Source organism: Podarcis bocagei, assembly GCF_964188305.1.
Source record: "Podarcis bocagei genome assembly, chromosome: 3".
Lineage (NCBI taxonomy): Eukaryota > Metazoa > Chordata > Lepidosauria > Squamata > Lacertidae > Podarcis > Podarcis bocagei.
The window spans coordinates 40,583,680-40,727,858 of record NC_138127.1 but is presented as its reverse complement, the minus strand read 5'-3'; the positions used below and the strand labels follow the sequence as shown (position 1 = coordinate 40,727,858).

The 144,179-nt window shown below is 40.4% G+C and overlaps 2 protein-coding genes and 3 long non-coding RNA genes across 11 annotated transcripts; 1 reads left to right on the top strand and 4 right to left on the bottom strand.

Moving 5' to 3' along the window:
• Positions 1–34,369: 34,369 nt before the first annotated feature.
• Positions 34,370–127,429, top strand: CEP85L (centrosomal protein 85L). 5 transcript variants are annotated; one of them, XM_081187660.1, is made up of 14 exons: positions 34,705–34,793; positions 42,557–42,696; positions 49,215–49,376; positions 73,747–74,531; positions 101,769–101,890; positions 107,724–107,841; positions 108,831–109,013; positions 110,864–111,016; positions 112,690–112,844; positions 114,915–115,032; positions 115,640–115,690; positions 123,584–123,691; positions 125,381–125,594; positions 127,211–127,429. In XM_081187660.1, exons 2-14 carry the CDS (start codon positions 42,579–42,581, stop codon positions 127,369–127,371), a joined length of 2,448 nt encoding a protein of 815 aa, XP_081043786.1. In that variant the 5' UTR covers positions 34,705–34,793; positions 42,557–42,578; the 3' UTR covers positions 127,372–127,429. The 5 variants fall into 5 exon arrangements, with proteins under 5 accessions (XP_081043783.1, XP_081043784.1, XP_081043786.1 ...); XM_081187659.1 differs by lacking the exon at positions 34,705–34,793 and adding an exon at positions 40,066–40,220; XM_081187657.1 differs by lacking the exon at positions 42,557–42,696 and having other exon boundaries at positions 34,370–34,793.
• On the bottom strand, positions 55,904–74,429 carry LOC308583654. Its single transcript, XR_014006316.1, has 2 exons — positions 74,293–74,429; positions 55,904–56,132 (listed from the first exon to the last, which is right to left on the bottom strand). It is a non-coding gene; the product is annotated as an uncharacterized lncRNA (long non-coding RNA).
• PLN (phospholamban) lies at positions 76,174–87,845 on the bottom strand. Of its 2 annotated transcripts, none has more exons than XR_014006295.1 (2): positions 87,502–87,845; positions 76,174–78,459 (listed from the first exon to the last, which is right to left on the bottom strand). XR_014006295.1 is itself a non-coding variant. In XM_081187835.1 (2 exons), the coding sequence occupies exon 2, from the start codon at positions 82,506–82,508 to the stop codon at positions 82,350–82,352; it is 159 nt and encodes a 52-aa protein (XP_081043961.1). In that variant the 5' UTR covers positions 82,509–82,631; positions 87,502–87,666; the 3' UTR covers positions 80,584–82,349. The 2 variants fall into 2 exon arrangements, 1 of the variants encoding a protein (XP_081043961.1); XM_081187835.1 differs by lacking the exon at positions 76,174–78,459 and adding an exon at positions 80,584–82,631 and having other exon boundaries at positions 87,502–87,666.
• Positions 111,363–112,681, bottom strand: LOC308583655. The gene is made up of 2 exons (XR_014006317.1): positions 112,452–112,681; positions 111,363–112,368 (listed from the first exon to the last, which is right to left on the bottom strand). It is a non-coding gene; the product is annotated as an uncharacterized lncRNA (long non-coding RNA).
• LOC308583648 lies at positions 115,804–142,169 on the bottom strand. Of its 2 annotated transcripts, XR_014006308.1 has the most exons (3): positions 142,047–142,169; positions 118,343–118,459; positions 115,804–118,230 (listed from the first exon to the last, which is right to left on the bottom strand). It is a non-coding gene; the product is annotated as an uncharacterized lncRNA (long non-coding RNA). The 2 variants fall into 2 exon arrangements; XR_014006309.1 differs by lacking the exon at positions 118,343–118,459.
• Between the last annotated feature and the right edge of the window lie 2,010 nt (positions 142,170–144,179).

Sequence of the window (144,179 nt, the reverse complement as noted above, 5' to 3'; positions counted from 1 at the left end):
CTCTGTTGGTAAGGACATCTTTTGATCTTACAAAGTTCCTCCCCCACCCCCAAGAAAAAATGTTTCTATAAAACTTCATTTATTTGTTCACTGAAATAACAGTACTTGAAAGTGGTTTACTATGAGTGGAAAGTATACCTGGTCAGATGTTGCTAGATGCAAATATTCTCTCAATTTGGGGCCGTGGTGGCGGCGATGATGGAAATGGCATACCTTTGCATTACCCATGCTTTTTCATCCCTTGAGAACTGCGACATCAAAAGGATGACTTTAATGTATGAAACTAGAATCAGCGCTCAAACGCTACAGAGAGGCCTTTCAGAGCACCTGGTGAGCATAATACTGCCTTGGGCAAGGGCTTTGCTCTCACTCGCCCCCCCCCCCCCCGCGTTTACAGTTGCTTATTTGGGGTGTGGTTGGGGTTTGGAAACAATATTGTTTTAAGAAGTTGTGTGTGTGTCGGCCACCAGAGGGCACTCTCCAATGTTTAAAGTCTTCCTCTGCATTTTTTCAGCTGGTTTCTGCAGCCTTTGAGAGTATCTCATGGAAAGGTCGTTTCTCTGTTAGTATTCAAGCTGTAATTTAAAAACAATAACGACAAAACCCTCTTTTATTTCTTTTTCTCTCGCGGATCTGTTCGCTTGCTCGGAATAATTGCTAGGCAGAATTTTAAAAACAACTGCTGATTTACTTTTGCTTATCGGCTTTGTGATCGGGGTACTGCTGTTTTTGTCACGACATATGCTCAACCCTTATACCTAACAGCATAAGAGGAGCCCTGCTGGACCATCCCAACAGGCATCCTAGTGCAGCATCCTGCTCTCTACAGTGGCTCATCAGGTAGTCCACAAGCCAGACAGGTGAGCCAGACACCGCCCGCCCCCCCCCTACTGTTTTCTGCTCTTGGTCCAAGCTGGATATCATTTTGAGCATGCTCACAAGTATCACTTGAACATTTTCAAGCATTTTCTAGCTGGAACATTTTGCTGTGCAAAAAAGAAAGAAAATAATTTGCACCTTTTTAAAGAAAGTTGTTTTAAAAGTTTGCTTTTAATATTGGGTTTCACCCTGGGACCTTTGGGTGAAAGGCAGTAAATAAATAAAAAACCATTTTTTAATTATTATTATATCATAAAAATTATACACTGCTTGGGTTTTTTGTGTTGTTTTTTTACAAACCTCAAAGAGAATATATATACAAAAGAATAGATATATGTACAATATGTACACAATATATATATATATATATATATACACTATATATATATATATATATATATATTCAAAAAGAATAGAACGATAAAATTATCAGTAAAAAAGAGTTAAAACAGCTATTTTAAAACATTCAAAAATAATTAAAGTCATTGATAAGATAAAAGCACCTGCCATATCTGGTTAGGTTTATCCAAACAAAAATGTTTTTAGCAGGGATTGTGTGGCAGCGGTGGGCAGGGCGAGAGGCAGAAAGTGGGTGAAACAACTGGGTGTGATTCTTACTTTTGTACAAATAGGCCACATTCCAGCCGCATGCAAGCCTGAAGTTTCTGAACACAGAGATCCTCTCCATTCCCATCCAGGAAAGGCAAGAGGCGCTGTCACAGTTCAAGGATGCATTGCAACCCAGCAACGGACCACTACCGGGCCTGAGGTTCGCCACCTTTGGAAGGAAGAAGGCTCTGTTGCCTTTGTTTTGCTGCCACTGTGTTGTAAAAAGGATCATGTGTTTCCTGGGTTGCCACTTGATTGGGCAGCTGCGGGGGGCGGGGGGAGGAGCCTTTAGGATGTAGTCATTATAACAAGTCAGAACACTAGTCTGTCTAGCTCAGTGTTGTCTACACTGACTGGCCTGACCCTTGGAGTCCCTTCCAACTCTATGGTTCTGTGGTTCTTCGGGGTTCCACACAGGCAGTATTCTCAGCCTGGGGAATTGAACCTGGGACATTCAGCATGCAAAGCGGGTGCTTCACCACTGAGCTGGGGCCCTGCCCAGCAGGGATGACTTCTTAAGAGTCATTTAATAAGCAGGAGCCAGTAGTTGAAGCCTTTTCACAGCATGGAGCATCGCTCCACCCGCTAAGGTCTGCAAATCAGTGGTGAAAGGCACACCAAATGGAGCCAGTTGAAAAGTTGGCAACCGCAGGGCGCTTATGCAGCATCCCACTTGGCTTTGAGGGGGAAATGACTTCCAGTACCCTTCACCAAGAATTCACAGATCAGCCTTTGCCAACCTCCCTGATTTTTACACCACAACTTCCATCTGTCCCAGCTGGCATGTCGACTCCAAAACATCTCGATGGCACCAGGTTGGCAAAGGATGTCTTCAGTCATCGTCTGGATATTTATTCTTGTCTCTCTAGCTTAATAGAGGCAGGCAACTGTGTTAATAATGCAGTTAATGCATGCATAGCTGCCTGCACATTTTATTTCGTCTCCTCTGGAGGCAAGGTTGCAAGCCAAAGAACATTCATATGCTTTCAATTCTGCCGTTGCAGCAGAAGAGAAGGCAGCCACCATTTCTTCTGTCATTTCCTTCCCCAGTCCTGCTGTCCCCACCACCACTCACCTCACACAGGCCTCTGGGTAAGACCCTCACCTTGAAAGCAGCTGCTAGCTGTCTGTAGACAATACTGGACTAGATAGAAGGGACGTGGCTCAGAGGTAGAGCATGTGCAAAAGGTCCCAGGTATAATCCCCGGCATTGGGATTGAATGAAAATGTCCCCCATCTAAAAACTTGGACTGATGCTGCCATTCATTGTAGGCAGTACTGAGTTGCATGGAACAATGCATATGGTAGCTTCCTATGGGCAAGTATACGACGACTCCTTGTGTAAGTTCTGGAAAGGGTCCTGGTCCTTGCCTTCTAATCAAGCATACTAATTAGCTGAACTTGGATTCCTTCAAGTAAAGCCGCTTAGGAAAGGAAAGAAAAAAAGGATTCCCTCACCCTGCCTCCCTTTGTCTGCTTTGTCCAAGGAGAAAGTGTCATTGAATGACATTTATTTTGCTTCTGCCTATGTAAGAAGATCCTTCGTGCTGGAGGAGCAGAAAGTGCTGAGGCAAGTAAATCTGAGGCACTTTCTCCAACATCGGATCACTTTCAGTTCTCCTTGTATTCACGTCACTGTGGACCTTGATGAATTCCCACTCCCCAAGACTGGAGGAGGAGGAGGATGAAAAAAAACGTTGAAATGCAGGAAGGGCACTGAAAAAGCTCTTCCCAGACAGCTATCTTATTGCAAACAGTACAAGTGATACAAAGACCTGTAGAAGCCCGAAAGAGAAACCACAGGCCATTCAAGCTAGATCTCTGAGCTTGTACGTGGTGCCCAGGATGTGGTATGAGTACTGTAGTAAGTGTTACTGAAACAATTGGGAACAGTGAGCACAGTGCTATTAAATTAAATATATATGTAAAATGCCAATTGCCAAGAACATGCAAGATGGTCATCACATTCAACTTCAAACTGGTGAAAGGTATTGCTAAAAATACAGTTTCCCTTCCCCAGAATAAAGGGATTGGTAAAAAGGAAGTCAAAAGGCAAAGTCAAGAGGGTCTAATCTTTCCAAAATGCTTTAAAAATACAATATTCCAAGCTCAACTGGAGTACATATGGAAGATCAGGGAATGTACCACTGGGGCCAGGGGGATGCCACTGTGGTTAACAAGAGGGTCAGAAAAGCTACTGCAGGTGACGCTCTGAGATTTAGTTCAGTTTCTGAACATCCTCAAAACTCCCAGGTTCACAGACACTTCTTTCAAAATAATGAGAACAAAAAGGAACACAAACTTTGCAAAGGAAAATGCACACAGACAAGAAAGTATGCTAAAAAGGAATTTGAGGTGCACATTGCTAAAAGCATAATGGCCACCATCAGCAACATATTTAAATGCCTTAGTAGCAAGAGACTGTCTAGGGAGGCAGTTGGACCTTAGTGACACGGGAATCAAAGATCTGCAAACAGAGGAAAAGAAGATTGCAGAGAAGCTGAATGAATTATTTCCCTTTATCTTCACAGCAGAAGATATAGGGCTGATTCCCGAGCCTGAATTAACTCTAGGAGAGAGTGAGGAATTGAAGGAAATAGTTGTGACAAAGTTCTAGGCCTTATTGACGAAATAAAAACTGACAAATCACCAGACCTCAATGGCATTCATCCAAGAGTTGTGGGTAGGAATTGTGAAATAGTTAATCTTCTAACAAAAATATGTAACTTGTCCATAACTTGCCCATAACTTGATCCAGCAGAGTTCTAGAATTTCAGGCTGGCTAGCTTAACCTATTTCCTGGAAAAACCGGTGAAAGGTATTGCTAAAGATACAGTAACCAAACATACAGAAGAACAAGCCTTGTTGAAAAGAGGGAATGTTTTTCTTCACCATCACCCTGCCCCCAGTATGGCTGGAGGTAATGTCACCTAGGTGTCTCTCTGTGTGAAAAATAAAAATAGACAAGTAAGTTGGGAAGTCTCATAGATTCAGAAAGCGAACCACAACTAATACTGGGCAGATCTACAACAAATATTTAATGCACATACAGTGCACATTATAGCACATGGCTTTCCCCAAAGAATCCTGGGAACTATAGTTTGATAAAGTTGCTGGAAATTGTGACTCAGAGAAGGAAACTGCAGCCAAAGCACCATTCAAGCAACAGTAATATATTTGAACTTTGCTTCTGGCATGATGTTAATCTCTACATTTCTGGAGAAAGGCCCTTTGTGTTAAATTGACCCTTTCTAGACCACTCACTTTTCTACCATTTTTGCTTTAGGTATTTTTAAACTAAAAGCCTTTAGCAAGCAGAATACCATTGTGCTGATGTTCACCCAAGCGAAAGCAAAATCACTTCTTTTCATAAGTAAGTATCTCCTTAGTGCCTCTGGCAGGAGGTTAGTAAATAGTCTTCTTCCAGATAGATCTCGGTTTTCCCCAATACAAACCGAAAAGCAGAATCAAACCTGAGCTGACATAATAAGTGCAGGTTGATTTATAGTGTGCATCGTCTATTGTGCATCTTAAGGAAGTACTAAGCTTTAATGCCTCTGGTGGAGCATGTCTGCAGCTGCCCAGCATTCTAGCCACCTCAAGGTTTTTCAACATGCAGTTATTAACCCATTAGGTTCCGATCAAGAGAAATCACTTGCATGCAGAAGGCTTGTCTTTGATTTTTGATGTTGGCTTCACAGGCTGCTCTATCCATTGCTCTATCCACTCAAAGCAACAACAAACTCAGTTCTCTGGGTGCTGATCCTTATGTAGCTAAAACAACACCATCTGCACCCAAGGAAGAAGTATCAGCAAGTTAAGGAAGAGAAGATATAAATTAATAAAACCGAAGCAGGGAAGGAAGAAGAAGAAGAAGAGTTTGGATTTGATATCCCGCCTTTCACTCCCCTTCAGGAGTCTCAAAGCGGCTAACATTCTCCTTTCCCTTCCTCCCCCACAACAAACACTCTGTGAGGTGAGTGGGGCTGAGAGACTTCAAAGAAGTGTGACTGGCCCAAGGTTCCCCAGCAGCTGCACGTGGAGCAGCGGAGACGCGAACCCGGTTCCCCAGATTACGAGTCTACTGCTCTTAACCACTGGGCGTGAACTCACACAGTGTAAATAAGATGATATAATATGATGATTATAAAAGATCAAGTTTTATTTATGTTTGTGAAAAAAACAATAAAATATTTGGGGGGGGAAGCAAGTTAAGGGAAGCTCCCTTGGGGGTCCCGTCAAACTCCATGAAAATCCATTCAGATCCAATACATATACCCACTGTATTGGCATGAACCAGCCCCAAGTATATGAATCATAGAATCATATAGTTGGACGGGACTCTGAGGATGATCTGTTTCAACCCCCTGCAATGTAGGAATATTCAGCTGTCCCTTACGGAGATCAAACCTGCAACCTTGGCCAATAATTTACAGCCTGACAAATAAAATCCAACTGCTCCTCTTTAAGATTTTCTTTCTCAATTTTGAAATAAATAATATTCCCCACTTGGTATCGCAATAGACTGGGAATCAAAATTGCTTCAATGTCATAGGAAATATTATTTATTCCACATCACAATAGAATGAGAAGCAAGAAGTTCAAGACCCTTTTGTCCTGTGGAATATTTGGGTATACGTTGTACATATACCTCAGCTGAGCATTGTCTATTTCAGTAGCCTGTTGTTCTTCAAATTATTAATAGAAAAGCCCTAATTTTGCCATTGGGAGCGGGTAGGGAATAACACCTCATTTTTGAACAAACAAACTGGGAGAGGGAATTGTTTAAAAGTCAAATTTGATGCAGGTTCCAGGGCCTCTGTGACATGTACGCATGGCATGCCTCTCAGAAAAACTGAGTTTTCTTTGTTTTCTGTTCCAACATGCAATTAATGGCAAGTATTAATCTGCAATTAAAGCTATCTTTGATTAATCTAATGATTAACTATATTAATGTATCCAGTACTAGCTGAAATCAAAGCTCTTAAGTCCATAGTTAAGGATGAAAGATTGCTTAATTTACTTCACAGTTGCTGCATCTTTAGGGTATTATTTGGAATTCAATGTAGCTTTTTCATATGTAAACTTACAGTGTGATCCTATACATATCTAGTTGGAAGTAAGCCACACTTAATTCAGTGTGACTCATTCCTAGGTAAGTATATTGCTGCCTTAAATTCCATAAATGTATATATCATATATCCTGCTATAATACAAGTCAACTACTTTCAATTGTAATATAACTTCAGATTTTGCCACAGAACTACTTCAAGGGCTATCCTATTTCATGGTTATTCCAGCAGTGCTTTCAACATTCCTGTTACGTGTTGAAATTCAGAATCAAGACCCCAGTTCATCAATTTGCAGTCACACACCCCTGATAAATATTTCTTTCCCTCGCCTTCTCCTGCCCCCCCCCCCGTGTGTGCATATGACTTCTTCATGCCAATATATTGCAGAAGGACTTTAGATAAAGCTTATACAGCTCCAAATCTCTCTCTTTCTTGGCATTTTTTTTCAAAATTGGCAATTTTATAATTTTGCAAATCCCCATTATTGTTCTTAGATTATTATTTTTTTAGTCTGAATGTTGAATTCAGTCTGCTTCTCTGCAGCAAATGACTCACCTGGAGCTGGAACTCTTTGCTAGCTAGTCATAAACTGTACAAAATATAAAGATAATCCCCCAGTTCCATTTCCCACCCACTCACCCTTATCAAATCAATTAAGTATACTTACCTATGACTCAATCAGTGACTCATCCTTCAAAGAGATGTGCTGCAGACATTGACAAAGGGATTGATTTGCATGCGGGTAGTAACCGCACAACCTTTTCCTGCCTTCCTGCCTTATGTCATCTTCCCAAGCCTTGATATTCTCCTATTACTCTTGGCGATTCAGTCATTCTCTTTCATTTTAGTTTTGCCCTTCACTGGTTTTAGCATGTACTATATGTACAGGAAACACACATTCGCCTCCTTGAATTGTTGATTCAGGATTGGGGGTTTTTAAGCAATATGAAGCAATGTTTAGTAAGAATGTAATATTGTGTGTGTGTATCAGATTTACACTAGATAAATATCAAAATGCTACACACACACACACAAATATCTGCGCGTGGTGAGCATGTGTTTATAGAAAGCACCAGAGATGTATCACTTTTAGTTACCTAGCAATGTCAGTATTTTTTTCTCCAGCTGCAACAGCCAAGAGCTTTCCCCTTAAGCTACGTCTGCTGGATATAGAAATATATCTTGCATCCTAGTGGAACTGGCCATCTTAATCCTCCTATAAATGTTTACTTCAAAGTAAATCCTGCTTTGTATCCAAATAGGTGCTGGCTTGCCTTACAGTGCAGTCCTATATATGTCTTCTCAGAAGCCCCACTGAGTTCCATGGGCTTACTCCCAGGTAATGCAACCATACTCAACTAAATGGGGTCATTCTGTAGAGCTGTAATCCTAATCAGATTGCTGTAATTAGGTAGGAAGCTGCTTTAGGCAAAGCCTTACTTCCGAGGAAGCATGCATTGGGTTCCTGTAATAGTCCTGCTTGATCAGTTGCAAAATATTGTATGTTCTTGTAGAAACCTGTCAAGGCCCATATGAAAAGCTATTTTCTGCTGTCATGCATCCTGAACAGCTATATGTACAAAAATCTATTTGTAATCAAGGTGTCTGTCATTATATAATTTAGTCACTAGGTGGCACTTGACTTAGTTGTATCTTGTCCAGTTGTCCCTGTTGTTTTTCTGAGAAAAACCTCCTGGTTGGGCTTCCTGACAGGTGTGTTTCCTAAGCCTGAGTTGAGGGACTTGTGACTATTCAGATGTTATCCCATCAGTCTCACAACAAGGTAGGTGGTCGGGGAATGTCCAACAGCAACTGGAAGACCAGACGTGCTGAATGTCTCCTCATATTAGTCTTTGGTTTCGCAATCCAGATGCATTTCTCTACTATTTGTGTGACAACTTCATTTTGGATAATGAATTCGTACTGAAATGGTTTCATTCTGGCTCCATCTTGGGAGATGAACATGTGCCACTCCTTTTACTGTCCTTTAAATTTTGAATCCCATTTCATTACCTTTTAAATTTGTATTCTTATAGAATTGGCTGACAAAAAAACAACAACTGAAGGCTGATACCAACTCAGGTTCTCTAGGAAATCAGTAGCCCTCTGCAGAGGCTAAGGCTAGATGGCTTGACTTTCCAATCTCATTACACAAAAGCTGCTTCTGAATGGCAATGATCTGCGAATTGCATCAGCTAAAGCTGCCATATCAGCCTGACTTTCTCAAACCAAAACAGAAAGCAGCACAGGAGGTAAATCTGACAGGTCGCATTTGGTGTCACTTGAGTGAAAAGATTAATATTAATGGTGGAGAAATATCAAATTAGCCAGTCAGGCCTCTTTCTTGTAGAGGCTGGTGTGTTGAGGGCCATTCCTTCTCCTGAGAATAATGAGGCTCAGGTGGCTGAGAAACCTGTCATGACTTCAGACAAAACCCAAACAAAATAACCCAGAAATTATTGACACTTGCATTTTTATACATTTTTGTTGCGCTCCTGGTATCTCCCCTTCAAAGAGAGAATCCTATCTCTGAGTAGCTGGCCGTTCATCCAGCCAATTCCATCTGGAGTGATCTTTCCTTTTTAATTGAACAGATTTCTCACCCAGATTGGGTCGCCGCTTGACAGACAGCTTTATGGGGCTGTCTATAAACTGACTTCAATACAGTTTTTTAAATAGATATTCAAATGAAACCTATTTCCCCACTCATTTTTTTTAAACTCCCTTTCAAAAGCTTCTAAGTCACCCCATGGGGAGCTGGGCTCAAGGACAGTCTTTGCAATGGAAGAAAAGTATTGTTCCTTTCTCTTTAGTATGCATCTTTGGGGATATGTATATTGTTTGTTGTGGCAGTGGCTTATGGAGGGATTGTCTCCCTCCTGCACCCACTTCACCCCACCCCTCCACTTACTCCATTTTGTTTGCTTTTGCCTTTTCTGCTCATTCTTAATATGTAGGTTGTTTGGTTACATGCATCCCGAAACCTCTGCATTTTAATTGTTTGACTCTCCAGTGGATCTATCACTAGTGGTCTCCTCAGTGATATTCAGAAGAGGTTTCTTTTATTATTCACACCCACACACCCACACCCCCCACACACACCCATGAATGCAGCATTTCACAGGATTTGCTAAACTGGATTAGCCTATAAACCCATTGATCCTACTGCCCAGCCTCCACAACTGTTTCTCTAGGGGAAATGGAATAGTTTCCACAATCCCCACAGCAGATGGTTTCTACTCAAGCAGCCCTGTAAAGGTGGTCAGATGCATTGGCCAATGTAAGCATATTTTAATACTGAATCCTACAAGGAGTAAGCCCCACTGGACGTAGGGGTTGGGGCCATAGCTCAGTAGCAGAGCACCTGCTTTACGTGCAGAAGTTCCCAGGTTCAAGAATGGAAAAACAAATTGTGGCGTTTTTAATAAAAAGCTGGGGTTGTTTATGCAGTCCCTATATATTTGTCTTAAATACCAAATGACAAATAAAGGGGCTGAAAATGTGCCAACTTATTTTTCTGATTCCAAAAGAAAGAAAACAAAATTCAACCATAAATTATAAGCCCTGTTAGTACTGCTTAACACCAATACTCTATTTCCACTCACATCTCTCCAACCTGCGTGCCTCATTGCTCAGCTATTGATTTTCATTTCCCATACGCAACTTAAATACTCACCATAAAAACTGGGCATAGCACTTTAAACAATTGGTTATCAACAGTGTATTGGCATTCCTTCCTTTTTGTTCAATAAGATGCAACTGGAACAAAATAAGGCAGCACGAAATATAATTGGCAGAGAAGTTAATGCCCAATTCCTTTCTGTTCTTGCCACATTTGCATTAGTTGCTATACAGATAATAAATAGGTGTGGTTGAATAGAAAATCCCATCACTGATGACAAGAATGTTGGTGCTATTCAGAGAGTGATGAAAATAGTGTTGAATAGTCTGAACATCATATGTTCCTAGATAGTGGAAACTACTAAGTTGCTTATGAAGTTCCCTTTGTGCTGTAACTTATGATGTGTTACTGGTTCCTAGGATGGTTCCTATTTATTTTCCTATATTTCTGAATTTTTAATATATATATATTTGCAGCAATGTATTCTACATTCTCAGAACCCCAGTTGAAATGGATCTAGAAAATTGGTTTCATCCAAGGGAGCCTGGACTGTATCTTCCACACATTGGCCAGAGTTTCAACAGAAGTGCCAGTCATATTAGCTGAAATATCTATTCATCTGGAAACCAGTTGAATCCATCAGCCTCTGAGAGTGGACCACCTTAATAGGTCCCCTGCTTCTGCAAAGGGGGGAAAACTGCTGAAAGCCTAAAATTCAACAGGAGGTGATTTGACCATGACAAGGGACTGATGTTAATATCCTCCACTTTCAGATCACATTTATTCCTGCCTAGTCAAGAAAACCAGGGTGCCACATCACACATCAGGCCAATGGCATCTTAGGATAGCTGTATGGTTGTCATGGTGGCCATGAAGTCCTGACGTGTCCCAGAGGTAATATTACCTCCTGGACAAAATTATATTTATTTTACTTTAACACTCATCATCCAGAGGAACTATCTATTCTCTGATAATTTATACAATGTTATACACAGGATTCCGCAAACAAATTGTCAGCAATGTGCTGGATAGAATTGCATTCTGTGTTCCATCTGTGCTGTGGGCCAGGTCCAACCCTGCCCTACCTAGTTTCCTTTCCTCACTATGGAAAATGTGAATGTGAGCAGAGTGTGATGTTGACACTTTTTTGCATGGGTTTAAATATTTCTTTTTTAAGCCTCTAGAGTGCTTTGGATTCCTAGGCCACAATCCTAAACTATTAGATTGTTGGTTACAGTGGGCTTAGGCGTGCCTTGTTCTGCACAGAATGGGAATCCAAGTGTTTTCCGTTATTCAAAGGGTCATGTTGCACAATTCCATTATTAACATAATGGAACTAGGGTGGCTTTCTAAGCATCTGAGGTGCTATCTGTACAATTAGGACCTATTAAATCAATCCACGGTGAGCATCTGTTTGTACAAATTATTATGTGGAGGCAGGAAACAGAATGTACAGCACAGTCTTTGGAAAGGGTGTGTAAATGTGGTGTGTCCCTCAGCTATAAGAGTGTCTCTTTGGTCCTTTACACTACCTGGAAAGTTCATTGGGGCTCCCCACTCTGTAATGGGTAAAGGTATGTGTCTCGTGGAAGTCAAGCAAGGTATAGTATCCTATTGAAATCAGTGTTTACTTTTCAGTGACCTCATCACCTTTTCTAAAATCCATTCTGTCTATCTGTTGCCTATTGCTTACTAACTTCCTGGAACGGGAATTTGGGTTTTCTAGCTTAGTATACTCTGGGTGTATTTGAATGCTTCTACATATCTTCCAAAACTTATGTGTGCATATTATTGTTACCATTATTACATAGGAAGCTGCCTTATATTGAGTCAGACCGTTGGTCCATCTAGGTCAGCACTGACTGGAACAGCCCTCCAGGGTTTCAGCTAGGCAGGGGTCTCTTTCCTGGTCCTGTCTGGGACTCTGCCCAGATCACTCCTCTTCCCCAGCTCTGCTCTGCACTCTGGTCAGGTGCTTTTACCTGGCTGGGATGTGTCTTTCAACTGCGATGCCTCTTGCTTGTCTGGACAGAAGGTGTGTGTGTAGAAACCTCTGCCTGTTGCATAACTGGAATGTGGCCTACTGTGCAATGGTTAAAAGGCACAGCTGTTGGTCAAATGCGCTCATTGAAAAGGTTCCCCATGCCTGCCTTAGGAGAAGAAAACTCCATCTGTTATGCCTGTTTAATGGCCAAGTGATGAGACCCTCTACATATCAGCTGGGTGGAATTCCACATGGAGTGGAACTGCAATTTACCGCCCTCTCTCCGCACTACTAGTGTACAAGGAGGTTGTGCACCCCCTCTCGTGTTGGTGCCTCTGAATGCCAGTTGTTGGGGGTTGCTGCTACACTCATATTCTGCTTATGGGCTTCCCATAGGTGTCTGGTGGGTCACTGAGAACAGGATGTCTGGACTAGGTGGGCCTTTGGTCAGATTCATCAGGGCTCTTCTTATATTCTTAGTCCTGCCATCTCCCAGTAGGACTAGGAAAGGCACCGGTCTGAAAACCTGGAGAGCTAAATTAATAGCCTCATTTAGCAGATTCCTGTGTTCCTATGAAAATTGCTTAAATAAACAGAAAGCACAGGTCTGCAAGAATGTTGTGAATCACAGAAGAAAGCTATGTGGCTTGGGCCACTTCCAAGGATACAGAATAGAGTTATGACCACTGTCTTTCCCAATCGGTGTCTGGAGGCACACAGCCAACCACAGGTCAGGCAACTGCAGACATGTCTCTTCCATTTAAATGTGTTCCTTCCTGGGACATACTATGTACAAATATCCAGCAGACACACGGGTCACAGCCTTCCCCCTTTCTGCGGGGATGCAGGGGGATGCATACCCCTAAACATTTTGTGAATCTAAGTTTGGCTTCATTGAGGGGTGGTATTTCAATATGAGTAGGATAATGAGTGTACCCCTAAACATTTTTTTCCAGAAAAAAGCAGTGGAAATACCTTTTAAAATACTGTACTATGTGAAGTCACACTTTAGTTTGAAGATTGTGGCTTGACCAAGTCTTCTAAAGGTCAGCGACTTATCTGGCTCTGCAAAACTGATGTAGGATAGATATCCTAACATTTTATTTAAAATGCAGTGTCTCTTCCAGCAAACATGGAAATTCTCAGATAAGACAGGTTATTTACACTCAGTACTTAACAGCACTCAGTAAGTATATGATGACTTTCATAAGTAGATCTCCTAGAGATTAGTGTAAGTGCTAATCCTCCCGAGTAGATGACCATTAACAGTGCAAATTTTCACCCACCTGACAGCAGGTTGTAATATCAGTGGTCTCTTTTTGTGTGTGCCCTTTTAGGTTTTGTGAAGTGCAAACAAAGTGGAGACACAGATGTTTTTCACAGCTCAGTGCTGACTTGCTCCTGCAAACGGCAGCATGTGGTTTTGCTCTTTTGATATGTGTTCTCACAATTTGTACCAGAAAAACACCACAGTTTCCTGCCAAAAGCATTACAACCAAACATGCTTCAGAGGAAGTTAGTAAGGCAAGTAAGGTGCAGCTTTAATTTCAAGGTATGTGATTCAGATTTTTCTTCTCTTTTCTCTGCTTGTTACAACTCTAGCTCTCATGAACGTTGACGAGCACCTTGACTACAGAGTTACAAAGGCTATGGATCAAAAGTTATATTGGTGACAAAGTGCAAAGCAGCCTCCTCCTGCCCTGCACAGGGTTCAGAATGTACAGTTGTATTTTTAGGTAGCCAGCTATCATATTTTACAGAAGGCACTCCTCTGTTCTGGAGGGCTGTCAGAGGACAGTCCTCTGTTTCAAGGGGTCCTCTGCTCAAAGGGCTGTCTGGTCCAAGTCCGGTTTATTGATAAAATACCAGAAGAGAAAGGTTGGGTTTTGGCGTTGCAGCAGACACACTGGTCACAGCTTTTCCCATTAAAGTGAGACGGATTGCATTTCTATTTTAATTATAATAATCATACCTAAATTGGCATCTGTACCCACAAATCACCACATGCCAGTTTTCTGCAAACCAGTATCCTCTTTCATCCCCTTTCATTTTATTTTTTGGGGCCACCCTGCTTGCATTTGGTTTGTACATTTTAAAACATTGGATAAGCAAACTGAGCCTTTTGTGCCTCAATGCTAAGGCCTGGTGGTCTGCATATGTATCTGAGTGAAGTGATGCAGTCCTGAGGTAGTAAACTGAACTCTGTTACTTCAGTCTGCAGGTGGGCATTACATTTTCAATGCTTCCCTACTATAAAAACTCCCTGAAAACTGGAATGATATATTAAAAAAATTACCTTCAACTGGAACAAAAGGGAGGGCTAGAAACCTGCCTCTCTAGTTTTATTCTTGTAGGGGCCAATTTACATTTGGGGACATTAAAAGCCTTTGTGGTGCCTTAAGGGAGTTCATTCCACCACCTCAGGATTCGACTACCTCATGCTGCTGCACACACATTAACCAGGCATTTCCCCCCTCAAAGTGGTGGTGATAATTATTTATGTCTCCTAATGAGGCCTTTATGTACTACTGGAGTACAACCTTCTCCTAACCTTAGTCATAAAACAGCTCATTTAGTATGAAGGAAATTATATTTGTAGCTTTTGCTTAATGGTAATGGTTTCCTGACTTTGTAACAGGAAATAGGGTGGAGGGCGAAAGCAAAGCAGATCCACCGCCTGACCAGTTCAGATAACCTGTTCCCCACACATTGGATTATGGTGCTCTGCAGAGAGACGCTCTCAATAGAAACCCATTTAGAGGCAGGTCTCTCAACCGTTGCAGCTCGATTTCATAAACGCACTTAGGTTGTGACCATATTTCAAAAAAGCCCCCAAAGGCTGAGCAACAATAAAACAAGGTTGTTGTTGTTTTCCTGAAGGAAGAGGAAATGCTATGAGAAAAGTTGAGTTGCTGGGCTGCTGTTTCACTGGCAACGTGGAAAGGTGGGGGAGGGGAAGAGTGAGGCGTGAAGTCTGTTTTCATTGGCTTTTGAAAAAACACAAGGCCCTGAAAGGTTTTACTCAGCTCCACTCTGAAACTTTGAATGCCTGCATGTCTTTGTACATTGCTGCTCCTTCCTTCATAAGCGAGTGCTGGATTTGATGCTATCTAGGTGTCATAAATCCAGGTGAAGAAGCCAAGGTTTGTAATTTACTACTAGGAACTTCCACAAGTCCCAGCAATACCCATTTCGAGCCTCATCTTGATCAGCTTCTCGGTTTTCTGTTTCATGTTGCAAGACTGCCTTTATGTGCATAAGAAGAAGTGCTTGGAGTGGCGTTGGTGCGTTGTAATGCATCAGTGAAGCAAATCTGGTCCCAAATTTTTGTGACATCAGGTTGGCTCTTTTTGCAACGGCTCTGCGAAAAGTTAAGATAAGATCTGAGTCTGAAACTCTAACATCAGTTGTAAGGGAGACATTAGAATCTGAATTTTCTGCTTCCAATACATATTGTTTTACGGTCTGTGAACCATTGCCTTCCTGATGTGCAATGAAGTAATGTGATTGCAGACTTCAGTTTCACCCAATATATTTTGTTGCTTTACTTTATGTCATTTGTGTATTCTAATTTGTTGATTTATAGTTTTGATCACTTTTGTTTTTGTTATTATTTATTAAATTTCCTCTCCTTAAATTAACTCTCCTTCATCCGTAGATCACAGGATGGTTTACATTAAAACCCCAAAATACATAACATAGTAACAATCAAAATAATACTACCCCTCATAGTTTAAAAGACCATTGATTGTTTAATTAGCCAAAGGCCTGGGAGAAGAAGAATGTTGTTGCCTGGTGTCTAGAGATATGTACTGATAGTTAATTTTATGTAATTTGTCTGTTCTAACTTGTGTACTGTACTCTACTCTGGCATCTAGTATGATGAAGGGCAGGCTATAAATGTGCTCCATAAATAATAGAATGATAGAAGTACAGATGCCACAGTTAGTTTGATTTTGAGAATATCATATGACAGCAATAATCCTCACAAAGGCAGTGAGTCCACATTGAAAACTGCCGTGGAATTCATGCAGACTGGCCCTGCAATGAATTTTATTCCTAAATCCAAAACAATAGTTTAAATCATTCATAGTTCTGGATCTGGTGCAATGCAGAGATCCAAAGAGATCCCTAATAGTTTGTGAGAGGACTCAGAAACACCCTATAATAATCTTGTGGCAGATGCCTCCCTAATTGGAACTAATTTCCATTTCTGAGATAACACTGAGAGGGAAAAATACAGCCCCTGGGTAATACGCCGATGCAGTTCAGAAAATTGTAAGCTCTTCAGTCACTGAACTGGAAATGCAAGCTTGATCAAAAGACCAAGAAAATGAACTGCGCTTCAAGAAGTAGCTTTGATAGGTCCAGAAAGAGCATTTTCAATCACCACACTTGGCTTTTGGAGACACACTGTTGAATCCAGAGAAGTCCAAATGCATAACGGTGCTTTTCCACCTCTTCTCTCAGAACCAGTGCAAGATATTTCACTGCCTGAGACAAGGTGCTCCGGCTGCTGCCTGTCTATGGGCTGACCTGCTCCTCTTCTTCCTCTTCATGCTGCTTGCTTCCGAGGCCAATTCACCCATATTTTGCTCTGAAGAACAGGGTTTAGAATTCCAAGGGCCAACCCAACACGTGGGTTCCCCTTCCACACACAGAAGCCAGCTGGCAGCTGGATGTTATTTTAGTTGCATTCACACATCAGTTTATTCCATTTCCTGGAGTTTCCCTAATTATTAATTTTCACATTATATTTGAGCTTTTGCACAACTTAAGAGCCACTTCTAGAAATACAGCAGAATATAGTGAAAGTTTAGCTTCATACATAACATGGGTCGATGACTCACAGCTCTATTTTAACATCTGAATCAGTTGTGACAATACAGGTTCCTGACCAGTGTCTGAACACAATAGTGGGCTGGATTAGGGCCAATAAGATGAATTTAAATCCAGGCAAGATGAAAGCTGTCATGAGCCCCAAGGAGAGGTCATGGAGGAGATGGATGGATCCTGAGGATTCAGAGGAGCTTGGAGAGCTCTGATGGGATGGGGGAGGTGCAATCAGGACCATAATAAGTGCAGGGGTCCAGCAGTTTGGGGCATAGAGATATGGATCCGGGGGGACGGACTGAGCAGGAGCATCCCATTCCATGATATCAAACACCCCTACCTCAACACCTCCTGCTATGGAGCTGCTTCCAGCACCTCTTCCCATTTAAGTGTGACTCCACTTCCATCTCCAGAGATGCTGAGGGAGCTGCAATGGCTAACAATAGGCACGGTTCAGGGTTTTGCTTTCATCATTTGAAACCCTAAATAAGTTGGGAGAAAGTTACCTAAGGGCTGCCTTGTGCTGCATGTATCTGCCTAGCAACTGCGCGCCTCAGATGGGACATGCTGCACAGGGGCACTTAGTATGTACTAGAAACTGAGCTTTTAATGTTGCAGTTCCAGCCCTCTGGAAGTAGATACTAACTGAAATTAGAGAAGTGCCTAGCATTTTAATATTTAGTAAATGACCATTGGCATGGTCTGTGATAAATGTCTATCGGAGACATTTTTGTTTACGAAACCTTTCCCTGAAATGCGAGTCAGTCATTTCATGGAATAATAATTGCACAAATATAAAAATGGTTTCATTGCCTTTAGTTTACAAAATTTGAAACTTTTTGTCATCTTTTGCCTGCTCCCTACATGCTCCCCACCACATACCTTTTTGTGCAAAGCTCCTGATCACAAGGTGAAGCTCTGTCGATCATCCAATGTAAAAGGCCCTAAAGCTTCTAGCTCTGCTGCCTTTAGTTCTTTTAGCAGCAGCGGAAATAACAGTTCCAGGTCAGGTCAGGTCAGACTTTTATTGCTTATACCAAAAACCTCTGCAGAAATTCAAACAGGCTCAAAGGGACAAAAAAAACCACATTTGAAAATATAAATACTGAAAATACTGTGTACAAAAAACGCAGTCAGGATCAAGGACAAACAACTGCAAACAACAAAACAAGGGGTAAAAAAAGTATTAAAATGAATAAACAAATTATCATCAAATCAGGCATCACCATAACTATTTATAGCTGTCTGTGAAACTATATTTGCATGGATCCTTGCAAAAGCTGGTGAAAAAGAGATACTCTATACAAAACAAAACATCAGTATCTGACAATAGAATCTGAATGGCCCAGGAGTAATATTTTTTGAACTGATGGAGAAGTCCTATTCTCCAAAAACGTCTCTACTTCTGTTTCAGAAATAATTTTCAGAGTACTGTACCCACTGCAGTAGCAATTAAAAAAAGGACTATTGTTTTCAATACACACACGTCAAGAAAACATATTTGGCAAAACACATGGCATTTGCTCTCTACGTTAGCTCTATATATGCTAATTGAGAAGGCTATATACATTTCCCTTCATGTAAACTCTGGACAGAATAGGCAGTCTTCATTTTTAAGTCCTCTTCTATATGAAATTGAATAGCAACAAAAAATTAATGACAAAACGAAGAGTAGGGGGCGGACCTTTGGCTCCCCAGATGTTGTTGAACTACAACTCCCATCAGCTCCAGCAAACATGGCCAATGGCCATGGATGATGGTACTATTTTAGCAACCAGGGGCAGACTTTGGTCTTTCATATCTCAGCAGTGCCCTGTGTGAGCCCAAAATTTTGAGCTCCCTGCCTCTGCTCTTCCTATCTGCTAAATTCATTACGTCATTGTTGCAACACCCTACAGTGCCTCGGTGGCCAGTGTGGCGGAATTGGCTCCACTGCCCTAAATCTGCCTCTGCAGCAATGTCTGGAGGGCCAAAGCTTCCCCATACCTGCAGTAGGGTCGTAACTAACTAGGCATGCTTACTTAAAGGAAAAATAAAAAAGTCAGTGGCAAAAGGAATATGGGAAAGTGAATGCATTCCATAATTTTGAAGGCACTGTAGGATTGGACCAAGCAAGGATGCCCTTCTCTAATTTCCTATTTTTTAAAAAAAAAACCAAGTAGGAAGGATATTGTCCATGGGATCTGTAGGTTTACCTGCAGAGGGCACTATTTTGCAGAAACTGCACATGTGTAGAAGCACAGTATTGACCAATCATACTTAATTTAGCCATCAATGCTATCTAGTGATGCAGGGCTTCGAAGCTCAAGTTTACTCAATGGCATGAAGACTCTTATAATCACTTCTTGCCAGATATCACTATATGACATGGATTTCTATTTTGTCTCTTTAAAAAAAGCTACTTCTTCACTGATAGACAAAAGTGTGATCTACATATCCGACGCTGTTTGTAACTCTCAAAAAGTGCTTTGTGACTCTTGAAAAGTGCTGTGTGGTCATTCAGAAATGCTATATCCAACTAGACATGTGTGTGTTGTTTGTATGTGTGTGGGATGGGGTTTCTTTTTAGACTCTGTCAATCTGCATGTTAAAAGTTGGTTGATAAAAACTTGGAATATTCTAGCTTTTTTGAAATTTACTGTATTAACTGCAGGCAAGGTAGAATCAGATTTGTAAATTTCCCTAATACTTTTCAATACTCTTATTTAAACTATTTGGTTAACTGATGATGCTACTCTGGTTGTTATCCTCTCTCCAATTAGCTGTTTAAAAAATCTGTTCCCCACCCCAGCCAAAATTGTAAAGGTAGAGATAATAATGGGTACCTGCCAACTGCAGACCTTCTTTAGGCAGAAATCTAGTGCATTCAGCATGGCCCTGATCCAGACGAACAATTCTGACCCATCCAGCAGTTTTAGATTTTCCATTTAAAGTGATTTTGTTCAAATTGTTCAGTAAGGTCTTTGAAGCATGTGTGATTTCCCTTATCTAAGTGAGCTTTGTATTAATTGTGGGTGTTTCTTGCTGTACTATATTTGCACTAGTTTGTCAACATGCAGTGCCCTGGGTAGACTTGATTAACAACAGCTGTGCCAATAGGTACAAAGCTGAGCTAGAGGTTTGAATCAAACAAGCCTTGCTGCTGCATGAAATGCCACGGCGTGAGGAAATGGAGGGAGAGAGAGAGAGAGCACATTTTAAATTTTAGCCTAACCTCCACCTTAGTTGGGAAAGACAGGTTTCCTGCACAAGTGGGCAGAGGCTTCTAACTGAGCAGAGGCGGTTGCAGTGCCAAATACATGCCAGGTTGGATCCGTCCGAGGGAAAGTGGGATTGGGGTGGGGCATAAGGGACTTTTGACCGTGAGGACGAGTCTGCGTCATGCAGCAGACTTTACAGGCAGGTTGGAGCTGGTGGAAGAAGAATGGCCTGGGCTTGGGCCTTAGCTTGGAATTATACCAGCGTTGGAGCTAAGAGGGCCATCAGGGGGGGCTTCTGCGTCCTGTGTAGTTCAGAGCGGGAGGGGTGATGTGGTAGCAGTGGAATGGCTGGATTTGTGTCTGGACTGTAAGAGTTGAGGGAGTGGATGGGAGATAGGAAGTGGATGGGCAGTGGATGGGCAAGGTGGCAAGGTAGAAACCCAGTGGGCACAAGGGCCCTTGATCTCATGTCTCATAGCTGATCAAGCTGAGCAGGAGTGGAGGGTGGAGCTGTTCTTCCTTGGGCCTCCATTTGAGATGCTCAGATTGAGATAGGTGGAGTGGGCTGTTGCAAAAGAGGAGAGAGGCCAAAGCAGAGGGAATCCAAATGGAGCTGGTGGGAGTTTGCAAGCAGAGTGAGCAGGAGGATTGCTATTGTTACTGTAATTGTTGTTAGAATTATTATTCACCCCTCAACAGAAAGACCTAGGGTGGAGTACTGTGGACAAGCTGTCTTTGTCCAAAAAAGGGCAAATCAGCTGGAGCAATCCTAGCCAGGGAGGCCACTTGAGCCTCCAATGACAAGATTGAATCCAGGAGCACCTCCAAGCTGTGATCCTGCTCCTTCTAGGGGATATGCAACCCTCTTTAGGACAGGCCAACTTCCCACTTTCTGGAATTGGGAATATGGAGAGAGGGGGAGGTAGTCTCTCTTTTGAGAAACAACAGGACAGTGTTGTCTTGGTGAGAGACTCATGTGTAGACACCCCCCCCCCCAATTTATCTAACTTTCCCCGCTCTAGGACCCAAGGCAGTGTCTGCTGCTGCAGATGTCTTGTAAGCCCCTTGAAATAATTGATAAAAGCTGGTATATAAATGTTTGAATACATTAATGACATATTACCCAGCTGAATGAGGGAGTGCAGTTTTATGAGGATGGGTAGAAGGGTGGGAAGCTTGGGGTCATTCTAGCACCCTGCTATTTTACTGAAAGACTAGCGGGGGCTCCTATCTGTTCTCTTCTGGGATAGCCATACACACACATTACAGAGCTGAATGATCCTCTTCAGCTGCACTACAGCTTTCCATTAACTGCTTTTGTGCACAATTCTTAGACATGACAGAAGACAAAACACAGTTTATCCTATGGACATGTCATACCTCTTGAAATCTTTGCTACCTCTTCCTCCCAGGAAAGATACACTATAATTAGAAAGCTGTTTACTCCCTCCTGGCACTGCTTATGTTTCTTGGGGGTTGCTTTTCGCAGGAAGCTGGGGGGAGCAACACTGCTCCATGCAGAGCACATGTTGTGGAACGTGCTGTGTGTGACAACCACCATTAACATGGTGCAACACAAGCTCCTCTTCATGAAAGAGAGATGGGGGGGAGGGGGGAAGAGGACAGGGTTTCCCCTTTCTCATGCCTTCCTTTCGTATCTGCAGCCAATCCATCTTGGGATGCTAGTAAAATTAGTCTTCTCCGCCCTGTTTCTGCACAGGCTGTGGAAGGGAGCTTTAGCCTGGTCTTGCATGTGCGTCTTATGCTGGTTTGAAACCCTGTGAGACCTAATGCAGATAATGTAAAAAAACAACAACACCTGGATGAAAACCCTCTTAAAATTAGGAAGCGAGGGCAGAAGGGGAATCTGTCAGGAGGCAATTTCTGAAGAAGTAAAAGTTGCTGGACACCAAGTTGGCAAAGGCTGCAGTAAGGGATACTTCCAAATGAACATGGGTGGGATTGAATGGCGCATTATTATCGTTACGAACATCCTGCAATGCCAAGGGTGCAAAAAAAGAACAAGAATTCCAAACTGAACTGTCTTGTCTGATAAACTGAATGGGCCTCTGCTCTTCCTTCCCAGACCTCCCCTCACTTCCTTCCAAACAATGAAAACAATAGCTGAACAATAGCTGAATGTGGCTTCACTCAATTTGCAGAAGGTTTCAGTTAGGCTTTACTTGGGTAGGGGCTGCTGGTTTTGCCTAAAGGCTTGTGCATGAATGTATCTGGGAGATTACCGGTATATGTGTGTGTATATGTCAGTTCTAGAGTTTGGGTAATTTAAATTCACAAGGCATGATTCCACCACACTGTATTTCTACAAGCGGCTTTTTGAATGAGAGTCTTAGGAAATCTGCAAAGCTGTCTTGTAACTCCCATTGGCTGCCAAATGCTAAACACAGCTTTTGTTTTTGGTGGTTAAATGTCACACAGACAATAGCTGTGCTGTGAGCACCAAGGCTCATGTGCCACCACAACAGATTATATGCCAAATGTAACAGTGCGGCTCAACACTTGCATTGTATAAGCCACGGGAAGGCTGGGAGAATTTGCTCAAAAAGTGATGCTCAGTCATTAAGAAACAATTTCTTCCCCCTCTGTGGATTTAGGTAGCCAACTAACCTTGGGTTCATCTTCCCCCACATTTTCTTCAGGTTTTGTTTTCTTCAGGTTTTGGTCAGCTTGCATTTTAAACAAATGTTTGCACCTTAGTGTTTTAAAGAGCTTCACACTAACTTGGGGCAAGAGGATTCAAAATAACCAGAAGAGAGAAATGGTTAAGCATTATGAATAGATAATGCAGAAGATGTATAACCTGTGTGTGTGCCCACACATGCGCAAGTTCCTCGATTCAATCCCTGGCATCTTGTAGCAGGTATAGGGAAAGACCTTTCTCTGAGATCCTGGGCACCAACAAACAGGCAAAAACAGACACAATATTATTGTGGCATTGGAAAGAACCATTTAGTCAAACAGCCAGAAGGCTATTTTCTGCCTAAAAGACCAACCCCCCCCCCCAAGTTCATGGACAATCCTGTCTTCTTAGCATATCTCTAGTTGAAACGCTCCAGCCCATCCTGTGTTCATATCTGAACACCTTCCATTTCCTGTATACCACTGGGACAGAGGTTCTCTTCCTCATCACACAATGTTTCCAATCTAAATAATGCTTTTCTATTGAGCCCTTAGAAATGAAGCACAAGTAGATTTAGGAGCATTAGATAAGTGATGGGGATCAGCAGTTGATTGAAAACAGCCCCATGCAGTTGTTCTATAACAAGGATGCCTTGCTCAATTCCCTCTATCCCTGCAACCCAACCATTTCAGTAGAGACTTCTGGGGGATCGATAAGTCACACAAACACTGAGTAGTCCTGTGTTCAAAAGTGAGAAGGAAAAAAATGGCTTCTTTCCATATGGGCCTCCCGTCATAAGCCTCCAAGGCCTAATTGATGGTGGCCCACGGGTCCTTTCTGAGTGATAAATAAATAATATATTTCCAGGCCGAGATTTGCTGTGTTGGAAGTTTTGGTCCAGGGAGACTTTGCGCAGCTGGAGTTGTAAATGTCTGGAAATGGGTTTATAGTGCACTCAGTGCCGATTAGATCCTGGAGTGCAGTAATGAAAGTAGGTGCCATTATAGTAATAATACCCAAAAAGAAACCTCCAGTGTATTTCACAGCTGTTTTCTATTGTTCCTTATTTCAAAACCTGCAATTAATTGCATGGAAGGAAGGGGATCAAACATACAATACGTATAGAAGGGGGAAAGATCAGGGGCCAAAGAGGGAAATTGGACTGTTGAATCAGAGTCCTTTTGCTTTAATAATTGTTTCTCCTCTTTCTGAGAAATACATGCTGTTGCCAGTGATGATGAGAGTCAGCTGTTGTGCTTTCAGTGGATCTGCGTCTCTGTTTATTGTGACCAAAATAATTTGTGTTTTAAAGGGTGAAAGCTGGTAGGGAAACTGCAAAGCGTGGAGAAATCAAGAAGCATTTTTGAAAGAAAGGGACAGCTGGGTTTTCAAACAAGCCAGTTGTTATCTTTCTGATTCCCATTGCATGAATTTGACTTAAACCTACCACTGTTTGCTACAGTTTGGCTTATATTGCTTGATTTGTGATTTCAATCTGCAGAAACTGCAGCAAGAGGTTTTTGTTGTTGTTTGAAATACAGTGGTACCTTGGTTCTCAAACTTAATCCGTTCCGGAAGTCCGTTCCAAAACCAAAGCGTTCCAAAACCAAGGCACACTTTCCCATAGAAAGTAATGCAAAACGGATTAATCCATTCCAGACTTTTAAAAACAACCCCTAAAACAGCAATGTAACATGAATTCTACTATCTAACGAGACCACTGACCCATAAAATGAAAGCAATAATCAATGTACTGTACTATAAAATAAATAAGACAGTATTGCAGATGATAAAAATTAAAATTAAATTGTTTTCTTACCTGCACTGATGATAGTCACTGTTTGGATGGGGGGCTTTTATCCATTTCCGCAGTCACACAATCAATCAATCATTAGCTGAACTGGGTTCGACAGTGTCACAAAAAGAAATTAACTGAAAAAGCCTCAAAAACAAAAATGCAAAATAAATAGCAAAAACAAAAGCACCAAACTTAATCTGTTCTGGAAGTCCATTTGACTTCTGAAATGTTCAAAAACCAAGGCACAGCTTCTGATTGGTGCAGGCGCCCCAGAAACAATAGCCGGCAGCTGCATCAGGTGTTCGACTTCTGAAAAACATTTGAAAACTGGAACACTTACTTCTGGGTTTTTGGCATTTGAGAACCAAGGTACCACTGTACCTTCAAAGTAGAAAGGGCTACCCTTCTGTCCAGGAATAGAGACAGATGATGTTATCAGGAAGGGATAGCCAGTTTGTGGAGCTGGCTGAAATAAAACACTTAGCAACTTCCCAGACCTGCCTCAGATCTGTTAAAAATATACCAGAGTTACAGTTAAATTATTTATTTCAAAACTCACATTTCAACAAGTGATAAGAAGTTTCACTGACTACAGTTCTCTTAGATAATAGACTATACGAGCTCCGCTCAAATAATCCTCCAAGCCATGGTTATGAAAATGGGAGCCCTGCTGCAGACTAATATGCTCCCTGTTTTCCTCCTGTACGCTCGTGCAAGGAATGTTTCTTTCATTTCTGGTTTGCTCTTATTACAGCAGTGTAGGAATTGGTCTGGAGACCCAGGGATGTTTATATGTTTGGGGGAGATGGACACTCAGAAGACTCGGGAAGTTAATAGTGTATGGTTTGTCAAAATTCGATAAAGACTCAGAATTACTGTACAAAGAGAGACTCCAATGTGAAACTGCTGAATAGCAATTTTCTAAGAGGTTTGATTCTATTCATTTGGGTCTATGGTTTCCCATCCCATTACACTGGGTTAATTAATGCAACATTACCAAGCTGTTTCCTATCACCTATTACTGTTGTCGTAAAGCTTCACTGTGCTTGTTTTGCATACATTTTAGCTCTTATAGAATAGTCTCTGTAATTTTTGGGATTTAATTTCTCTCTGATCTGCTTACAATTCCTCCACCCACCCATCCCCATTGTGCATATACTGTATAGCTGCAATTGATGATTATACTGCATGCATCTGATGAAGTGGACTTGTCCATGAAAGCTTATGCCGTAATAGCTTAATTTTTAAGAACAACTCTTGGTTGGTTTGGGAGCGGATCATAATAAACTACAGTGGCACTGTGCCCAGCCTCCTTTGAGATTAGAAGGATATGAGCACTATTTTTGGATCTTTTTAAAATCCCTGCGGTTAGCCAGAGAAACATGAAAGCAACGCTTTCTCTTGTTTCTCTGCTTTAACAGTGATGTGGCTGGTTCCACCTTAAGTATGACTGCTGCGATGTCAACATGTACCATGTGATACCAAGGATTTGGTTCCAGTTCCCAGATCTGACTCCAAGCAGTAACTAGAACTCAGATACAATTGACTCCCTGTCGATAAGTGTTTCCTAGTCTCTCATCACATAGACAGAACCAACAGCAATTCCACTGGAATTGCAAAAGACATAAATACCAAAACCAATGTATTTGTGATATGTTTTTTTAATCTTTTGATTATCCTGGGTTTGTTTGTGTGTGTGTATATGTAGGTATCTGAAAGTGTTCTTAAGCAAAAACATTACAGCCATCTGTTATGTTAAACCTCCATTTACCCTCTTTATTACTTAGCTAGCTAGCTGGAAATATTCTAGAGCTAGGCTCTATTATGATGCAATCCTTGTCATGTCATTCTTGTTTCCTCCTTCAACTTTTTGAAATATAAGGCCATTTGAACAGCTTTGGAAGCACTTACTCTGTTATAATAAGCAATCTTCTCAGGTTATATGTCAACATTGCATTATGAGCTGACTAGTGGGAGTTGTCATTCCTATGGTGGTACATCACGTACCCTTCTCCTCTTCCCAGGGGAGCAGGGTATTATTTTCTAGCAAGCAGAAACTGCCTGCAATTCTAGGCACATTTACTTGGGAGTAGACCACATTGAACTCAGTGGGATTTTATGCATACCATATAGGTATGCATAAAATTAGACCGCAGCTGGAATAGGTGAATTGGCAGAATTCAACCACTATTACAACGAAGAATAAGTAACAGTAGTGGAGTAAGTTTTAGCTGTGACTAACCTGCCTTAATGATTTCAATAGTACATCACAACTGAGTTTTGCTGGATTATGAACAATACCGTTACAGTTTCTAATAACGTAATCCTTTACGTGTCAACTCAGAAGTAAGCTACTCAGTTACTCAGGTGAGCTTACTTCTGAATAAACATACACAGGACATAAACATACTTCTATATATCTGCCATATATGCCAGCAAAAACACTGAAACATCTGAAAGGAACTTTTGCTAATAATCATAGAACCTGCAGATTTATTTCGGCTTCATAATTTGTCAGCCATATGCAATCCTACACACAGTTGGAAGTAATTCCCATTGAGCTTAGTGGGACTTACTCCCGAGTAGATGTGCATTGGCTTACACTCTGTACTGCTTAAGTGCACTTTGACTGCTCTCTACTGTCAAATCAGCTTTAACAAGTAACAACCCGTTTTCATCTGAAGGTGGTTGAATAAGCAATACATAGACTTTCTAGAGGTGGAAACCATGGGAGCTTAATTTATATTAGCCTTGCCGATATTATAATTGAGAGAGTGGGAGGACAGAATTTCTGCAGCTTATCTCTTGGTGGTGGTTATCAGCTTGCATAGAGGCCTGTCCTTATCTTACCTGCTGAGCAGATTACTAAGTGAAGAAAGGAAAAAAGAAGGAGCAGTTCCTGCCTGATCAAATGCTCCCCCCCCTTTTTTTGTTGTTCATGCAGCTAGCAGCTTGTCGCAATACAGTGGTACCTCAATTTACGAACTTAATCCGTTCCGGAAATCTGTTCTTAAACCAAAACCGTTCTTAAACCAAGGCATGCTTTCCCTAATGAAGCCTCCTGCCGCCAGTGCCATTCCACCGTTCGGCTTCCATTCTTAGACCGAGGTAAAGTTCGCAAACCGGGACACTACTTCCGGTTTTGTGGAGTTCATAAACCGAATAGTTCATAAACAGGGCTATTCTTAAACTGAGATACCACTGTATATGAAGTTCATATCCAAAGATTATTGAAAACTTGATTTAAACTCTCTCCCCTTCTCTCTCTCTATATATACTATGACACACACACACACACAGAGTTTATTTGGCAATAAGGCTGACTGCAACCAGTCATGATTCACTTCCAGGTAATATGCTTAGGAGTAGTGTGTGAGAAAGAGAAGATGGATCCCTTTTAGCACTTCCAAAACATATATAGCCACCCCTTCTGTGCTATTCCAAAATCCGCATGACTGAGTGCCCCAAAAAAGTTCCTCTTGGCTACTTTTAGGCCTCATAAGAATAAATATAGCAGCCATAGCAAATGGAACAGGAGACAGCAGCATGTCAATAAAGATGTAAGAAAAATAACACAGTATACCATGTAACAAACCTATCAAAACATATTAAAGTCTAGATAACTGAAGACCACTTGATGTACCTGCAATAAAACATAGAACAAACTGATAACTAGGATACTGTCCTGCTATGCTAATGAACACACGTGGCATACCCCTCACAAAATGTTTAGTGGTATGCGTACCCCTGTATCCCCCCAGAAAAAACACACTGGTGATATGTAATATGAAGTAAGTGCACATATTTATCTATCAAGCTAGCACTACCATTCCACTGACCCAACCAGGGGAGCTACTAGCTCAGCACAACCAAGGACTCAGAAGCCAAGCATGAGAGGAGCCCAGGTCTAGAGGAGGAAGAAGTGTTTCCGTTAGAATGGAAGGATTAAGAAGCAGTAAAATCATGCATCTCTGCTTCCTCGGGGGGGGGGGTGTCATTGATCTATTTGATACTTGCAAGCTCTCTCAAGTGTGGCAGCTGCTTGGAAACAACTCCATGTGGCAAAATGTGTGTATAAGCTAGCTCCCCATATGGTTCTCCTTAAATCGCAGCAATGCAAAGAGCAAAAAGAGGGGTTTGTGATGTTTTAACTGATGTCCCCAGAGCTACATGCACACAAATGGCTTTGCAAATGGAACTGCTGTCAAACAAGTGTTTTATACGCAACAGTGAAACAATTTCACTTCTAATACAATTTGTTCAACTGGCCATCCCAATAAAAATAGAGGCTCCTACCTTTTACACTACCTCACTAAAAGCAGTCATGAATATTAAAAAACACATTTTAAGTCATGATTTGCCACTCTTATCTACTGCTTCCTGTTCAGGTCAACGCTGGTCCTGTACATTTTCTTGGTGACCTGCAAGAAAATCAGTGCAGTTTTGTTTCCTACAGTCCAAATATCCTTGATCCTGTTTCTTCTGCCTTTAATGTCTCTCTTGCAGCTGCCTGGTCCAGCAGTATCCTTGGGGCCAATTCTTAACTTCAGTAAATTTCATATCAGAAGGCTTACTATTAGATCATATTTGGTTAGGTGAAGAAATATGCTGACCTGGCATAATATATGTGTCTTAACATATGCAAATTAGCAGCAACTGTAAATAATATTTTTTTCTAGGAATAACACTCCATTTTAGTTGATTTGCTTCAATAATGGTGCAATATATTAAGCTGGGTTTGAAGGGTAATTTAGGGTTATATTCACTGTAGTGCTAAGGAGACCACTACTTAATGCAGGTATTTCCGATTGCCTGGCAGAATTATATTCCAGCCTTGCCTCCAGGCCTGTTCAGGGAGAGCATGGGATCTCCTGACCCTCCAGGACAGATTTGGGGGAGTTGCAGTGGCACATGGGGGAAGGAAAGGTGGGGGACCTAATGTGCTGGCAGGAGCCATGTGCTGGCTTCGAATCTGGCCCTTTGCAAGCTCTGCAAAATACATGAACTCCTAAAGCTTGAAAGGGGAGAGGCACACCTTATTTCTCCTACAATGATTTTGCAATAGGAAACTTGGTTGTGCAGTTTCTTTGGATCGGTTAGCTTAGTATCTGAGCTATAGACACTTCACACATTTTCTGCTTAACTTTGCAACAAATGTGATATTAAAAGACGGTTTCAAGCCTCCCACGAACAATGCAGTGAATTTTGAATTCCATCCACCTCTGCGTTCCTGAGATAACTAGAGAATATAATTGACACGATCGTTCGCTTCAAGATAGTACAGAGCAAGACAAAAATGTATATTAACCAAGAAACACCTGCAGTGCAGATCCAAACTTGGATCCTTTAGTTCACAATCATCTCAGAAGATCAAAGAGATTATGGAACTTTTGGCTAAACTAGACTTTTTCATGATTGACAACATCCAGTTACCATTTTAATTTTTTTAATTTCATGGTTAGATATCACCAGATTTTATTTATGTATTATATTCAAAATACTGAAAATGCAATATTTGACTCTGCTTCACTTGCTTAGGCCTAACCTGACTCTGTTATTTCTGCTGTTCTTACCCATCGTTACCTCCTGATACAAGAGCTACCCACTTCCTTGGCTTTATGTTAGGCTGGAATTGACTTATTTATTACATATGAAAGCAATATAGAAATACAGCGTAACACAGCCATTTAAAAGACAGCTATTAAATCCTCTGCTCACCCCAAATAGTTTGCTTAAACAAAAAGTTTTGCATCCTGAAGCAGATCAAGAGTAAGTACAGCAGACTTGGGGGGGGGGGGAGATTATGTTATGTCCTTGAACATATCTATTCTCTATTCACTTCCATTACTTTTCAATATTTTGATCTTGTGAAGAACTGTAAAGCATATTTCTAATAATTTTTTTGTTGTTGTTTTCCAGTTAGATTTATTGTGTGTGGCTTAAGAAACAGGAGATAATGAAGCCTTGGTTCTATAACCATGGCATGACTGTATTTTAAATTAACATACCATGGGGTAAATTTAATTTCTGCTCACAATCAAGGACAATACATAATTAACAATTTTGTGTTTGTGTCAATGGCATGAACTGTTCCCTCTGCTCAGTCAAATCCAGAGTGCAGCAAAGCATACAGAATTCTATAATTTTGCTTTTCTGGGTCAGTTGCCTTCCATTGGCTGTATCCCAATTAAACTTGTCTAGGGACTGATACGCTTGCTGCTATTCAGTTTGTTTATTCTGCAGTTGCTTTAAGAAGACTGCAGGATTTATAAATGGAATTTCAAACTATAAATGTTGCACACTGTTTACCAAGAGTGTGCATCAGTCTTGGAGAGGCTGTAACTCAATGCAGTGTTTATCAGACACTTGTGAAACAGAAGAGAATGACAAATCAAGATAAGGGCCAATTTCTATAATGCCATTTGCCAACAAAGGAATTTCAAAGGAAAACTCCATTGTGAAATTATTGAATTAGAACTTATCAAGATGTTTATGTTTTGTCTTGAATCAAGAAAATGATTTCCTGTCCCATTACAGATATCATATGATTATGTTATCATCAGTTACTATTGTAGGGAATGTTCACTTTACAAGCCTCTCACAGACTTGCTTTTTCCATTTAACTAACATTTTACTGAAGTTTACACCTTCCTTTACATACACACATCAACTGATGAAAATTCATCATATCAGAATAAATCTGCAACTTTTAAAAAGTAATACATTATGTTGTTTTCATTGCTACAGACTCAAACGCCACCTTTCAGTAAGTTATGAATCCCTTTTGGACATAACAGTAAACTATGGTTCAGCATTAAATGCACAAGCAGCAACTGGAAGCATTTGCTTCTAAATTGTTATATACAAATTAGGGTGAACTCTGGTTAGTCTGTTTTGTTAATACGGTAGCTCATAAACCAGTTTGATTCTGAGTTGTTTGAACAAATCATAGTTTAAATTAGATGAAAATGTTTACTGAGTTTAGACATAGTGAAGAACTCTGTATAGTTGAAATATGAAAGCTTTCAATCTGTTTATTATAGTCAAGCTAGAAAGGTGAGGGGGGATTGTGTATGCACATAGCAGCTACAGTGATGGTATATTTTTCACTAGTGCACACTTGTCTAGAACACCTGAAGATGCACAAGATGCACAAAATGTATCAAGGCATATACTCTTGTACTCAAGATACACAAAATGCAAATAACCTGCAATGTTATGTCTGAAAATTGTATTTTTACGCTTACACCAAGTTGGGGGGGGGGACTGAGTCTTACACAACTGATGTTCTCATTTCTTATAGATTTTGTAAGAATACTCCTTTTCTGTCTTGAATGATAGCTTGTTAATAAAATCTCTCAGACTTAACATGCTTAAGAAAAAACCACCATAAGCTGACAATATGAGAGTGATTAATTGTCATTGCATCATATATTATACCACACGATTTCAGCAGTTGGTCTCTCAAGTTCAACATAATCATGCTTTTATGTGGTGTGTATTCAGAACACAGAAATCCACAGTAAATGTAGCTTGTACAAATTATATATGTCTGCAGGTGTGCTGGTGATTAATAGGTTGACTAACTTTTTTTGAGAGAGGTGTATATCTAGTATTTATCAATGTTCCTGCTTTGGGCAAATACCAAACTTTGTATGTATCTAGACAGGTCCTAGCATAGTCTAGAAACCATATACTGTATTTTTCGCCCCATAGGGCGCACCGGCCCATAGGACTCACCTAGTTTTTTTGGGGGGGGGGAAATAAAGGAATTCCCCCCTTTATTTCCCCCCCAAAACCACGTCGGGGAATCCAAACCAGGACAGGGAACAGCGGGATGGCGCGCTGCGCCTCCCTGCTGTCCCCCGAGCTTGTGGGGCTGCCCGATATCTGCACAAAGTGCACTGTGCAGCGCTCCCCAGGCTTCTGGGTCCAGGCAGCTCTCCGCAAAGCGGTGGGAGAGCTGCGCGACTTCGGGCAGCTCTCCCACTGCTTGCGGAGAGCTTCCTGAAGCCTGGAGAGCGAGAGGGGTCGGTGCGCACCAATCCCTCTCGCTCTCCAGGCTTCAGCGAAAGCCTGCATTCGCCCCATAGGACGCACACACATTTCCCCTTCATTTTTGGAGGGGAAAAAGTGCGTCCTATAGGGCGAAAAATACGGTATATTGTCTTATATTTGGTGCACTGATCTCTATTAATATGTTTACGAATCCAAAAGAGGTTAAAATTGAGTTAAAGTCCTGAGACAAAGGTGTAAAACAAGTAGAAACTACTTGTATAAGGACAGCTTTACTTGTAATTTGCAGAAAAGACAAACTGTGTGGTGAGGGAGCCTATCTATGAGGGAAGCAGGGGTGGACTTTGGTCTTTCGAATTTCAGTGGTGCCCTGTGAGAGGCCAAAATTTGGTGCCCCCCTGCCTCTTGCCTTCCATTCTGCATGTGCACTATGTTATAGATGTGATGCTGTGTGGTGACCCCCTCAGCTTGGCGCCCAGTGTGATGAAATTAGTTGTGTTGCCCTAAATCCACCTCTGTGGGAAGCCATTTGTGGCCTGATTCTCATATTATCCTTGTGACTTGTGCTTTCTTTCTGGAAGAAAGATGGGGGAACTCAACACAAAGTTAGTTTATTGTAGGCCCAGTCGCAGTGCCACACCCCCACTCCAGGCAGTTGCTAAATGTAAGGTGTAATTAATCAACTCAAGCAGACCATGACTGGATTAGAAATGACCACAACTTTATGGATTACAGATATAGGTGGATTTTTGGCTCAATTCCAGCCCCCCCCCTCGACAAAACCCCCCCGATTATTTAATCACATTGGGCAGGGATAGACTTCATGACACCCTCCATTTAGTGTGTACCGCGGTGCCCATCTCTCTTGTTGGCCATGCTAGTGGGGATTGAAGGGCGCTGCAATCCACATCATCACATCGAACAGCACCACATTGCTACAGCTACAGAGCTACAGCTAGATACTGCATTTGCACAAGGAAGTGCCATGTGATCTTTCTGAACAAAAGGCCTTCAGATACAGCCATTACCACCATATCATAGAATTGTTGGAAAGGACCCTGAGGATCATCTGGTCCAGCCCCCTGTACTGCAGGAATATGCAGCTGCCCTATGCGGGGATCAAACCTGCAACCTTGGCATTATCAGCACCATGTTCTAACCAACTGAGCTATCCAGGTTAAGTATTTAAGTGCTTACGTTCTTTTCATTTCTTGGCAGCCTCCATGCCTTATCATGCCCTGTGTAAAGTATCTCCAATAGGGTTTAGTCCAGTATTAACCAAACCAGAAAGATTACTTCTTCCCTTTTACCCATTGTGGTTTAACTAGCTCAACTCAACAACCAGTGTGTTATTGTACTCAAAACTGCCTTCTGAATGGGTCCACGCTATCGTTACAAAGTTCACCCGTTGGTGACCATGCTATCAAGCCTCTCCGTTGACCTGGAACTTGTTTTCTTTCTCTCCTCATAATGGTGTCAGACGCACGGGGTCCGGCCCTCTGCACGTGCTCAGAAGCCCTATCGCATGTGCTCCCGGATCCACGTTCCCGGGCTGCCTCCTGCTACTTTCCAAGAAACAGCCCTCTCCCCTCCCTCCTCTCCCGCTTCTCCAGTTACCCCTGGCGGGCTCCGTGCTGCCTGCCGCCCCCTCCCGCTTCTGCTGCCAACTCCCCTCTCTTCAGAGAGTAGCGGCAGCATCTGCTGAGTTCCCGCCTCTGTCCCCGCCCGGCACCGAGCAGCAGCAGCAGCAGCAGGAGGCGGAGGAAGAAAAGAGACGGGAAGCTGCAGTGTGTGGGCAGCAGCAGCAGCAGCAGCAGCAGCGAAGGAAGGAGGCGAGTTTTGTCCTTTCCGCTGCTAGTCCTGCGAAGGAACTGGCCGGCAGCAACCATGGCCTCGGGTCCTCGCAGGCCAGAGTCGGGCTGCCAAGCGCGAAGGGCAGGAGCAGCGGCGGGCCGACAATGAGCGACCAGCAGCAGCTGCCCCTTCCAGCCTCTACCGTCCAGGCCGCGCGCGGGCGCGGGTCTCCGTGCGGACCCCCGGAGCTTCTCATCCTCGACGGCCCTCTCTCCGCCCGCGGAGGCCCCGCCATGTGGGGGAGGCTCCTCTCCGAGTTGGGCCAAAACGGCGACTACAGAGCAGGTAGCGTCGGGGGGGGGGGGGGAGGCCGGCCCCATCTCTTCGGGCAGCAAACGTGTGAACGCGAACCGGGTTTGGGTTGTGTAGCGCCCAGCCTCCACAAAGCGTGTCCCTCTCTCTCCCCGCCCCACTAGCTTGTTTCAGTTTCCAGGCCAGATTTCTCCCCTCGGTTTGGGCGCTTTCGGTGAGGGTCTCTTCTCTCCTCAGTTTGTGCCTGGCTTCTTCCCCTTTCCCTACAGTTGCTTCAGATGTTCGTTAACGCGCGTCGCCATCTGGTTTCGTGATTTGGGAGGAGGAGAAGGGGCGGGTGTCGGGCAGAGTTGCGGGGAGAGGAGCGGAGGAAGAAGAAGGTCACTGCAACAAATCCGCCCGCCCGGCGATGCAGATTGCAGCCCAGCCTGGGTGGGAAAGGAAGCGGGGCGCCGCCGCCGCTTCAGGGAGCCATTAAAGCCGGGGAAAGCAATGCAATTAGTTACTACGCGGCTATATTTAGCGCTTTCTCCGCTAATCACCCTTAAACCTGGCAGGATTGGTGAACGCGGCTTAATCCAAAGAGGAAAAGAAAAGCAACCCCCTGCGGGAAACAAACTAAACAAAATCACCACACTTGCTTTTCTCTTTGGAAGTTCCCAGATACGGGGGGTGGGGAGAAGACCCTAGTGCTGCCCGGTTTTGCACATGGCCCTGCAATAAATGTGTGCTTGTCTCGTCTCCCAGTCATGGAGCCCAGTTTCCTCAGAGAGACACTGTATGCTCTGCTTCCGGGAAGTAGTGATAACTCAGGGTTAGGGATTTATTTTGGAAGGAAGGCTATAAAGCTCAGTAGTGCTGTTAAAACCGGATACATCTCTGTCGAGGCTTCCAATGTGATGCTGCTGTTGAAATGGGTAGGTTAAAACGGGTGGAATTCAGTTGGGCCTGTGTAGCTCGCATGTCCTTGATAAATTAATTAAGCCATACAGTTATCTCTATAATTAAACCATGCAAGATAGGATTAGGTTGAATATTCTTGCACGGATGGCCCCAAACTAGGTAGTGTTTTAGTCATCAGCTCCTGTTACTGATACTGAATGCTGTAGTTCTCTTGCAGTGCCTGAGAACAAACTGTACTTGTCTGCACAGCACTTTAGAATAAATTACCATTCTTTGGTAACACTATGAATTACTGAACTGTTTGTTACATGTGAGGAGTGGCTTATAGCTTTAAGTTGTCAGCTGTTCTGGGGGAGAACTATTAAATAGACTGTGCAGATTCTGTTGTTTACTGTGCATACCGTTCATTTGCTAACTTTTTAATTAATGATCAGGGCTTGCTGTACATAAATAATTTCCTATTCCTTAATCCATCCAGAAATTGAAGCAACAATTAAAATTGGCAGTTCCAGAAACAAATCCAGAATTTGTGACTGGTTTACTAAAATAATTGTATATGACTCAAGTATGAACCAACCCTGCTGGTTCGCTAGAAGATATCTCTACCTTATTCTCCTAGTCTAGGATAAACACAGCACTGATTCCCCCCACCCCACCCCTGGGCACTGTTGGTACAAGACTTATAGCTGCCTATTCAGTTCTGTGTGTATTCTGTTTGCTGTTAAGTGAAAGGAAAATAGGAATCTACCTTACAGCATGTCAGTGCTTTGGTCCATCTTGCTCATTATTGTTGACACTAACTGGCAAGGATAGGCTCTCCAGGGTTTTAGACAGGGGTCTTTGCCAACCATGTTTGGAGATGCCAGTGACTGAACCCGAGACCTTTTGCCTGTAATGAATGTGCTTTACTACAGAGCTTGAGGGCATTTTTTAAATTTTTACAATTAGCTTTAAATTTATTTGCATCATACACACATTTGCAAAGTATGCTTCGCTTTTAAAATATTGTTTGCTTGCACTGTATCTATGGTAAAATAAAGCAATAGTATGTGCTTTAAACAATAGGGTTGTAATATCTAAAAAGAACACACCTGCCATACTGTAAGTATTTTTTATGGCTTTTCACGTGTTATACAGTATTACTAAGGAGAGTGGGTGAGGGGTGAACCCACTGTCCAAAAACAACAACAGTTACCCATTTCTATAAGAAAATGCATAGAAAAACAAGTGGGGAAAATAAACAACTTCCAAGTCTTTCAGAACAACCAGCAGATCTTCCTGAAAGTAAAAGGATAGAAGCTTGTGAGAAATGCACACATGTGATTAAGAATTGACAGGTGCTTCCCAGCATGTTCTACTGTTACATCAATTTGTTTGTATACTTAGTTTGCTAGGCTAATACAGAAGTGAATAATAAAATAGATTGATTTAAAAGAATGTTGCTGGTTATAATAGTATCCTGCTGCTGGACAAAATGTGACACCCTTATTGTCAAACCTGGAAATCTTTGTACCATTATGTTTTTTCATTTCAGTTTAGTATGTTTACTAAAATCTATACCATCCACTTGAAGCAGTGATTATGCCTGCCAAGTGCTAGAATATTAGGGCTGCTTTTGAATGTACCATTATTGACTTTGATACTGTAGTTTGATTGGTTGAAGCCTCTGAATGGAACCATTATCTGACCCAATATGAGATTAGTTCTGATTGCACAATAGTTTGGTAATAAAGTCATATCCATGGTGAATATTTTTGATCCTGTGGTGAATAATTCCTCACAAGAACACTACAATTATTCATTATTCAATACTGTATTTTTATCAGGACAGTTGGGTTGCAAAGTAAATGTGAATTCTAATTATTTAAATAAATCATGTGCAAAGTTCCATAGAGAACATGGATTAATTGATAGCTCTAATCCAGCAAGAGGTTTCATTGTGCAGGTTACTCTTTGCATGAATAAGAGGCTGTTCTGGGATGCAGAATCCCCCTCACTCATAATGACTTTGTACAGAAACTTTATAAGAAGACCACAGAGTATTGCACTTGTTTATCTGAATGTGTAGGTGATCAAGAATAAATATTTTAAACAGCTGTTTCAGGTGTGGCACTTGTGAAGATAAGATTGATAATAATAAGCTATTTATGGACCCAAACATTCATATTGCTTCATTTTATATCTATCTGTCTATCTATTATGGGACTATCCTCAATAAAACAAAATGACTGAGCTCTGTGAAGCATTATATAATTAATTGAGGCAAAGAGCATTCATGGGTAATTTCAGACCCAGGTGGTGTTTTTGTTTTTTGTTTGTAGGATAGCTAGTTGTTAACCAAATTCTGAAGGAGATTCAAATGTCTGTTTTTGAGGCTGAATGGCTTCTTTTGCTGAGACTTCTCTTTTTCCTAGCATCTGAAACCTTCATGTTTGGTTACTTAGAAAATGTAGATCCAGAACATGCATTGTTCATACAATTTGTGCATGGCATGTGGTTGCATAGCACTCACTAGTCCCACTGGATGTTACTAAATAATAATGAATGACACAATCCCTTCCTGCTTGTGCTATTTTGTGATATTTCAAAACAAACTTCATTAAATCTGTCTTCTCTAGAGCAATATGCAGTTCTTTAAAAAAATAAAAAAGTGGTAAACATGAGCAGCCCTCATGCCCCACAGTAATGTCCCGCATGGTGTAGTAGTGGTTACGAATGGTAGACTTGTAATCTGGTGAACCGGGTTCGCGTCTCCGCTCCTCCACATGCAGCTGCTGGGTGGCCTTGGGTTAGTCACACTTCTCTGAAGTCTTTCAGCCTCACTCACCTCACAGAGTGTTTGTTGTGGGGGAGGAAAGGAAAGGAGATTGTTAGCCACTTTGAGACTCCTTAAAAGTGAAAGGCAGGATATCAAATCCAAACTCTTCTTTTTCTTTTTGTGATCCTTGTAATGGATGTATTATTATTATTATTATTATTATTATTATTATTATTATTATTATTATTTTATTATTAATAATAGAATACTCCATGGTCTCTTTCTCACTCCAACTCAAATTCCCAATGGCATTTGGTTTTGTGAAGACAAACCAAAAATCCTGATGTCCAGGCAATCTCCTCACAACAAGGCTGGACTGCTTAGTGTTTTGTTTTTACTTTTACATTTATATCCTACATTTTCTCCAAGCGCTCAGTGAGTTCCCCTCTACCATGCAAATCATGTGATGTGTGAAGTAAGAGCTGTTCTTCACAATGGCATTAGAGAAAGTGTGACATATCTGTGGCATGTAAATTGGTGTGCAGCCCCATGGGTGTATGAATAGAGTCCAACGTCTGAGTGTCGGGAGACCATAAAGTCAAGCATTGACGTGCATAGCAAGGAGGCCTCGAATAAAAATACCCAGCAAAGTAGCATTCCCCAGAATGGCACCCCCCCCAAATCAGGCATAGGCAAACTCCGGCCCTCCGGACTACAATGGGACTATAATTCCCATCATCCCTGACCAGTGGTCCTGTTAGCTAGGGATGGTGGGAATTATAGTCCCATTGTAGTCCGGAGGGCCGGAGTTTGCCTATGTCTGCCCTAGATATTGCTGGGCTGCAACTCTCATCATCCCTGACCATTGGCCATGCTGGTGCAGTTACTGGTATTTTTATTCCAAAATATTGGGAGGGCAACATCAGGGAAAGCTACTGCAAAGCCATTAATACCTGAATATGCACAGTGCAACAATTGTAGCATGTTTGATAATTTAGAAAATGCAGCCAAGTACTATACATTTTTTGTGCTTTTTGGCTTTCAAAACTTTAGCGGGGAATCTTGATGAAGGGCCATACTTTAGTAGTAGAGCATTTACTTTGCACATATTCAGTCCCTGGCCTCTTCAGGTATTCCTGTGAATGTCCCCAGTCTGAAACTTCAGAGAGCAGCTATTAGTTAATATAGACCACATTGAGCTATATTGACAATTCATCTGACTCAGTATAAGGCATCTTACTATGATTCCAAGCTGGATAATTAATAGTAGAGTGGTATTTTGTTCCTTGATCCACTAACTTATTTGAAGGCAAGCTTTAGGCTGTTATAGTTATTTCTTGTCTAATAATAATTTCCTGAGACATGGTCTTGTTAATATAGGACAAATCTGATCTGTTGACAATATCTGTGTTTCCCTGAGCAAGGTAGGTTTTCTTGCTAAATGTTAGCCTCAGGTGGTATGAGAGTGATCAGCCTCATAGGCAATGTCACAATTGAATTTTAAACCAGTGTGAGATCACAATCTTATTATGAGCTTTGAGGGGGGTCTCCTGAATTGGTTGGTTTTGTTAAAACATGAAACAAATGTTGAATTCATACTATAGGTGAAGAACCGGCTAGGATAACCTAAGCTCTCTTTGCCTTTTAGGTGTGGGATGGGTTGGGGTGGGGAGGGGAGAAAGATCAAGTAGTTTTATATCTGTTTGGATATAAACAGTAATTGGAGCCCTGAAGATGAGAACGCAATGGTGGTACTTGCCTCCAAGAATGCGGGTGTCTCCTTGAAAGGGGAAGTAATGGTGAGTTTCTGAATTGTCTGTGTAGTGGCACTGGCATGCCTAGAGCCTTCCGGGATGAACTCAGTAGGCTGTACTGCCTTTTCTCTCTTTTTGGTTTGTGTGACCTTGATTTTCAAGGCTTATATAGCACCTCTGCCTTTTGTTAGCAGCTCCCTTCCTGTTCTTCCTATATCTTACCTTCCTATTTGTTTCACTTCCATTGTAATATGGGGTTACTGTGAGGTCCCTTTGTGAGATGGCTTTTCTGCCTTTACATTTGACCTTTTTAATTTCTTTCGGGGATTGTGCTCTCGGCCATGCTGTAACAAATATGCATGGGTGTGCAATTGGATAATGAACAAGCAAGAGAGAAAATAAATCTCACAACAGATGGAGGCTCACGTGAAGCACCACCTTTTGTACCAAGGAATAGCATAAAGGGAGGGAACAAGAATACAGCTGGCTCTATTCTCACCTAACTGTTACAATTAATGGGTGGTTTCTGAAGTTTATGTGAAATTGCAATGTTCACTCAGTTGGTTATGTTACAGTAAGGAGCAGATGAAGAGATTTCATAATCCATAATCCAGAACTATAAAAAAGGTAAACAAGCATTCTTAAAATGTTTATTGCAAATTAAAATCAGGATTGTTGTGAAATAGTAATGAATGAAGAGGACATTCATTATGCAGTGTGAACCAACAAAGACTATGCTCTTCCCATTTGCATGCCACTTATTTGGCAATGGAAGTTACTCTTAAGAGTCTATCAAGACTAAGCATTTATTTATGCATACTCATTGATAATATTAAGTTTAATATACACATTTTTCATATTCTGTGCACAGTAGTAAACCAGTTGAGCAGATGAGAAATCTCTGCAATTGCTTGGGAGTCCTGAAGATCCTGAAATGGTTTAATGTGTGTGGCAGATGTCTTAACAGCTATTGTTGAAGAAAACCCATTTGTTGCTGATAAGCTATAATAGGAGGAAGGCTGCTTCTACACTTGTCTCCAGTATCAACTGTTCTGCCTCTTCCACATAACTTTAGAATCCTATCTTTGGTTTGTAACCTGAGTTTCAGGAGCTTACAAGCTATTTGTTAATTCCAGTGGTATCCTTTACCGTACAACTTTACATATGAAAACATTTTCATTCTTATAAAAGTTCTATATTCCGTGTTCTGAAAACTTATGTGAGCAACTAAGTCCCACTCTGAAAGGTTCTGCTCTTTTGCACAGTTTGTTTAAGCTCAGTTGTAGGCAATATTGTGAACTTTCCCCATATAATTGTGACTAGGATTGGGGTGCTGCTGCGTGTACTTTGCAAAATGTGTACTGTCTTGTTGTTGCTTACTTTTTGAACAAGTGAAGCTTCGTTGCTCAGAAACAAAAATAAAAACATACTATTGAAGAACAAACTTTAAATTGTACTTAAGCCCAATTCAGTATGTTTTCCTTTATCTTAACTAGTGCACAATTACAGGAATAGTCCTCATGCATCCATGATTAGGAACTTCTGGCTAGCCACAGGATAGTCACATTGGATTCATTATGGCCACATAAGCATCTGCTTATATTTGTAATTAGGACTAGAAGAAATGCAGAAGTAGATGTTGAACAGTGTCTAGGTCACTGTAAATGTTTCTGTTCTCTTGGTTGCAGTCCAAGTATGAGAATTTCAGTGAGTCAAAGGGATTGGTAATTTATGACTAGGATTTTCATAAATTGATTTTTCTGAAACTTTTACCGATAATTGCCTACAGGTAGTGTTGTGTCTGTTCATGCAACGTGTCTTTATCTCTCTTTGGGCAATCTTTGTATGAAGGTGAATAGGCCAAGGACTGCTTGCATATAGTTTCTTTGTTGGGATTTAGGTGAAAGGATTGTTCCATGAATGTGAGAAACATTTAACAGAAATTTGCTCTTTGATTATTTCCAAGCTTCCAGTTGCCAAGCAGCAAGCATTCTTAGCCTTCAAGAAGAACATTGTTACAGAGTTGGGGGCGGGGGAATCATTTTGTTTACAGTACTGTATACCTAACTTCACACTATGATTCCCCTGCACGATGTGGAAGACTGTGCTTTTTAATTTGTGGTACTGTACTGGGTCAGCTTTTCTGGTTCGATCTATTTGTTTGAGGAGAAATGAATGGCTGCTATGTAGTGACATATGCACTCTGAAATTTCTGTTACATGATCTGAGAATGACAACAGAAGACATTTTAAACAGAATTTTCTGACACTTGTAGTTGCAAACACTTTGGTTTCTGTTTTTAAGTAAGCTAAATAGAAAATGATACTTACATTTGTTGAACATGCAAGATTACTACATTTTAAATTTTATTTTTGTTTCAGGGTTCAGCTCCCTGTTAAGTACATGGCTGAGCAGGGTGGCCCTGAGAGAATCACTGTCTTGCAGCTTCAGGTTCCTACTTGTAAAATGGGAGTAATAGTGACCATTCTGCAAAAGATGTCAGAAGAATATAGTGATGAAGGTAGTTCAATTTGTTTCCTCTTCTAAGCTTATATATATAAGCTGGGATCCTTTGGGAGGAAGTGTGGAAAAGAGATTTAATAAATAAAATACCTATAAACATATAAAGTGTGTGTGCGGGGGGGGGGGGGAATCAAACTGCTTTGCTTCTCCCATAGGGGAGCATGAGTGGACTAGGGAGACCAGTCTCTATAGAAATTAATGTAGCTTCAGAAATAGCATTGCAGCCTGCAGAAAAAACCCTTCTTGTTCTCATATATTACCTGCGGAAAACCTATGTTTGAAATTGACAGTAAAAATTAAATTAAAGAAGGCTGCAGTGCTAATGTTGGTACTTGGGACTTGTCCTTAACACATAAAGATTCAATAAAATAGTTTTATAAAAACAATTTCATCGTATCAGAAATATGGCCTGGAATAGCAGGGATGTGGCTCTGTAATAAAGGGTTTGAAATAAAAATGAAACTCGAGTTGTACACATCATATAGTATTTTTATTTACTGCCGCCTGCTCCACAGTAGGCCATGGTGCTCAAGCTTTGGGTTTGTCTGGCAGGAATCAGGAGTGCGTCTTTGTCAATCTTACCTTGCTTTCTACACCACATTTCTGCAAGTTGCTTAGTGTTATACTGAAAGACGGGGGTTGTTATGCATGTCTTTCTTCCTTACCAAAAGGAAGCTTTGTGTGCCTCTGTAGGCAATGGAAACTGACAGCGGTGGCTAGGCAGTGTGATGTATAGGAAGAGACTGATGCTGAGCAATAACTGGAAGGAGCAATCGCTCCACCAGTTAGTAGCATGGAGCTTCCTTCCTCTTGGCCACTGATTGACCCATTGTACTACTGCTGTGTTTGCTTCTGTTGGAAACTGATGTGTCTTACATATACTGGTTGTCTAAACTTCAGCTGCATCCCCATGAACAAAGGTGCAAACATTTCCCCTTTTTGTCACTGGCTAGAGGACCTTGTCAAGTGAAGTCATGAAGGGCTATCTCAAGAGTCCTTTGCTGAATTTCCCCATAAACCTTGTACATAAGTACATAAATCCGCTCCCTCTTGCCTTAAGTTTTCTTTCACTGTTAATTTAAAGGGCTACTTAAATATTACACGATATTACACAGATAACAGTTTAACTCCCTGTTGCCCAGTTCGTATATTATTGCACAGTGTAGCTGCTGAAAAAACTATTCATAACACATAGAATGTTGGATCACATGTACTTGTTTTTGTCACATTACTTTGGCAGTGGGTGGGTGCAGTTGGAGAGGGAAATGACAATGTGACTTTGGTGATACTGCCTTCCCTTACTTAATGAAGCAGTATTGACCCTACCCAGCCCTGATTGTATCGATATCTTGCTAGCTACTGTACATCTTCCTATTACTCAGTAAATCAAGCATCTTCCTGCCCCTGCTTACCAAAATTTCCAAGATCAGCTTTCTTACTTCAAGTTCATGGTACAGTCGTACCTTGGTTGTTGAACGGAATCCATTCCAGAAGTCCGTCCGACTTCCGAAAACGTTTAACAACCAAGGTGTGGCTTCTGATTGGCTGCAGGAGCTTCCTGCACCCAATCAGAAGCAGTGTCAGATGTTTGGGTTCCAAATAACGTTCATAACCCGGAACACTCACTTCTAGGTTTGCGGCGTTCAAGAGCCAAAATGTCCAAGTCGCAAGGTGTTCGGGATCCAAGGTACGGCTGTATAGCAAATTTTTTTAAAAAAATTCATTGGAAATTTGGCAGCATGAAATGCTATTTTTAATGACAAGGTAAAATGCATTTTTGTGCAACAAACAACGTTTGTTTCCAAGTGGTTGCAGGAATATGGCAACACATATCCCTGTCATTCCACCCTAAGGCCTGGCTGTTACAGACCTGCACCTCTGCTTTACTGTGTGGCCAAGCCCTGCCTTATGTTCTGCAGTCCTTTCGTTATGCAGAGCAGGCTCGACTGTTGTTAGTTACATTTCTCTTTTAAAAAAAAAAAAAAATTGGTGGTTGCTGCATAACTCATGAGAGGGACTGTATTTTGATTATAAGCAGTAAAATTGTTTGCAAACCAATGTAAAACCAATGAAAACAGCTTAGAATAAAGCAGTGTAAATCTACTATTCTCTGGCTGTTTTTAAAAAATGAAATCTCCCCACATGGAATAATTTGGTTGAACAGAGAGTGTAAAAGAGGAATAGTTACTATAGGTGAAGAGTGCATTGGTTAGGAGGATGGGGAGGTGAGCCAGCAATAGAAGGCATGAGCTAATGCATTGCATTTGCGTGCCAAAGTAGAAATAAGAAACATCTGTAGCTCATTTTTCTGTTTCTGCTGTGTATTAACAGACTTTATAGGAGCAAAATAGCTAATCAGCAGGGCTGTACAACTCAGCTCTAAACTCCTCTTGTCCAATTTTTTCATACTAGGATTTGGTTCTGCAAGTGGAATAGGTAGACTAAATGAGCTTTGCACAGTTCATACAATTTGTACAATGTCACATATGGTTTCTGTGAGGAATTTTTGTCTTCCAGAATTTGGAATGTTTCATTTAGTTTGTCTGTGTATAAAGGAAGAAGCTGGATTTTAAGGCCAAGAAAATGTGATTTTGCCATGAGAAATGGCCGCTGGTTGCACTTAGCAAATGGACCTTTCTCTGATTACTGGAATTCCTATTAAAGGAAAAATGGTCATTCCCTTTTTTATATTCCCTGCCTGCTCAGGTAATATGTAAGCTAGAGACTTGCAACATGAAAATGAAAACAGATTCTTAGGATTGTGTGCAAAGGAATACATTTTAGTTGCCATATTCTGTGCAATTTGAGTCATGCAGGTTTCCAGAGTCCCGGATTAAAATGAAATCTACAAAGGCCCTGAAAGTTCGTTAGTTGATATCTATGCTGGTTTTATGTGTTACACAAATGCACTTGAATGAAAACATGAGCTTTAAGAGCTTATCATTGTGCTAACGTAGATTGTTTATAGGCTGTCTTTGTCTCACTTGTGTCACTCTAATTACAGTTGAAGCCCTCTAGGGCTGTAACTTACTATGCAGCAACCATGTGCCACTACGGAAATGATGACGACTGCTTGTTGCAAGTGCTGAGTAAAAAGTTCAAAGAGAAACTTTTGCTTACCTTCCTCTTCCTTCCATTCTTGCATGCGTCAGTGTGTATATACCTACACAGCTCTGTCTGGTTCTCAGAATACCCCTGTGCTCTTTGAGCAATGCTCTCTCTTGCTTACATTGAATATCATTAATTTAGTGAAGTCCCATTTTATGTATTTTTATGTTTTGGAAATTGTTGTGGCCTACTGCTGATCCATTGAAGATAAGTAATTGTCTCGTAAAAAAAGTATAAGTCAGCTATTTCACCAGCTGTTAGAGACAACTACAGCTATGAATTAAGAATTACAGTATAAGATGCAGTCAGTGCAGAAGTTATTTACCGTATTTTTTGCACCATGACACTCACTTTTTTCCTCCTAAAAAGTAAGGGGAAATGTCTGTGCGTGTTATGGAGGGAATGCCTACGGGTGGCATGCCTACGGATTTTCCTCCTCTAAAAACTACGTGTGTGTTATGGTCGAGTGCGTGTTATAGAGCGAAAAATACGGTACAAGTAGGACAGTAAATTACCGTAATACTACCTATAGTATATACTATATAGTATATAATATAGTATATACTCCTGCCAACCTAGCAGTTCGAAAGCATGCCCCCAAAAGGTACACGTAGATAAATAGGTACTGCTTCGGCGGGAAGGTAAACAGCCTTTCCATGCGCTGCTCTGGTTTTGGCGTTCGGTTGTGCCAGAAGCAGCTTAGTCATGCTGGCCACATGACCCTGAAAAACTGCCTGCGGACAAATGCCGACTCCCTCGGCCTGTAAAGCAAGATGAGCACCACAACCCCAGAGACGTCTGTGACTGGACATAAGTGTCAGGGGTCCTTTACCTTTTTTATAGTTCTCATACTATAAATACTACCCTAATGGAGTTGTTATTCCAGTCCTCAAATCTGGAAGATGGAAATCCAAGGTTTATATTCTTACATCTTGTCTGCGATCTATATATTCTTATTTCCTCCCCTTACATCATTTCGATCTTCTACAGGCAGGACATTGAAGGATTTTATAGTGCTTAACTGTGACAGTGGAGTATACACGCATTATGCACTCTTGGTAGTTCCACTGCCCTCAAGTTCTGAGTGGTGGTGTTCCAGGAGAGAGCATTCTCTTTGTCAGCCCTTAAGCTATGGAATTTCCTTCCCACTGAGGTGTGTCTGTTACCTTTAATAAGTAGTTTTTGTCCTATGTTGAATTTACCCTGGTCTTTGACACCCGAGGTCTGTATTTCAAGACCTGACCTATTAGTTTAACTATCATTTGTTTTAAATTATTTCAATATTTTATTTTTAAATTGTTGTTACCTATCTTGAGACTTCATGGCAAAGGGCTGATGATGATGAATAATAATTAATAATAATACATTTTGTAAGTCTACAGTATTCAAGGCATCAATAAAATTTAAAGAGGCAATCTTCTGCGTGACTCTCTTCTCTGCTGCTGTGTGTCTAAAATTTTACCAGATTTTGCATTATGTTTAGTTGCATAAAATCCATAGATTCTGCTATAATTAAGTGTAGCTGCTGCCTCAAAGCGGTCTCCGTGCCATCATTTTACTACACTTGCTGGTAAAAAAAGTATTGCTTACCTATTTTGACTTAATAAAACCTAAGGAAATAATACAATTCCTTGGTAATCACAGAGTCCATTTTACATGCAACTAAAATTGTAGTAATTTCCTGATCCTTTAAGAAAAATGGGAACCTGCCCATTTCAAGCCTTGGCACAGGTTGCATGATTTGCTCCAATGTCTCCTGTCATCCATATGTATTGCTCTACTATTCCCCTGCTCCTCACAAACTGGGTAGGCCTGGCAGTCTGTTCTGATTGGCAAAAATGAAGAAGGAACAGCAGGATAACGAGGGCAACCTGGCAGGACATAATGGACATGCTTGTGCATCATCTGCCCATGTTATACTTGGCTCAGTCCCCTGACTTTTACATACATTTGATATTTGCATTGTAGAGGCAAGCGCTTTGAAGTGGGATGGGAATTAGCAAAGCGCGGATGGGATTGGCGCATACCAATTGGCAAAATTACGTTCTGCAGTTCTTTTTAAAATTTGAGCACTACAGACATGCACACATGAATACTTCAAGCAAGGTATGAGCTTCCTCTGCAATGAAAGTGGGTCAGGTTTGTCCTGCCACACTGCATGTCATTTGTAATTTACTAAAAGAGCTTATTACTGTATCTGAAGTGTGTGTTAGCCAGTAGCACCAGCATAGCTGATTGGCTGTGTGCAGACATAGAAGAGGGGGCAGCTTGAGTGGAAATGTCTATCCTTCCATAGACTGGAATCCACAAACTGAATTGAAAGTGTAAAGATGTAGTAAGTAGCGACAGCAGTATAGAGGATAAGAATCAAGGAACCTGAATAGATGTGGTTGGCACGAAGTCCAAGTGCCTTATTAGTTGAATTTGAAATGTGGTTTCTGCTGCTTTGCTCTGTTTAGTTATGATGTAGCAAATCACAATGAGTGTTTGTCAATGTGAGTGTGCATGCACGTGTGCATCTGGCATTATTCAAGGTTCCCCTTTAGTTAATTGTTCAACTGTGATTTTATTTAATTAATTGACTTTTTGGAATAGGGTGTATCTTGCACTTACTGAAGGTTGGCCTCTACTACATTGTGTCACAACTCATAAAATCTGTATTTCTTCATGGCTTTTAAGTCTTTTCATTCAGGATCTGACCTGAATAGATGGTTTGTGACATGCTGTAAGATCATGAAATCCATAGATGATGAGCTGAACTATATTTACTGTATTTCTGTTCTTTTATATCAGATAGCATGCAGTTGTTTAGTGTCTTCGGTTGAAGTGATTGCTAAAAGTTGCCCTCTAGCAAGAGTCTTTTGTGTCAGACAAATGAAACTTTGTCTGCTGGAAGGAAGCTGTTGAAAACCCTTTTGAGAAGATTGTGGTTTGGTGTCGAGCTCTCATATAATATTAATTACACTTCTCTTAAGGGTCATTTTAATTAAATTAAAACTAGAGAAAACTAGCCTTTTAGAATCCTGAGCAACATTTTCTGTGTGTCCGAATGCATGATGACTTCTAGCTTGCCTCTCAAAACCTTACTTGCAAAGAAATGCGTAGCAAAAAATAAACTGTATTTTGCAATATCTTCTGAGCCTTGAGCAAAGCTAGGTTGAGAATAAACACAACAAATATACAATGTAGTAACTGAATGATACCAGATCTTAACAAGAGACTGCCATTTGTTTGAATGCATTCATGTGCAACTTCAGTGATAAACTACATCATTAGATTACCGTAGAACAAATTGCTACAGGTTTTGATGTTTCCTAATTTTACATCTGTGGATATTATCTTTGAAATCCAGTTTGTTGTTGAACTCTGTCGTAATGACTTTGAATAAATATACTTTTTTCTTGGCAGGCACAGAATATTCTTCGTCGGGATGGTTACCTGGTACTGATCCACTGTGGCAAGCCACAACTGGTTCATCAAGTGGTCGGAGTACCCACCTGAGAAGACACAGCATAGCTTCTGACAGTGGGGACACTGGTATCGGAACCTCCTGTTCTGATAGTGTGGAAGGTGAGTAGAGATGCTTAATATAAGGCATTGGTGCTTTCATGGAATGCAGAGGCAAGAGATGGTCTTGAAACATTGAGACGGAGTTTATATAAAATACAGAGAAGCACGTAACTTGTTCAGAGAACAAGTTAACTTTTCCCCCCCAGTTGACGTGAGAGATTTATGTTTTTTCAGAAGTAATTCCCACCATATTCAGTGGGGCTTATTCACAAATAAGTGCTCATTAAATTGCAGCCTTATTTTTTATTTGGTTAAAGGTAACTTATGTTAAATATAGTTACAGGTAGGTAGCCATGTTGGTCTGCCGTAGTCGAAACAAAATAAAAAAATTCCTTACAGTAGCACCTTAGAGACCAACCAAGTTTGTTATTGGTATGAACTTTCGTGTGTATCTGAAGAAGTGCGCATACCAATAACAAACTTAGTTGGCCTCTAAGGTGCTACTGGAAGGAAATTTTTTATTATGTTAAATATGTAAGACCTCCTGAGTATACCCTTCATGAGATGCTGATGTTCAAGAGTGTTGCTTTGTTTTCCCCTTCCACCATACCTAAACAAGTAAAAACCAATAAAAAATTTAATTTGGAAGAACAGAAATACTTACATTTGCATAAGGGAGTAGTGCCTGTGTCCAGCTCTGCCTGGTTCCCCAGTTATGGCTCTTCCTAGATCTGGCCTGCAATTTGTTTACTTATTCCATGAACTGGTGGTTGAGCAATCTCTCCTTTGCCAGCCTGCTCATGTGCCTGCATCAAATTCTTGGTTGCCCTTACCTTGGCCATCAGGCGGGTCGCTAAAAACAAGGCTGGGCTACATAGCTCTAGCTGATAACATTGTTGTACCTACTTTTATTTGTTAGCACTCCCTTTGTTCTGTTTTTACTTGCCCTGTATTTATTGGAAATAAAAGACATGTTATTGGATCTGCTGATGTCACTTATCTACATTGTTTTCACACTGCTGTTCTAAATCATCTTGCTGTTTTCCTGTCTGAAATTCATGCACGAGGCTGTTTTTCAAGGGAAGAGGAAAATTTTACAAAGCAAAACAGGAACCTCACTCTGAACTCATTGGATTGCATTTTTGTCAGTACTGGCTAGACTTTAGGCAAGACTTTTTTAAAAAAATATTGGGATGCAGCATAATTCATGACGATATCTAGATAGGTTGCCAAGAAGAACTTTATTTTCAAGCTGGTCCTTAGCCTGTTCTCAGTTGCAATGCTGAGAAGGCAGGTCTTACATAACTGATGGTAGAAAATGCTGTTGAACAACCTGGCAACTTTGACCATTGCAAAGATGCAGGGAAAGGAAATTGCATTTTTCAAGCTGAATAAATATATTGAAGTTCCCGTCAGCTTCAGTACTGAACTAAGTGTGATTTTTTATTGTACTTTCCCATTCTTAATTATCAGTGTATAAAACTTAGCCTTTGCTTTGTAATATATCTTCACATAGAATTGCTTTAATGTTCTTCCCTCTAGCAAATGAGTATGTAGATTTGATAAATGATTACATACAGGGTACATGCCCAGATTATTTGAATAGATTGGCAGAAACTAGCAAAATCAGGGTTGTGAACTATTCTAGACCACCAAGGTATCTGTGCCACAGAAAAATGCTTTCATTTACGTCTTTCTTTTTATGACTAGCCCAAAGACTGTTGCCAATTACAATTACTGTAGAATTTGAGATACTGTATAATCACATATTTATCTATCTGATTTCACAGTCCAGTGCATCATTATTTGAAATAAAGTACAGTGGTGCCTCGCAAGACGAAAATAATCGGTTCCGCGAGTCTCTTCGTCTAGCGGTTTTTTCGTCTTGCGAAGCAACCCTATTAGCAGCTTAGCGGATTAGCGCTATTAGCAGTTTAGCGGCTATTAAAGGCTTAGCGGCTAAAAGGCTATTAGCGGCTTAGAAAAGGGGGGGAAAGCGAAAAAAATCGCAAGACTCGCAAGACGTTTTCGTCTTGCGAAGCAAGCCCATAGGGAAATTCGTCTTGTGAAGCGCATCGGAAAACGGAAAACCCTTTCGTCTAGCGGGTTTTTCGTCTTGCGTGGCATTCGTCTTGTGGGGCACCACTGTACCACTATTTTCCTTCAGAGTTATTTCCATGTAAGTGTACATAGGATTGCAATCTGACTGTGACACTCTTCTTACTTGACCTATAAAGCTCTTTGTAGTTTGATACCTTTCCTACATTTCTTAAGGTTTTCAGCATTGTTGGAGAGAATTTCCTCTCCTTTCTCATTAAGATGAAAGTACAGATTTTGCTTTAAGTGAAGTTACATGTGCAGTGAGTAAGAGCATTGCCTCTTGTTACTTAGTAAGTATCCAAAAAGTTCTGGCCTATTCAAAATTCCATGAATGCTTATGGGAGTGTTCACTGCCTTGTCAATTCGAAATAATTTATTACAACTGAAAAATCCAACTCACTAGGGTGGGAGAGGATAGATGAAACGAAAACAAGTAACAATTATAACAGCTGAGAGAGACTCTTTCCCCACATCTCTGGCCAGGAATACAACTAAATGTTTAGCCTGAAAGCATATACTATAAAATTGCAATTGTTCAACATTGTAGTCATAAAAAAAATCATAGTTCTCTCTCCCCCCCCCCCAAATTGGCAGTCTCCCAATAAAAGAACTACAGCATCTTTACCACAATTGGACTCATATGTGCACTTAGCAACTTTTCTGTTTTTAGTTTTGGTTTTCAGTCTGCAGAAATAGACGTACTTCTTTCAAGCATCTTTGAATGTCTCATGGTAAATAATGAATGCAAGTAGATCGATAATATAAATAAATACTCCCTAGGCAACCATAGAAAAGGTATATTGTTCCCTCATATCCAAAAGGAAAATTATTGGCCAGGTGGGCTGATTCCAAATTCAGTTTAGATCAATTATGTCTAAGTTTGTTCCACTGATCTTGCTCCGTTAATACTGAACAGAAGTGTTGCTCTTCCTAAATGAGATTCTCGCACTTCATGCTATCAGTAAAGCAATAGTGGCACATATGGTGGGGCAGAGCCGCCCTCCTGTTGCTGCTGCTTACCCAGGCTGGGGCAGGGTGACCATGCAGCCCCAACTTTGCCTTGCTTCAACAGCAGAAACACCAGTCTTGGGACGGTGGCTGCACCCCATCCCACTCCCCACTGCTGCTGTAAAAGGAGCACAATGCACTTGCATTTCCTAACTTGAGATGTTTTGGACTACAACTCCCATTATCCCTGATCATTGGCCATTCTGGCTCAGGCTGTTGGGAGTTGTAGTCCAAAGTGTCTGGTTGGTCTCAGGTTGGGGAATGCTATACTATAGTCCTACTCACCTATGAAGAAGCTTGCTAGTCACTCAAAACTGAGAGATGGCCATTGAAGGAGGAAACTGTTGTTTGCTTGTGCAAGTGGTTCACATGTAGTCGCAGTCCCTTCCTGCTTCCATCTCAAAGCTTACTTGTAACTCATATTTAAAGGTCAGCAGCAGATAAGCTGTGGAAATAGGGTTCTGCTGTGTGAACATGTTTGTGTTGGTGTTTTTTTTAAAGTTTCAGATAAAATGCTTTACATGTACAAATTAATGTGTGAAGCAGCCCTAATTGTGAGTGATCTAGAAGGTTCTCTGCTAATATTAAGCCAGGAACCGGCACTCAGAATTGTGTCTTTATGTGAATCACTCAAATAACAGCTACCAATAAATATAACTGTTTTATGGGACCTAACAGAAGATAGGAATTTTAATGTAAGTGCTGCAGTTCATTTGTACGTGGTAGGAAATGTATTATTTCCTTCTGAATGGTGTTTTACTGAGTCAAATGATAAACTATATTTGCAACAAACAAAATAAAAATAATGCTGTGATTTACAGAGCAAACTGGGGAAAATGTTGCTACTATGCTTTTTTCATGCATGTCAGTTGCATAAATATGTGCTCTGCAGTCAGCCAGACAGACACAGATTTACTCTGCCAACATGAAAGGAATAAAATAGTCTGTCACAGTAAACTGTTTTTAAATAAGTGAATGGTCATTGCAACCAATGAAAACTGCAATAAAGGAATGGATGCCGAAGAGCTGTCTCTTGCTTTCGTCCATGTCTGATTTCAGAGGAAATAACTATTCTCTTTTAATGAAAAAAAATGTATTAATTTTTAACTTGTGTACTAATTTGTCTCTTTCCAAACACCTGAGAGAAATCTGTCTGCAACTAGAAATGTATCTTTGGGTGAGATAGCTTAGGAAAAAGAGACAGGCAGAAGGACATTGCCATTTATTTTAAGTCATGTAATGGGCTCCTAATAATAATAATAATAATAATAATAATAATATAATAATAATAATAATAATAATAATAATAATAATAATAATAATAATAATATCTTTATTGTCATTGCCCCCTCTCGGGGACAACGAAATTACTCCTGTTAGTAATACTGTTAGTGTTGTTGGTTGTCAGGTGTGGTTCTGCGTTTCCCTCACCCAGCAAATCAAGCAATACCCCCCCTCCGTGTTTCTGAAATGCATTGACAATATTCAGGAGGAAGAGAGCAAAAGGAATGAGCTGTCTTGCTCACATCCCCCTGTGACTCTTTCCTTTCCACTCCCACAGGACAGTTCAGGCAGCACGGAGGTATATTGCCACATCTACCACGATTGGCTCAAGTGTGAAGAGCAGCTAAGTGAGAGGAGAATTCTTCCTCTTCACTGCTGCCCTTCTCACCCCTCCTCTCTCTCTCTCTGCACCATCCTGTTCTTCCTCTTGCTTGGCAGTTTCAGAATATGCCAGGAAGGAATGAAGTAGCTCCTTTCATAAAAGCAGACTTGTCCCAGGATGCCACCAGTTCCAGTATCTATTGTGTTTTCTTTCATTTATGCAAGAAGAATGCTATGAAATGATACTTTCTTATAGGGCAAACAGTTCTGAAAGGAAGGAATCAGTGAAATAAAATGCCAGTCATAAATTATGAGTCTTTAATTATGATGTTTACTGTAGCATTATAGTTATTGCCAGTTCATTATGATACTGGTGCCCCTGGACTTTTAATTTTCCACAATTCCTTTGTAAGCATTCCTGTATGTAGTGGCATAAGGAACATTTTACCTGTGTTTATATGTACCCATATGGCCTTGCAGAGAGGACAGTGTCAAAATCTGGAAGTAGAATATGGAAATCATGAGCTTGAGACAAGGGAGAGTTGTCTCTGTCCAACCTACACTCATTCACAAATGCTTGGTAGCTCTTGACAGTGTATGTAGTATCTTTAATGTGCAATCTACCTGACCCTCACAAGAATTGAATGGAGAGGATCATGAGGATTATTATTAATTGAATTTATTTACCACCCTATACCCAGAGGTATAGGGCAGTTCACAGATTACCACATTATGATTACTAGGCCATGCTGGTTTGAGTTTAGTCCATGAGCCCTTTATAAGCAATGACCTCAAACCTCTCTGTATACCTAACATGACCCCTTTCTCTGTGGGGCATGATTTATTAAATATTCATGAATGAAAAGTCAAGGCTATAAAATGTTGTGCATTAGAGGTGTTTATAAATGATTGATAAGCCCATTTGCTGCTGCAGTTTCAAGGATTAAACACCAGTGTACACAGCCTTGATATTTCTTGTATGCTTACATCTCTTTGAACTAGCATAGAGCCTGCGAGGAGACATAGGACCCATTGAATATGGGTTTCGGCTGAATCCTCTGTCTCCTCACAGGTTCTGTGGCAGCCCAAGTTGAGAAATGAGTCACTATTGTATGGGAGCTAGTGCTGTTGCCCCCCGGCCCTTGTGCCATTGCAGTAATGCCTTTCAGGAGACAGTGGGCAGAGTGCAGTGCTGTTTTCCCTTCTTCCTTCCCTATACCTCTTGTCTGCTTCTAACAACTTCTGATATTCAGTTTTGATGTTTGCACAGCTCACAAGGCAGCCCTTGGTGATGAGTGCGTGGATGCAACTTACAGACTGCTGTGCCTAACTTGGCACAATATGTATGGGAAGCATGCTTATGCAATGTGTTTTGTATTTCCTCACTGTGCTTGCATAGCAAGGGCTTGGACATCTAGTAGTTCTGTTCCTGTGCATCTTGCTTACTTTTTTAAAAAATGCCAGTGTACACTATATGATCTGCAGTTGATGGCCAGATGTGGAAAAGGTTTCACTTAAATTTGTTGCTTGAGATTTGTTTTCTTACTTGCTTTTTTAATGTACTAATTCCTGCTGTTACATGGGGCATCCAGTAGTCTGGTCCCCCATCCAAAGTTCTGATCAAATCCACACCTGCTTAGGTTCAACAGTGTACTTCAGCCTCAAGTACTCCCAGACCATGAATTGGGTCTTGCTTGAGATCTGTTTTCCCATGGAAACCATAAAACAATGTAAGCAGTGTTTAAACTGCCAGGAGAGGAAGTGAAGCTTAAGTCGCTCCCTTCCCTTGTGAAAGCAAAAGTTACAGAGAGGCGTGCCAACAGTTACTCTGCTAATGGAAAAAAAGTTTGTTTCTATCAAGTATCTTGTCAGTATTTCAAGTGCTTAAAAATTACAATAAACCTTTGTTTTTATATAATGGTACGGATACTCTTAAAATACAAGCAATGTCCTTTGCTGGCTGATTGGGTCCTCACATTTTGCCATTAGGTGTAAATAGCATGATAAAAGATCATTTATCTGAGTTGAGAATTTTTTCAGCAAAGATTTTGCATGGCTGTTATGTTGCCTGTGGGAATCTGAGGTGCTGAACGAAGAGGAATCCTGCAAAAGAAGCAACATATGTCTTAAGATGCATCTCCAAAACAGAAATATTTTCTTTATGCTGATCTTAACTCCCAGCAACCCCTTCTCCAATTCAAAAAGCAAGCATGTGAATGGAGAATGGAATCCTGGTCTCAAATCCTGCCTGCTTTAGCCAAGGACTAAGCTTTGGACAAGTCACTGTCCCTTAGTCGCAGTTTCACAACTAAATACCGTATTTTTTGCACCATAACACTCACTTTTTTCCTTCTAGAAAGAAAGGGGAAATGTCTGTGCGTGTTATGGAGGAAATGCCTATGGGTGGCATGTCTACGGATTTTCCTCTAAAAACTATGTGCGTGTTATGGTCGGGTGCGTGTTATAGAGCGAAAAATACGGTATATTGTAAACTATTGAACTACTTTTGGAAGAGTTTGATCAAGACTAAACATGATAATTACTGTGGATCCCTGTGGAAAAAAAATTATAGAACTGTTGATTAAGCAGCCCTGATCAAGATGGCTCTGGTTTTTGGAGTTCACAGGATGATTTGAGGGAGCTGGTAGGAAGTTTCCCTAATAAAAGTTTCTCTGATCTGTTCAAAGGGTATATTGATTATCTACTAGTGGTTACATAATATGTTAGTTATCTAGTGGCATTAAGTGCTCAAACTGTAATTGGCCGGTATAGTTTGAATGATAGTAGCAAGGTAAGATGGTAAGAAGGCAGATGAATGATGTGAGAGCAGGAAAGTAGAGTATCCTGATGTCGGGTGGAATTCCATGGAGAAAAGCAAAAAGCTTGTAGCCAGATTTCTTCCTTCCAGCTAATGCACTTGGTTCAGGAGACGATTCTCCTGGCAGCATATTGTATTGATTTTTAGGTTGGAGACCGCAAGTCTCTAGGATTCTGTAACAGAAGACTGCAATTAGTTGGAAAACAAGCTGGCTGTAAATCAAAAATGTCTTTGTAGACCAACCTGCTCATTTTGGATTAGATTGAATTTATAGATGCCTCCCATTTCTTGCATTGCTTTTAAGTGTTGCTAAGTAACGGAGCATTAAAGAGAATTATACAAATGTATGTCTGCGTGTCATATTTAAGGCTACCAAGGCATTTTTTTAAGGCATAGAAGAGAAATAGAAAATAATTTGACTTGCTATAAGCATAATCAACTATTGATAGTTTAGTGGGAGATTTTGAAAACATAGAGATTGATCCGGTTGTACTGGACATCCAGCATTCATTTGTGCCTCTTGGAAAATCTTCCTTTTCTGTGTCTAAATGTAAAATAGAAATAAAAAGAAATATATAGATTTGTTCTTCTCCATATACTTGATGTGAGGCATGGACAATAAAGGGCTTCAAATTTGGGGCATGACTCAGCCAAAGTTAAGTACTTTGAAGTCCCACTGAGTTAAGTAAAAACAAGTTGTGACACCTTAAGGTAAAGGGACCCCTGACCATTAGGTCCAGTCGTGACTGACTCTGGGGTTGCGGTGCTCATCTCGCTTTATTGGCCGAGGGAGCCGGCGTGCAGCTTCCGGGTCATGTGGCCAGCATGACTAAGCCGCTTCTGGCGAGCCAGAGCAGCACACGGAAACGCTGTTTACCTTCCCGCCGGAGCAGTACCTATTTATCTACTTGCACTTTGATGTGCTTCCGAACTGCTAGGTTGGCAGGAGCAACGGGAGCTCACCCTGTCGTGGGGATTCGAACCACCGACCTTCTGATCAGCAAGTCCTAGGCCCTGTGGTTTAACCCACAGACTAACAAATTCCTTATGTCACAATAAATTTCAGTGAAGGGTATTTAACATGTGCTTAAGGTCCCCATGAAAATTGGGTTTACGCTTTTGTCATTGAAAACATCCCAAAAAACCCTCATGTCAAACTTGCCCTCCTGATAAATGCTCTCTTTGAGTGGAAGTAGATGAGCACAAAAGTCTTGGCCACTCCTTTGGCTTGATGTCTGTTTCAGGGCTCTTCAACAGTCAGTATATCCCCCCCCCCCCAATACTCAGCGCATGTGAAGTGTGATGTCAATGATCCTTTGGTTTTCCACTAATAAATTTTGCAGCCAGCAATGTCTGGGAGAGTTATAATAGATAATATTCAGAAGGCCCACTAAAATAGTTGCTATGGATGAGCAAGCCTAGTTGAGCAGGAACATTTAATACCCATGCCCAGTTCTCAGCTTGGATGTGAAGCTGCAGAATCCCAGGGCTAGCATATAATAAGGTAAGCTCCACTTTACTTTAGACTCAAGGTTTGCCACATAGTACCAGAATATTAAGCACGCAGACCTATTAAATGTCCTAATTTTGTTTCCCAAGTCTAGATCACGTAGGACTCCCACACTTTGTTTAGTGTTTACAAAGCCATGTCACTGGTATTGACTAAATATTTATTTGTCACTACAGTTGTCTCTACAACAGACTAGTTAGGTGGCGTCTCACTGGAAGAGTAGTTGATGTAATTGAAGGTTTACAGTTACAACAACTCCAGGCACCTTAATGCAGCAAGATTAATTTCACAGTCTTCTGAAGTTGGAACACCCCTCAAGTGAAAAAAACCTCTAATCCTTAGGATAATCCATTGGCTTTCTGCACTTACAGCTAATGAACTTGCGGTTTTTGTGATCTTAACTTGACAGTAAATTCATTAGGAGTTCAGGTTATATTGGGTCATTACAGTTTCGTTGGGGGGAGGGGGAGAATTTCCAGTCTTAAAACCAGTGCCCAGTTTCTAGAGCACACACGTCAGAGCAAATAGGAATGCTTTTAACACATGATCACACCTTGTCAATGAGAACCATATTAGGGATTTGTATTATTTAAATTTTTCTACAAGAAGTGGAAACTTCTGTGGACAGATCAGAACAGAGAGCAAGTGTTTAGCAAATGTGAATTTTATTATGTATTTTGAGCAATTGTGATTATACATAAGAATAGTAAATGCACTTGAGGGTGGTTCCTGCAATATTTCATACATTGAACGAAAGTGTTAAAGTGACTGCCTTTATTGCAAGGGTCAGGTGAGGGAGGGGGAACTGATCTCTTCTTACTAAGCAAAGGTCAAGTTCTTCATCAGGAGACTAACAATTTTTTGCTTTGGTTTCCATGTTCCTTGGGCTCTGGCTATTAAATAAAGACTAGCATCCCACTGAAAGCAATTTGGAACATATATTAGAGAAGGTCAGCAGAAACACAGTTTTACAAGAGCACAGATATAACTCAATTTAAAAATCTGTATAACCTATTGCATGGTAGCTGCCTGCCTGTTTTGTGTGGTCTGCAGGTGTATTTACTTTGCAGACTGGGGGAAAGCTCTCATGAATGAAATACAGAGCAGCATGTTAAACCCACTTTAATGTACAGTGGTGCCCCGCAAGACGAATGCCTCGCAAGACGGAAAACTCGCTAGACGAAAGAGTTTTCCGTTTTGGAGGTGCTTCGCAAAACGAATTTCCTATGGGCTTGCTTCGCAAGATGACAATGTCTTGCGAGTTCCTGCTGGTTTTTTCCCCCTTTCCCCCCTTTTTCTAAGCCGCTAAGCCGCTTATCAGCTGATCCGATCAGCAGATAATCCATTAATAGCGCTAATCCGTCAATGGGCTTGCTTCGCAAGACGAAAAAACCGCTAGACGAAGAGAATCACAGAACGGATTCTTTTCGTCTTGCGAGGCACCACTGTATAAAGGTTTGTTTGTCTCAGTGTTCTGTTGTTGCCTCTAGATATTAAATCCACACTTGTGTGTACCAGTGGATAGTTCAGGGTAATACTTGATAACTTTAACATATATGGCAGATATCATGTTATCTCTTCTCTGTACAGTGGTACCTCGGGTTAAGAACTTAATTCGTTCTGGAGGTCCGTTCTTAACCTGAAGCACCACTTTAGCTAATGGGGCCTCCTGCTGCCGCTGTGCTGCCACTGCACGATTTCTGTTCTCATCCTGAAGCAAAGTTCTTAACCCGAGGTAATATTTCAGGGTTAGTGGAGTCTGTAACCTGAAGCGTATGTAACCTGAAGTGTATGTAACCCGAAGTACCACTGTACTTTATGTAAGGAGCTGCATTAAGAGAACTGAAAACCACACAGAAATGTGATTATTAGCACCCTCCCTTTGATCGGAGACCTACAGGAAAATATTTTTTAAAAAACAATACTTGAAATTCATTGCTTCTTTCCTTTCTGCACCTCTTCTCATTAACAGCCTCTTCTGACTTTATGCTCTGTATGCTTTTTTATCATTTCCTCTTAATTGTGTTTTTAACTCTGTGGAATCCAAAAGTGACTGCAATCTAGTAAAGAAATATGTTGCTGCTTTTGTTTCATATCAAGGCCTTTGGGTTGTTTGGCATGTGTGCCTCTAGTGATATATCAGAATTTTAGCAGTGGCAAGAACCATTAATTAAGTATATAATGAATTAAACTTCCATTGGAAGGATGAATGCTAATGATGTTACCTCGTTGGAAGCCATTCACTCAATAGAAGGAGGGGAAATGAGCATAACTAAATGCAGAGCTCGTGTCCAGGCTCCCATCCCAGTGAGCTTCATGACTGGGGATTTGAACCCTGATCTCCCAGGTCCTAGTCCAACCACACCACCACACTGGCTTCCTATAATATTTCTGCTATGGAGCAGCTATATAAATTAAGTAGGTAAATAAATATGGGAAAAGCAAAATGTCAGAGAAGGATCTGAAATATTTTCTTAGAAGCTTGAATTTGTTTTATTCTGCATTTTTTTATTTGATTTTTTAAAAATGTGTTGTAAACCGCTTTGAGATTTTTTACTTATAAAGTGGTATAGAGAAGATGATGATATACTCCCGCAATAAGGTTCCTAGATGTTCTGTTGATTCCAGCATTGCAGGGGGTTGGGCTAGATGACCCTTAGGGGTACCTATCAGCTCTACAGTCCTGTGATTCTATGACCGTAACCTAGGTTTAAGGTGGCATTTGGTGATTAACTTGTATATCTGAGTTTCTAACCCCCACTCCTCCACCCAATTTTTAACTATTTAACCTTTCCTCCCGCCTCTCTCTCTCCCCTCCTGTGCCGGAGTTTACCCATTCAAACCTGATCCCTATGACACTGCGAGACTCACGACAGCTGGATATTTCATTTGAAGGCATTTCAATAAGATAAGGTGTCGGTTTTGACATGTTCATAGTACAGTACTTGATGTGTGGAGCACTTTAGAGTCGTCACCCTTACAACGGCAGAGGGTCATCCACTAGTCATCACTGGGTTAAAATTCTTACACTGTCCAAGTCCAGACACTAGGCTATATAAAGCAGTGGAATTCTTGATGCCAGCTAATGTTCTCCTAATAAAATTTGAGTTGAAATTGGATTTACATAGTTTTATAACAAGATTGGCAAAACCAGCAATGACTTGTTTTCTTGTCCTCTGCAGCAAAGCTTATAAATGGTCAGCACTTTCAGTGCTTATGCACTTCGTATGTTTTATTATGTTAATTGCTTAAAAATAAATAAATTAAGGTTTCAGCATTTTAAGGAGATGCTTGATGCTCTGTGAATGTTTCATCAGTGTGCGGAGGCAAATTATTACTAGTTCCAGCAATTCATTAGTGTAAGTGGGGACAGAAACAAGTCCCAGATTAGAGCTGAATATTCTTGATCTGGATTACTTTATTTACTGTTTTCAAATATCAAATTAAAATTGTTCCCTTATTTTGAGGAATTCTACCTCAGTACTAGCCCAGCGTCAGTGCAGTACAGATGGTACAGTCATGCTACATTTAGGTGAAAGGCTTGCAAATTTCAGGCTTGTCGAGTCTGCTTTGTTTTTTAGTAGAATCCTGAGGTCTACCACTCAGAATCAGCTGCACAGTAGTGGGTCAGGGGAACAGATATGGTCTCAGAATTAAGAAACAGTTTGTCTCTGAGCAGGAAACTAATTCTATGCTCAGCTGAGGAATTAGTTTTCAGTACTGGAACTGAACTCACATTCCAGTCATACAGACATCTGACCCTAGTTTCTTGATAGCTTTCCTCATGTCAGAAATCGAGTTTGAGGGTGGAAGGAGCCTTTTTGCTATTGCCATTCTTAAATTATTGGGAGTAATACACACTTGCTATTCTACCCGTGGATGGCAATCTGCCTTCTGCCTGCCCCTGTATATAGAAATGCAGTCAGCTGCCCTGAAACTAAGCAGGTCTTGGTCTAATCAGTGTCTGGATGGAAGGCTGAGAACTTAGATATGCTGCCTTGAATCCACCAAAGAAGAAAAATGTAATGTGTGCACTCTCTCTCTCTCAATATATATAAGCACGCTTTGTGGTACTTCATGGAGACAATAATTAATGTATTTCACCTGAAACACACTGGCATCAGAAGTGTTTCAGGGTCTCTCTGTTTATGACCATAACAGTCTTATACCAGCTTATTTTATTTTTAATGGAAGTGTGCACTCAAACTGAAGGAAAATGTGTGTATGTGCACACGTGTATTGCTAACAGCATAAACACCAGAATAGTGTTAAAAAAAACTTTCCATATTTACCTATAGAATAGTTATTTCTCTTAAATATATAACATAAATATATTTACATTTCTACCAACAACTTGGTGCTTTAAAATCTCAGTCCTTCTTTCTGTAAGCTTCTTAGTTTGGTTTATCAACCCACTTTCATACTCCTTTGTTGCCGTAACAAAACGTTGAGACTTAGTACCCACATACCTCTCTTCCTGATTGATGATATAAAATACTGTCTGTGAGGCTTCTAAAAATCACTAGGGTGTGGGCGTGTTTGTGTATCTGTGTGTGTTGATGTGTATCGGTGTGCACGTGCTAGGTTTCACATTTCATCCCAGTAGCATTGCTCTGGTCAGATACCATTGCAAATGGGATTTGCTGTTACTATTAGGTGACACATAAAAACACATAAGAAGCTGCAGTGCGCAAAATAGCTCCCTGTATGTTTTCTATCTTGTCCTTCCCCTTCCCCTAGGGCTCCAGAACACTTTAAATCATTAATGTCAGTAAACCAGCCTGAAATAGCTTATTTTAGTGAACTTGGTGCAGGAGGCTGAATACATTTAAGTACCTCTGGATAGGTTATCTGAGTAGGTGGTTCTGTATTTGTATTTGATATTTTCTCTCCTTTGTTCTGTAGCTGCTTATGTATTTATAGCTTACCTAGTTGATTTCTGTTAAGACGCACCGAACTCATTTTTAGTTTTAGGGATGGCTGTCCTAAGGAAATACGTAATTACTAGGAAGCAAGCCCTGTTGAGCTCTGTGAGACTTACCTCTGAGTAAATATGTTTAGTATTGCACTGCATGAGAACTTCACCACTCTCACTTTCCTTAAAAAATAATGGCTTGAAATTTAATTTTATTATTAGTTATAACATTTGAACTTAGTACAGTCGTACCTCGGGTTATACACGCTTCAGGTTACAAGTGCTTCAGGTTACAGATTCCGCTAACCCAGAAATAGTACCTCGGGTTAAGAACTTTGCTTCAGGATGAGAACAGAAATCATGCAGCGGCGGCGCAGCAGCAGCAGGAAGCCCCATTAGCTAAAGTGGTGCTTCAGGTTAAGAACAGTTTCAGGTTAAGAACGGACCTCCAGAATGAATTAAGTTCTTAACCTGGGGTACCACTGTATTCTCTTGTTAGCTTATAGTGTAGAAGAATAAAAGAATAAAAATAAAGCATAAGCAATATAAATAAAGCTAATATAGATACAAAGTAAACAATAATAAAAACTTTCCACAGCTCCAAAGTTAAATAAAGATATAAAAACTGAGACCAGACTTCATGAGTTATCTAAAAATAGCAACCGGAGTGAACAGAAAAATCTTCACTTGGAGCTGATAAGACCCCAAGGATGGCATTAGACATACCTTTTTGGGAATAAAGGTGCATTACTAGTTGTGTACTACTACTGAAAAGGCTTTTTGCCTGGTTTGTTACCTGCCTCACTTCTTTCAATAGAGGCACTTTAAACATGGTCAGCAGCTTCTCAGACCAAATGGGATAAAAGGTTTGAATTATCTCACATTCTGAGCATTCAGAGCCAGCATGTCAAGGAAAGGCTAGCATAGGCTAGAACCCTGGTGTGCTAGTTTGAATATGCAAGAGAGTTTTTTTTAGTTTCTGTTTTTTAAGATGTGGGGAGCATTCAAACATTTAAACCAGGCATCCCCAAACTCGGCCCTCCAGATGTTTGGGACTACAATTCCCAACATCTCTGACCACTGGTCCTGTTGGCTAGGGATGATGGGAGTTGTAGTCCCAAAACATCTGGAAGGCCGAGTTTGGAGATACCTGATTTAAACCCATAAAGTGGTCATCCAGCAACAGAGCTATCACGTGAGGCTGGCGAATTGTGTTCCGTGTGTATCTCAGATGTAGGATACATGATGTTTGAGGCTATTGGTGAACTTAACAGTAGAGGGTAGGAAAAACACAGGATTTTAATAATAATAATAATAATAATAATAATAATAATAATAATAATAATAATAATAATTGTAACAAGCTTTTAAAAAATCTGATTGCTGTAAATGGATATAAAAACAAGCAAGTCCAGACTTGCAGTCAAATAGACACAATACAAAGGAGAAAAATAATTCTTAAAGTTACATACTAGATCTTATCTAGCTGGAATGGCCATAGCAGATAGAGTTATGAGACAGGAGGAGGCAAAATGGCAGTTAGTCCCAGCTGATCTGATGGAGTGTGATTTACTGTGTCCTTTTCCTCTGATGCAGCCATATTGAAAATTGTGCTGGCTTATATCTATGTCTCATTCCTGACTCAGAGGAAAACATCAGGAGGGTAGGTGAACACATATAATTCACTTCTGCTGAATGTGACGAAGATTAAGAGTGCTATTGCAGGCGCCATCCTACAAAGAACATTGAGGGGGCCCAACGCGATGTCCTGTGTGATGGCGCACAATATCCCTATATTTTTCCGCACTAGGCCTCTGTCCCCTGGAGCCAGCGCCTATGGCTAATATATATGTTTCCCCCCTAAAACAGAGGAGTATTAGGTCAAGCACTAATGAAAGTCAAGAAAGCTTTCATTAGTAACCTCCTTTTGTCTTAGACAGGTTTTTTTCTGGAATTGCTAACAAATAGTACACTTTCCATTAAATTTGTGAACTGTAGAATTACCAAAAAAAGGTACAGTGGTGCCTCGCAAGACGAAATTAATCGGTTCCGCGAGTCTCTCCGTCTAGCGGTTTTTTCGTCTTGCGAAGCAACCCTATTAGCGGCTTAGCGGATTAGCACTATTAGCAGTTTAGCGGCTATTAAAGGCTTAGCGGCTATTAAAGGCTTAGCGGATTAGCGGCTAAAAGGCTATTAGCGGCTTAGAAAAAGGGGGGGAAGCGGGGGAAAAATCGGAACACTCGCAAGACGTTTTCGTCTTGCAAAGCAAGCCCATAGGGAAAATCGTCTTGCGAATCAGCTCAAAAACGGAAAACCCTTTAGCCTAGTGGGTTTTCCGTCTTGCGAGGCATTCGTCTCTGTAACAGTTTCCGTTTAAAGTGCTGTGTATATGTACAGTTATATTTTATACATTGCTTTTAGTAAAATCTGATGCTTAACTTTGTCCAGGCTGCTGCCTCTGTTCCTAGCCTTTCTTAGGAACTGATGTTTTAGCGAAACATTGGGCATTCTGTAAGGGTTTATTTGGCAGAGATGATTGTTCCTGGCCTTCATTGTATCTTGTATAGTGTTAAGCAATGCTTGGGTGGTGAAGAACAATATTGCTGTTTCATAACAACTTTTAATAAGAATGTAAGTCTCTACATCGCTGGAGAGGAAAAATAAAAAGAACCCCTGAGAAGTTATATCATCAGCAGTTTGAAAATGTATGGGTATATGATGGATAAAACAGTCCCATTAAATTTCATTATGTTGTCGAAACTTATAGAAGATTAGACTCTTGTGTAGCCTATGGAGCTTTCAGCCTTGAATTTAGGTTTTATTGCCAGTATTTTAATCAAATGAAAATGTCAGGTTATACTGCCGCCCATAATAAAGGTGTATAAATAATATTGGGATTTCAGTTTACCACCTAGCTTTATAGGTAATTACTTTTTATCCTGTGCCCTAAAATGTATGGTTTCACATCAGGAAACATACAACAGTAAGCACACTGCCTAAGAATTTTGGAATTTCCATCTTGGCTTTGAGTTGGCTTGTTTCAAACAAGCTATAGTTGACTCAGTCGCAATGATACCTAGGTGTTAACGGTTGATTTGGATGACACAATAAACTGTAGTTAAACAAAAACAAGTGAAAGTTTTCAGCTATGTCAGAAGAAGAGGGGGGGTGCAAGAACTTGTGGTTTATCTAGGCATCGTGTTAAATTCAAGTATAATGTGTCTTCCTTAGTTCAAATAATCCTACACTTTTTTTGGTACTAGGGGTGCTTCCACATGGGGACTTGATACTGCATATGGATTATTCATATCTGGTTTGGATGTGTGCACAAATATGCTTCTACACTTCTTCATTTGCGCATATTCATTATTATTCATCCTTTTGCCATTCACACCAGTGGGCGGAGCTTGGTTGAATAGATCAATATCAGCCATGCATCCCCCCCCCAAAGCCACAACAAGCCTTTTGCTGCTGCTGTTGTTATCCAAACCCTGCTGTATGTATTGTTATTACAATCTGTGTGATAATTATCCTCGTGTATTTTGTGGACATCTTCAGAGAACAACAACTCCTAACTGGGTCATTAATAATATTGCATGTGGCAACTGGTGGAAATGGGCTTGCTTGTAATGTTTAGGTTGCCAGAAACAAAATGACTAGGTTGTGCTGAGGTGAAGAGAAAATAGAAGGGGTGTGAGAGACCACCCACCAAAGTGACACGGGGCAAACCACCCACAAACCAAATAAATGTTTCAACAAGCTTCTACACCAGTTTTGACTGAATAAATAATGGGCCATTTTACTCACTGGGTTTTCTGTCGTAAATAGAAATATGGATTAAATGTAAAATAAGTACGGTTAGGCATTTGGATAATGACAACACTTTGTCAACGTGGCAAAAAACTTGTGCCTTAGCAACACTGATGCCACAATAAACTCATTTCTGGAAGCATCCAGTCTGCCTTGAATATTTGTTTTCAAACATTCATTGTAACAGCCATGAGATCAGACCTGTGCAGTATTTGTCTGAGCCCCAGGGCAGGAGTCTTGTTAGAATAAAATTATAAGCTCAAACAAAAAAACAGCCGGTCCCTGGCAGGCCCCCCTGAACATCTTAGCCCTCTGAGGGCCCTCTGCTCTGCATGGACGTGCACGAGATGCTTTATTTAGAATACTAGGATCTTGTTTCCCTTCCTTGATCTCCAAGCCCAGGTCATTTTGTATGGGTATGTGAGGTAAATGGAAAGTTCTAGAATAATCAGCATTATACTTCAGAAGTTGTCCTAAATGCAATTCATCTGGACTAGGTAGCTGCGTTTTTCCTCCAAATGAGTTGGAGAGAGAAAAATACAACACATATCCTGCAGTAATTCACATGGTGAATAGTTTGCGGTTTGAACTGTCCCCCAGTGATAGATTGGGGGTGCTGTAGAGTAACAGCATCACAAATGAAATGTAGTGTGAGAATAATCCCAAAGTTAAATAATGGTCCCACATAGTACGGGAGTTGGATGGCGGATGTGGGGGAAAGTAGGCAAGGTTAAAAGTAGTTAAAAACTGATTTAATGTGGCCTTTTTCCACCAATGTAAGAGGTGATGCTCTCAGTATAAATCTGAATAAACATGTCACCCACACAGTCACCTCACTTACTAGTTTCCTGACACCTCCTTATATTGCTCTCAAATGACATTCTGTCTTGCTGCAGAGCACAATTCATCCATGGCTGTGGATCCTTTTGCTGGCTCATCAGCTATGTGGTGCGCTTACTGGCAAACTGCCCAAATACATTGTTTTACCCTTCATTCTCCCCTCACTTAATTTAAGTAACTCTTAAAAAAATTAAACATATGTGAAGGGGTTTGAACAACCTGAGCTGAAAGTTGAAGCTAATTTCACATGAAGAGCTTTGTTGTTCTCATATTCCTAGAACACAAAAGCTTTATAAATTCAGAATAAAAACTGCTTCTTTGGCTTCATGAGTGTATTGTCAGCTGTTCTCATGCTACTTCTGGATGTTCCTTTTGCATTGTTACTCCAGCTCTTGAAGTTGTCAACACAACATTATTATGTCATTGCATCTTGGAATTTAATGGAATTGCTACCAAAGCAATGGTGAAAATTTTGAATTCACATTTCTAAATAAGATTGACAGTCCATGTGGCTCTAGGGGTGTAGGGAGATTATTCCAGTGTATTCTAATTTTCAAAAAGAAAAAAAGGCAATAGGCACCTAAAAAAACCCCATAAGCATATGGAATGGATTGTTGGGGAATTTGCAACTGGACTGTTGTGGACTTCATACCCAATAAAGCTCTGTTCTGCTGATTTTGGCCCCAGTATTTTCTGATCAGTCTTGCTGTGTGACCTGACTGTATCCATAGGCAGTAGGAATTTCAGTGAAAATAAAAGCAGATATAGTAAAATACCATATTTTTCCATCTATAAGACGCCCCCATGTATAAAAGGTAAAGGGACCCCTGACCATTAGGTCCAGTCATGAACGACTCTGGGGTTGTGGCGCTCATCTCACTTTACTGGCCTAGGGAGCTCGCGTACAGCTTCTGGGTCATGTGGCCAGCATGACTAAGCCGCTTCTGGTGAACCAGAGCAGTGCACGGAAATGCCGTTTACCTTCCCGCCGGAGCAGTACCTATTTATCTATTTGCACTTTGACATACTTTCGAATTGCTAGGTTGGCAGGAGCTAGGACCGAGCAACGGAAGCTCACCCCGTCGCGGGGATTCAAACCGCCGACCTTCTGATTGGCAAGCCCTAGGCTCTGTGGTTTAGACCACAGCGCCACCCACGTCTGTCCCCCATGTATAAGACGCCCCCTATTTGGGGGGACTCAGATTGTTGCCAGTCCACTCTCGGCACTATCCATGTATAAGACTCCTCCCCCTAATTTTTGACATTATTTTTTAGGGGGAAAACCTAGTCTTATACACGGAAAAATATGGTACTTTCAATTGCATCATACCAGCAAAACAATGGGTTGCATTTTTTCTAGTAATTTATTAAGCTTGTCTTCATTCTGCTCTTGAAGTCTTAACTGTTTCTTGATAATGCAAAATTAGAACTGCAATGAACTATAACCCCAGACAAATTCCCTCAACCTTTGCAAGAGTTATCAGCTGTTTCAGAGAATATAGTTGTCTTGATCTAGCAAGGAAGCACTGTATATGGAAGCTGGTTTCTAGTTCTGAATCATTCTTTTATGCCTTTTATATATCAGGTTCTACATGTGCAGAAGTATACATTGCACAGGATGAAGTAGCTCGCATTCCCAACTATGGTTCTGTGTGGCATTTGTCACAGTGCTGTAGAATGGGGTTCTGAGCACCTCCTTTTGATTCTAGGTATCCCACATGTGATCACTACCAAAACTGTGACCATGTGTGTGGTAGTGATGTGCAAAGATATCTCCTTAGAGGAGGAGATGAAAAGGGGCCAGAAGAACTGGCATTAAATCCTGGCTGAGACACATAGAATTTTAAATCACATTGTAGACAAACAATGCAAATCGTAAAATTGGGGAATTTCAGGACCACAGCCACAAGGGTTTGTAGAAAGCGTACAGCTAGGATAATTGCAATATTATATTTCTTGCTCTTGTAAATTTCTCCCATGTTTTGAAAGAGTCAGTTCACCACTGCTTTTGTTGCAAGGTTCACGCAGAAGTTAAAAGGAGTCAAAAATAGAAGATAATTGGACTTACATGTTCAGAGGCAATATGCCTCTGAAATCCTAATTGCTGGGGGACAGACAACAGAGGAGGGCTGATTGTGAACTCCCTGGAAGCATTCATCTGATCCAGCAGGGCAGTGCTTATGCTATGCAAGTTGTCATTTTAACCAAGCAAGTAGGTTAGGGTTCATTCAGACTGTCTGTGTTTCACGGGAGGGATTCAGGCACATTGGAAAACGAGGCTTGCATCCTGATGCAACATATCCACTTTAAGCAACAACAACACCCAGAGTTTTTGCAGTTTGCAAAGTGATGGGAAAATGTGTTGAAAAGTGTGGGATGAACAAATGAATTATGGGAAAGGGTATAAACTCCCCTCAAGCAAATCAGGATTTCTCTTGTCCTGCTGCTTTCCCCTGGGGAAAACCGCTCTCTAGCACTCAGTCACTGCAAACGGCATTTTAGGTTTTCTGTGGATTGTCGTTTGTTCCAATTTAGAGCAAAAGAGTGGATTTTCCCAGGAAAGGAGCAGAAAGCGTGGGCCAAGTGGAAAGCTGCTCACATCCATTCTTTCTAGTGGCTGTGTGGACGAGCCCGTGGTTATGCTGCTTAATTTTAGTGCATCTTCTCCAAGTAAAACTTGGTCGAATGTCACCCACCGAAAAGCAATGGCACAAGTTAAAAAGAAACCCACACCCAATCTCAGGGTTTGTGACAAGACTGTTTTGCAACGGAAGACAAATAAAATCTGCAAGCAAATATTTATTTCAAATAGAAAAAAATAACTTGTAGACAGTTATAAGTTGGCAAACAACTCCTTGAGTAAAAATGTTTTCACTGTCTTGCTGTGTGTACAGTTCAGTTAGAATGAAACCAGCCAAGTGTGCATTTATGTACTCATTCTTTTCCCAGGGGCATTCGTGTAATTATGGCTGAATAGATGGCAATAGCCCGGTAACAGAACTTCTGAACAATGCACGTGGCAAACCGCCTTTTATTATTTGTTTGAACAGACAAGATTTGACTGCTGGTGTCCCTATGCTATAAACTAGGAGCACAAGATACTAGCTTTAATTGACTAATCATTGTGGTTAATCAACTAAAACTTTAAATATTAACATTCCATGTTTCACCCTGCTTAATTGGTGGAAATGATGATCATCAGTAAAGATTTCAGGACCTTGGACTCTGAAAGAGCCCAGTACCAAGTAGGAGACACAGAAGCACAACCCTTCCTTTCCCAGAGTCTTGATTTAAGAAGAAACTTGAAAGATGACCTTTTCTTTCAGTTTGCATGCAAAACTACCAGAATAGTTTGGCATTCAGAGTGAAACTGCTATGGTTACTCCTCTTACAGGAATAGCCACAGGAAGCTGAAGGTGTCAGTGTTAAGCTGAAGTCAGTGTCAGTACATTTTCTGCAGTGCAGTCCTGTGTGCATTTTGCTCAGATGTAAGTCCTATTGAATTCAGTGGGGTTTAGTCCCAAGTAAGTGTGCGCAGCATTACAGATGCTGGCATAGGATTATAGCCTTTTGTGTAGATTAATATAGCATTGCACAGTTAAACATTTACCTTCCATAACACAATTGTGTACAGTATGGCTTCAGAATTTACTCCAATATAGAATGTTCTATAGGCTCAGATCCAGTGAAAAAGAATATACAGTGGTACCTCGGTTTTCGAACGTAATCCGTTCTGGAAGACAGTTTGACTTCCGAAACATTGGAAAACCGAAACTCAATAGCCGACAGCTAGGCTTCAGGGTCTTGCACTCAGCGGAAGCCGCGTTTCCTGTTCGACTTCCAAGGCGCATTCAGAAACTGAAGCAGTTACTTCCGGGTTTTCGGCATTCGAAAACCAAGGTACCACTGTATTAAATATTGTCATTCTTTCCTTCACTGTGATATGTAGCTTTATTTATTAATTTGCAAGTTGTTATAAATATAAAAGGAATTGCCCACTTGTTTCAAAGACCTCCAAAAGGATCTGTCAACATTTTGGAGTATGTACATTTATTTGTATATGATTCAGTATGCTAGATACTTCAACAATTTTAACTTTTTAATGACATCTTTGGACTATGGCCATTGTAGTTAAGAGAGATGGCAATGAAATATCATGTGAGAAGTAACATACTTTTGCAAGTCAAGTACAGTCTGGTCTCTGGAACACTGTACCTTCCATAACACAATTGTGTACAATATGGCTTTTTAATGACATCTTTAATGACACCTTCCCCGCTCCTTCCTGAGATCTGTGTGTCTGATCCTCTGTGCCACCATTAGCGGAGAGCTGCTGAACAGGATTAAATTGCCTTTAACATGATTTACCTGAATTCTGCTAAGCATTACTCTCCTTGAAAACCATAATGGCATGGAGCACTCAGAAGTCTTGGAATTGTTTTGTTTCCCCCCCCCCCAAAGCCATACATTGTAACTGTAGCAGATCACGATGATTAAGAACAAATAGTAAGACTTTTTAAAAAGCCTCCCGTGTAACAGCAACGTGAACAGCTTGGGGGAAGGTTGAGCCACGTGACGTTGTAAAGGCTAAGATTCTAATGCCAGGATTAGCTGCTTATTTTTGGTAGTCTGCAGGCTTTGATGCAAAGCAGCAGTTGCTAGGCATAGGAGAGCTGCTACTCAGATTCCAGTAACCTCTGCCTCACCTTTGTTAATTTTAACTTGCTTGTCTGTCTAGAAACATTGGCACATTGGCATTTTCTATATGCCTACTGATATTTCAGATGGTGAATGGAGCCAGAATGGAAGAGGCGAGGCAGTAGCAATATACCGTTGCTATATACTGCGTTATTTTTCAGTATACAAAGGCTTGAATCTTAACTTCTTGTTCCATCAACCAGATTTTCTACCTCCCACATCTCTCTGCACGAACACCCCCCCAAGCCTATTCTTGGAGTTATGGGGTTCTTTTGAGCAGCATGGCATATGTTGCAGGGGGCCACAACACCAAAGGAAAAATGTCCAAAATTGGGGATCCCACCTCCATGCATAAATAAAGGTGCCTTTCTTTTGTGCAATTGCACATTTGGTTCCAGTATATTATCTACCTATACGTTTGAAGGTGTACAGTGATTTTATTAGCAAAACCATGTGATTTACTAGTGGGTATTCTAAATAGGAAACTAATAAGCCTTTATTTCTTCAATAGTGTTTAGTGTAACTTCCTTATTATCCCAGAATTGTTTTGGGGAAATGGCTACATATTAAGGTCATTAAAACATACAAATAGGGTGCTGCCAGGCAGGTGTTTGAAGGGGGTCTGTGTTGGTCATGCATGTGAGCTTTTTCCCTCTTACAAGTCCTCTATGTTAGAATGCTTTAAGCATGAGGAGCAGAAGAAAAAAACAAAACATTTGATGCAGCTTTCCAGCCTCTTCCTGAAAATTTCAGAGATCAGTTTAGTCCTGTGTAGTTTTAGTGTATATAGTGAACTATAGTTTTTCCATCTTCCACAAATTCTGTTAGTATACTGCACGGATGAGAAAACCTGTGACCCTGCAGATGTTGTTTGACTGACTCCCATCAGCTAACGAGCAAATGGTAGGGGATTGAGGAGAGCTGCTGTCTATCAAATCTGAAGGGCCACAGATTGCCTGTGCCTGTACTGCAATATAGACAGGCCTCTCACGAATTAAAGACCATGTATGTTTCAAATAATCTCATCTGTGTCAACACATTATGTTTAATTTCTTTGTAGTGCTTAATCTTGACCTATTCTTATTTGCACTGTGTTCACTCACATGATGAAAATCTTTTCCTCCAGATCATTCCACCTCAAGTGGTACTTCGTCATTTAAGCCCAGCCGTTCACTGGTCTCGATTCCCACTGCCCATGTGATGCCGTCTAATACCAGCTCTTCACTATCCCAGCATAGGGAACCTCTGAAGTCTGACTGTTCAAAATGGAGTACAAGCTTTTTGAGGTCCGCCGCAAGCAGGCATCAGGGCATCCTGGACAGTTCTCTTGACATGAAGGACTTGAGGCCTGTAAGGAAATGGTCATCTTTGTCTAAACTCAGCGCACCCATTACCTGTAGCCAGGATGGGAGTGTTTATTCAGCAGAGTGCAGGACAAGCATGGATAAATTGGGAAGAGACAGCACTGTGTCACCACAATTAAGAATAAATGGGGCGAGCTGTTTGCACAACAGCATGGAATTACTCAAGATGGAGGACAGAGAAACTGGGAAAAAAAGAAATTCTACCTTGGACTGCAAATACAAATTTGAAAGTTGCAGCAAGGAAGACTTGGGTGTTCTTGATCCCTCAAACAGGAGACATGCCTTAGATATGACCTATAGTGCCTTACCTGAAAGCAAGCCTGTCACATCCAATTGCGAAGTGTTTCATCAAGGATATATAACTTTGGGACCGCAGGCTGTGAGCGGGGTTCCCATTCAACCCTCAGAGAGGACTCAGAGATGGCTTACAGAACAGTTTCATACAAACCCTCCAGAGTCCAGGCCTTCTGAAGAGCCATACAGTTTATCTCCTTGGCAGTTACAGCAGCTTGAAGAACTTAGAACAGGAAGTGAACATCCTGTGCAGGTAAGAGCAGAAATTCAGTTTTTGCTGCCACCATGTGGATTGAAAGAGAAATGACATCAAATAACATATTAAATGACAGCAGTGGTCCTCTACAGTCATATAGTGTAGCATGTGTCTGATGTCTTTGATAGTAAAAGATTTTAATTGAAATGAACTGGGAATTTATGGGTGGGCAAGTCAATTAAGTATTAATATCACTCTATCTAGCTCTATACAACGACCACAATCACCTTTACATTTATGCTTATTTAGTTCATTAAAGTTAAAGAAATTGATCCATGCCTAACTCTGTGTTGAATTAGGGACCATTGACTTCAGGCTTTTTATGTCATTAGCATATTTAAGGTAAATAACTCAGTTTCTTGGGGTGATGTGTATTATCCCCAAGTTACCGCATCTTGCTATCTTCAAAAACGTATTTTGCTAAAATAAACTTGGAGAGAATACAATTAGGGTTTTTTCTGTTTCACCTGTTTGAGTATGTTATGAATACATTTTGAGTGACAGAGTAGTTCATTGCACTTAAAAATGGTAAAGTTTCGTATAAAAGTATTTTTTCTTTTGGTCGATGCTGCATCTCATAGAATATTGAATGTCTGGAATACCTGAGTCAGTGATTTATATAATGTAAATTTTTGTTGATGCTGCGGAACCAAGGCTTCTTTCCCTTTTCTTTTTGCCTAGATTGTAGCAATTCATTAGAGTCAAATTTTGCTCTGAATTAGTTATAGATTTTCTGTTGTTGCAGAATTAAGCCCTGCACATTTTTTTAGGTGACCGAGACACTTGCCTAGACCGTTCCATGCCCTCATCCATGTATGCAGCTCAGTCTGGAAGTTGTACATCCTTCCCAGCTCTGTAGCCAGGTGTCACTTGTGTAACCAGCTCATTCATTATTACAGCTGAGCCCTGACCACAGCACATGGAAGATGGTACACTGATGCCAACTACTTCACAGTGCCTGCAACTCCAAAAGTGAGAACCATGTGTTTTGGTGGGAGTTCTGAATTGCCCTCCAAAAGTAAAAGTGTGTGTGGGGGGGTGTTTCATTTTTGCAACTTAAAACTATTTTTTCAGGTATTTGTATATTGAGTTGCTCTGTTTTAGTTTCCTGGTTTTCTTAACTTCTGTTATCCAAAATAATCATAAACCAGTTCTATGGTTTGCTGTGATAGCAAATACCAACGTCAAGGTCAATGCAAAATAGAGTACTTCTATGACACAGTAATAGTAGAGCATTCATTATTCACTGAGTGCTGATGCAAAGAAAAACTGGGAACTGGTCTTCATACTCTGTATGAGAGTAGCATCATGGGAAAAGAAAACATTGGCATCATTTCAACCCTGTAATGTGGTAAATAAAGGGCTGTGGAAGTGGTTCTGTTCACTATAGAACAGAGTTGGGAATGGTTTATGTAGCAGTTCAGATACGCATTTATGTCGCAGTTCAGAGCACTTAACTTAATGTTATATTCCCAATTCCTAGAATGACTGTAAAGTAGTCCATACTACTTCTTCATATAATTGCAAATGGACTGTTGAGGATGAGAGAACGATAGCTTGCTAAGGCTACCTACTGCATTTATGATTGAGGTGGCATTTGAACCACAGACTTTTTGACTTAAACTCTTAGCCCCAAGGCTACACTTGGAGATTTATTGGGTATGTCTCAATTAGGTACAAAGGAAACAAAAACAACAAAGTACAATCTTTTTTCATTCTTTAGCAAAATTAAACTTTTGATACATATATCTGTATATTTAAATTAGTGAAATTCTTAACACTGGTAAGATACAATACTGTCAGTACATTCTGATATCTGTTGTATATATTACATGTGAGTGTAACTTTCCCACTAAATATGGAATTTTTATCAATCTCAGAGGACCTCAACAGTATGCAGAAAGTTGGAAAGACCTGTCCAGACTGCATATAAACTTTAATAACTGACCGATAAAGCAAAAGAGAGACATAAAATTGAGCAGTTAAATATTTTGGCTTGTGCCTTTGTACGTAAGAGTTATATTGCAAACCAGATATTGGGAACCAAAGTGGTAGAATTCTAAGAATGCTGAGGGTAAATTGAATTCTCAGGAAGGTGACAATAGAAGTTCAGTATGTTTTTTTTAAAAAAGAATTAAACACATAAAATGCTTTCAGGGTTAAGGGCAGGAGAGCGTTAGGGCTTTCAGTGTATATATGCAGAATTTCTATTCTACTGTTGCAGGATTGAATGGTCTTTCTGTTGGAAATATTCCCATGTTTGAAAACTTATGAGAATCTAAATAAAATGGTATTGCAACAGACGGTTCAATCTCTTTTGTTGTGATTGCCAATGTCTGATTTCTGAAATGTATACAGAAGTCTGTAGTTGTTTTCCAATATATATGTGGTATCACAGACATTTGAATACTGTAATCTGCAATTGCTGAGTTTCCATTGGCTATTCCATTTAATGTAGTAGTTCTTGCCAGCCATTCTGCTTCTGAAGGTGATTGTTTACCTTTGATGGGCATGCAGACAGGCAGACATATCTCAAAAAGGTGCCCAAAGACATATAAAGTTCTTATAGTAAATTCACTGAGACGTTCATTCTGTGAAACAGATCTGTAGGCAAAGCTAGTGTAGAAGAAACGTATGCATTCTGAATTTCATAAAGGTCTGTTTAAAAATTTGATTCCACATTACTGTATATTCACAACAATGAGCATCACAAGTAAAAGAATCATAGACGCATCTAAAAGTCATGTGTCATCTTAAAGACTCTTTGTTTTTTCTTGCCACAGATTGACATGGCTATCCCTCTGGAACTCTAGCCATATCGATCCACTGCTATAGTGTGTCCTTTAGAAATTCTGTGGCTTGAAAGACCAGTGGAGCTAGCTAGAGACTAAATGGGAGCGTATTGGTCTGCTAAAAATGTTGTGACTAACACATTATAATGGAATAATACATTGGCCCATTTTCAGTGTTCAGAATAATTAACAGTGTACATCTATGCATGTTCACTAGTAAGTAAGTGCCACTGCATTTCATGGGTCTTATTCCTTAGTAAGTTTGGGTAGAGTAAGGCCCATCAAACACTGAAATACTTCTGAATAAGCATGCAAACAATTCGGCTGTATTCCTACCCCCGCCACCTTACCTCCTCTAATTATTGTTTGCCCTCATCCCCAAATAAAAGTCACAGGAACTTCCATGTTTGCTTCAAATAAATGTGCTTTCATTATTTTCTTCCTTTAAACAATTAGATGCATGTCATTATTATTTTTTCTTTTCAGTATTTCAGGTTGTTGCAATGCACCTTTTGGGCTAAGTTTTTTCCTTTGTCCTACTTGTAGAGTCTGTAATCTCAGAAGTCCACAGTCTAACCATTCTTCGGTAGATACGTAAATATATAGTATTGCTGATTTCTGCTGGTGATCATGTTGCAGTTATTCTATACTGTAAGGGGGTAGTTTTTGTGAAGTACAGTCTTGCTCTGTTCTGGTGCAAAAATAATGCACACCAGCAAATCCATGTTCTTAATTTGTCTGATAAAATCAACGCTCCCCAATCTTCAGTTTTTTAGGTTGTGGATTTTTCTTGGTTTTGTTTGTTTCAGTGTTTCTGTTCACAAAGTTTGAAGCTTCAAGTAACCATAGTGATTAATAGTAAACGTTCAAACAAAATGAAAAATTCACATGAGCTTAACAAGGATGTACATGAGAACAAGAACCAGGAAAATAAGTAGAAAATTCAGTAGGAGGTTGAGGCCTCTGTTTGCTGCAAGATCCATTGTAGGCATCTCTTGCACTTTTTATGTGTGCAACAGAATTTGTGATCACAGTTTTGAGTTTGTTCAGTTTCAGTGCCACTGAATGAAGGTTGTCAGATGTATATCACATCTTCAGTTCTTGGCTTTTTCTGAGCTTTTGCTGTCCAGCACCTAAGAGAAAATGGCTGATGAGCAACAACTATAGAAACCAGTCCCACATACACACCACCTGCCCTCCAAAACACCCTTGAAAGGAGATGCAGAGAACTTTTTAATAAGTGGCATGGTTTGCACAAAATGACTTGACTAAGGGAGTTGTCTGTCTTATTGTGCCAAGTAGAAAAGTATTTTTTCCAAACAGCAGATGGCGTTTTACAATAAAATGCACGTTTACCTTTATAACTAGTCACATAGCACAACCCTGCCCTCCAAGTTGCTAATCACATGGCTCTGTTCTTATTCTTAAATCATCTATTCACAAATCACATTAGAATTTAATATTAATAAATCAATGAATCCTTATCTGCAGAAAGTCCTTATACCATGCACTGTGGGTGTGTCTATTGTTTGTAATACATCTTAGTTACCATATTTTCCCGTGTATAAGACAAGGTTTTTTGCTAAAAAAAATAGTACAAAAATTGGGGGTCGTCTTGTACATGGAACATGGGCATCTGGGGGAATTTTAAAAATATTTAAGCATATGTCCAGGATTTTGGCTTGGGTGGGCTGAGGTGGTCCCTCCTGCTGCCATTCCCCCCTTCTCCCCCTCCAGGCTGCATGCTGGTGACCGGCTTGCCTCCTGAGGCCCCTGTTGGCTCAACCACCAGATCGAGAGCAGCTGCCACTGCCACCGCTGAGAGCTGCCCCAGCTACCTCTCCTTGCCCTGCTTTCCTTTTTTCCCTCTTCCCCTCTCAAACTCCCACCCTGCCCCCAACCCACTCACCATCTTCCTCAGCTCAGTTTGCTTGATGGCATGGCCCAAGGTTATCTAGAGTCACCAACGTCGGGAGTGGGTAATTCGCGTGCCTCCTGCCTTCCATGGATGTGGTAGCCATTTCTCAGGCTCCCTCTCTGGAATCGAACCCTGATTCCCCATTACCCGTGGTCACCATGGTAGGCACAGAAAGTACCATCGAAAGTTGATGGTGTGGCCCGGCGCAGAGCGGCCGCTGCCTTCCCCCGGCTCTTCCTTGGCATCCTGCTTGGGAGCCTGCTTCCTCGCAGCAGCAGCTGCCACCGATGGGGGGGGGGGAGCGTGTGGTGCCCCAGTCACTGCCTTTGCTTCTGCACCACAGTGCACTGCACACACCACCATGCTGGAAACTTTGAGGCCGATCGCCTCAAAAAAGATCAACAACTTGCCACCGCCAATCATCCAGATTTTCACTTCTATTTTATGGTTTCATTTTCATAATTTTGGGGTCAAAAAATAAGGGGGCGTCTCATACATGGGAAAATATGGTATGTTATATACAGCTTTCCACCTTGATGAGTGGGTCATTGGCAAGTGGGTAATTAAACTTGGGAAAGGATGACTGGATACTCTGCCACCATCTCTTAAGTTGGAGCTTTGAGGAGGCTTGGGTCATCTTCACATCTGCACTGATCTGACTGTCTCCATCGCCTACTCCAGAAGTTGAGGTGGGTCATGTGAATGCATAGTGATTGAGCCACTTGGAGTCTTAGTCTCTCCTGGCTCCAGCAGGAAAGACTGGAGACAGTCTTGGTGGTGGTGGCGGCCATACAAGGCTCTAGCTCTGGAAAAGATTGAGAGAGCTATTTTTGCAGCAGATAGCTGTAGTTCAAGGAACACCTTTCCTGCTGTCTGTCAAAATGATCCGAACCTTTCTCCCTGGCTGCAAGGGGGCAAAATTGGGGCTAGACTTTTGCTACTTTCCACAGCGACAAAAGTTTGAAATTGGAGAACACAGCAGTTCCCAACTTCCTGGAGAGGCTCAGTGGTAGATCAGGAATTAATGCTATAATCCCACATGGCTTCACCTGAACACGATGGGCCTTTTTTCTGAGGTAGCATTCATAGAATTGCTCTGAATGGGAGGGGCAAGGGCCCAGCCATACATTTTGACAGCTGCCAAGGCCAGCGAAAATTTTTGGTTATATGGATTTCTCAGCAATTATAGTCCCCTTTGGGGGAAAGCTATGACTGTTTAAAGTGGCGTGATACTGTTTTAAATGTATAGTGCAGGTGGGCCTCACTTCGTTAAATTTATTCAAGTTGATCAAATTTATTTACCAGTTTTAAATTGAAATAAACAGAAATAAGCCAAAAATGTATTGCCAATCCATTAACCTTTATTTTTTATCTTAAGAAGGAACCAAACCTAATGTGTGTGTTTTTCTCAACACGGGAAGATCAGTTCATGTGTAACATAATTAGATGAGTACATTCTCAATGTATGAAACAAATATAATAATTTAATGAGTCATTAGACATGGTTGCTTCTTACCAGTTCAGCTAAAATGATCACATGTACACTTCATAGAAATGATAAGTTTGATTTCAAAACATTATGAACTCATTTTTAACCATTGGTGGGGTCAGTGCCTAGAAAAGCTTTGACCATGGTTAAGGTTCCTGGGGAGTATTAAATCCTCTAGTTCTTCCGTTTACAATTATTAACCAAGGTAAGAAATTGAAAGCATATATGCCCAATCCATGAGTAAACTCGACTCTATACCCCCCCCCCAATATATAATATATAGACATCCATAGTAAGATGTTTTGGCTTTTTTGTACATTGAAGCAAATATTCAGATCTCTGAATGCCATTTTAAGGAGTGAAATTAAAAACAAACAAACCCACAACCAAAGGACAAACTGCTTATATCAATACTTTTTTTTTTTTACTGTATGGAAGCATTTATTCTGTTTTAAATATTACTGAGCATTGCCAAAATACAAAGCATTGACCTCGCACTTTCCCCATACTTAGTGCTAGATTCAACTGATCTGGCATGCTAGAGGAAACCAGTGCTAGCACAACAGGGCTCCTCACCCCCATCCCCACTATACCCCCTGTGCCTCCCCATAATCCGCTCTGGAGAACCCTCAAAACAGTGTGCAGAGAAGGGGAAGGGAGATCATTCTGTCAGGCAAGAGGAAATGCTTGCACTGATGGAACAATCTCCTTAGCGCTGCATTGAATCCCAACTTTTACGTTTGAGAAAAGTATTGATATCAGTTTTACTTCATTACTTGGGTTTTTGTGTACAAAACTCTTACTTGTCATACTCTATCTACATCCAGTGTCTTCCACCACTTTCAAATTACCTTACTTGAACACACAAGCGAGGATATGCAGTATTTGCAAATATATCTAATGCCTGAAGGTTTATTTACATCTGGCCACGGTTTGGGTCTCAGTGCTTCTTTCAGGCTGTTCTAGACAAATGCCATTGCTGAAATGTGCAATATGTATGTCAGGTGGAAAATTAACTTCATTTAACTATGGGTTGATTGAATACGTTTATTTTTCAGACTGGAAAGTCTGTGACCATGTAATGGTTTAACATTAATTTCAAGGTTTCAGTCATAAACATGCTAAAGCAAGCTTAATAATAGTTTGAGTAAACAATCAAAGTACTCAAGATTTGAAAGTAGGCTGTGCAGAATATTTTCTAAACTATATAATGATCTAAGTGTACCTGTTAACAGTTCATTTAGCCTCCATCTCTACCTACCCATTCAAATGTGAACCCATTTCAGAGCCATAGTTAAAACTTATTGATGGTCATATGTAAAACTTGCTATTGGACATTTTATAGCTTTTTTTACTAACACATCGATTCAGTAAAACAAGTCTGTAACATACACTTAACAATACGTTTCAAATCACTGTTCAGTACAGGAGCTTTTAACGTGGTTGCAGTGGCTAATGTGTGAATAGTGCAGCCGGTTAGAAATTGTTTAGTCCGAATGCTGGACTTTCTTGCAAGGATTTCCTTGTGCTGGAAATTTCCTCTTTGGTTCTTTTCTCTCTCTGGCTGCTTTCCCCATTTGCACAGCGCAGTGAAGATCAATCAAAGAAGCCAGACTTCAAAGAAGCATCACAATGATGCAGATAAGCAAGAGGCATATTAAGATGAGACAAAAATTCACAAAGAGCTCTTGAAGCCTTTGGCGTGTTTGTGGGTTCACCTCAATAGTTGAGGCTCTCCTCATGGCAGACCGGGTTATGTACTGGACCTTCTCCATGGCAGCAGGAAAGCGCAAATTTTAAGGAAGTGGGTGCAGATTTTTAAGAAGCAGTGGTTTTCAAGGGCAGTGCAAAGTGCTTAATATCTTCTTGTTTGCTTTGTTTTAAGAGTCTTTGTGGAGCTGGGGAAAGCAGGAAAGTGAAGTGTTAGAAATACAACAAACAGTGTATTGACCAGGGCAAGTGCAGATTATTTCCAAGAAAACCAAATGTTTGAAACAAGCATGTGAGATTTCTTTACTGTGTGAGACACTTATACATAAAAAACAAATCTTAACAATAAGACCAGGCCTGCCTTTCAATAATACCACACACACTAAACTTGTTCTCAAGACCACTGTGTATGATATGGAAAAGAGCTGTTTGCAGCAGGTTTACGATAACACATTTGAAGGAGAGAGTCATGTGTTTAATATCTGGCTGGAATACACCTCCTGGGTACACATGTTTACAATTCATCATAGAGAGTAACAGTGGACATGCTGCAAACACGTCCATGTCTTGTAAAGCAATCCTGAGAGATGTGGTTCATTTGCCGTACCAGGTGTGACTTGTGACCCATTAAGCTGAATGTAGCCCACCAGCCATGTATGGTGGTTCACAAAGGGCTTGTTAAGCCTTCTGTTTTTAATGCCTGCCCAAGACTGCAAAAACAGTGAAGCTGTCAAGCTCTTGGCAGTCCAAAATGCATAGTTGGTGGGCTCTGTTCAGCTTAGATCACATTTGCAAAGGAATGTTTTATATAAATACACTCTACAACTCGGCTTGACTTTCCATTACTTTTTAGCTCTGTTTGATTCTGTATAAATGAAGGGCAATAGACCATTAGCCATTAAAATATTTGGCTGACACCATGTTCAGTTCTTTTTTTCTTTTCTTTTTGTTTTTCCGGTTTACATTTGACAAGGGTAGATACTCTAAAACACACACACACACACACACAGAGAGAGAGAGAGAGAGAGAGAGAGAGAGAGAGAGAGGGAGGGAGGGAGGCACAAGACAACTCAAGGGACCTTGTAAAAATGGTGTTCCTTCTTCTAGCCAAATATGGACTCAGTTATGCTAAAGTGTTTATTTTATTCCAAGCAAGCCGTAGTGAATTAAATACTAACAGATTTGTATTAAACACCTTTGTTAAATATGGCGTGACACTTCACAGACATGTCACATAGCTAGCTGATGGAAATAGTTATCACTCGCTTGTTACTGAATAAAAAGCACAGATGCCCTCTTCCTGCATGTAATATTTTAAGATGAAATTATTTGATGGAAAAACTCCGCTCTCTGGGAAGGTCAGCAACATACTTCTTGATAGAACAGTATTTTTGGCAAGCTACGCTGTGGCTTTTTCTGTAGTTAAGAACTTGCATTTGTCAACATGAGGCTTTTCAAAGAGTTAAGACTTGATGATTAATCATAACATATAAGCAAACAGCTGTGATCTCATTTCATTGCAATACATATAGCTAGATGAATACTGTTGCCTGTCATTATTGCTCTGAAATTGGAGAAGACATTGGAAGGATATCAGTGTTCCGTTTATTGTTTTTGTTTTTGTTTTGTATCTCTGTACTAGACCTTAAAAGACATTTGAAGGAAACAAGAATCACATCCCAAGCCTATGTTCATTTAAATCCCACTTTGTTCATTGGGGTAGTCTGGTCTATTTTCTCCTGTCTTGTTCGGAAAACTGAGAGTTCTTAAAATTGAATCCCTCAATTCCATTTAACTTAAAGTTTTGCTGATGTCAATTCAGACATCAAGTAGTTAGTACACAAAAAGTGGAGGATTCAGAATAAAAATGGGTTCTTTGATTACAGATGAGTGTCCACTAGATAGAAAAGAGGAAGAGGAGCAGTAGCAGTTGTTCTTACATTGTTTTCTAAAAAAATTTTTAAAAAGAAAATGGCGAGTGCTGCTTCATTATTCCACTAGAGGTCATCAGTTTACTGCTGATTTCCCCTTCTTGAAAGTTCATTCAGGAGAGACAGCTTATAAATGAGGGTGAGACCATTAATATCACAACATTTTTGAGGAATAAGTCTGTTCTGCTGGGAGTCAGTTCTATTGTCCCTCTCCCAAAATTGTTTTGATACTGTTAGTGGCAGCAGTTAATCAGTTATTTCTGTGCAAGTGAAGAGATTTACTTTATCCCACTTAATAAAAAAATTTCTTCCAGTAGCACCTTAAAGACCAACTAAGTTAGTTCTTGGTATGAGCTTTCGTGTGCATGCACACTTCTTCAGATACACTGAAACAGAAGAAGTGTGCATGCACACGAAAGCTCATACCAAGAACTAACTTAGTTGGTCTTTAAGGTGCTACTGGAAGAAAAATTTTTATTTTGACTATGGCAGACCAACACGGCTACCCATCTGTAACTTTATCCCACTTAAATCAGTCTTGGGATTCGTTTAAGAGGCTAGGGGCAGATCTGCATCATATAATCTTATCATGAGCAGTGTCAGCCATCAAGTATAACAAGAAAAGAAAGATAAATAGAAGTGGTATATATGTATTTTTTTTTGGGGGGGGGAGACTGGGCATTGGCGAGAAAGGGCAGGAAACAACAGTATGGAAAAAGGAGGAATAGTGGTGCCCAAGAAGCTACGTGAAAGAAGCAATGAGCACATATATATTGGCTAATTAAGCAATCTGTGGCCTTTTAAACTGTTTGGGGGTTATTATTTTTGTTTGTTACTATGGTATGCATTTTTGTGTTTTTATATTGTAAACCACCAGGTTTACATGCAGGCCAGTATAGAAATTGAATAAAGTATAATAAATAATAATAGAATTGGTTCAAGATTCTAGGGAAAAGGTGAGATGAGTCAATAAGAGAAACAGAAATGGGATTATAGAATGTTAGGAAAAAATGTTAGGGGAAAGTTCATATTTTCAGTCACAGAGAAAAGGCTCACTTTCATAAGAGTGACAAAAGCTGTTTCAAAGAGAAAAGCCTAAGAGTGAACTGATCTCTCCTGCAAGGAAAATGAAGCAGAAAAGAACTTTCGGGGCATCTAAAGCATGTTTTGAGATTTTCCTCCTTCCAGTATAAGTTCCTTTAAAAAAAAATAAATCACAAAGCAAACACCCCCCCTTTAAAAATAACAATAAAAATAAAACTTTTTCTTAGTTTTATTATGCCCCTTTCCCCACTTGAGAACATACAGTGAAATGGATCAAGTTTTGCTATTTAAGTCAGTGAAGGAAGTTATCCTAACATGCTGTATGTAGAATTGCTCTGAGAGTCTTCCGAAAGCTAGTGTTTGTGTCTGTGATAATGTAACAGAATTGGCTGTTATTCTGTGTTGCTGCGTTGTGTGTGTGTGTGTGTGTGTGTGTGTTTGTGTATAAAGGCCTCTTGTGGACAAAAATAAAAATGCAACTGATTTCTTTGAAAAATGTCTAGAATAGAAATTAGGTAGTATTAAAAAAACTACAAAATCAGGTACTTTGAAAATGGGGAGTTCTGTTTCTATTGGTGTATAAGTGTTTTCACTAATATATATTTCTGTTACAATGTTAAAAAGGAATTCTGAGTATGCAAAACTTAATCAAATAGTAACAGCTTTCTAGTGAAAATACAACTTCCCTCTAGCAACAAGTTTAAGCCTTTATTGATCAATAACAACACCTTTAATTTTTGCTGGCACCTTTACATGGGAAACACAGCAGAACATATTTCCAAGTAAACGTTCATGGGACTGCATTTTGAATTAAAACTGTGACTAGTGGATGGAGAGAAAAAAATGATACAGTAAATCTTTCCTTCAGCTCTATAAATAGTTCTCTCCTCTCTCAAACGGTAAAATGATTTTATTTGCTTCTTTTTCTGTTTTTGGTATATGTGCTCATGATTACAATTGTGAGTTGGATCCAGATTTAGTCTTACTGAGAGCTGACCCATTGAAATGACGACTAACTTAAGCCCCATTGAATTCAGTGTGTCTGTTCTTAGCATGACAGTGGGTTGGATCCAACGAAGTCATACTTGGAGTAGACTCACTGAAATGATCAGAGGTGACTAACTTAAGACCATTGATTTCAGTGGGCCTATTCTGAGTGTCTTTAATAAAACACTTCAGTGGTTGAAAACATTACATGTCACTTGTAAATTAACACTGTAGGTAGGCTGCTTGAAATAAACACCTAGTTAATGACAGTGGCTACAACAATGCAACAAGATTAGGCTTCTTAAAGCCCAGTGTTTTTAAGTGACCTTAACTGTGTAGGATTATAGCCACTGGCTAGGATCCAAGAAATCAGGCTACTAAATCTGTGCCCAACATGTCACTGGGCTTTTGGTGAGTTTTTTAAATAGCAACACCTCTCCATGCCACATTACAAACCATTTTAAAACACCATTTTAAAAATCAGTTTGTGATATGGCATGGGGTGTCATGTAATTCTCACTGGCTATGCAGAAACCCTTGGGCTTTCTTAAATAAATACTCTGGTTGCAGGGAATATTAGTATTAGATGTGGCTTGCTTGGCTGTAGTAAAAAAATACATGTACAAGTATACCTGTTCGTACCAAAACTGCTTAACTGCTAATCTGCAATGTAAACACTACAAAAATAAGATACATTTACAAAAATAATAATAAGGATATAGTAACATTTTCAATAGAAAATTGAGAGTCTAGAAGGGAGGGGGAATAACAAAATTTCTGACACTGTGACAGCAGGATCCTTTGCTGTCTACAAAGCACTGAAATATAGCTTGATTCTGTCTGAATTCTTTTACAATGTTTCTTCCCAAATCATACACCCTGCCCCCTCTATGTTCAAATGTTTTTGCTGTACCTGCATTTATTATCAAACAACCCTAAAAAGATGCAGAAGGTAACCAGTGTTGGAGTTCTGCATCAAGCTAATGTTTCTCAACAAAGGCTGCAGACCTCTCTCTTCAAGTAGGATAGCTAATTTAGAAACCCACAATCCCTTATACATTTTTATTTTTATTTAAAAAAAAACATATTCCCTTACCTCAATAGTCAGTGATTTCTGAAATATGTGATGGTATGCTCTGGGAAACTACAAGGCTTCTCCGTCACCAAGTTTGTGGGAACAACTGAAGTTGGTGGAGGGAAAAAATAACAAAAGTTTCATAGGCAGGGCTCATGATGTCATCCAGGAATTTAACTCTAGTGATTGGTTATAGAAGAGGCTTTATAAGAACAGGGACGTTGCACAGCTTACATCATTTAAAGCAGTGATATTTCGTTCTTGAGCTATAGGGAAGAGGAGTGAGTTAGAAAGGACTCTATATGCCTACAAATGTTATTGACATGTGAATTCAGTCAATAACAAGTGTACAGTTAGTACACATCACTTTCCAATGACAAAATCTCTCACTGTTTCCCAACTGGACTTACTGTTTTCGGTAACTTTCTTGTAAAGCTGTGTACAAAAACGAAAAACTGAAACACATGATTTTTATTTTGCATGTGCTAATGAATATTAAGGACCAGTTTTTCCAGTGATCAGGACTCTAGTAATGCTTACTGTGGATTTGATCTAAACCTGTCTCTCTCATGCCACACACTGCTTTTGAAATTATGAGTTTCAAAACAGTTTGCAGTATTAAGTGGCATCTGCTGTTTGGGGAACGGAAGGAATCAAAATTATCTCTTGTGGTGTTCCTGGAGTAGGTCTTCGGATTGTGCCGGAAAGTAAATATGGTAGCCTATTGGTTCTGCACATGACTGTGAAAGAGCTCAAGAAACTTCACAATGTTATGGTAAATTTATCACACTGTTGGCAAATAGTTTCCATATTTTTTTCATAACAAAATATGAAATCACTTCCTAATGCAAGAGACTCCCCCCCCCTCTGATGTTTGTATCAAATTAGCAATTTTAGGAGTGATGCAAGTAGCACTCCTTTTATCAGCACTGTAGAGCTTCATTATTGTTGGGGTGATAGATCTCAGAGGCTTTCAAGAAAAATACATTTTTAGTTAAAGAACTTTTGTCAGTTGGAAAGAAGGTACCATCTTGTTTTACCACATGTGATTACAAATTGGATCACTTACATATGGATAGAATACAGGCTATTGAAAGTTGCATCTTGAGTTTCATTTAACACACTTATTAAATGTGAAATTTTGATGATTAAACATATGTCGTTTATAGCGTAGAAATGAGTTTAGAAAACATGCGTTATGACTGTTGTATTATGACGGTTCTAATATTTATGGACCATTCTTCCACAATTACTAGAAGAAATTGTATTTAAAAAATCATTTCAGTGCAGAAAAGAATATTGTGAACCTAGGAAATCCCTTCTCAAATACCAGCAGTGTTCGAAACCCCCATTGTTCTAGTCACACTTTGTGAGAGGGAATTTCATTAGTGCAATCAGTTTCTGACTTCTGGGTGCAGTACTGAGCCTAAGATTTCAGATTAAAACTGCAGAGTAGAAGGAAAGGAGGGCCCTTTTTCTGCCTCCCTACTTCCAGCTACTCTCTGAAGACTGGAGAAGAGACCCTAAGAATATTAGGGGGTGGGCAGAGGAAGGACTAGACCATGTAAAAAATGAACATAATATTTTAGCTGCAGTTCATTCATTTTCAGCTTTGTATTCTTGTTATTTAAAAAGCGTGCCTAGACATTCCTTTGTTGCACCCATAACCTACGTTTAATGTGCCATTTAGCTCCTAGCTTTCATATCCTTTCACAGCCCTTTTCATGTTCCTCCTTTCTCGGTCTCTTCGATGTCCCCTTTCCTCAGACCCTTGTTTTATCACCTACTGTTGCCCTGCTTCTTTGATTATGAGCTAACTTGCCCTCCTTCCTTACTGTTTCCTGTGGCTTCTTTGTCCTCTGCTTCCTTATCTCCTGGGCTTGAAAAAAATGTTTTGGTTCCTATAGAATTGGAATGTTTGTGAACATTCCTTGACAGCACATCTGCATATCCAATATTTGTCAGAAGTTTTGTCACCAGCTTATCTAATTTTATAGTTTATCTAGACACAGTTTCTTAAGTGCCATGCAAATAAAAGTGATCCATCCATCCCTGTATTTGATAATTGTAAGTTTTACATATCTTTGTGAATATGCTCACATGTCCTCTGAAGAGAGGGGAAACAGTTTGAAGCACCTTCTGGACATATGTCAGTCATGCACAGATAAAATAATACACCTTATTTAATTTCTAGGTTACATGAGAGGGACCTGAAAATAATTGATGTCTTGGAATACTGGCACATATAAAAAGCAAAGCATGTATTTAAGCTTTGAGTTGACTTTCATTTTCTTCAGGGGACAAAAATGTGCAGCTGCTGCTTACATGGCCTTAAATGGAAATGATCTGGGTTTTCTCCAGAGGGATTAGGAACCTACGACCAGAGCATGTTTCTCTTTGCTTGTTTATAGAGATGTGGTAAGAAAATATATATTTGGGGGTCACATCTAAGGAGAGAAACATTTTATACTTTGTTCTAGCAACATATTTGCTTTTTAAAAAATGTATACCTTGGAAATAATTCTGACATCTTATATACTTATTTCTAAGTATATCTTTATTTGTATTGTAAAAAGATATGACTATAAGTTGAAAGGTCATGAGCAACCATGGCTATGACAGTGCACTAGCATGGTGCACTTGGTTTGCCACTGCATGCCTAAGAGCTGCCTTTCTAACCAGGCTGCCAAAAACATTTTAAGCCATGGTTGAGGCATAATGCTGCTCCAAACCGATGTGCTTGTGGAAGGGATCATATATCATTAAGCAGAGCAGAAGCTTTGAATGGAGAATGTCCTGGTTTAAATTGCTGGCATCTCCAGTTAAAGAATCTCTAGTAATGTGTCTTGAAAAGGTCTTCTTTCTGAGAGACTACGGACAGTGCTGAGATACAAGGACCAATGGACTGAACCCAGTCTTGTATTTAATCACTAGCCTGGTAGCCTTGGGCAAGAAAGGATTGCTAGCAGGCATGCTAATGGAATTCCACACAGGAAGTGGGTGGACAAGCATTCCTCTTCTGCCAGTCCCCAGCAGGCTTGTGTTATGTTACATTATGTTATGTTGTGTTGTACTGTAAACTTTTGTGGACTTACAAGGCTGGGCTGAACCAATATGAGACAGTTTAATATATTCATAAATGCATTTTTTGTGGGATTACATCTCATAAACAGCACACTAAGGAGGACATGGCCTACATGCCTGTAATGAAGAAAACATTCAAGTCATACCATGGAAATGGCTAATGTCATGTATGCACACAAACTAAATATCTGACCCAAAGCTCTATATTGTTGTGATATTCTGTAGAACCATTATTCAGAAGAGATAAGCAATTATAAAGCCAGTTTTCTTTTTGGGAGGGATGGTTTTATTTTGTTTGATTTTGAGGCATTTTTTAAGACTTGCCCTCTTGTTGGGACCCATGTCTTATTTGAAGTTGTTTTTCTTATTAAAAACAATTTATTGCTTTAGAAAAAGGAAACTATTCACTGGGAACAAAACCAGAAAGTTTGCTTAACTAATAACAAATAAGACCAAATTTAGAATGTTAACATAGAGCATGAGAATGCTATTAATTCAGTTCTGAGAGTTCCTTCTCTTCTGCACCCTGGATTGGTCTCAAGGGAGTTGAATGATGATGTAGTGGACACCACATTTCTTACCTCTGCACAAAACAAAAAAAGATTTGCAGAGTTGGGAATAGACATTAAAGACTGGTTGCAATGGCAGTATTTTTTTCAACCATAATGATATTGGGAATTGCTTCTGATTGTACCCTGTTTTTTGTCCGCATGAATGAACTTGAGGGTGTTCAGAGCTGAAATGTATTCTGGAAGTGGTCCTAAGAATTTGTAAACACTAGTACTTGCATTTAATAAGTCAAAACGAAAACAAGTATTTGTATTGTTCTTATGAATGAAAATTAGTTTTAATATAATATAGAAAACCCTAAAATATTAAATCTAAAATAAAGTAGAACCTTTACAACAGCAGAGAATATCTGCATTGTCATTAACATTAATGGTCAGTGTTTATACTCCCCCCCCCCTCTTGGTCATGCACTGTTAACGCCTATAGTCATGAACATGTCAATCAGGCATGTTAAGGGCAAGAAACTATTTCTTTGCCATTTTGACCTGTTCGGAAGGTTTATAGAAACAAAGCTAAAAACTAGGTTGTTAGGTTGGATCATACAGTGTGAATTCATATTAATTTTTCCCACCATGTAACATGTTACTTTAGAAAACATTACTTATTTGGCATAAACAGCAGCAGCAGCTCTTGTGTTAAGAGTCTTGTAACTTTGGAGCTGTACTGAGTGTTTTTCTGATAAACTGTTCCAAGAAGCACCAAGATTAGCTGTGTTCTTTGACATGTTATGAGTGCTGGATGAACGCAGAGGCAAAGGCATATGAAGGAGAGATAAAAGGCTGAAATGCCAGTTGAGGTACTGTTCCAGTAAGCAAGAATTCTGGTACTGGATTATCTCTACTTTAGCAGCAATTACAGACTAGAGGCCAAAGATTACATTTGTCACTCAAGCTGTTAAGATTTTCAGCGGTGGTTTACATTTTTACAAGGAGAGCATTCTGGCTCTGTACAAAGTATAATGAAGTAGAATTTACTGTAACTATCTAGAAAAGTGCCTTTCAAGGTTTAAACAGCAATGGTCTGGATCTCCCCATTAAAAGACTATTCAGTATGTACAGTTCACTCTTTCCCACTGGTCTGCCTAGTCTTGGGTCAGGAGAAAGAGGGAAATTAATGAAAGCCTATGACTACAAAAATAGCTTGTGAGGGTATTGTAGTCCTCAGCTGCTGCTGAGTGGGAGGGCGAGCGACTAGAAAACAGACTTCATTTCCTTGCAGATGTTGTGAGGGAGTGGAGGTAAGAAGCAGCTAGAAGCTCCCAACATGAGCACAGGCTGATGATGTCTGTACTGCTAACCAGTGAAAAGAAGCATACCTCAGGGACACAGGCCCATCTACCTCTACTTAAGTTACCTCTTGGTACATTCATGGAGTCACTCTCCCTCTCATTTATTGTTCAGTGTTGGTGAATGAGTACTGTACTATAATGATATGAGTACTATAAGCCAAACTACCAATGAGCATAAATCCATGTGACCCCAGTGGAAATAATCCTGGAGAAGCAACAACATGCATAATGATGGATTGGTTCAAATGTGTTTTCATATTATCAGCCAATTAACACAAACAGACAGGTTGTTTTAAAAACTTAAAATGTGTTTTTTAATTTGACTGTGGTAAAAGAGACGGATGCCCAAAATTTGCCTCTTGGTTCATTCAAAGTATAGATCTCAATCTCTCACCTCCCTTTTTCTTTTGAAAAGAAAGGTTTGTGGCTATGTTGGTAGTTTGAATCTTAGAACATAAGAAGAGCCTGCTGGTTCTGGCCAAAGGCTTATCTGGTCCAGCATCCTGTTCTCACAGTAGCCAACCAGTTAACTGGGGAAGCCCATAAACATGAATTGAGCACAAGACCACTCTCCCCTCCTTTGATTTCCAGCAACTAGTGTTGAGAAGCATTTCTTCCTCCACCTCTGGAGGCAGAGCATGGCCATCATAGCTAGTAGCCATTGGTAGCATTCATCTCCATGAAATCTTGCTAGAAAAGACCTCCTTCACAAAGGATTTCCTTGGTTTAGGAGATTAGGGAATGAGTTTGAATGTGGGCGTATGTCATACTTTATTGTGGATTTGGACAGGTGTTTTTTTTTTAATGACAGTTGTATATTAATTTCTAGTGCCTCATTTAATGCATATAAATAAATGTGTAGCCCTCATAAAAGGGCTGTTCAGTATCTGCAACCAAGAGGAACAAAGTCCACCAATCATGTATGGTATTCTACCTTAGTCTTGGCAAACTTACTTTTGTTGATGCCACAAAAAGGATGGTTCCAAGGATGTTTAGCTTTGTGGATCATGTTGTATTGGTCTGCCCCATGTGGTGAGGTATGTTTAGTTTGAGACAGCTATGGAATCCCAAACTGGCTCTGAAGGAATCTTATGATAGATCCATTATTATTATTTTGGTTAATGACCATGAATAGTTCATAGGCCACCATCAAACGAGAGTTTTACACAGAGAAGCAGTATGTCTACGATGCTAGCTACAGAGATGGAAATAACTGTTAAGAAGTTAAGAGTCACAAAACGCTTGTTTACCAAACAGGTGGTAGGAATTCTGTGCTCAAAGTCTTGTTCATTACAGTTAAATAAACCCCATAGTAATTTTCCCATCTCCTTTTAAATGCTGGGTAAAATCCAGGCCAAAGTACACAAACTATAAGCTTCACTTACTGTAGTAAAAGATCTACGTGCTTAAGTTTCTTCCATTGAAAGCAATGAAATTTCATAACTCAGTTAAGAGTTTGGTTTTGGCTGGATTATGCAAATAATAGTCCCACAATGTTTTGTGGGAATTACATCCTGATCGTTTACATGGGTATACTAATGCTTGCTAGCAAATAAGTAAGCATTAGATTGCATTCTTTATCAAACATACCTTTCTGCCATTCAGTAACCAGCAAAATGCTAAATAAAATAAAAATCTGACAATGCAATCCTATTGCATGTTTACTCAGAAGTAAGTCCCGTTGTGTTTAATGAGATTTAATTGTCAGGTTAATGTGCATAGAATTGCACTGTGAGTGAGTGTTTATTTTAGGCTCCCAGTTTTTTGGAGAATCTTCCTAATTTCTCTCTAAAATAACATAGATTCCTCCCTGCTTCTCTTATGACTTGGAGTAAATAAGTGGTGCATATTCCAATAAATTCTGTTTTGAGTGAAAACTGTGTTGAGTAAAGTACATAATATATTCCTCCACATTTACTATAAATACCCATGCAAAGGAATTCTGGTGTTTGTGTCTTATGCAGAATTCCTTCATGTTGGTACATCCCAGATGTCTCAGATATAAATAGTAATAAATAAATGCACACTGGAGAATCAAGTCCAGTTTTTGGAAACATCAGAATTAACTCCTGATGCAGTTGTTATAAATGGATCTGGACAGGATTCTGGGAGGCACTATGGTAAGACAGGTTTAGCAATGTGTGCTAATTTGCTTCCCATGTCATCTTTTGAGCTTCTTTGTGGCTACAAGTAGACAGTTTAATGATCTTGTTCTCTGAGAGTGAATAAAATATATTCTTTTCCTTCTCATTTTTTGTTGCATGTTAAAAGCCTTTAGTATGCATGATTATAAGAAAAATCTATGTAAACCAGGGATGCCCAACCCATAGCCCTCCAACAAATCACATCATACTTAACACAGGCCTGCTGGGGCTGGTGTAGTTGGAGTCTAGCAACACCTGGCAGTCACAGTTCACCACCTCTGATCTAGACCATAACTGCTTCTCACACATTTAAATGAGGAGTGCACTTTAATGAGTTCCCATCCATGTCTACAAACATGCACACATGTAAAATGAGAGACTCTACAGGAATCCAGTTTTTAAAAACCTATGGATGACACAGCCACTTTGGCCATTTAAGGGTCTTTGAACTAGTTACATGTTTTCTCATGCTAACCGTTATATTTTCATGGATTTTCATTCATGAGCACAACTTCTACTCACGCAAGCCAGCCTTCGAATTCCTGTAAAGATGGTAGAGACACAGGTTTTCCTCAGATGGCCTTTATCAAGCTGCTGACTTTTAAAAGTCAAGTGTCCTATCAAGCACCCTTCATGGTGTCAAGTGGTAGAGGTTAGTTTTTTTGGAACAGAGCCAAATCGTTAAGCCCTTTCACTTACTCCCCACAATAAATTACTTGACAATTTTTCCGTTTTCTCCATGGCCTTCTTGCAATTGCAACGGTTACAGGGCCTAAGAAGTTGATTGCTTTTCCAGACTGTAATAGTCACATTGGTAGCAGGTGGGTCCTCCTTCCCCTTGTGCATTTGCTCCCTACCAGTCCTGCTGCGTTCTTGAAGGAACACTTCATCTGATTGTCATAGTGCTCCACATGCCTAACCTGTAATCAAGATTGCATTATGTTTTCCTGTCTATCCAAGAAAATGCTACATTTTATTTCATTCTTTGCTGTTGTTGAATTTATGTTAGACATGTGCGGGTTTTTTTTTGTTTTCGGGGGGATCCTTTTCATACTTTGGTTAGATAATAGAATCCTGCTCTTTAAGTAACTGCATTTGACAGCATCTAGACTCTCCCCTTCTCTTGGAAGTGCTGGATGTCCCTCCCTCCATTGATGAGCTGAAGAATGCCATCAACTCTCAGGCATGTGGTGAAGCCCCAGGACAGGACAGAATCCCAATAAAAGGGCTGAAAGCCAGCTTCAGTTTCTCCCTCATGACACATCTCCATGGCCACATCTTGCATTGTTAGGAACAAGGATATGCACCACAAGACATGTGTGACTCCAGCATTGCAAACCTCTACAAGAACAATTGTGACCACCGGTATTGTATCAACTATCATGAAATCTCCCTGCTAAGTACTGTGGGGAAAGCTTTTGCCTGTGTAAATCTCAACAGATTACAGCTACTCACTAATAGGGTGTATTGTCACAATGTGGGTTTAGAGCTCAGAGGTCAACAGTTGACCTGATTTTCTCACTGCACTGGCTGCAGGAGAAATGCTGAGCAGAGATACTCCTTGTGCTCCACCTTCATAGACCTGATGAAGGCCTCATCAGCGTTGGTGACCACATGCTACCCAGAGTGGTTGGGGCAACTCAGTCAGATGGGTGGGGTACAAATAATAATAATAAATAATAATAATTGTTGTTGTTTAGTCGTGTCTGACTCTTTGTGACCCCATGGACCAGAGCACGCCAGGCATTATTATTATTGTTGTTGTTGTTGTTGTTGTTGTTGTTGTTGTTGTTGTTGTTATTACTTGAGGTGGTAGACCATTTTGTCAAACTGGACTCCACCAATACCAGCAACCTTTTCATCAATGCTAAGCTGGACCCAGGGGTATTGGCAAGGCAGCTATTGCAATGGCTTGCCTTTCCAAAAAGGTATAGAAGAGTGTGGTGCTAACATCCAGTACCAATATCTGGTCTATCAGGCTTGTGTATTGAGCACTCTGCTTTATGAAAGTGAATCCTGGGCAATTTACAACCACTCCTCAATGCCTTCCATATGTGCTGTGTTAGGAAGATGTTGGGCATCTCAAGGCAGGACAGAGTCTCAGACAAAGATGTCTTCTCCCAAGCCCATATTCCCAGCATGTTCACCCTTATGCCTTAGCAACGTTTACACTGGCTTGGTCATATCCACAGAATGGAAGCTAGCAAGATCTCCAAGGACATGTTCTGCAGAGGGATGGCTTCAGGCACTAGGCCTGTTGCCAGACCCTAGTCTGCATCACAAAGATAACTGCAAATGTGGCATGAATGCTGCTGACATCAACCCTGCCTTATGGGAATCCTCTGCAGACTATCACAGTGCCTGGTGACAGTCAGGTTGTGTATCCACAGCAGTGACCAGAGGAATGATTACTGGGAAGAATCACCATGGTACATCTGCTGCAGCAAAATCAGATGCCTTCATCCACCCCACCTGCAATAAAACATGTTTCTCCCATATCTCTACAGGCACAGCTAGTGCTGTAAAACTCCAGTGGTTTGACTTTACCCTCGAAAGGTGCACTCTTCCATGTCTCCTAAGACAGGTGCCAACAAGTAACTTCTAAATCTGAAGAAGTCTGAATCTTTATTAAGGTCATTTTCAAAAATTTGTGCATGCAACACTTGGAAAGCCCTCCATTGCACTTTGGCATTGCGTTACACATGAGTACATATTAAAATGTCACTGGCATATACGTTCACAGTACTTCTTATAGAAGACTGACAGAAGAGCTGTCGTTAAAGTGTATTTGTATGTTGTATGTATGTAGGCCACAGGCAACCCAAAGATTTCTTTTGTTTTCAGTCAACCAAAACAGTTGACATTTCTTGATCTTTGATTTAACAGTAGCGCTAACACCAGATGATTATTATATCACTACTAATATTAGTATTAGTATACATTCTTGTTTACTGTTAAGAGCCCTTGATCGTGGTGTTTTGCTGTGTAACATGCTAAACACATTTCAAAGAAGGTGATAGTTTGTAAAGATCACTAGAGAATTCGAATGTAATGGGAAGATAATATGAACACTTATTAAAACAAGTGCTTCTATACTTAGGACAGACCTTCTGTTATCTCTGGAAAATTCCAGACACACTTGCTCTGAACGTCATCTGAAGTGCCACCTAGAAGTGTTGTCCATAATATTGGCCAGAATATAAGTGGAAGGCTTTCTGGCAAATGTGTTACTGACTTTGGTGCAGGGCTTAAAGGAATTGTCCCCCCCCCCCATTTGTTTTAACATTATGTGTTAAGTTTTTTAGCTGGTCCATAGGTATGTAGTATGAGTCATCCCGCTGGAGACACTTCTGTCACTGAAGTGTGCTGGCTCCAGGAGGTGTCATAAAAGAAAATGAATTAGATAAATCACAAATGAGATAAAAATAGTATTTTTTTCCTCTCGTAGTTTAGCTAGGATTACAGTGACTCTTCTTCTGAAAGGCGGGGGGCATTTCTTGGGAAACTGCTTAACCTGGAAAGTAGAAGCAGAATGGGTAACTATGTAACACTGAACAAAAATGAAGGTGCAAGTGCCTCTATTAGCTATGTACAGTGTTCCATCAGTTTGTGGAATCGGTGGACAAATTTACACTAAAATTGTGTCATTTAGAAGCCCATGATGGAAACACTCTGCTAGTGTTTAATTTAGCTTTCTGCATTTCTCTTAAAATAGCCAGTTGTGTTTGTCAAATTCTCTATCATTATATAGAGGCAAAGACTGGTCTTTCATTCTGCATGAGTGATATTGGCTGCTAGTTGGGTATTTGTAACATGGAATGGTAGCTTCCAGCATTCCAGTAGTGTTCCAGGGTGTGGTCATAACAGCTGTAATTTCCTTGTATTTTGGAACTTGCGTGAACATGGGAAGCCCTTAACACAGCATGTTGAACTAAAAGGTTTTTGTTAATTGAATACACATATGTTTAGTATTGAGAAATCAGTTCCCAAGTGCAAAATCTAATACACAAAATGGGCAGCATGGAACTTAGTGATTTTCCAGAAGGTTGCTTCTTTTATCAGCTGGAGTGCTTTAGTGAGAGGCATGTGAACATAATCTGTTCATGTGCCCTCGGAAAGTCAAAGGTAGGCTCATAGATCCATGTAGATGGCACAATGATGATACTACAAAACATAGCACTGTTGCTTCAAAGCCCTCAACTAGGATGCTGGTGGTGAAAGAGCTGCTGTCTAGAAGTGGCCTTAGGGGGAAAAGCGGGGGGGGGGGTAATAGCACACAGGCTTCACCACTGAGCGGAAGCACAATCTGTGGAACCTAAAAGAAAGGTGTATGCATCCAGTATGCACTATTTCATTGATCTCTCTCTAATATAAAGGGGCAATAGGATCAGAAACTGAAATAATTTTGTGTCACCTATTTCAGTCTCCAGCAGTGGAAGGCTTCATTTAAATTCACCATTCTTTTAGGGACCTTGCACTGTTTGCCAACCTAAATCTGTGTTGATGTAATATGAGACCATTGCTTGCTTTTTTAAAGCTGTTCTTTCAATAATTGGAATGCCTTTATATCAAGGGTGGGGAACATCTTGCCTGCAGTTCCAGTAGTAGATAGGTAGCCGTGTTGGTCTGCCATAGTCAAAATAAAAAAATTCCTTCCAGTAGCACCTTAAAGACCAACTAAGTTAGTTCTTGGTATGAGCTTTCGTGTGCATGCACACTTCTTCAGATACTTGGTATCTGAAGAAGTGTGCATGCACACGAAAGCTCATACCAAGAACTAACTTAGTTGGTCTTTAAGGTGCTACTGGAAGGAATTTTTTTATCTTGCCTGCAGGCCAGACTTGGACCATCAGGCCATTTCCTCTAAAGATGCTCACCCGCCCCATAGCTGATGTTATAGGTGTTGTCCAGTGTGGGGCAGGTATCAACATTGCCACAAGAGGATAATTGGGAGCTGAAAGTGAGCTCCTGGTTGTTCCTTTGCTGGAGCAAGGCACACTCCCTCCCCCCGCTTCCCCTCCACCACAGGAGAGGGCAACTTCTTCAATAGCTTCAGGCAGCTTCCATTGAAACCACTGCTAAAACAGCTTTCCATCTCCATTTTAGTGGTTTCGGTGGAAACAGCTTGTTGCCATCAGAGCAAGGCAATACTTGAAAATGGTTCTCATGATCTCTTTAACTTTTCTTTTCCTAGGGCAATTGTTCTGTCCTTCACCCATTTACTATGCATACTGTATGTTCCAAATACTTCGCTATCTTTGTTATATTCTGGATTGTCTATGGTGCGCTTTCATGGTTAAAATGTGGAAACCAAAGCTGAAGACACAGTGTATAGAGTAATACTTGAAATTTCATATATTTACAGATTTAGATTAGACTGGCCTAGTGTTCTGATTTAAGTAATTTTATGTTATGTTTTTAAAAACCTTCTATTGTGCTTTTTTCTGTCATACTAAACTCAAAAAGCAGTTCAGCTATAATCCTCAAAGAGCTTACTTTTAGAATTGAACAGTTGTCTTTTTAGGGATTCTTCACAATTAAAAATAAATAAAGAGTTGATTGGATCCTTTAGAATTCTAACATCAATATTTAAGAATACCAGGTACTCTTGTCTTTCAGTAACATAGAATTTAATCTGCTTAGGAACCTGCTGTGTGTATTCAACACCATGTGTTTTATATGAATCAAGAGTGCCTTTGTTGTTCTGGGCTGTATCAAGGGAAGTATATTTATAGCACTAGGGGTGGAAGAGTTGGATGCAAGTAGTGGAAAATTCAAGTGTGTGCTTTGGAACAAGGAGCAAAAACAATTACGTCTGAACACTAAAGTTTCTTTAAAAACAACACAAGTACAGGTGGTGAATTCAGTGTTGCATTAGTACGAATGTTCTGTCTGGACAAGCATTTCAGCTTGCCAGATGGAACAATCTCCTATCTCCTCCCCCTTTCTATTCTGTTCTGGGGATTCTCCCAACCCTGCTAGATCCAATTGAGGGGAGAGGGAGGAAAGCCACACTGGCAAACAGAAGTCAAGTAGGACTTCCACTGATGGGGCTCCTTAGATGAATCCCACCCAGAATGTGGAACTAGATGGCCCAGCTGCTTTCTTCTTTGGTTCTTGTCCCTCCCCACAAACTTCTACATGTTTACATATTCATAATAGCATTTTATCTTGGGGTTTTGAACTCTTGCAGTCCATCAGTTGATTTTATGAGAAGCAATAGATACCCATTTATATGCTAAAAGAAAACCATATTATTTTATTCACCCTAGGTCAGAAACTATTCTAAAACTCACTGAATCCCTTAATATCCTAAAGCCATTCCTTTTGTTCCTGGGTGGCATTTCTTCCAAGCATACATACCTATTGGATTGAAAGCAAAAATTCCCACTAACGTGTTTTATAAGGGTTTGGAATTGACTTTTAACATGTGGCAGCTTGTCCAGTTACTGATAAGGAAGTGCTACTTGTATATAGTTAAACCTGTATGAATAAGGATTGTGGTGTAATTCCAATTTACAGGCCACTTTTTTGCATAACCGTATTCTTTTGAAATAGATAGCAACTAAAAATATCAACTTCATGTCCTCACCAAGTATCAAGATTTACTTTTTTAATCACTCTCACCATAAAAGTAAAGTTGATGAGGCCATTATTTTAATGGTGTCTATAATGCAGCAGCTGATCGTGGGGTGGGGTGGAGGTGCTTACCTGACCACCTGGCAGCTGGGTTGCGGCTGCTTACAAGGAGGGGTGCACAGAGTCATTCCAGCAGACTTGTTGGTGCATTTACATTATGCCTCACCATGGCATTATACTACAAGATCTGCTTTCACTGACTCCTACTAAGCAGCACAGACTGTCAATGGCATAGCTGATATGAGGCAAGATGCTTTATTTGTGCCCTCAGATAATAAACCAGTGAAAAATCACATAAAAAGAAGTCAATGTGAGACTTCAGTAAGCTTTCACTTACATCAAAGAACAAAGCAAGGAAATGTTGCAGATGAAGACTTTATAAACGGCAAAACTACTGTTTGCCAGGTTTCTGTTTCATCTAGGAAAACCAAAGGAAGGACCGCTTTCCAATAGGCTTTCTAAACATACATTTCTCTCAACTAAGCACTTTTAAATGTATAAATGGGTGAGTAAGTGTTGTTTTTCTGCTCTTTGACAATATTCTTTTGCACATTTCTTCCCAGGTTCTGAGTGGATCATCTCATCAGAGTTACCCAGCTGCAAGCTTTCAGGATTTCAACAATTGGGAATCCCTGATGAAAATCAAAGAAGGATTGCTAAGGCAAAAAGAGATTGTGATTGATCGGTGAGTAAACTCTATCTTACCTCCAGTTGCTTGGAGGTTGCCTTGTAAATTGGTTGAGTGTCCCCCCAAACAAACATGAAAGATGAGTACAAGGGTTTCACATCCAATTTCATAAATAGCTGAACAGTAGAAATGACCAGGAGAAGGATTGAAAAAAACATCAGGTATCATCATGTTAATCAGTGGTACCAGGTATAGTTCTGGAATTATAAAGCTGCCTTTTATTGTGAGACGGTTGGTTCGTCTTGCCTCTGACTGTTCTCCAAGGTTGCTTTTCCCAAGCACTATTGCCAGTCTTGTTTGACTGAGATACCAGGGATTGACTCTGGGATCTTTCATATACAAAGCATTAAGATATAGAACTTCTGGGTATCACACTTCAAAAAAGATATCATAGAGCTAGACATGGTAGAGAAAGGGACAGGGGTTTGAGTACCTTCCATATGAGGGAAAGCTGAAATGTTTGTGGACTTTTAATTATAACAAAAGAACAATCTGGGAAGGAAACTTGATGGAAGTTCATAAATAATGAATAGTGTTGAGAAAGAGAAACACTATTCCCTCTTGGTAAAAGAAAATTCAGCACATAACACACAATTGATTCATGGCATTCTTGAGTCACGGAGAATTGATGAAACCGTTGTATTTGTCTCAGGAGTATTGCTTAATTGGGAATCTGACAGACAAAACAGAGTTAACAGGTGCACCCATGCTAGAGTTTACAGATTTCAGTGTGAGCAGGATGCAAAATTAGGAATGAGTCTCAAGTCTTTTACATTATGAATCAGTTACATAGTGTGTATTGCATTCAAGTGCATGGAACCCCATATAGTAACTGTGAATACCATACAGTACCATACAAGAGCCTCTAATTTTCTAGTAAGTAATCAAATCTTGATATATTGAAAGCATTTCCTGTTTAATATTCTTCTCCAGCTCTATGGCTCTCAGCAGAGTTGATGTATCTAGAGCAGAGATTTTCAACCTTTTTGAGTCCACAGCTCCCTTGACCAACTACATTCTTTCTGCGGCACCCCTGTGGGGCTCAGGAGCCCAGTTATGTTACCCCTTACCTGCAGAGCTGGCAGCCTCTCAACCTCTTTCAAATGCTCAACCTCCTCTCCACTCTCCTTGGGAGTTCTCCAGGAAGCTGCTGCTGCCGTCTCTGATCTCTGAGCTGCCCCCGCCCCGCCGCCCTCGCCCCAAAGAGAACTTATAGCCAGGGCTGCTGCAGTAAACAGCTGTGCAAGCCTTGGGGAGGCAGAGACGTGAGAGGAGGGCGGGAAGGCAGGAGGGACAGAGGCCAGTATTGCCTGTTGCACCCCTAACCGTCATTCAAGGTACCCCTGGATGCAACAGCACACTGATTGAAAACCACTGATCTAGAGGATTGATCTAGCATATTTGACATGAATATGGTATCCTTGCAATTTGTGCTTTCAAAATTGATGGCAGTCCCATCTTTAACAGATCCTAACCTCATCAGGGTTTTCACAGATGTCATGAGAGCTCTTTCTAGGTAACAGAAACAAATTCAAAGTTTTTTTCATTTGGTAGTTCCCATTTTTGTGTGTACTTCTATTGCTAAAGTCATAGGATGAGGCCTATTTCACAGCATTGTTTATCAAAGGCTCACTAAGCTCCTTGTGGACTTTTAACTTAATTTGTGTAAGAAATGTTTGATACTGATGCCAAACAAGTTGCAAATTATACTTAGATGTTATAGTGGAATGGGTCCCTTTTCCTTTGTAACCCCTCATGGTCCCTTGGAAGGGGGTGCTGGCCCTGTATAGCACTCATTGTAATGTGACAAGCTACAATAAGTGTGATCAGAAGTGCTATGAGCTTGCATAGTGGTCCCCAGCCCCTTCTCACTTGCCACAACAAAAATGCAAAAAAAAAAGCACATGTTAATACTGCTGGATTGGCATGTTGAGAATATGGAAACTAAAGAGTTAGTCACATAGTAAAGGAATATGATTACCCCAGAAACTGCCAAAATAGGTAGGATTGAGTGGCAATTGAGCATATGCATTACTCAGAGAATTAACAATTAGTGAGTGGTATAAGAATGCTGTCAGTAAAATAAAATAAAATTCTTAATACTCTGGTCTGGTTATGTGTTTTGGTCCAGTGAAAGAGAGAGAGGTTCATGACTCTTTAATGGATGAGTGAGCTCCTTTAAGAATATGGAGCTCACATTAATACTACATTTTATTTTAGGGGTAGTCTAATTAGAGTTTTTATAAAGCACCAAGAAAGAAAGAAAGAAAGAAAGAAAGAAAGAAAGAAAGAAAGAAAGAAAGAAAGAAAACAAAACAAAACAAAACAAAACAAAACAGAATTTAACAAATGTGTAAGCATTTTACTCCCTTCTGCCTAAGCTAGAGAAGGGTTATTTCTTGTTTTGTTTCATTTTGCTGTATGTGACTTCTTTTGATTAGTTAAAAAATAGTGAATATCACATGGCTTCATTTTTAACACTAGAGGGAGCTATGGATTCTTGTATGGTTTTAAGTAGTATATTTGCTGCTTCACTCTATTGAAAGCATACACACATTACAACTATTGTCTTGTAACACTTGGGATTGTTCTGACCTTGATTGGCCATTGCATGCTATGCATTTCCAACGCTCGTGCTGGCTGGCAGTGTCTGTTTGGCAAGGATTGCCTAGAATGGTAGTGTGAATAAATGCCAAATGCTAAACGTATGACATAACTCTCTGAAAATAATAGCACACTCATCAACAATTGCTACGTTCTTTTCTAAACAGCTTAGGGACACTCAAAGGGCTTTTAAGGGAAGGTAAATACAAAGCTTAGGATTTGAGGGAAGAGATCTCATTCCACAGGGCATAATGATGTTTGAAATCCTGAAACAGCTGCTGAATCTTTGGCTTGGTGCCACTATTAGAACTGTGGTTAACTAATAACTAATTCCCTGACCAATGAAATGGATACTTTTGGGGTTTGGGGTCTCGTGAACAAAATACTGTTTCATTACAAGGGTTAGAACCTTGTGCTAGTATAACTTAATTCTGTACATGCCTACCCAGAAGTAAGTCTGATTTAAATTGCAGGTCAGATGGTAGCAAAATTGTTCAGAAGCAGGTATCTTTTATATATATATGCGCGCGCGCACACACACACACACACACACACACATGCCTTTTGCAAATGAAATAAAACACACATTGCTTATTTTTGTTTGTTTTTTTCAGCCATCTCAGGCTCAAGTAGCACATGCAAAGCAGGTATGCACTGCAACATTTTGTTGTGGTGTCCCAACTGTATCCTTAAAAGCCATGTAAGGTCATGGCCGTCACCATATTTAGGATTGTTATATGCTATGTGAAGAAATACTTTTGACAATCTACTTGAAATACCTGAAATGAACTAAAATTATGTTTTCTGTTTCTGCTGTGCTAGATGATGTAGAAAGACTCTGTGGGGGCTAAAATTAATTCTGATCATACAGCTTGTCAAATATGGCCAGCTGAGTTCTTGAAGATGTGCCATTAGTGCATGCAAACTGCATGTATAAACATGCTTTCTTTTATCATGCATTTATTTTTCAGGAGTTACACTGCAATTGTAAAAGTTCTACATTAATAAGTCTATATAAAATGTTTCTGAACTGACTCAAAATTAGATTCAAAACGGTTGAACTTTTACTGAACCATTTTTTAAAAAAAGTTTGTGTCTGAGCTGAAACTAAACTGGAAAGTCTAAAAATGGTAATGAAGCTAAACAGGAACTGAAAATATGTTTAATTGTTTGGTTTTTGGGTTTATGGATACGGAGGGAATGTTAGTTCTTACACTAACATTTGAACAGTGTTATCTAAAGCATATCTAAAGCAAATTAAAAAATGGGGATCTTTTCTGAGTGACGGCTTTGTAAGATAGTTTTTTAAGAGGACAGAATACACACCACAATGACAATACATATTGTCAGCTCACTCGTTCAGTAAAAGTTCAGAAAAGTCTTGAAACAGCTTACAATTTTAAAAATTCAATATAGAGTACAATATTAAACATGGATTCAATACAGAACTATATATTTATCTATCATTACTAATTTTCTAAAAGGGCAATTCTTCCTCTCAGGTTGGCTTGTTATTTACACTATAAAAATATTTCTTGACTTAAAAGTATAATCCTTTGGATTATACTTTGCATTTGGATGCAAAGGACTGCATCTAAGTCACACTCAGAACAGATCCACTGAAATACATGGTCTTAAGGCTCATTGGTTTCATTAAGTCTGCAACTTTGTCAGATACAAATATTACTCAAAGTGTAATACAATTGGCAGGAGTCAAGTATAACTTTTGGTGATGATACTATATTATGGGCCACAAAAGCTAACTGTTTGTAGTTTAATAGTTACAGAGATTGGTTGTTGCCACCTTACACACATCTGAAGAAAGGAAAGAGAATCAAATGACCCAGTAAACATTCAGACCAGTGATACCCAACCAAGCATGTTGTTACCAAATATTTAGAGAAGACTTCCCATCTATGGAGCATATGAGTTCAATATCGCATATAATTCAAAAAGATGGTTTGTGTAAGAAGTAGTTTCTACTCTATAAGGGGTATGGAGGGTTAAATGGAAGAATGATCAAATGAAGAGGTGGAAAACTGGAGGTACCATTAGGATGGAAGAATAGAAGCTGATAATTGGAAGAATGTAAGACAAAAAGAGAGAGGAAATACTGCAAATGTTGGAGAGAGAGAAATTATTGTTTTGAATGTTGCAGAATAAGGATTCCACTCTTGTATGTAGACTCAGATCACTACATAGCAGAGACTTGAGGTCTTACTATCTGGAATGTATTGGAAAATGTTAGAATTACCTGCAGACTGGCAGACAGCTGAGTATATAGTTTCCATTGCTGCACTCTGACTAGGCTTGTGAGATCACCATGCTATCTTTTTTTAAAAGCAAAGCCCTATCATTGTGTGTTTATACAGTGGATTAATAGCAACAGCTGTTGGAGTAACAAAGGATTAAAGCAACCATACAACATTATCAGCAATGAAATGCACGTGGCACAAGGCCTTTTATTGTCAGATAACTCCAGAGATTTATAGGATTATATGTATGGTAGGGAATGTTTTTGCAGTTCATTTTGGCATCCTTTCTGAATACTTTGACAACTTTTTAAAGCTCATGTTAGATTTACTGTGAGAATTAATACCGTGAAATATAATTGCATAAGAAATAAATGGAACATTTTTGTTCTATTTTTTTTTGAAAGCAACTTTTAGTATAGTTATGTTAATATGTGCAAGTAACAGTTGGTTATGCAAATATTGCATTGAATTCACCTATAAGAAAATGGAACAGTCAGGTATATTGAGCCACTGCATATTACAGGGGATGGTTGAAGCCGTCACTGAATCAAACAGCTTTCTGTTGGCATATGGACACCGATTGTATACAGCTCATCATATTTTAACAAAAGTGACACACAGTCCCAAGTCTTCAATTTAGAGTTCTGATAGCACTGTGAAGGCATACCAGGCCTCCATTCACCTTAGGAGGAGCAGCAAGTGATCTGCTTCAGTTCACAAAGAGCTGCCAAATGCACTGAAGGGAATCAGGATGTCCCCACAGGCAGGAATCTTCTATATCCACACTAGAGCTAATGTACCCATACCAGAATGTTGATCTGGTCATGGCAGTTTCACTTCCATAGTTAATACGAAGTTGTGGAAGAACTTTGAGATGAATCGACAAGAGGGTGAAAATGGAAATACTGGGAAGCATCATTCAAGTTTCATGTGTTCTTTCTTTTTTCTGTTCTTTCTCTTATGAATTACAGGCAGAACCAGCAAATTAACCTTTTATATCAGAAAATAAGGGAGAATGAACTCCGAGCTCAGCAAGCAAGGCTCGGGCATATTGTGAATTGTGAAGACCCTTACATGAGTAGTTTCCAGGTACGAATTATTATTATTTTAGAATCATGAGGATAGTCTGCACACATCTGTTATTATGAAAGGCAAGCCCAGACTCATCTCATAGTAACTTGTATTACATTTGGAGAAGTGCAAAAAAAAGTTTTGCCTTCCAGACAAATCAAATTATGGTTAAATACATAACCGTATTGGAGCAGTCTTAAATATTGATAATAGTTTTAAATCAATTCAGTGCATGTGTTGTTACTACTCCCTTGCATTTCAAAACTAGTATCTCATTACATTTTATAAGCTTGGAATTTAAAATGCCTCAGATACAAAAGTGAAGAGATACATATTAATGAAATAATTATTTGAGTTGCATCATGAAAGAATCTGAGCAGCTGTACTATTTCAGAATGTAGGTTAGAGGTTTTATTCTTGAGGGACAATTTTGCCATTGGATAACCTTTTTGTCTAGATTTTGTAGACTAGTGCTCAGGCCTAATGTTGAGAGCAGATATATGGTTTGAGAAAGCGACTATGACAATTCCACCCCCCCATGAGGTTAAGTTTTGTGAAACTTCTTCCACTGTGTTTGGAGGGGAGGACTAAAGGTGGGAGGGAGTTGACCTGACATGGTTCGTTGTACATGTACATAAAAATGAACTGCCAAACTCGTTTTTGTTTCATGCTCAGATGCATTTTTTTTATTTATAAAACTACTTATTTTATGTAGGGGACGGGGTCTATATCAGTGCACTATACAACAAAATATGCAAGTACAACAAAACATAAAATACCACAAAATACAAATAATATGCTGGGATATCAGTTGGAAACTGGATGTGTGCTATAGCTCAAAATTACAAACAATAGGTTCTTTGTTGTCCACTTCTGTATGTTCTGTATGTTCATTACTTAAAACAATATAGCATTCAATATGTTGTACTCTTGCTGAGCTGGCCACTCTGATCCAGGTGAAAGGTTTAGAACAGCATCTTCCCTTTCCCTCCTTTCCTTCTTCAAAGCAGCCTCAGTATGAGAGCACAGTGATGCAGGCTCAATTTGCAGAGAGATCTGTGGCCCACTGTGAAAGGGACGAGCTGGAACGAAAGCTTGCAGCAGTGCAGAGTAAGGAGCTACAACTCAGTGAGTTTCTCAAACAAATGGCAAACAAAGCCAATGAAGATAAAAAGAAGATGGAAGAAAAGGTGGGTCTTGCATTGACTTCCCAAATGGTTTTATTGCTGAGACAAGAACATATATTTCTCAGACAAGTTGGCTGTACTTAAGGCTTCAGAATGATCCGTAGCATCTTTCCCCCCATATATGACTCACAGGGCTGATACTACCATTTTATACAGCTTTATTCCTCTGGAGGGGAAACTCTTTTTTTACTGGAGCGGCACTGCATTATCTTGGAGGATGGGACAGGGTGAATGTGTATTTAATTTACTTGCACCTTAATCCCTCCAGTGTTACAATTGCTCTTAGTTTTTTAATCGTTAGAGCACAGCAAACATAGAGACTGAGGAACAGTATAATTTGAGAGATTTTAGAGCAGTGCCAATTGTAGTACATTTCACCTTATCTATTGGAGCATCTTTCATGACCACACTACTACTAAAATAGCCAAAATGGCGGCTAATGCAACAGCCTTTGGAACCAAGACTAGTTCAGTTCTGCACATTATGAAAATGAAGCAAATAATTGCTAATGTTGTTCTCCCAAGCTGTGGAAGAAGAAAAGGAGTTATGTAAGGTACAGTCCCTCCCCCAAAACCCTACTTTGTTTTCCTGTTCCTGGCTTTTCTTAACTCCCCATGCCCTCCAGGTGTCATCTAATAAGCTGTTTTGCACATTCACCAGTTTGAATCACTGCTGATATTAAGTATGAAGGATGCTTGTGTGTAACAAATACTAGGCGCAAAATATATATTGCATTTTAAAGTATGAAAAAAGATACTCTACACACTATTCATTAAACATAATCCTTGTTAACCAATACATTATAAAAGCACATGTACATCTGCTGGTGCTGATTATCAGGTATAATGAAGACATGATTTTTAAAGACTTAAAGAGGGCTTTATGAAGTGTAACTTAAAAAAACAGTTATTATGAAATCTGATGAATGTTAGTTTTGGATCATGTGCTGTTTGGATTAGGAGTATAGATATGAAACTTTTCTTATATCTATGGCAGTCATACATCCAAGAAATAGGCCCATAGAACATATTTTGGAGAAGTTATTTGTGAGCCTCATTAGTGGCCATTATAATTCCTTAGTTCCTCCTTATTTATCCTCTCACTTCTATTCCTGGCTGAACCCCACTCCTGGAAAGGTATTTGTGTATGCATTCAAAGGCCATGCCTAGCATGGATATTTCACATGTGGCCTTGCTTATATAATATGATACAAGCTACAGAATATGGAAGCAAGTTTCAAACTCTCATAGTGACTAGTAACCAAAAGTCTACAAGACTTTTGGAGTAGTAAATGATTAACATGAGCAGGTCTTCCTTATGCTGTAGACATTTTCTCACAGAGGCTCTTGCTCACATTTCCACATATGGGGGGTGGGCACAAAAAATGTGGTTGACTGCTGTATGTACAAGATACTGGTAGGGATTATGTGTGAAACTGCCCACGGGTCTAAAGCTCAAATCCATACAATCACAGAAGCAATTTTTAATTGCTCTATTTTGGAAGAAAGAAAAAAGCAAACCAATCACTTGTGTTTATATATATGTTTTGTGGTTTCCGAACTGCTGGTTTAAATAAAGGAAAAGCATCTTTAGATAAACACACATCTAACTACTTTTAAACAGTAAAGAAATGTTTAGCTATGGAAATAGTCAGCAAGAGCTCTTAGCTTTTAAAAAGATAAATGACCTATAACAATCCATTTATCTTTTCAATAAAAACAGTTCTACTCCCTGCTGAGAAAATAACTTTCAGAATCTGCTGAGTTTTAAGTATCAAAGAAATCTTTCAAATTACCTTGTGCATATTTGATTCCGACCTCAAAGAATGATATGCAATATTACTCTCTTTCTAGCTCAAAACTAGAGACAGGTACATAAGCAGCCTGAAAAAGAAATGCCAAAAAGAATCGGAGCAAAACAAAGAGAAACAGAGAAGAATTGAAACTCTTGAAAAGTACCTGGCTGACCTGCCAACACTGGATGATGTTGAAAGTCAAAGTAAACAGGTAATCTGTGTTTCACCTAGAGCTTTTGCTAAATGCATATTATGAATTGCAGAACATAATACTTGCTCACAATGTCCTTGGGTAAACATTAAAAGGTCATGACCGCCTGTAACATCTCTGCATAAGCCCTGTAGAAGTGATTGAGTGCTGCCCCAAAGCTCGTACACAGATCTAATAATGTTCTAGTGAATTGTGCTCAATGATTTAATAAGAAATTTGCAGTTGCCAGAATTCGAAGGTTAAATTTGTTGCTCTTCATCTATATTCTGTTCCTTTTCTGTTAAGGGAACAAACAGTATCTGGTTTCTTTTGTTCTTGACTGGCATAGTAATACATTGCTGCAATGTTTACATTAAGATTTTTTTATAATCATCATCATCATCAGACACATATCTAAGAAAAGTCAGCAGAAGTGAGGGCCTTTGTTATGCATAATTTAAAAAAAATCAAAATGCAATGTAATTAATAATGCAAGGAGACTGATGGTTTGACCCATGATTGCAGATGTTTTATAAAACGAGAGCCCAAAAAAGGAACACCCTGGAAACAAAAAAAAGGGAGATGAAGCTTCAGAAACATACTTAAAGTGGAACCATTTATTGAAAGTTCAGTGTGCCTGCTGCATTTTGATCTATTCCCTCCTATTTTGATGAAACCTCTTTTGAACAAATGACTACAATATGTGGAATACAATTTTGAATGGTTTTGCTCCTGAATAAAGTTACTGTATATTCCGAAACACATTGACAATGTTCCATTTTCTAATAAATTTTAAACTGTTCCATTTCTAACATCATGTTGAAGCTTTGACTCCCTTTTTGTTTGTTTCTGCTTCTCGAAGCAAACCTCTTGAGAATGGTAAAGTGTGATTGATCCATGACCTTCAGAGGTCCTGGAAACATTGCTTGCCTCAGTCTCTCCCCCCACCCTACCCTTTGTGAAATCTCCAATTTGCAAACAATATGATTCTTGAAGCATGTTAAAGAATACCATATGACAAGAAATAGGAAAAGAAATAGTTCATGATCATTTAGCACTGAGACGCAATAAAAAAGTCAGACACATCAAAAGAACTGCAAATATAACTCAATGTATCATAGTACACGGATCATTTTAAAATAACAAAAAAATACAGACAAATGAAAGGTAGGAGGAAATACAACTAAGCAACCTGATATGGGCAAACAACACTTTTGAGTTGCCAATAAAATATTGTAAAGCTGGATTCAGATTATGTAGTATTTAAGTCTTGTTTATATCAGGGCTTATGCATATGATTTTAAAAAATTAAATCCTCCAATCATCAGTGGGTCTGGATGAAAAATACTCTGATAAAGGTGTCCAAGCATCTACTGTACTTCGAATCATACATCAGTGGAATATCCATCCACATAGAAACAAAATGCACCCCATTGCCTATTATAATACTTGCCACTGAAGAGCAACATATGGTTACAAAGCACCTGACAATTCAGTGTCTTGTTATACACATCAGGAAGTTCAGTTATATTCTGTTCTATTAACCCAGTATTGTATTACTGTGTTCGAAAGCATTGTATGAATAAATTAACAACAACACCACCACTTTGTTGGTTATTTGATCTACAGTAAACATGCTTCTATATAAAAATATATTTGCTTCTATATAAAAATATATTTTGGCTTCTCTCTAGCTTCAAGTTCTTGAAGAAAAGAACAAGCAGCTGAAAGCTACTTTGGCTGAGCTCGAAAAGGCTCTAGAAGAGTCCAAAACACAGTGTAAAGAACAAGAATTGCAGCTAGTTTGTCAAAAGAAGAAAGAAAAAGAATTGGTAACAGCAGTGCAGAGGTATGAATAATTAACTTGATCTGTTGTTTATGACTCTCTAGGATCTTTCTATTCCCTTCTGCGTCAGTTTAGTTTTGGTGAAGAGATTCACGTGAACTCTGTTGTAATGTCAAACGCCAGACTGCACTACACAGAAGGCAATGATGCAGTATGTTGCAAAGCACAATTGAGATGTGTCAGACTACAGCAATATCATTTTTAATACGTGGGCATTGTTGAATTGCTGCTTTTAGGGAAAGAGGGTTGAAAATGAGAAATATGAGGTTGAGCTGAGAAGGATGTAACAGAAAGCCTGCCTGGTTGCTGAGGATTCAGGTCTTCTAACTAATCATGTACTTGTCTAGAGTAGGGACCTTGAACTGTTAACTTGTGGACCAAATCAATCTCATAGAAAGATGCCATCTGGTTGTAGAAATCTTGTTGAAGGTATTAGAAATACTTCAGGTACTATTCCTGCCATCTATATCTTAATTTTAGGCATGTCAAAGCTGTCGTGTAAATTCAAAGTCTAGTTTTGCTGTTTGAACTACAAACAAGAGGAAATAAGGGGGACTTGTCTGCACAGTAGCTTAGGAGCACACAGACATCCCTTACTGTTTCCTGGTTAAGGGGAATCACACCAAGCAACCACATTTGCAGTTTCCCGAATGAACAGTCCCTACAGCTGACATATTCTGGCTAGAAAGTTGCAGGGCATCTGCCTAAAGTTAATGGTACAATGGAAACATTCCTACTTACCATAACAAGTTCCAGAGGAGCATTCAGGTGTCATTTGTGCCATATGTTTCCCCAGTTAGCATCAGTAGGGCAGAGACAGCATGACATGCATTAACCCACTGACCACTTGGTTGGTGAATGCGAAATCAAAGGAATGAACATTCTATTCTGGTTGACGGATAGAAAGAGTGCAGTCTGGTTACTATAAGTTAGTTTTGCCTTGGGGATAAAATTCTTACTTAGTTGTTAACTCGTTGAATGGCTTTGGATACGTTACTGTCTCTGATCTGCCTTAATAGCTGCAACTGTTCCACAATGGATTTGTAGTTACAAAGAAACAGAAAGCAGGATACCAATTGAGATGGATGTTAAAATGAGAGAATGTCACTACAGCACAGACTACTTTATTTAGAATTGTTTTATTTAGAATCTATTGTTTTATAAAAGGCTTTTAAAAAGCAAAAGCTAAAGGAGCACTCATTAGAAATTATGCAATAAAGGTAATGGAAGCCATTTTAGAATTTAATTTCCAGTAGTCTGAAACATGTGACATTTCAGTTCGTGACCCTGCGTTGCTTAAAAGTGCATGCCACAAAAGCTTTGTTCAAATGATGAAAGGTTAGGTATTTGGGACAGTTAGCCAGATCACTGGGTGCATTGTTTCCATCTTACATCTGGTACCTATTGCATTTGTGAGTGTGTAATCCACCAGGGTGGCTTTGCAGTCTCCTGAAAGTCTATAAATATTTGAAGCAGAGTCTTGTTTCTAAATTTAAACAACAATTGTCATTGTCATCATTCGTGTTTTCATTTTTGAAAGATGAGGCGGAGGGAAGCAGAAGTGCGATTCTTCCCTGTGCTGGGGCATTTGAGTGTTGTTGACAGGGGTAGGTTACCCAGGACTCTGCGTAACCAGAGATTGGGGAAATTTCTGCTGACCCCAGGCAGCTAGTCATCTGGAAGCCTGATTTCAGATATCCACCAAGTCATGCTGCAATTCTAGTTAATCTCTTGTAACACGGAGGCGGCCAACATGGTGCCCTCTAAAAGGTTTCGGACTCCAATTCCCATCAGCCTCAGCCAGCATGGTAAGTAGTCAGGAATGCTAGACGTTGCAGTCGCAACAGCATCTGGAGGGTACCATCCCTGCTATAAAGGGCTGTAGGTTCTGATGGCACTCTCAGAATTGGCTGTCTACAGGATCATTTCTTAAAATGAACCTGTCAACATAAATGTGCAAACCCACTCCAATAGCATGCATTAACCATAAAACATCTCCAAGAATGAATCTGTGTACGGAATCTTTCACTTTTGCAGAGCTTACTTTTTTGCCTTTTCAAATCCAAACTACAGCCTGCAACAGAAGGTAGAAAAATGCCTGGAAGATGGTGTCCGCCTTCCTATGTTGGACACAAAACAGCTTCAGAGTGAAAACGAAAGCCTCAAAGAGAAAAATGAAAAAGCTAGCAAGGTACATTCATTAAACTGGGATGATCTACCTGTGTCTGAAGAGCTCTTTTTGCTATTGACGTTTGCTGTTACTATATTGTCAATCTGTTGTTGTGTCTCCCTGCCCCAATATATGTTTCCAACAGCAGCCAGTGAAGCACTGGCAGGTGCCACTGGGCGGCAGTAAAGATGGGAGGATAAAATACCCCCAGAAATAGTAATGTACAGAGTCAGACCATTGGCCCATCTAGCTCAGTATTCTCCACACCCAGGGGGTGGGAGGTTGCAGTTGAGGTCAGGCACATGTAATTCTGCAGTTGCTGATTGACTACTTGCCCCCACTAAGCGGTTGTGCACTTAGGCAGTGCAGACCAAGACACCCTCTGTCTCACATTTCTGAGCATGTTTTCCCCTACCCCATAGCTGCCCCCACAGCATCATAAGGCTTTTCTTGTTACTAATTTCATTCCTGATCTTGCAGCATCCTAAGTTGTTGTGTTTTTTATAGCACTGTGTGTCCTATGCGTCCATTCCCAAGCTTACAACAAATTAGATACCTTGACCTCACAAAAATTTGACAGATACATCAGAGATACAAAGAGCATTTTTGTGTGTTCTTCTCCTAACAGGTCATAGACAATCAACAGAATCAGATTGCCGAGATGACTTTAGAGATTCAGGTAATGAATTGTGTTTTTTCAGGCGTTTAACCTTAGCCTTACTATTGATGAAGATGCATCCTCTCCATGAAAAGAAGGGTTGCCCTTAGGAGCTTCATGAGACAGCAGTAATCTATAATATTACACTGTTTAATTGTAGTTGTGCTTTTATTTGTAATCTGCTTTGTGTTCCCAAGACAGAATGGCTTCATATAAATACTCTGAATACTTGAATGATGCCACAACCTTCACATAAACATAATGTAGGGAAGAAGAAATGCATGACAAGAATTAAAGCTGAAGTCTAGGGCTAGGCAATGTTAGGTTTTCAACACTGCAATCTGGTGATACACTGCGATGTTGAAAGGGTGGAATAAGCTGCATTGGCCCCAGCCCTGCCAGGCACCGGAGTGAAACTGTCACCACTGCTGCCCAGGTGGTTTCATCCCGGGGCCAGAGCCGATGCAGCTAGAGGGATGGGCTCCCAGGTCTAGGAGAAAAGATGCAGCCCACCCTCCTGGGCAAAGGCAGCTGGACAGCGGTGCCTGTCAGGCCCCATTCTCAGGGCTCCCTCTGCTTTCGCACAGGTGGGCTACCTATCTGTCCCATGCGAAGGCAGCAGTGGATGAGGCCACCACAGGAATGCGCTATCTGTGTGGCTTCAATCCTCTTCCTCTGCCTTGGCAGCTGCCTGTGAGAGGTGTGGGGGGGGGGGTTGATCAGCTGAGAAGCAGGCTGCCTTCAATTGCCTGCTTCTCAGCTATTCAAGCCCCTGTGGGGCTTTGTTAAATTGCTCAACTGAGTGGAGCAGTTTAAAGAAGCCGTCTGCTGGTGGTATGAGAGCAAGAGGGCTGTTTCACCCAGCGGTATATTGCAGGTGAAACAGCAGTCGCTCCTGAGTCTCTCTGGAGGCAGGGGGACTCAGGAGCAGCTGCTGTTTCACCTGCGATAGATCGCTGAGTGAATAGTCATTGCTGTCTGGCCTTCATACCGGTCCTGGGTGATGCATTGCCCAGGCCTGTCTGGCACTTGCTTGTTTCAGCCCCCTTTAAAACGCATGCAGAATCATGTGCACATAGGAAGCATTTCTTTGCCACTGGAGCCCATGGGCCTGCTGCCCTCATCCAGCTGTCAAAACAAGCTGAGGCAGCAGAAGCAGTACACCCCTTTCTCCCTTATTCATACCACAAGACCATCAAGAGAGCTTCCGGCAATCGTAACATCAGCACAAAAATTATGTATGAACACTACAAACTGAACAAAATAATGGGGGGGGGTGGGTTACTGGGTTGTTGTTTTATTTTGATTGTGTATATATATTGTGTTATGTTGATCTTGTTCTGTGAACCGCCCTGAGGCCTCCGGTTATAGGGTGGCATACAAATTCTATAAATAATAAAGGCAAAGTGTGGATTAACCTTCAGACAAGACAGGCATGCATGCAAAATATGTTAGTATGATCAAGTTTTGATAAGACAAGTGATTTTTAAAACCAAATGATAGCATATGTGAGCAGGTCTTTAATTAATAATCTACAAACTGTTTAATGGAAGCATTATAAAATGCAACAAGGAATGTTAGAAATATTACTTTTAAAATTAAGAAAAAACCAACGTAGAGAAGCTGTCTGGTGATTGACCATGTCCCAAAAGATTTATTCAGAAATTACACAAACACTAAAGTTCCTTGAACAATTGTTTGGATGTTATTTCTTTGGATTATTTTAGAGGTTCAACTCATCTGAAAATGGCTCCTTTGCACAGCTGAAACATGCACACTGATAGGAGACTAGGCCTGGGTGACATATCACCCAGGACTGGTATGAGGGGCAGAGCACGATGGCAGCTTTATCTGACAGTATATCGCAGGTGAAACTGCCACTGCTCCTGAGTCCCTCTGCTGCCTGGGCAGCTGGTAGCAGAGGGACTTGTGAGTGGCGGTGGTTTCACCTGCGATATACCACCATCACGCTCTACCCCACATACTGCAGAGGGAGGAGCAAGCTGCATCAACAGCTGATACAACTTGTTCATTTCTTGGCTTCTTTAAACTGCTCTGCTGAGGCATGGGTAGCCCACACTCCTTAGAAAACAGTTTAGCAGAGCTGGCATGGGGGCTCTCTTAAACTGCTCCTGCCCCCCCCCCCAGTTGAGGAACCCCAATACCTCATGCATGAGCTGGGAACAAGTTTTGCCAGCCCCCCAGTACACTGGGGTGAAACTGCCTTGCGGGGCTGGGGCCAATGCAGCTTGTTGTTTCAACATCACAGTGCACCAGAGTGTGATGTTTAACTTGTGATACATCGCCCAGCCCTGTATGAGACCAATTTAAACATTCAGCTGGTTGTTCTAAAAAAAATGTACCTGTGTGACTCAGGTTGGAGTTGCTTCATTAGTAGGAACGGTACTTCAACAGTCTTCTTGGAGTCAGTTGGAAAGAGTAAGATGTCATCAACGTATTGATGATACTGAAGTCCAAATCCCAAAATCATGTCTCCCAGCGGTTTCATATGGATGTTGATCAGCATAGTGGAAGATGGATCCCCTTGTGGACACCATAGGCTAATGTTCAAGGTGCAAAACAGAAGTCTATTAGTACTGTCCTAAGAAATTCTCCTGCCAAAAGGATGAGAGCATGGCAAAGCAAGACCCATCTGAGCCAGGCAGCCCATACAATGGCCAGTGGTACTGAAGCTGATTGAAATGTCCAGCAGAAGCAAAAGGAATCCATTCCTCCTGTCTGGTTTCCAACAGAGGGTTGTCCAGTAGAACAGCCAAGACACACTGTATCCTGTAATTAAGATTGAAGCCAAATGAAAAAAGGATCCATTTCATCCAGGAAACCCCGTGCATAACATCGCATAGATAAGTTTTCTGTACATGTTCCACCTTACTTTTAGATTGAACTTCGTAATTCTATGATATGATTGTAGATCTTTATTAAATGCCAGATAATTAGTTTGATCTTGTAGTTAATAAGGCATGTCCCATAAAGTATATTCCCAAAATGCCACTGTATGTTACAGTAACGTGTGAAATCCCTCCCAAGCATTGCCTTTTGCTAATCTGAAACATAAAACTGAACATACTTTCCCTGAAGACATGGTATCCTGTAGCAGAGTAATATCATAGCACAAGTCTAAACTCCAATTTTATTCAGAGGGAATTTATTGCAGTCAATTGGAAATGGATGCTAGGCTTTGCTTAAGGATGCAGTCATCAGAGTATATGGGTAAACCTCAGCACACAATAATACAGCATGCTTGGATGGAGAGTAACATAAAGTAGGGGAAATCCCCTTTGAAAGCTTTATAAGAGGAGAATGAGTTGGAACTTGTCATCCTTTGCAGCTTAACTTTTATTAATGCCTAGAGTACAACAATTTTAAAACTCTAGATTCCAGCCAAATAAAACCAGCAAAGCACAAGCATGGACATATGTGATATTGCAGTTGACTAACCAACACGTTGAGCAGAAGAAAAAAATAACTTCTGTCAATCTATAAAAGTAGAAACGGTTATATTACATGGATGCATTTCTCAAAACCTAGCAATTTCATACTAAACATCAAGTCAGCACTTCATGCAAAGTAGGAGTGATGTTTAGCTGTTTTTAAAAGTTATTTATATTATTTGTGGGTTATATAAATATCAAGAAATGGCCAGTTTGCTGAATGATGAGAAGAGGAGCAGGGTTGTGGGAAAGAACCTGAATAGCTAAACTGACAGTGGTAGGCAAACAAGCACCAGAAGCAAGCAGGATATGTTGAGAGGAAATTGTGGGCAGGGAGGGACAGCATGAAGAGAAGCAAGGACTAAGGGGAAAGAGGGACCTTGGTCTAGAAGCAAATCAGTTCCTCTTTCCTTTTCCAAGGGCTGTTGAGGTCAGGGGATCCGCATTACTCCAGCCATGGCTCATGGCACTGCAGCATGCAGGGATGGGAAGTCCTAACCATGGTTGACTTGAGTCTCTTGGGACCCAAACTAATTGCTGCTCAGCTCTCAGACTATGAAGCAATTAATTCACAGCCAGGAAAGATTGTGTCCCCACCCCTCCCCAATATCTGAAAGTGTTAAAAGCCAGAAACTGAACTGTAGAATTGGTAGCTTTATTTCTATCCCATGGTGTGAAGCTTTGCTGTGTTTTAAATAATGGGAAACTAAACTTGAAAAAAATTCCATCCTGCTAGTCATGGATTAAATTAGCATAAATTTGACACTTTGTGGTTAAGATATGTAATAAAAAAGGAAGAAAGTTTGGAACAGATTGTGTTGAACAATAATTTGAGACACAGTGCAGAAAAAGTCTATTTAAAATTCATCAGTGGTATTTTTCCAGCTAATTTGAACCTCTCAAAAAGTATGATTTGGACAGATGAGTGTATCTTTTGTCTTCTGAGATTTTCAGTCCAGGATTTCAAGAGATGATTGATAGATCTCTCTCTCTCTCTCTCTCACACACACACACACAATGGCTGCTACAAATGTGAGGGAGATGTGCTCTTCGTCAGACAAACCCTTTACCTGCCAGGTGTCCGGGGGGCTTTGCAAACTAAGCCCACTCTTGGACACCTTTGGGGATTTCAGAGACTGCCCTGGTTCCTTTGAGCACTGCAGAAGTAAAAGCTGGAGGTGGGAGTGGAAAGCTGACCCACCATGAAGGACCATCTCGCCCTGAAGGATCCTCTATGGGTATTGGACCTCCAGAGCTTGACTGAGGGGACCTCTCAGTCCCCATAATTCAGGTTAAGAACAGTTTCAGGTTAAGAACGGACCTCCGGAACGAATTACAGTGTACAGTACACTGTAATTCGTTCCAGAGGTCCGTTCTGAACCTGAAACTGTTCTTAACTTGAAGCACCACTTTAGCTAATGGGGCCTCCCGCTGCTGCCGCGCCACCGGAACACGATTTCTTTTTTTTTTATATAAAATTTTTATTGGTTTTACAAAGTTTTAAAGAACAAACAAACACTTAAAAAGACATACAAACACGTATAATTTCATAACATTTTTTCATAGACCTCTTTTCTGAGACTCCCCCATACCCCCCCTTTCTGCATCCCAATGTCCATAGTTTTATAGCAACTCCCAATTGTTCCTTTCCAACCTCTGTCATTTTAGTCATCTCTGTATTCTGACCTTATGTCACTGTATCCCTTTATTCCTAAAAACCACAACACTCTAACATTCATCAAGTTTATAATAGTCCTTAAGATAACTTTTGAATTTTCTCCATTCTTCTTCCGCCGTCTCTTTTCCTTGGTCACGGATTCTGCCTGTCATCTCGGCCAGTATCATATAGTCCATCACTTTCATCTGCCACTCTTCCAGAGTAGGTAGATCTTGTGTCTTCCAATACTTTGCGATAAGTATTCTTGCTGCTATTGTAGCATACATAAAGAAAGTTCTATCCCTCTTTGACACCAATTGGCCGACAATGCCCAAGAGAAAGGCCTCTGGTTTTTTAGGGAAAGTACATTTAAGTACCTTTTTCATTTCATTATAGATCATTTCCCAGAAAGCCTTAATCTTCGGGCATGTCCACCAAAGGTGATAGAAGGTACCTTCAGTCTCTTTACATTTCCAACACTTGTTATCGGGCAAATGATAGATTTTTGCCAGCTTGACTGGGGTCATGTACCACCTATAAACCATTTTCATAATGTTTTCCTTTAAGGCATTACATGCCGTGAATTTGATACCGGTGTTCCATAACCATTCCCAGTCAGCAGACATAATGTTATGACCAATATCCTGTGCCCACTTAATCATAGCCGATTTGACTGTTTCATCCTGTGTATTCCATTTCAGCAGCAAGTTATACATTCTTGATAAATTCTTAGTATTGGGTTCTAACAGTTCAGTCTCTAGTTTTGATTTTTCCACCTGAAAGCCAATTTTCCTATCCTGTTTGAAAAACTCCATTATTTGATGATATTGAAACCAATTTTGTACTTTATGTTTCATTTTCTCATGACTTTGTAATTTGAATTTATCTCCCTCCTGTTCCAAGATTTCCCAATACTTCGGCCATCCGACCTCCATATTGAGCTTCTTCACTGCCTTAGCCTCCACTGGTGACACCCATCTGGGGGTTTTGTTTTCCAACAGATCTTTATATCTTATCCAAACATTAAACAATGCTTTTCTAACAATATGATTTTTAAAGGCACTATGCAGCTTGATTTTATCATACCATAGATATGCATGCCAACCAAATGCATTATTGAAACCTTCCAGATCCAAAATGTTTGTGTTCTCGAGGAGCATCCACTCTTTCAGCCAGCAAAAAGCTGCTGCCTCATAGTACAATTTTAAGTCCGGCAGGGCAAAACCCCCTCTTTCTTTAGCATCTGTCAATATTTTAAATTTGATTCTGGGCTTTTTGCCCTGCCAGACAAATTTCGAGATATCTTTCTGCCACCTCTTAAAACATTCCATCTTGTCAAGAATCTGCAAGGTCTGAAACAAAAATAACATTCTAGGCAATACATTCATTTTAATCACTGCAATTCGGCCTAGCATTGACAATTTCAGATTTGACCATATTTCTAGATCTTTTTTGATTTCTGACCGGAACACGATTTCTGTTCTCATCCTGAAGCAAAGTTCTTAACCTGAAGCACTATTTCTGGGTTAGCGGAGTCTGTAACCTGAAGCGTATGTAACCTGAAGCGTATGTAACCCGAGGTACCACTGTAACAACTTAACCTGAGGTACTACTGTAAAAGTTAGATGTTAGTTGAGCCCAGTTCTTTTCTTTCCCTGTATTTGTTTGAAGGCATGTTTTGTGTAGCTATTACATAAGTAAAGCTAAAGAGGTTCCTTGATAGGGTAGTATTAATGACAAATCCCACAACTGTTACAGGATAAGCACTCCCATCCATAGACACCAAGCAGTTCCCATTCTTATTCCCCTATGCTAAACACTGTAGAGGACTAAGTGAAACTCCTGGGTATCTAGCAGACCTTGGGGATATAGCTAGATTGAATCCTTATTAAAGGATGTGCATTCTGATGGATCAGTTCTCCAAGCATAATATGATTCAGCTTAGGCACACCACTAAAGTTCACTTGTTAGTGGTTATTTAAGTACATGCCTAGGTACATCCAGTAAGTTTGTGGAAGGAAAATGGTTTTAACCGGTTTTAAGATACCGGGAAGTAAGAGAGATAGTGTGTGTGTGTGTGTGTGTGTGTGTGTGTGTGTGTGTGTTTTCTTTTCTTTGGCTGTCATTCACAAGAGAAGCAGAAGCCTCACTGCTGTACATAGAACATAGGAATCTGCCTCACACCATTGTGTGCAAGTCACAACATTGGTCCATCTAACTCAATATTATCTACACTGACTGGCAGCAGTGCTCCAGCATTCCTGACATTCCCAGCCCACCTAGAGAAGCTGGGGATTAAACCTTTGGCCTTTTGCATGCAAGACCACTGAGCTAGAGCCCTTCCTGAGCAGTCACTAAAGCCCTTACATCCCCTGCCTCTCTATCCCATAGAAGTAAAGGCAAAGGGCTACTTTTGCAGCCACTGCTGGTTCTGCCCCAGCATTATTCAGCATTGGCTGAAGCTGAAATGCTCCCTCTCCATCTTCCCCACAAGAAAAGTTGTGGGGACTTTTTTAGCTGCTGAATAGATGCATCAGCACCTGCCTCCTTGAAGCCAGCCGAGGACAGGAATCCAGTAGATCAAATTTTTAGACTTGGCAGGGAAGGCCCCAAAATTGCACACCTTAGTCTAAATGACCTTCCCAGCTCCAGAGACTGGTCAGCACAATAGCCAGCATAAATTTGCCTAAAGTGCTCCTAGAAGACTGAAGTTACAAGCAGAAGCAAATGTAACTGACAGTGTTTGAGCTATAGGCTTATTGGACTACATGCTTTAAGGTGATTTTCTCTTTTTTTGCCCCCTAGTCTATGCAAGATAAGCTTTTGCAAGGAAAAGTGACAATTCAAAAACAGAAAAGTGAACTTGAAGAAAAGGATAAGAGTGTACAGCAGTTACAAAAGACGCTACTTGAAGTAAGTTTTTGAGATCGCATCTTTTGAGCCAGTTGTCTACCATGTCACCATTTTGTTCTATTCTATAAATACATCACAAAATTGCATTCCTGAGAAGGGATGAGGCGTAACAATACGAGAAACAATAATTTGTCTTAAAGATAAGAAACTCTGGACACTACAAGGTAAGTGGTGATATTCTCGGTATAACAATCGTTGCCACAAACAGCTGATCTGTCACTTGAAGGAGAAATACTGTGTCTGGATATGGTGTTCACATTCCAGTCCTAACAGGTGATTGGCACTGTCCTCACTGATCACTAGTCTGGTGATGGAGAAGGACCACCAGTTGCTTACCATAAGATGAAGGATACAAGGACCCACAGCTCATGTAGCAGCAACAGCCTTTTTACACATTTAGGCTAGGAACCCAAAAACTGGAGAGATAGTCCTGCTTGTTCACAGAGGAGTTATGTTTCCCACACCACAGGACTATATGGCAACTCACTTTTGGGGGGGGGGCAGTTTATGATATAGCATTGTGCGTTGCTGCTGGAGGGGAGAGGGAATGTCAGAAATTCCACAAATAAGCCAAATCTTTGGGTGTACCCAGTGTCACTCTTTGAATCCCAGTAATAGACTTTATCCAGAAATGGAATCTACATCTAAAAATATGACCCTGTGCACACTTTCTGGATCAGGATGAGTTGTTTATAAAGTTTAACTAATGAAGGCTTTTCTATATTTTATATCCTATAGTAAGCAAGTATTGTCATCTTGATCTTTTGGAATGCATACTTAAGACTTTGATATTAATTGAACCTATACTAGAAACTTACATTTCAAGATGAAATGCTAAGGCAACTTATCAGTTTAAACATGGGGATTGAGAGACTTATCCTGACCCCATAGTGCGTTGGTTTTTTTTTTTTTTGTGGTGGAGGGAAGATGCATCATGTGCAGTTAATTGTTTGTCATTCCCTGTCTAGGGTAATAAAACACATTTTGTCATTTATTGAATTGTGTGCATGATTGAGAAATCTTCTGGGAATACAGTGGTGCCTCGCAAGACAAAATTAATTCATTCCGCGAGTTTCGTCGTCTTGCGAGTTTTGTCGTCTTGCGAAGCACGGTGTCGGGAAAGTTTTGGAAAAGCTTCAAAAATACCAAAGTCTTTAAAAACCTCAAAAAAGGCTACCACACCGCGTTCTATGAGTTGCTCCTCGAAGTCAAGTCGCAACTGTATTAACGGTGTTAAGAAAAAGGAAACAAACTTGCAAGACGTTTCCGTCTTGCGAAGCAAGCCCATAGGGAAAATCGTCTTGCGAAGCAGCTCAAAAAACAAAAAACGCTTTCGTCTTGCGAGTTTTTTGTCTTGCGAGGCATTCGTCTTGCGAGGTACCACTGTATTCCTTAAAAAGTATATTGTAAACATGCCTTGCTGGATTAAATAAAAGTCTTCCAAGTCCAGCCTTCTGTTTCCAACAGCCATTTTCAATTTGCCTTTAGACATTCACAAGCAGAATTTAATGGTGATGAACATTCTTTATTACTTTCCCACACCATTTCCTTTTCAAAGATAGACTCATTTTCATTAAAATGGACAGCAGCTTCCAAAATAACTTATGCCTGTTATTTATATAATTTTTCTAATAAACAGAACCAGTGAATAAATGTCTGCATTTTTTATTTTCTATCTCCCTAATTAAGAACCAAAGATTTATGGAAGAAAATGCATCTTTGAGGGAACAGATTCATCAGATGGAGCTGTCCAGACAGCCGGTGGCTGAAAAACTACCTGTGGCTGATCAGTTATTCAAGGAAATGTCTCACTGTTTATTTGACTTGAAAGCACTTTGCAGTATTCTTACCCACAGAGCTCAGGGCAAGGAGCCTAACCTGTCCTTACTGCTGGGAATCAGATGTAAGTGATTTGAACAATGAGAAGACATATCTGTACAAGTAAAATCCAGGAATATGGTCAGGGAGAAAGAGCAAGTTTGTGGGGGGGGGGGTGACTTGTACTTTATAGTTATAATGTTGACAACCAAACAGAAACCTTCCGGTTTGGCATTTAGTAACCACAAGATTTTTAAAAAATTGCTTCTTACCTACTCAAGATTAGAATTTACTGTAACAGTAAAAAAAACCAAGACAGGTTACATTTATGGATGATAAAAAGAATGCAGGAATTATTAGACTTTTCTGTACTTCCAGAATCTGTGGGAAGGCGTATTACAATGGTTGTCTCCTTGTAGCTCCCCTACAAGTCGCCTTCCTGTCCTTATTTTCTGCCTCAGTACTAGTCTTGCTTGGCTCACTTGTTGATGGCCTTCTGCCAACAGGCAACCCCTTTTAATTTACACAGATGTTTGGCCTACTGGTCTGGTTTGGTTTGCTCTGCTGCTCTGTATTTCAACCTGCATTCCTAATTAGTTATATTTTAAACTTGTTGTTATTTTTGTCTGCTCTTATGTGATTTTTATATTGTTTATTTGTTTGTGAATTAGTTGGGGGGTTTTTGGCCACCTTGTAAATTTTTTATGGAAGGTTAGGGTATAAATTTAACTCATACATAAGTAAAATGGAGGAAGGTTGGTGGTGACTAGCAATGGATACAGTGAACAGCTCTGCAAAAATAAGGTAAAGTCCAGTTCCGTTTACACCAGCAATTCAGGAAATCAGATTCATACATCATGATTATTATTCCATTCACCATTATACACTGCAACACACTGGAGCTAAAATCGCTTCGGAAATATGCACGTGAGCTTTAACTCATAGCCTCACCTACTAATGCCAATTAAAGCTTGCGGCCCTTGTAAAAACTGTACAGCAGTGTAATAATAATGATGATGTATGCAAAGCAGCTCATCTCAAAGAAAGCAACAGATATTGTAAGAGCAACTGTGTAGGCTAAATGCTGGTGTTCTGCATTGGTGAGCTAAAAACAGTGCATGGAAACAGCTTTTCAGAAGCAGATCCTCTTATTTGCTTGCTCCCCCTGAAGCTTTTGAACAGCATACCCAATGTGCATAACACTGTGGCCTCTAAGCAGTCAGGTGTCGTGTCCCACCTGCACAACTGATTTTTGCTTCTGCAAGTGGGACTTATCCTTACAAGCACACAACCAAGAATCTGCTAGAGGGTTGGGGGACCCTCTCAAGCAGATTGGCTGGGTGGCTGTGAGGAAGGGGGGATGCCTTTGCATCTGTCAGCGCAACATTGATTCTGACCCACATCTGAAGTAGAGTAAACCTTGTCCTGAAGTGGGATACTTCACATTTAGAGCAGCAACATTGTTAATTCGGGGGGGGGGGGGATTAACCAAAATCACTTTCTGAATGTTTCCATTCTTGCTGCGTTGTTGGCAAGAAACCAGTATAAAAAACCCCCACTTTCTTTCACATTTGTGGAAGGGAAAGTACCACATTTTCATATTTTCTTTTCAACGTACCAAAACAAACATTGGCTGGACTATTTAATTCAAAGTTAGGTGTGTTTACCTAAGCTGTCTTTGTCTTTTTATTATAATTTCAGCAATGAGCTGCTCATCTGAAGATGAGAATTACCACAGCACAGAAACTCTCTCAAAGAAACTCTTAGAGGTGTGTCAGTTACGAAAAGATATTGATGAATTGAGGACTATAATATCAGACTGCTATGCTCAAGACATGGGAGAAAATTGCATTACACAGTGATAAAAGGTTTGGCTCACGGCAACAGTGACTTAAGTTATTAAATGCTGCTCTGGTTTTAGTTCCTTGTGTTTATGTTAAGGAGCCATACTGGAAGACACGCTCCGTGTGCCAGATCAAAGGGTTTCAAGCGTTTGCATGTAAATTCATGCCGGTGAAGCAGTCGTCACTTGAAGAGAACGGGACGTGCTGCACAAGAGATCTGATTTCTTCAAAACTACTGAATGTAGGTCAAAGCTGTGAAGAATGTGTTTCTGTTGGAAATGTTGGATTTTGTTTCCTCTGACATGGTCTGTAAAAGCATCCATATTGTCTTCTGGAGTCAAAAGATTTAAGTGTCAGAAGAAGGCACTGCAGTTACTGCTGTATCATCCCCCCCCCCCTTCAGCAAAGCTTTAGGGTACAAGATCAGTATTGAGAATTTTACTGGGGGTTTTAAGTGCCCTGCCGTGTGTAGGTATTAAAACTGGATGATGACATGGAGGCTCCTTAGAAGGACTGTTTGAGGGCAGGCACACACAAAGGTAGCCTGCTTACCTTGCAATGTTTGCCATCTCAGCTTGGTAAAGGTCATTTTACTTAGCAATTGATGTCCATTGATCATCAATGTTCCTCTTAGACAAAGCAGCACATAAGCTCCTATATTTTCAATAAAGCATAAGAAGTTCAGGCCTGAGAGTTTAACTGTCATCCTGTGAGCCTCTTCTGCACTATATTAGTGTGGAAACTTTAGTGTCAATTAAGTTCATTTGTGACCTGGGTGCATTATACATGGATGGCTAACCTTCCACTGCCCCATTCTTGGGACCTGACCTGGACATACACACCACAAGCATTTTCCCTGACCCCTCAGGACCCCATTGATTTTGGCAGCATGTGGAAAAAGCCAAAATTATAATAGTCACCTCGCTGGAGTGGGCTCCAACCAGCACCTTGATGGGGATGCAAATTAGCCTCTCCTTGATACCAAATAGTTCATCTTCGTGGATCATGTGAGGCGGGGAGGCTGCATGTGTGCCTGTACATCTGGGCTTCATGTGTATGCCCAAGAGTGTGATACGGTCACCCCCAGAGGGTTGGTCAAGGGTTAACACAGTCATTCAACCCAAAAGGTTAGCCACCCCGGCATAAAGGCTAGAAAGGGGTTTTTTTAACACACACAGAGCAGGAGAATATTGCATCCTTATAATCAATACCTAATTACTTTAAATTTCTCCAGGAGCTCACTCCAGCACCCAGGAAGCTTAAAAGCTAAAAGAAACATGTTTAATTCATGTGTTCTGAAAGTCATTGTTCCTGGTGGATAGTTACAATAGGAGTGCTCTAGAATTAGGAAGCTATGTACCCAAAATCACTTGGTAATCCAGACTGCTCTTATTTTGCTGTGTTAAAGTATACACATCCTTTCTGCCAAGTCAAGCCTGCTGTCACTTTATTCTGACAATCAATTATATAAAGCAACGAAGTGCTTCCTTTTGAAAGAGAAAGGAAAAAAGAGAATAAGGTACGTTTTGCTTATTTATGACAATTGGCCCTGATGTGCAGAAAGCTATAGACTGGTCTTGCCAACTGTCATAGCTAAAAGTGAGCAAGAGCTTCTTTTGAAAAGGTTGCCATTTTCAGTTTTATATGTGATGTCTCCATTTTACATTGTTGGTTTATGTTGAAATACCATTTGCATATGATAGTACTTATTTCAAAAAAAAAGAAAAACCTATTCTAGTCATTTTTTTCCAGAGTTATATTTATTTAAATGGGTGTTTCTTGATCAACACTGTCCTGACTTCTGTCTGTGGAAATTTATTTTAGTATTTATCTTAACTACTGTTCAGTGTTTTCAAATCGAGATTTGTAAGTATTATCTTGAAACAACTCTGTAAGCATGAAAGTACTTAGTCCTCCGTCCTTACAACATAAAACAAATTGCTTGAATTTAAAATACTAACAACTGCAAACCCCACTACAGTTATTAGAAAGTAGGTCTAATTAGGTGGTATTGTACTCAAGTTAAGAATTGTTTTGTTTGTTTCTATGCAGATGAGGGCATGGATGGTGAAAAATAATTCTAATCAATTTACTTTCACGCCAGGAAGCAACTGAAAGTGTGATAAGACACTGACTCAACGTGCTATGCTGTAGAGATGTCTTAAAGATGACTTGATGGTTAAAGTATTTTTTCACTGTTGCATCTTCTGTTTTATAAACAGAACTTTGCCATAAATTTGAGACTACAGCATCACCATAGACCAAGAAAAAATATTTAAGAGACTTAAAATAGAACTAATGGGCAGGAATCAACTAATCAAGTCTGTCAGCAAAAACCCTGTGCAAGGTCTTCTTTTGCTTGTGCAACAGGACTTCCCCTCATTCCTCCCCCTGTGTGCCTCCCAAAACGGGCTCCAGGGGTTGGGAGAAACCCAGAGTGTGGTGGTAGGAGAGGCAAATTGTTCTATCTAACGGAAACGCTTGCCCTGACAGAACGATCACCTTACCACGACATTGAATTCCTCCCATTGTCTGTAAACAGTATAGTTTTGGGACAAAGAAACTGAAGAAGTTATTTAATTTTTACACTGGTTGTAAATTAGGCAATATAAACTTCATATAAATTAAGTCCTTACCATCATCTACTCATTACCTTCATTACTTGTGGAAGATAACCCAGTTAGAGAGACAGTGAAGCTTTGCAAAGCACTTAGGAACAAGACTCTGCCAAATGTTTGGCCACAAAAATTTAGGCATTGAGGGACAGAATGCTCACAGCTGTCCTGACTTCATATTATTCTATCTTTTGCATACTATTTACACTTTCTTATTTCCTTGGACTGCAGCCTTGGTGTCTTCTAAAAAAAAAAAAAAAAGACATGGGGTTCTTTCTGAGATAATCACAGTCAGTCAGGGTTCACATAGGCAGTATGATAATACCAAGTAATCACACAGCCAGTTAAATGTGGCCACATTATGCCATCATGAAGCCAAATCGGAGTGAAAAGCATGATTCCTACCCTCGCTTGAATAGGCAAACATTTCCGCCTTGTTATGCAGCACCCATTGAAAATCACCAAAATAGAGGAGGGAGTTTTTCTGTGCAACGTTCTCTCTGACACTCAGTATTTTCTTAGCCTTGCTCTAGGACTTATTTGACCTCCTTGTTTGTTATCTATAAACTTATTTATTTCAGTTAATGTCGTCCCCTCCCAATTCATTTAAATGAAGCATTGAAATAGTGTGTTTTTTAAAAGCTTGTTTGCATAAGCAAGTTTTTAGAGCCCTTGGCTTTTTTAAAAAAAGACTGATATTCTTCTTTGGAAATGGAAAGCTGAGCAACAAGAATATCCTCTAAATATGCTGAAGTGGAGTTACTATTTTAAAAACCTCATAAAGGGGAATAATTAAGTAATTGAGTAATGGAAGAAATTACTGCATCTTAATTTGTACGTAGGTATACGTATAACCCTTGAAGAAGCTCAACATTTGCTCAGCAATTTTCTAAGAATAAAGCCCATGTTCCGCAGCAACTTTGGGCATTCTTCCAGAGTCCTTTTGAGACTTCTCCACATGTTCAGTGAAAGCATGAGGGTAGCAGGATCATGTCACTGGCCACAACCCCCTCAGCAGCTGCATGCTTGGGCAGGAGTGTGAAGGGGAGCAGCACATGTACTTACTGGCCATGGCTCCTCCTCTCCTGAAGGCCTTCACAGTTTTCAGTTGTAAACAAATAGGCCCCTTTCATGCTATTATCAAATGCACAGTGCAAGGGAGTGTGACTACTAGCATTTGCAGTTCAGCTACTCAACCACCCTTTCTGAACATACCCAGTGCATCCAAAGATGATCTTGTTTTGCTGACATGAGCTCATCTTTTAGCACTGGATGTGGTGATACCATAAACAGTAGCCACTGTTACACACAATTGCTAGAACCTAGAAGGAAACCTGCATTTGGAAGGAAGCTTCCGCTTACTGATGACAGGCTTCTCCTGTCTCAGTCATGGTTAAAGAATGAAAGGAGGTGGTAGCCAAAGACCGAAATGCCATGGGCAAAATTTATGTGAGCCATAAGGACACAGTATTATATTATTTGAACTAATGTTATAATGCAAGGCCTGCTGTTTAAGTAGCTAAAGAGCCCATCGGTTTACAATGCCATTTTAAAAAAATAGGTAAGATATGCATGGGTATTTTCAGCAAAAAATAGTTGGTCCCATTCAACGTATTTTATGTGAAGCTAACTAATACTAGCTTTTAAGAGAAGTGGTTAACAATGGCATTACTGAGTAGGCTGATTTAGTCATGACAACCTTTTGCCACAGATATGAGAGACAATCCCAAGGGCTGAAAAATATATTATGAATGAATGAAAGCTGCAGTTTTATCTATTAGAAAACATGAAAAGAAATGTACAAGCAATTTTCATATTTCAGGTTGTATTTCTATAATTGTGTAGATGGCATTTTGTAGTAACTACTGTAATTCAAGAATGTATTTCAAAAAGGAACTTGGAAAATTGTTTTTGGATATAACTAATGCTATTATTTATATGCCATATAAAATTTGTAGTGTCATATTTAGGTCAGTTCAAAATGGTTATGTAAACTTGACTTTAAAGTCCAGTTAGGCCGCTTGTATATGATCCTATGCACACTTGGAAGTAAGCCGTAACAGTAAGCCCCAAATCATCAAGATTACCTAATTAAATGTGTTTAGGATTAGGTATTAAACCTTCAGTTTTAGGTGTGTAGATTTAGAAGCACAGCAGATCTGAATTTCAGTTAATTAGGTTGCCACAGACACCAACAAAATTAGCTATATGAACCAAAGTTATTTCTCTCTCTCATTATTTTTGGTTTTCACTTTTGTGGGGAAAATGGAGAGGAATTATTTATCGCCAGATTCTGGAATGAGAGAGAAGAAATGCAAGGCAAAGTATCCATTTTCATTTGCCTGAAACCTAAGCTGGGGCTAAATTCACTCAATTACAGATAACCAAATTTGTCATTCAATAATGCCTCTGTAAATCCGCTTGTATATTTGGTATATCTCTCTGTATGAAAGAGATTTTACACAATATTCTGGATGTGGGTGCCATTTCATCCAACGTGGAAGGTAAGGTTACTACTTTAGAAAAAGCTAGTGGATATTTAAAAAAAGGGGAGTTAACAAATCAAATTGAATAGCTTATTCAATAGTTCTATTAATTCCACTTCTGTGTACCTTTGTGCCTTTTATTTTAGCTGATGGCTTAATAATAATCTAATTTTTTGAAGTTATGAGAGTATCAAGTTGTTGCACTTTGTTTCCTCTGCTTATTAGTATTATTTTTTAGCTTGTAGGCTTGTGAAAAATAACTTTCATAAATAGAAATATTTTCTAAAAGCTGTGGGTCAATATTTGAGAAAGCAGTCTGATCTTTATTTTCCAGCTTTTCTGTATATGAAGAACATTAAACAGAATGTATTAATTTTGTATATATTAGGTATAGTACATCATTGATAATCAGTGGAGAAGGCAAGGGAAAAGGGGCTATCTTTAAAAGCACAGCAGATATGTACTGGATCAGTCTCCCAAGACTGGTAGTTTTTCAAAATTGGGTTCAGTTTTTGAACCACTCAGAATACCTCGTGTACATAGAGTTGTCATGACTTAAATCGAAATGCATCCAGTGTTGTTGTTTTTATTTTATTTTTAAAGAGCCACTGGTTGGCTCATGTCTTCAGGCCTGTCATTCTTGCCTCTTTTTGTAACTTTTCTTTTTTAGTAGAGTTTACAGCTAGAATTTTGAATGCCAAAGTTCTATTTATTAAATAATAAAAGTTTTCATTGTTAATTACTAGTATTTTTTCACTCAATTTGTTTGATGTTTGGATTTGTATCTACAGAGCAAAAATAAATTTTGTTACAAAATCTAGACTTTTTGTTTTGTTTTCAGTTTATATTGTGCTTAAATATACCAGCTTTGGGAAGTGTGTCATCTGTACATTCTGCATTCCTGTGTACACTTGCTGGAGGGTGAGCACGGCTGAATATGGACTTTCCTCCCATGTGAACCTCACTAGTCTCATGCTATGAAGGGGGAGGGATATGAAGAATGCCAGTTAAATAGAATTGTGCTTGATCTAGGTCACGGGTGTTAAACACAAGGCCCGCGGGCCGAATCCGGCCCACCAGACCTCGTCATTTGGCCCGTGTAGCGCCAGCCGCCAGCCTTCACCTTTTATTCTCACTTTTTTTTTTTGACACAAGAAAGCCGCCTCTTCAGCGCATGCACGGCAGCCTACAAGCCAGAGAACGTCTGCCCTCTAGCGGCGCCGGCCGTTCTACACAGGAAACCTCCACTTTACATGTCCTTTACATAGTCCTACAGATACAACCGGCCCTTTGAGGGTGACCAAACTGCTGATGCGGCCCCCGATGAATTTGAGTTTGACACCCCTGATCTAGGTTCTCCTGTCTACATGGAGCCATTCCCTCTATATGTGAATGGGGAATCCTTATAGAAGGAAGCTGTGTCTTTCTGAATGATCACAATAGATTTCTGGATCAAATATAATTATGCTACCTATGTCCCATCAAATAACTCTACAGGCAAAGACTATGCTTTGTAACCATGTTAGAAATCATGAATTTCAAACAGTTAACTTGTGAGGGACAGAAATGATTTTATGAGACCACCTACAGTTTCCTTCATGTGCAAACAAAATAAAAAAAAATTCCTTCCAGTAGCACCTTAGAGACCAACTAAGTTAGTTATTGGTATGAGCTTTCATGTACATGCACACTTCTTCAGATACAAGATACGCATACAGCTCTGCATCATGTGCTAGTGTAATGTTTGAAACAAGCCAACTGCAAACAATATGTTATAATGGTGGCCAGGTTATGCAAGCTGTAGTCTACTATTGACCACAGTTTCTGGTTAATAGAAATCTGAAGCAAAAGCTTCCAGTCTCTTCACAACTCTACCAGAGGAGGAGAGGGAGAAGTGTTCAAAGTCAAGACTAGGGCTGGGCAATATATCAATATATACTGTCTTATATCAATATTAAGAGCAAATTGTGATAACCGTTTTTTAAAAATTACCTGGCAATATATCATGAACCTTGTGTGCATTTGTGTGCGATAGTAAAAAAGCATGATATTGCAAAAATTGGGAAGCCGGTTCTGCTTCCTGTCCTGTGCTGCCAATTCTATTGCTAACTCTGCCTCAGCAGCTCTTCCGTGCCTCTTGCAGCAGCTGCAGCAGCAGGCTAAAGCAAAAAGTGCACTGCAGGGTAACTCCCTGCCTTAGCTCTCCGTCTCCTCTGCCTCCTCAGCGGCAGGCAAAAATGGTCCTTGGAGATACCGTGTGTGTGTGTGTGTGTGTGTGTGTGTGTGTGTGTGTGTGTGTGTGTGTGCAGCCTAAGTTCCCTGAGCGCTCCATCTCCTGAGCAGGCGGAGCTCAGCTGCCTGCAAGCGGGAACTTCCCTCCATGCACTTGTACACACTTGTCTCTGTGTCTGTGTGTCTCCCTCCTTATGCTCCTCCAGAACCTCTCCCTACCCTAGAACTCTTCTTAATTCTCCCCTTGCGCTTTTGCTTTCTCACACATTTGTTATTATTAATAACAGATTACTATATTAATGTTAATATATTCTCCAGAAATATGTAATGTTACAGTTGAAGCACGCTATCACTGAGTAAATTTTCATATAATTAAATGCACCAAATTTTCCTTGCAAAAATATATATTTTTGTTTAATATTTTTTTATTCTGTAAATTCCTATCCATTCTTTCTGGTTAGGGGACACACACACACACACACACACACACAAAATTACCCTGGCACTAAAAATATACCATTTTGTTTAGAAATTTTTTGTTCTGTTAAAATTTATCCATTTCATTATTTCTATTTTGGCTTGGTTTAGAAAAGAAAATTAACTAACAATCTAATAACTAATGGTGTTCTAGGATGCACACATTCAACTAAGACTCAATAGTGAAATATATTTGAATAAAAGTGACAGTGAATGTGAATTGGCATTAAATTTTTAGGAAACATTCTCCCACCCTACCTTTGATAATTACTGAATTACTTCTACAGCTTTAATTTTAGAGAAAATGTGCTAATTTAAACATTATCAGTACAGTAGTACTATAACACAACAGTTTCACAATATTGTTAAAGGTAAATAAAAATTTATCAGTTTTAGAGTTAGACCCGTAAGTAGTAGCAATTGCCAGGGCATTGTCACATTCACCTCTACATAGTTCCAGCCTTATTTCAAACATCGTGATATATCAAAATAGTGCTATGTTCAGCTGGTGATATCTTGTGATATTGAAAACCAGATACAGTGGTGCCCCGCAAGACGAATGCCTCGCAAGACGGAAAACCCGCTAGACGAAAGGGTTTCCCGTTTTTGAGCTGCTTCGCAAGACGAATTTCCCTATGGGCTTGCTTCGCAAGACGAAAACGTCTTACGAGTGTTCCGATTTTTTCCCGCTTCCCCCCTTTTTCTAAGCTGCTAATAGCCTTTTAGCCGCTAAGTCGCTAAGCCTTTAATAGCCGCTAATCCGCTACCGCTAATAGCGCTAATCCGCTAATAGGGTTGCTTCGCAAGACGAAAAAACCGCTAGACGAAGAGACTCGCGGAACGGATTATTTTCGTCTTGCGAGGCACCACTGTATCGCCCAGCCCCAGTCAAGACTTACTGCAGCTTGTTCTTGTTAGGGGGATGTCCAAACATGGCCACTTAAAAGATACTGTAGATGGCACATTCATTTGTGTCAGGATTTGTACCACATTGTATCTCAGACTGGGGAGTTACAGATTTGCTTCCCAACTCTATATGAAAAATGACTGCAATCCCCTCCAAGACACACACCATACAATTATAGTGAGCTTCTCCAAACAAAGAATCAGAACGAAATAAAACACACCAATGAGGTTACACCTTGAAAGGCTAGATTTCTTAGGGCACAAGTTTCCACACACTACAGTCCACTTCAGCAGATGACATGTTAGCCCAGGGGTGACTAACATTTTTTGGACCGAGGGTCACATTGAAAACAGGCCACATACCTTGATCATGTGTATACACACGGCTACATGCACATGTTAAACACACAAACATTCAGCTTGGGGAAGCGGACAGACAGACCCACATGTCTAGCCTGTGAAAAGGAAGAAGAGCAAAAGCAGCTTTCTGGCACTAGCTGTTTGCATTTTTAAAAATGCATGCATTAACTGCAAAGACATCTCTAGCATGTCTTGTCTGGCCCTAAAAGATGGGAGGTACAAGGTCCCATGGTTTGAACAACTGCCACACCTTTGAACTCGGTTGTTGCCACAAGCAAAGCACTGTTTCTCAGCCAATACTACGGGCCTACCTTCCAAAGCTGTTGTATGGTTTAGTGGAGGTGAAGACACTTTGTATGGGGTAAAGCATCCCATAAATCCTAAGTCATAGAAGTAACATTAAGTGTTAGCCTGGACGTGAGGGAATGGCACAAGGGACCGAGCATGTCTACAGGCTGGGCCTTTCAGCTTTAATTTGCGAATATGTTTTAGCCCCTCGATCTTCTGATTTAAATATACTAATCCTGCAACCCTACAAAAATGTAGCTGGGTAGAATCCTCTCTATACTATGCATATACTCACTAGACAGAGAAAGACGAAAACTGCTAGAGCAAAGAAGGGCTGCATTGATAGTTCTGTTTAACAACAACTTCATCCAGAAGATGTCACCAGAATACAAACCATGCTTAGTTGCTGCTCCTGCTGTGAGGAACACTAATGAAGGGATTTAAAATTAGAGGGTTTTAAATTTAAAAAAGCTCTAAAGGGAACATAAAGTATCTCACAATGTTATGTAAAAGCTGCCATTAATTAGAGCCAAGAGAACAAGCCCATGGGCCAGCCCAGCAAGACTGGTAGTATATTAATTAAACGGAGTGTGAGAAGAGGAGGGTGCTACTCAATGCTTCCTGATTTAATGTTCAAAACAATCCGTCTTATAAAACAAGCTGAGGACACAGATTTCTGGGTTCAAGCTGTATCCCACTGAAACTTTTGGTGGGACACAAAAGCTAATGAGCTAGGATATTATGTCACCCGCAAGGGCTCTGATTTGGGCCATACATTTGGTGCAGAATAGTTGCCCTTCCCCTCATTCTGTAGCTCTCCGTACATGAGAGCAATCCCCATGGGGATTCTATATAGCTCCTACAACTGGACACACTACCCCACTCCTCTCTAAGTCCTCTGTGCATAGGCTTATCTTCCAAAGAGTAGGAGTCATTCCCTCATGTGTACTTTTAGAGCAACCTCCCCCAGCCTGGATCTCTCGTCCTCCACGACCATTTGCCATGCTGGCTGCAGCTGAAGGGAGTTGCGAGTTTACCATCAGCCTGGATAACTCAGCTGCTTGCAGGTTCAATCCCTGTATGGGACAGCTGCATATTCCTGCACTGCAGGGGGTTAGACTAGACCAGGCATAGGCAAACTCGGCCCTCCAGATGTTTTCGGACTACAATTCCCATCATCGTTGACCCCTGGTCCTGCTAGCTAGGGATTATGGGAGTAGTAGTTCTAAAACATCTGGAGGGCTGAGTTTGCCTATGCCTGGACTAGATGGTCCTCATGGTCCCTTCCAACTCTACGAACAGCTCAAGGAGCGCCAGGTTGGGGAAGAGTGCTGTGCAGGAATAGGCTGGTGTATCTGAATGAGGCATGAAAGGGCCTTCCTTGAGTGTCAATAGATGTAACTTTATGCAGGAAGGGAATGAACAGGCTGAAAATCTCTGATTTCCAGCACCTCTTCATAAATTTACCTACTTCCCCCTGCTAGGTGCCCATTCAGTTAAACCATCTATCGCTTATCATGCCACCACTGCACTGTCATTAGTCACGCATAAACTTACATGTTGCACAGAAATTATCTACGTCAGTTCTTTGCAGTTCATTCCAAGAATAAGAGTTTAGTGTGCTTGCATTCCTTAACCAAATTTAATTGCTGTGATATTGCACCATATGCCAAATATCACATTTTCTACAACATAGAATTTTATTTATAAACAGAGATCAAAATGCAGGCAGCAAGACACACACACAACAACCCAGTAAAGGAATGAATAAACTCCCTCATTATAGCCCTTAGTATTTAGATCACATATTTGATATTGAATTAATCAAGTGGATTATCATCTCTGATTGTACTTTACAATCAGTACATTTGAGTCGCCACTTTACCCTTTGAAAGCATGAAACAAACACTGTGCTCCAAAGCACCAACACATCCTGGACCCATTTCCTGTTCTACTAAGGAAGATTCATGTGGTGGTAAAAAGATTTCCCTCACACAGCGAACATCGAAATAATATGCCTGTGGCTGCCAGAACAACATTGGGACCACACATAGTAAATTCAAGTTTTGGTAACCTAAAATGTGATGTGCCACAGCTTTGATGAATATGAAAATGGATACATTTCTGCAACAAACACCATGGTCCCTTGTAAGAATAAAAAGTGAAGGTACCCTTATGTGGTATGAATACTGAATTTAAGCAATACAAAACTAGATGTTAATTCCGTTCAGTAACACCTATGAGCACAAGAGTTCCTCTGAATCTTTACTTAATTGGGACAAGATTTATATGCCTGACATGATGCTATTTTATCAAGTACGGCAACAGCAAAAGCAAAAAGGAGTCACTTCCAGACACTGATGGCAAATCCTTCCATTTGCACATTATCTTCTCTACAAATCCACCCAAAAATGATCATCGAATTCTGCCTGCAGTTTAGTGTTATTGGAATACAGCTTTCCTAGGAAAATTCTTTATCTAATGTGTCCCACACACAAACACAGTGTGTAACAGAAGATGTGACATTCCTGCTATATAGAGATGTTGGCATCCATCTGTTCTGAGACAATGGAGTGTGCCCCTGAGGGTGAAGTCAAACAGCTGTGTTAGCAGCAATAAGTGGCTTGCCTGGGGCACAAGCCTGCGCAGAGTATATGGAGGTCCTGGGCTGCCCAGAGGACAAGACCACCCCCCCCCCAGCCCTGCTGATGTGAGCAGGGCAAGGGGAAAACTGCTCAGACCCATGCCTAGAAAATGCAAAGGAAGCAAAATAACCCTACTGAGATCTGTGCTTTTTAGGCACAGCACAAGTGGAAGTGTGGACAGGGCCCATGTCTAGGCATGTTTATTTTATTGTATTCACTGGGGCTTACTCCAAGGTAAGTTATGCCTAGAATTTCAGTCTTAGGGTTCCTGGTAGCCAGGTATCAAATTTTGAGTTATTAAGACAATCAGAGGAAGTCCTTCTTGGTGTCCCACCTACAAGGAAAGTACACAGGTATGTGCAACAGAGAGGGCCTTTTCCAGTGGTGGCTACTGGACCTGGACCTGGAAGAGCAACTAGGCAAGGCCTCAGAGGTTGCAGAGGCAGGGCCAAGGGAGAGTTAAAAGGCGGCACACTGAACTGTTAACAAGGGCCTCCATAAACTTCCAGCACAATGGGAAAAGATGATCCCTTCCTCCAGCTTTGTGACTTCTAGGTCTACTTTCCAGAATATGGAATAAAGTGGTAGGTTCTTAATCGGACTAGGATTTAAGAGAAGAGTTTCAAAATCACCACTGGGCCATGAAGCTTATTGTAAGACCTTGGGCCAGACCTTGGACCATTTGGATCCCTTCCAATCGGGATTCAGGCCTCATCACGGGACGGAAACTGCCTTGGTCGCACTGGTTGATGATCTCCGGCGGGCTAGGGACAAAGGTGAGAGCTGTTTCCTAGTTCTGCTGGATCTCTCAGCGGCGTTCGATACCATCGACCATAGCATCCTTCTGGACCGTCTTGAGGGGCTGGGAGCTGGGGGCACTGTCATACAGTGGTTCCGCTCCTTCTTCCTGGGCCGTGTTCAGAAAGTGGTGGTGGGGGATGAGTGTTCATACCCCTGGGCTCTCACTTGTGGGGTGCCTCAGGGTTCTGTCCTCTCCCCCATGCTTTTCAACATCTACATGCGGCCGCTGGGAGAGATCATCAGGAGGTTTGGGCTGGGTGTTCATCAGTATGCGGATGATACCCAGCTCTACCTCTCTTTTAAATCAGAACCAGTGAAGGCGGTGAAGGTCCTGTGTGAGTGTCTGGAGGCGGTTGGAGGATGGATGGCGGCTAACAGATTGAGGTTGAATCCTGACAAGACAGAAGTACTGTTTTTGGGGGACAGGAGGCGGGCAGGTGTGGAGGATTCCCTGGTCCTGAATGGGGTAACTGTGCCCTGAAGGACCAGGTGCGCAGCCTGGGAGTCATTTTGGACTCACAGCTGTCCATGGAGGCACAGGTCAAATCTGTGTCCAGGGCAGCTGTTTACCAGCTCCATCTGGTACGTAGGCTGAGACCCTATCTGCCTGCGGACTGTCTCGCCAGAGTGGTGCATGCTCTGGTTATCTCCCGCTTGGACTACTGCAATGCACTCTACGTGGGGCTACCTTTGAAGGTGACTCGGAAACTACAACTAATCCAGAATGCGGCAGCTAGACTGGTGACTGGGAGTGGCTGCCGAGACCATATAACACCGGTCTTGAAAGACCTGCATTGGCTCCCAGTACGTTTCCGAGCACAATTCAAAGTGTTGGTGCTGACCTTTAAAGCCCTAAACGGCCTCGGTCCAGTATACCTGAAGGAGCGTCTCCACCCCCATCATTCTGCCCGGACGCTGAGGTCCAGTGCCGAGGGCCTTCTGGCGGTTCCCTCATTGCGAGAAGCAAAGCTACAGGGAACCAGGCAGAGGGCCTTCTCGGTAGTGGCGCCCGCCCTGTGGAACGCCCTTCCAGCAGATCTCAAAGCGATAAACAACTACTTGACATTCAGGAGACATCTTAAGGCAGCCCTGTTCAGGGAAGTTTTTAACGTGTGATATTTTATTGTATTTTTGGTTTTTATGGAAGCCGCCCAGAGTGGCTGGGGAGGCCCAGCCAGATGGGCGGGGTATAAATAATAAATTATTATTATTATTATGGCCTCTCAGCCTGACCAACCTCACACGGATTGTATTACATGGGGAATAGGGATACCTTGTTTGCTACTTTGAGCTCTTTCGAAGGATGTAGTGATTTAAATGTAAAAGAAAATGATCTCCCACCTGTCTGCCCCCCCCCCCATTCTGAAAGGAGTTTTGGAATAATACAAAAACAAACCTAAAAAAACACACCAACTAGGATATTATTGCCTATGAGCAATAGATTTCAAGTGCAGGTCCTCAGCATATCCATTGTGTGGAAAAACGCTGGGACAGGAATCTGCAGTTTTCTACATTTGTAATAATGTTTTAAATTTGTTCAAGTGTTTTGTAGTGTTTTCTCCTCACAACAGCCTTGCGGAGTATGCCACCAGCACAATTTTAGCAAAAGAAAGGAAAATGTACTTCCCCCTTAACAAAACCACAGGCTTGGAGGACACCCAAAGTATCATTCAAACCAACCCCCAAATCCTGTAACAATACATTTCCTGTTTTTCATTTCTGCTGTGAGTGATGGATTTGTTACCCTTTGAAAGTGTACCACACAATTTTATGTACAAGCTCTGAGAGTAATCTACCCCACAGCTACCTAAACAATGAGACATAAGTGCTCCATTCCCCAAATACAATAGTAATATAACTTTAAAAATAAAATACAGACTCACATTTGGTGCACCATTGCCCTGCAGTCTTGCTCCTTCACAGAAGCACCAATAATCCTTCCACTGGAAAAGCCATTAATAACAGAAGGGGGGAAGCTGCTTTGCTCACCTGCTGGCTGGGCTCTCAGCAAATGGGGCTTTACCCACAATTCAGCAGGCTGCTTTGCAAAGGAAAAGGTCTGGGCATGCTCAGATCAGAAGAATGATTCTAATTGGCTGCCAGTTTTCAGGGCTTGGGAGTAAAAAGGGAAGCAATTTGGGGAGTATTTTTCTCAGCTGCCTGCTAACACCTGTGACCTGATTAGCTGGATTGCCTATAACAGTGATGGCCAAACTTGGCCCTCCAGCTGTTTTGGGACTACAGCTCCCATCATCCCTAGCTAACAGGACCAGTGGTCAGGGATGATGGGAACTGTAGTTCCAAAACAGCTGGAGGGCCAAGTTTGGCCATCACTGGCCTATAAGGATGCAAATGAAGATATGGACCAGGGGCCCTATCAGTTGCTATGTGTGTGTTTTTTTCTGCCTGAATTTGAATGGGAGGGATTTCCTGCCTAAAGCAATAGTTTTGGCTTGGATTGGTTGAGCAGTGAAACAAACTGCTTGGCTGATTGTCAGAAATAGCTACAACAGTTCAAATGGAAGGCTAGGGAGTGTGCAGGTAACAGAAAATAGTGTGGTTTTGGGCAGCAGGCTATTTGGGGGAAAATTTCCCCCCTTTAAACCACACACGACTGGACAGTGCCCCAGTCACTCTATTTGACCAGCTTTCACTGGCCTTTGTGAAAAGGGACACAAGTGGTGCTGTGGTCTAAACCACTTGATTTACATTGCTTTTAACATTATTTTATGTATTTCAGGATTTATGCTCCCTGCTCTGAATGATGTGGCAAATGAATTATTTAACTAATTAAATATATAAATGAATGGAGTGAATATTCCAAATACTTAAGCACTCACAACAGGGTTCTCATCTCTTAGGATGTTTCCAGCCCTGTTTAACCAAACAAGTGTACTTATTCCTACCCCAACATCTTTCCTCATCCCAAATGGCCGAAGGGTTCCTGCTTGAATAATGAATTTGTTGTCCAGAACATGGAGGAGCATTTGTTAGGATTACACAAGCTTTTTCCTCATGGAATGCACTGGTGGAAGAATGTGAACATCTGTTAGAAAAAAAAGAGTTATCTGAAAAGCCAGATTTCAGAACGAGACTTTGCATGTGCAGCTGGGAGTGACTCCACCTTCACACCCTTTGGTCTGGTGGCATTCAATTTTGTGTGTGCGTATTTTATGATTTGCTTTTGGGCTCATGGAAGCTTCATTGCCATTGGTATACTTTTGGTCCTCAACTACAGTCACACAAAACCTATTTAACAAGATTTTACTGAGGTACTTAGGAAAGAAGTACTTGTTGTGTTTATTTAAAAAACATAAATGAATGAGTCCCATACACTGCATTCATTTTAGCTATAAAAATGAATAGGAATGCAAACAGGGGGACCACTCCTTGCTCACTGAATTATTTCCTTATTCATTTCTATTCAGATAAAAACTAGTCCAGAAGAAGCCTGCACAGAAAAGTTACAGCGAGTTAGGAAGAGCCAAGTTGTTTAGGCTGTGTCTGTGTCTTTCAAAAATTGCCTATAAAATAGCTACCCTCTCCCCAAACTGTTTGGAATTTGACAGGTATAATGCTGTGCCTGAGAATGCCATGCCCATTTGTATGGAAAGCACAAGCTACAGGCAGCAGAGCACTAGTTGATTTCCCTCTGAAGGCAATGGGATATGAAAAAGAAAGGGAATTATTAAAATGAATGAACTAGTTCTGAATAAATAATGAAATCAATCAACTGCAAAGAACTTAATAACAAAATTAAAAGAGAAACAAAAAACCCCTCCCCTTATATACGGAATGTGCAACAGCACAAGTGATGATGCTCCTATCACAGTACTTTAGCTTTCTGAGAAAACTATCATTTGTCTACAAGCCTCTCCCCTCCTGTAATGCCTTCCCTCTCTCTCAAGAAGTAGCTTGACTCAGGAGGGTCTGGTGCCAAAATCTGTACAGTTACTGGAGAACACCAGCTTTAGCAGCCATTAAATAAAATTTAAAAATTACTCCATTTCTATCCC

What these genes read in the sequence shown, in the direction of transcription:
- CEP85L (XM_081187657.1), top strand. Translation starts at nt 34,613, where the DNA reads ATGAGCGACCAGCAGCAGCTGCCCCTTCCAGCCTCTACCGTCCAGGCC. An exon ending in CTTACATGAGTAGTTTCCAG is followed by an intron (nt 107,842 to 108,830) that starts GTACGAATTATT and finishes CCTTCTTCAAAG; the next exon opens with CAGCCTCAGTATGAGAGCAC. An exon ending in TTGAAAGTCAAAGTAAACAG is followed by an intron (nt 111,017 to 112,689) that starts GTAATCTGTGTT and finishes GCTTCTCTCTAG; the next exon opens with CTTCAAGTTCTTGAAGAAAA.
- PLN (XM_081187835.1), bottom strand. Translation starts at nt 82,508, where the DNA reads ATGGAGAAGGTCCAGTACATAACCCGGTCTGCCATGAGGAGAGCCTCA.